The following is a 144,179-nucleotide window of genomic DNA, read 5'->3' as shown; positions in this document are numbered from 1 at the left end:
TATTTCTAGGTGCAGATTATAGAAAATACCATGAATTATTGATCCCAAAAATATATTTAAACTTAAAAAGTTAAAGGGAGTAGGTATGCCAGCAAGATATATCCAATGAAAGAAGCCATGTCAGAAAATTGATTTTTGCTTTAATTTGCAAATGTGCATAGGGCCCTTTGACCTATATACAGTGGGGCAAAAAAGTATTTAGTCAGCCACCAATTGTGCAAGTTCTCCCACTTAAAAAGATGAGAGAGGCCTGTAATTTTCGTCATAGGTATACCTCAACTATGAGAGACAAAATGAGAAAAAAAATCCAGAAAATCACATTGTCTGATTTTTAAAGAATTTATTGGCAAATCATGGTGGAAAATAAGTATTTGGTCACCTACAAACAAGCAAGATGTCTGGCTCTCACAGACCTGTAACTACTTCTTTAAGAGGCTCCTCTGTCCTCCACTCGTTACCTGTAGTAATGGCACCTGTTTGACCTTGTTATCAGTATAAAAGACACCTGTCCACAACCTCAAACAGTCATACTCCAAACTCCACTATGGCCAAGACCAAAGAGCTGTTGAAGGACACCAGAAACAAAATTGTAGACCTGCACCAGGCTGGGAAGACTGAATCTGCAATAGGCAAGCAGCTTGGTGTGAAGAAATCAACTGTGGGAGCAATAATTAGAAAATGGAAGACATACAAAACCACTGATAATCTCCCTCAATCTGGGGCTCCATGCAAGATCTCACCCTGTGGGGTCAAAATGATCACAAGAACGGTGAGCAAAAATCCCAGAACCACACGGGGGGACCTAGTGAATGACCTGCAGAGAGCTGGGACCAAAGTAACAAAGGCTACCATCAGTAACACACTACGCTGCCAGGGACTCAAATCTTGCAGTGTCAGATGTGTCCCCCTGCTTAAGCCAGTACATGTCTGGGCCCGTCTGAAGTTTGCTAGAGAGCATTTGGATGATCCGGAAGAGGATTGGGAGAATGTCATATGGTCAGATGAAACCAAAGTAGAACGTTTTAGTCTAAACTCAACTCGTTGTGTTTGGAGGAGAGAGAATGCTGAGTTGCATCCAAAGAACACCATACCTACTGTGAAGCATGGGGGTGGAAACATCATGCTTTGGGGCTGTTTTTCTGCAAAGGGACCAGGACGACTGATCCGTGTAAAGGAAAGAATGAATGGGGCCATGTATCGTGAGATTTTGAGTGAACACCTCCTTCCATCAGCAAGGGCATTGAAGATGAAACGTGGCTGGGTCTTTCAGCATGACAATGATCCCAAACACACTGCCCGGGCAACGAAGGAGTGGCTTCGTAAGAAGCATTTCAAGGTCCTGGAGTGGCCTAGCCAGTCTCCAGATCTCAACCCCATGGAAAACCTTTGGAGGGAGTTGAAAGTCCGTGTTGCCCAGCGACAGCCCCAAAACATCACTGCTCTAGAGGAGCTCTGCATGGAGGAATGGGCCACAATACCAGCAACAGTGTGTGAAAACCTTGTGAAGACTTACAGAAAACGTTTGACCTCTGTCATTGCCAACAAAGGATATATAACAAAGTATTGAGATGAACTTTTGATATTGACCAAATACTTATTTTCCACCATGATTTGCAAATAAATTCTTTAAAAATCAGACAATGTGATTTTCTGGATTTTTTTCCCCATGTTGTCTCTCATAGTTGAGGTATACCTATGATGAAAATTACAGGCCTCTCTCATCTTTTTAAGTGGGAGAACTTGCACAATTGGTGGCTGACTAAGTACTTTTTTGCCCCACTGTATCTGTCCTCTCCTGACATCCTGTTTAGATTTTGCAGATGAGTTGATATTAGATTATGAAATAGGAAGTTAGTAGCTAATCACGAGCAGAGTCAAACAGAAATATGCTTAAACAGAAGGAAGATGGAGTTTTGAAAGAAGACAAGTTCCTTCACATATGGAGAAGTGGAGAAGTAGAGGACCAGCAAGAGGGACAGGTTGAAATTTGTAACTCAAAAACAAGCTTATAAAGGAAGATACACACAGAATAAGGAGGAAGAAGTCACTTGGCCTCCTGGAATGAACTGGCTCTTTGGTTATTGCTTTCCTCAGGATCTCTCCTCTACCTGATCTTCCCTCTGAGAGATTGACAACAAATAGGAGAACTTAACACCAGAATGTAGAAAGGAAGCCACTCCACCTTAGAAAGATTGCTAGAGATATTTTCCATGCTCTGTTTCCCTCTTCCCCTCCAACCTTTCCCTTAGGTTAGGATGTTAAACTTTGTAAGCACTTATTACACTTTAATTCCTCAATTTTGTAATCACTTACTACATTTTAAGTAAAAACCCTGAGAAGTAAACTCTAGTCTGATATATAAACCTCATACAGGCAGCTTGCTCAACAAAATTGAAGGGATGTAATCTGGATGTCTTTGTTGAGGGCCATACAAATGACAAAATGGAATGGGTGCATTTCAGAGGGTGAGAAATCAGCAGTTTCCCATTCAGAGGAAGGAACATTACCAGTGCCTCAGTGATCAGAGGTTTCCTAGAGGACAGAAAACTGATAGCTTCCAATATAGCTGAAGCCTGCCAGTGCCCTAGGAAGTTGTGTGAATTAAGACAGAAGAAAGTAAATATACCCCAGGCCCAAAATGGGCACAATAATATGACTATGGAAGATGTATGGTCGGATTATAAGATCAGTAAAAGGAACACATTTAGAATGCTTAATTTATGTGAAAGTGAACCTGAGAACTCATAGGAAAAAAAAGAGACATTATGAAAACTGAATAAGAAAAAATATATTCCCAGAATTTCTAAGATGAAAAGATCTAAGTTAGATCTTTCAGAACAAGCTATCATGAGGGAAAGATGTAGAATGAAAGCATTGGCCCAAAAAAAGGTTGTATGATGGCTGAATGCAAACTTCCAGTATAAAATGTTGAAAAGACAAAAACACCTAAATCAATAGAACAGAGGAATGTAATAAAGATAGGAACATGAAAACTCTTTTTAAGATCAGAAAAAAACAGAAAATTTACAACCAAGATAGGAATGTGTAAGAGGTAAATGATGAAAAGTCTGCATTAAAACTATCTGCAAACAGGGTTACAGAATGACAAAATCATTTGTAAAGGGAGAATATATTCTGGAACCAACTTTACTAGAAAGTGAAGTATGATAGACAGTAGACCACCTGTCTCATAAACTCAATTATCAGAAACTTTAGTTTTCTTTCTGATCAAGAAATTATAATCTTCCTTCTGCAAGACCTAACTTGGACAACTACTACAAAGATTGCCAAATTTCTAGCAATAACTATGGCTTGCAGAAGCTGGGTGATATCCTCTTCTCAATATTAATTGTTTCAGAACTTTTGTCCTGTTTTTTTTTTTCATTCTGCATTTTAAGTTTTATATTTGTGTTTTATTGTTTTGGGACTAAATATATTCTGTACTATATCTGACCACCTGTCAAATAGGTGCAGATGAAATACACTTTAGACTGTTCAAAGTTGCAAGAGAATTTGGTGCTTTTCCATGTTAACAAATATGAAACAAGACTATGTGGGCTAGAGACAAAGGTTGCTGTATCAACCTTTGCTATATCAAAGAAGGGAAATTCAAGAGAATGCAGATTTCCAAACTTGCACTAATTTCTCATTTAAGATCTTACAAAGAAGAATTGAAAACTGATGGTAAATCATTTTATTGGACAGAAGCTGGGATTATGATTTTAAATCAACTACTATGTAATGACTATTTAAAGGATTTTTCTTGAATTTGGTCTTCTCAATTCACAACAGTGGAGATATATTCAGCTTAAGCATGTTCTAATGGATCAATATGGACCAGATGCTTTGGCTGCCTCAAAAGCACCTGAGTTGGTTTCTTGCCTGATGGAAATCATTACAGAAATAAAACCTATAATATATCTCTATCAAAAGCTCTATCAAAAGAATATTTTTAAAGTGGACATTTCTGGGATATTTCAAACATGGACTAAAGAACTGGAATTTCCAATAAAGCCACAGTAATGGTTTCAGATCCTTAACAATGCTAAAATGGTATCTACGGAGCTATACAATAGCATGATGCTGTTTTTGATAGTTTGATAAAAGCAGGAATCTGCAGATGCCCATGGATGGACTAGAAAAGAAGGATTATGCTTGGGAATGGTTGAACAAAGTCTAAGGTGGAAAACCTGTGCAAGGAATCTCACATTCAAAAGTTTGGAAATGTGAAGTCTTCTTTCACATGTATGTCTCAAGAAGCATAGCTGTTAAGTTTCTTCCCTTGCCTGATATTTTGTAGAGAAGCTGAGCTTCTGAAAGATACAAGTTCTTCTCTGTATAATGTGTTCATAATTGCTAGAATAAACAATTATAAAGCTGTATGTTCTCTGTTTCCTTGCCAACTCAGTCAGAACCAGAGAGGAGGATTGGGAGTAACACTGCTGATGGCTTGGTTTGCTAAATTGCTGAGTGGCTAAATCTAGAGTGTACCAGAGAAGGAGCTGGTATATCTGAGCCTACAACAAATCAGTTTGTCTATAGAAGACATGAATTCAGGAAGAGAACAATTTGGGAAAACTAGGAGACAAAGTGTTACGGGACTCACAGAAAGAAGCAGAGACATCTCAGAGCTTCCTTCTGTGAGATTTGCCCCGTTCGACAGAGAAACTCCCGTGACACGTGTGGTTCACAAAGAAGGTTTACTCATGCGTAACGTAGTAGTCACAAGCAAAGCCAGGACTGGCTTGGTACAATTGCATCACTTGTTATATTCCCCCCTTCCCGCGCTTTTTTCCCGCCCCGCGATCACGTTGCTGCTGCAGATTATTGGCCCCCCAATAATCCCCCTTGATTGTCCATGATGGCAGGTTCGGTCAGGGTCCATTGTCCTTGATGGGCAGTCCCCCCCCCGGCTTGGGTTGGTCCCTCCCCGTTACGTGCAAGCCCGAGGGTTCTGTGCTGCGCGCGATCTTGTTTCGCTGCCTGCGGCCCCGTTCATTGTTGGCTCGCGCCGTTATCAGTCTATAGTTAAAGCTTCCGCTGCGGTTTTCCTGTTTGGCTGGGCGCAGGTGGCCGTTAATTAGCGGCGCTTTCAGTTCCTCTTTTCCTCGCTAGCTGCCGCCGGTGGAGTTCGCTGGCTACGAGCTTCCCCGAAGCCCCGGGCTGACCGAACCTGACATACCGCCCCCCTGAAGACAAGTCCCCCTCTTAATTGGGCTACTAGGGTGTTGCCCCCCCATCTGCCATAACAGTGTGCCTTCCCTTGGCTAAGTCACTTATAGGATGGGTCCCCGAAGGTTCTCCTTCCCCTCCTTCCCTTCCTTCGCCGTTGCGCACGTCGAGCAGCTGGCCACATACTCCCTCGTATCCCTCCGGAGAGACGGCCACCAGAACTGTTCACGCAGGAGGTGGAAAGTCCTAACAAACCCACAGTGTCCCGTAGTGTCCTCGGTGTGCCCTCTCCGGAGCACATCCACCCGGCAAGCTTCTGGAACGTAGAGCCTCCCCTTGTGCTCCCAGCAGGTCCCTTGTTTCGTCAGGGAGTCCTTGTTGTTTACTAACCAGGGGTCTCCCTCGCTCGCCTCTGCACAGCGCCGCCTCAGCTCTGGCTCGGCTCCCTTCCCCTGCTTCTCCCTTGGGGGTTGGGCTCCGCCTTTCGCCTCCAGCTGGGTCGTCCTTGTTGGGTCCCTGGATTCGAGCGGCGGCTCCCTCAGTGTCCTACAACCTTCCAGGTTCCCCTGGCCGCGGCCAGGTCCCGGTCTATCGCCGGTTGCTTCACTCACGCTTGGCGCGGACCAGTCAGCTTCCGGCGCCGCTCCTGCCCCCGCTCTTGATGCCAGTGTGATCGCCGCCTGCTTTGCCACGGGGCCCTCGGGTCCCGCTGCCACTGTCTCTGCTGTAGCCGACCCCTGCGTTGCTGCGGGGCCCTTCGTCGTCGATGCCACCGCCACCTCGGCGGTCTCTGACCCCTCTCGTTTGTTGGTCGCCCTCGGCGCCGTCCTCGTATTCGCCTGACAGGCGGTTGGTCGCCCGGGCCCCGCTGCTGTCGCTGCTGCGGCTTGCCGGCCCTCGGCTCTCCGTCGCGCAGTCGCCACCTCGCCTAGCTCCGTGGGGTCCTCAGCTCCCGCGCCGCCTCCGCGGCTCGACCTGGCTTCCCCGGTGGTGCCGTCGAATCGCACCGTCTCTGCTGCCACGCTCTCTCGTGCGCTTGCCGCCTCGGCTCCTCTGCCAATCTCCCTCGGCGCCACCCTCGCCGCGTGTGCAGTTGGTTTCCCGGGCTCTATTGCCGCCGCTGCTGCAGCTCGCTGGCCCTCGGCTCGCCGTCGCCCAGCCGCCATCTCGCCGGGTTCTGTGGGGCCCCCTGTTCTCGTGCCACCTCCGCAGCTCGACCCCGTCTGCTCGGTGGTGCCGCCGAACTGCACCGTCTTGGCCACCCAATCGATGTGCGGGTTCTGGCGCGTAAGCCATGCCAGCCCCAGCACTAGTGCATGGCCGGCCCCCGGGGCAACTACTAAGCCTAGCTCCTCCCGGCTTGTCCCCACTGTCAAACCGACCGGCTCAGTGCGATACTGCGCCGGTTCCCCCCCTGCCGTCGATCCATCCAACTGGCTGAGTGCGAGGGGCTTCCTGAGTCTCCTCACGCTGAGCCCCAGCGCGGATGCCAGTACCGGGTGGATCAGGCAGTGGGTGCATCCCGAATCCAGCAAGGCATCGACTTTCGCCTCTGCTTCTGATCTCACCCCCTTGAGGTGGACCCTGATCCTCATGGGCGAGTAGCTTCTTCTGTCCCGCCCTTCCTCATGCTGCCACTCCGTTGGCTGCTCTGGGGTGCGCCTCAGCGTCGCCGGCCATCGCCTCCCGCTGGCTCGCTCTCCCCTCCTCGCAGAGCCAGGCTTCCTCGTGAGCCAGCCGGCTCCGCTGCACACCGCTCCACTAGCTGCTGTCTCCTCCCAGGATCGGTCGGAGTCCCTTATAGCCGGGAATCGCCGGCCCCCGTCCTTTGTGCAGCTCGCCAAGACCCCCTGCCTCGAGGGGCACTGCACCATCCGATGCCCCTTGCCTCCCTACTGGTAGCAGGTCCCTGCAGTCTGCCGGGCGTTTCCAACCTCGATCCTCTGCCGTTGGCTCCTGCGCCTCGCCTCCGGTGCCGCCTCACTTTGGTCCGCTGTGGCTGGTATCGGGGCTCGCGCCTCTCGCTTCCCCGGGTCTCCGGCATCCCCCGCCGTCTCCACCAGCCAGCTCCACTTCACTAGAGCCTCCAGGTTGTCCCTACTGGGTGCTCCCCCCTGGATCTCTGAGTGGAGCCTGTCCTGCACAGGGAGATAGGTTAGTGGCTTGGGGCGCCCCGAGACCTCGCTCCTTGAGTTCCTGAATCGGGGCGCTTCTGCTGGCCGCCGACCCCCCTTCGCGCTCCCCGTCAGGCTGACCACTTCTGCTAGCCTGGTCTCCACGCCGCCCTCTGCGGCTGCCCCAGCCGGGGCCCTGGGTCCGCCACTCCATGCCTCCCGCATGCCCGGTACAGCTGTTGTCTGCTGCTGGAGGTCGCCCTCCAGCCCGTCCAGCCTCTCCTCCGGCTCCTGGCTCCTGGACCCTGCGCCGCTGCTCCCGGGAACCGCACGTCCCGTCAAGCCCTCTGGCTCCGTCCCGCTGCTGAGCGCCCGCTTGGCGCCCCGCGAACTGGCCGTGGTTGTGGGTCCCCTCTTCCTCACGCTAGGGACTGGAGTCATCTGCGCAACCTCTGGTCTAGGCTCTGTGCAGTTTCTTGAGGTCGTATCCTCACTGCTGCCGGTATCGCCCGATTCCTTCTTCGCCTGCGACTCTGCCCCTGGGGCCTTGCCCCGCCGGAAGATGGTCTGCAACATCACTTGGACAGCATCCATCCGCTGCTCGATCTTGGCCTCCAGTCGGGTGAATCGTTCCTCACGCTCTCGGGCCTCGGGTTCCGAGTCACTACTCGTCGCGACCCCCCATGCTGGCGACCCGTTGGGGCTCCTGCCCCCGCCGAACGGCCACCCGTCCTCTGGCGCCCTCTTGGCTGTGTCCGTGCGCCATTCGCCCCGGACTGGTCCCGCCATCACGCCTTCGGATCTGGGCTCCTGGTAGCCCAGCTGGCACGCGGTTTCCCCATCGCTTGCCATCTCCTGGTGCCGTTAATCAATTCCTCTCCGGTCTTGGCTGCAGGGAAAGAAAGGTGAGCGCTCCTCGGTGTGTACCGGGTAGCACTCAATGTGAGTCCTGGCTTTATGTGAGATTTGCCCCGTTCGACAGAGAAACTCCCGTGACACGTGTGGTTCACAAAGAAGGTTTACTCATGCGTAACGTAGTAGTCACAAGCAAAGCCAGGACTGGCTTGGTACAATTGCATCACTTGTTATATTCCCCCCTTCCCGCGCTTTTTTCCGCCCCGCGATCACGTTGCTGCTGCGGATTATTGGCCCCCCAATAATCCCCCTTGATTGTCCATGATGGCAGGTTCGGTCAGGGTCCATTGTCCTTGATGGGCAGTCCCCCCCCGGCTTGGGTTGGTCCCTCCCCGTTACGTGCAAGCCCGAGGGTTCTGTGCTGCGCGCGATCTTGTTTCGCTGCCTGCGGCCCCGTTCATTGTTGGCTCGCGCCGTTATCAGTCTATAGTTAAAGCTTCCGCTGCGGTTTTCCTGTTTGGCTGGGCGCAGGTGGCCCGTTAATTAGCGGCGCTTTCAGTTCCTCTTTTCCTCGCTAGCTGCCGCCGGTGGAGTTCGCTGGCTACGAGCTTCCCCGAAGCCCCGTGCTGACCGAACCTGACACCTTCAAGCAAAGGAGAAACACTCTACAGTCTGAGGTAAATGGTGAAGTTTTTTTCTAAGTGAATCACCCATCTAGAATCTCCAAGAGAGAAAGAAACAGATCTCCTACAATGTTAGCCAGTAGGCTAAGAACTGCAAAAATGGAAGCAGTTTACCTTTTGTATTTTTGCATTCTGTCTATTTTTTGTAATCTTGCTATAAAATATAACATGGAGGGGAAAAAAGAAGAAGAAAACTACTTCTATGAGGAGGACAGGCAGAAATAAAAGTAAAGATTGTATGTTATTTGGACTCAATCCAACAAGCTAAAAGAAAGCATTGTAAACTCTTTAAATATGTAAATATGCTTATAGGAGAAATCTAGAGTGTAGGTTAAGACAGGTATAGCAGCATGATTTAAGACTTTACATTAGTAAAATCAAGTGCTACTTGTGTATATGTGAAGCAATAAACAGAACCCTTGAGGGGGAAGCCAATACCCACTTGTGCCTGAATCATTCCAAAATAAACCCATGACAAAGGCAATAGATAAGGTGGATGGATAGAGTCAAATAGATTACTGGAATGTTCATGGAATAGCATGAAGTAGTTAAATGTAGACAGGCTGTGATAATTAACATTTCTCCATGCTATTATCTGAAGCTAGGCCAACTCAATTGTGCTTAATTAGCTCATTATTCCATCCAAGAACCCCAAAGGAAAATACTTGGATTAATAAAGATTCCACTCTTCCAGGTAAATTACAGATATCTTCCTCCTTTCCCCTACATGTACAAATATCTTTCTTGTCTCTTAAACTGGAAGGGGCAGAGTGTGTCACCATTCTCAACTCTAATGGTTCACCCATCTGTAACACTGAATATACGCTGAAGTTAGAGAGGCAACAATCAATTATTCTCAGGCCAGAGAAAACTATACTGGTAGCCCTCAGTTAACAACAGTAATTGGGACTGGAATTTCTATTGCTAAGTGATGTGATCATAAAGCGCGATGTTACATGACAGCATTGCTTAGTGACAGAAATCCCAGCAGCCCCCATTGCCATCATTAACCAAATCCCACTGATCTGTAGGCCAGGACCCACTCCTTCTGAAGCATTGTGAGAATGGCATGTGTGACCTCAGGAAGGACTAGTGCAGCCAGCAGCTGCCTTGCATACAGCTAGGCCAGGTGCACCTTGTCAGCAGTGTGGGGAAGAAGATGGTGAAGGTCAGCTGGGTGTGGCAGGGCCAGCAGAGTGCAAGGCAGCGGGGGCAGCTGGGGCTTTGCACTGTGGTGGCAGGCCACAGCATGGGGCTTGAGGTGGCACTCAGCAGTGACAGCAGTGCTGGGGCCAAAGTAGAGGCCCGAGGGCAGCTGTCTGAGACTGCTGAAGGCCCTGCGCCTCTACTTCAACCCCAGGGCCACTGGCGCTGCCACCGCCAAGGAGTTCAGCTGTGGAGGGTAGCCAAAAGGGGAGATAGATGGGTGGGGGGAGTTGAAGCATCCCTGTGGTCATAAGTGTGCGCAAACTGCCAAATACCCGAATTTTGATTGCGGGGGCACTGCAACAGCCATAGCTGGGTGTAAGTACTATTTGTTCAGTGCAGCTGTAACTTTGAATGGTTGCTGAATGAATAGTCATTAAGTAAAGACTACCTGTAATGTAAACATGGAACAGATTACTTTCATTCTCAAGGCCAGGAAAAGAATGGCTTTCATTCTCTTTTTCAAGTCAAGTCAATTGACTTGAAAGAGAGAGAGGAAAAGTTTCAGTATTTAAACCTGGGGTTAACAGATATGTTTATATGTGTACTCTTTCTCACTCACACACATACACACTTGATTCCAATGTAATGCAATAGGTAGATCTTTTATATGACTTCTTGCCTGCATTAAAGCAATGTATCTAGCCATGTCAAGTCTGTGAAGCTTCTTCTGTTACTAAAGCCTAGGATGAATTCCTGGAGATTTCTAATTACTATTAACAGTTTCTTCTGAGAAAATATACCAAATATCCATGCATCATTATCCAGTAACCTGCCTTATAAAATAATTCAGATTGGTTAGCTACAAGTCTAATATAGCCATATGAAGGAACTGTATATGAAATGGCCATCAGTTAGCCACTAACTGTAAATGAACATTACATTAACTTTTGGGATAACTGTTATCACTGTCCATTGTATTTATTAAACAGGTAGGTAGAATTAATCCTCGTAAAGCAGTACTGTAGTCAGTAAGGTTAGGCTACAAGCTATTTGCCTTTCAGTTAAAAAATCAAGTTTGCACAGATTAAGAAACTTGGAGACTCCAGAAAAATAAAAGTGGTTTTTTTTAAAAGGAAAAATTATATATTAATAATGATTTTGATAAGGGGAAGCCTTCACCATATTTTATCATCTTCTTAAATTAACATTCCATTTAAAAGAAAATTTTTATAAAATGATGTATCGCTGGTATTTAACTCCTGATAAGTTATCAAAAATGTATATTGGTATAACAAATGTTTGCTGGAAATGTTTACAGGGTGAAGGAACTTTTTATCATCTTTGGTGGACCTGTGAAAAGGCTAACAAATTTTGGGACCAGATATGTATTATTATTCAAAAGATTCTTAAAGTAAGCATTCAAAAAAAACCCAGAACTGTTCCTACTGGGTTTAATGGAGAAAGGACTGGAGAAACAACAAGGAACTTTGCTTCTGTACATGACCACAGCTGCAAGACTGTTGTACACGCAAAGAAGGAAGGACTCACAAATACCTACCGTGGAAAAATGTATTATCAAATTAATGGACTTGGCTCAAATGGTGAAGTTAACAGCTTTAATAAGAGATAATACTGTTTCTAAATTTGTCTCTTCATGGCAACCCTTCCTGGATTACGTGCTTGGGTTGGGAAAAATGAAGCTTTGATTGTGGGATTTAATGATTAGATGGTTTGTCTTGATAGAAATAATGTGAACTTGGATTAATTAGTGGTAAGAGATTGATCTTTTTTAAATTGTACTTATATCTATATTGGAGATAGTCGGAAGTCACTTTCCGTTTCATCTTTCTATCTGTTCTCACTATTTTAGTTTTTGTCTTTTTCTTTTAGTTCTATTTTCTTTATTTTCTATACTTTCTGATTGGTATTTTTAACTGTATTTTTAAAATATATTTTAATAAAAGCTTTAATAAAAATTAACATTCCAGAACTCTTACCTAAAATAAGTATGTAAGTCTGATTTAAGCATCAACCTCACAAATACTCAGTCTTGAGGTTAAGTTTGTCTCTAAGTTTTAGTTGCTTGGGTTTAAAAATAGATATATCTTTCTATTTATAATCTTTGGGTGGATAAGCAGGTAAAGATTCCTTGGTAATAGCTCACTGCTCCTATATATGAACAAGGTTGTTTTAGGTACTGCCAATGAACTCCTCCACCTTACAACTTGTTTAACCTGCCAGTCATTCCAAGTATCATGTGCTCCTCTGCTTCAAATCAGGAGATGGAATAATTAAAAATCCTCTGTGGAAGATCTCTTTCTCCAAGAGTTCCCCAATAAAGGATAATTATGATAAGCTGCTACCAGTCACAGCTAACCTCCTGATAATCCCTCATCTAGCACTGACAAACTTTCAGGCTGAATGGCCACAGTCTAGTTTTCTGGTATCCTGATATTTCCCTGACATCTTCAGAGGCAGTGAGGTACTTTGTAGCATACATCTCAACATCTCACAGAGACTGATTGGACTCTTGTATTTGTACCTGGCAAGCTGATCTCTGATTGGTCCATGTCATGGGAATCCAAGAAAATGGATTCCTGATTGGTTCCTCATCTAGGTAGACTTCCAATTGGTCTATTTTGAAGAAGTCCCAAGGTTCCTGATTGGCCCGTTCTTGAGCCAGGCTGCTGATTGATTTTTTGTGTAGGTAGATTTCTGATTGTCTATTTTGGAGAAATCCAAGAGAACTGGTTCCTGATTAGCCTGTGTTATGGTCTGCTCTGAGTCTGACTCAGAGTCAGAGTATGAGGACATACCGGACGAACAGCAGGCTGAGTGGTCATTAGAGGTGGGGTTGGACAGTGAGCACCAGCCAGGGTTAGTCCCAGATAATGAGGCGGAAAGTGTGAAACCACCTGATGCTAGAATGAGGCACGCTGAAAAAAGAATGTTGCATAGGCATTCGGCAAGGTTACTCACGAGACGGGAACCTCGCCCTCAGAAATGATGAACACCGGCTGTCATTATAAAATAAGGCTCAGTGGAAAGGGAGTCTTCAGTAATGACAACCGTCTAGTTACCCGCTCGTGTCTCACTTGTGCCTGCTCGTGTCTCGCGGGAGTTTCGCTTGTGTCTCACTTGTGTCTCCTATGGAAACTGCTGCTGTGTACCCTGTCTCGGACTGGTTACGCTCCTGCTTCCTGCACTGCCTGGACTGGACTCGACAACGCTGCTGTCAGGCAAGCTGGTGATTGTATCGGACCATAGACTGTGTGTGTATGCATGTGCAGTAGGATCACAACAGTTTGTCGTTACCCACTTACCCATTTGGACGATACAGAAAGCTGTAAGGATGGAGCAGCTTGCGGCAGAGTATGCCCAGCTGATGCAACAAGTTGCTCTCCTTACTGCCCAGCTGAATCAAGTACAGGTGGGACAATGAGCTGCCATGCCTACCTGTTGGAAATGCCCAGTCCAGGTACCTGATAGGTTCGATGGAACTCTGTCCCAGTTTCCGGCATTTTTTGCTCAGTGCCAATTATATATGAGTTTTCGTCCGGAAGATTTCCTTACGGATCGATTCAAGGTTGGATTTTTTATTAGTTTGCTCAACGGTTTGGCAGCCAGGTGGGCTGCTCCATTGCTTATTCAACAGAGCCCTTTATTGGACAATTTCAATTCAGTCAACAATTGCAACTGATGTACTCTGACCCAGTGAAAGCGCAAACCGCTAATAGACTTATTCGGGAGTTGAAACAAAAGGGGCGTGCCATAGCTTTCCATTACATTTGCTGGCTCAGGATTTAAATTGGAATGATGCCGTGCTAATGGACCAATTTCAGGAGGGATTGTCTTCCGAAATATTAGATGAATCGCTCATGCAATTATGTTTGCGGATTGATGGTCGTCTTCAGCAAAGGAAAGCTCGGAAACGCTTTTCTATAACCCCAGTTTCGACGTTTGTGCCACAACCTCGGGAGGTACTTGGGGAGGAACCTATGCAGGTGGGAGGTGGGAGGTGCTCAGACTCAACTATCTCAGGCTGAAAAAGTCAGGAGAAGGAAGGAAGGAAGGACTTTGTACTGTGGGGGACAGGGTCACATGGCTACTACTTGTCCCTCCAAAAAGACTCAGTCTCAGCAGGCGGGAAACGAACGGGGCTCAATCTAGAAGAGGGGTTAGATTGGGCTAAGCTGGCAGCTAATGATATTCTACACCCTCATTCTACCCCCCTTAAACACTTTGTTGTGACTGTAACGATACAGTGGGCAGACAGACCTGCTATCCTGGTCTGTGCTATGATCAACTCAGGAGCCATGGCGAACTTTATGGACAAAACTTCTGCAGTGCAGCAGGAGGTTCCACAACATGTGCTTAAGCCTCCTGTGATTGTAGAGACAATCGATGGGTGAATGTTACGTTCAGGTCCAGTGACTTTGGCAACTGATCTGGTGCAAATGCAAATGCACAATCATGTCAAAGGGGTGGAATTTTATGTGGCCACCACTCCTCATTTCCCTATCGTTTTGGGCTTAGCCTGGTTACAGGCTAATGACCCCCAGATTCTGTGGTCAGAAGGGGTCATTACTTTTAGAGACCCTAAGTGCTTGTCTCATAAGGTGAATACTGTAGCAGCTGTTATGTCAAGTCCCGTCCTCCAGGGGATTCCTTGTCAATTTCAAGATTATGAGGATGTATTCAATGAGAAGGAGGCAGATCAACTCCCTCCACATGGGTCTTATGACTGCTCCATTGACTTATTACCAGATGCTAAACTTCCAGTAGGTCATTTATATGGAAGTTTGTCCGAACCTGAACGAGTGGCTTTGCAAGACTTTATTGCGAAAAATTTAAAACGGGGCTTTATACGTCCTTCCACATCTCCGGTGGCTGCACCAGTAATGTTTGTTAAAAAAAATGTTGGGTGAATTAAGACTGTGTTGTGATTATCAGAAACTAAATGATATTACTTTAAAGAATCGCTACCCACTTCCATTAATTTCAGAGCTTCTTGAACAATTATGGCATGCAAAATTTTTTATCAAACTGGATTTGCGGGGCGCATATAATTTAGTCAGGATCCGCGAAGGCGATGAGTGGAAAACAGCCTTTCACACACAGTACAGGCATTCTGAATATATAGTCATGCCATTCGGATTATGCAATGCCCTGGAGATCTTCATGCACTTTATGCATGATGTGTTCAGAGACTTCAAGAACAGCGTCTTTATGCCAAGCTGGAGAAGTGTGAATTTGTGCATTCCCAAATTAATTTCTTGGGACACTGTATTTCTTCTGGGGGAATTTCGATGGGATTAGAAAAGGTTGAGGCAATCCAGACTTGGCAACCCCCACGTGGAGTCAAAGATGTTTGACAAACAAAGAGTTTGACAAATTCTTGGAATTTGCCAATTATTATCACATGTTTATTCCACAGTTTGTTAAGTTAACCGCTCCGATAACAGATCTGTTAAAGAAAAAGAATCAGTTTGTATGGGGGGAAGCACCGCAACAAGCATTTGCAGCTTTGAAGACAGCTTTTGTCTCAGCTCCTATTCTTCGGCATCCTGATCCTTCTAAGCCGTTTGTTGTTGAGACTGATGCGTCTGATGTTGCTCTTGGGGCAGTACTGTTACAAACTGATACTAACTTTGATACTTTGTTTCCGTGTGCGTATTACTTAAGGAAACTGGCGCCCTTGGAAAGAAACTATACTCTTTGGGATAAAGAACTTCTGGCCATTAAAGTCACTTTTGAAGTATGGCATCATCATCTAGAAGGGGCTCGTTATTCAGTTGAAGTACGTACTAACCATCGAAACCTTGAATACTTAAAAACTGCCCGGAGCCTCAACCAGTGGCAGCTTAGATGGTCATTGTTTTTCTCTTGCTTCAATTTTAAAATAACGTACATTCCTAGCGGGCAGAATCAACACACTGATGCTTTGTCTCGTAAACCTGAATATAATTGTGTCAGAACCTGCGCACCTCTTCAATCTGTAATACCTTTAGAAAGATTCACAGCTTCTTGCACGAGATTAGATCTCTTGCAACAAATTTGGGAGCAGTTAAAACAGGACTCCTATGCTCAAGGACAGAAACAGAAATTGTCACAAGTCCCTGCAGACCAATCAGGTCCCTGTTACTGGAATGAAGATTTATTATACTTTCTTAATTGTTACTATGTGCCCCCGGGGTCAGTACACAGTACTATTTTGTACTTGTGTCACGACAGCCCAGCAGTGGGTCATTTTGGGTTCTTTAAAACCTTGCACTTGATTTCTAGAGACTTTTGGTGGCCACGTTTACACAATGATGTATGTCGATATGTAGCCTCTTGCCCTCAATGTCGACGTGCCAAGAACGTTTCAGGAAAACCCGCAGGTCCCTTATTACCCCTTCCTACTCCACAACGTTCGTGGTCTGCTGTATCTATGGATTTTATAATGGATTTACCTGTTTCAAATGGATTTATGACCATTTTAGTTGTTGTGGACATGTTGACTAAAATGGCTCATTTTGTTCCTTGTTGCCCACGGCCAAAGAGACTGCTCAGTTGTTTATACAAAATATCTTCAAAAATCACAGTTTACCGGAAGAGGTTTTGACAGATCGCAGGACCCAGTTCACTGCCCGGTTCTGGCAGGCTCTTCTTAAGAACCTGGGAACTGAAATACATCTCTATGAATCATCCGGAAATACCCTATGAATCATCCGGAATCAGATGGAGGGACTGAATAGGTTACCGCCATTCTAGAGCAATATTTTCATTCTTATGTCAATTTCCAGCAGAACAGTTGGTCCGACTTCTTGGCTCTGGCAGAATTTGCATACAGCAATGCATAGCACACATCCACCCAAATGTCCCCTTTCTTGGCTAATTACGGTTATCATCCTCACTTATTTTCTCTCACCGTGCCACAGTCAGCTGTTCCCGCTGCAGATCACTTCGCACAGGAATTACAGGTGATCCATCAAGTCCTTCGCACTCAGATCAAGAAAGCTAAACAAGATTATAAAAAGTTTGCAGATCGGCATCATCAAGCCGGTTCTTCTTTAACAGTGGGAGATTTGGTGTGGTTGTCAGCCAAACACCTTTCCTCTCAGCGGCCCTCACGAAAATTGGATTGCCATTTTGGGGTCCTTTCCTGATCAAAGCAGTCATTAATCTGGTGGCATTTCATCTCAAACTGCCTCCCCATATTCAGGTGCATCCTGTCTTCCATTGATCCTTGTTAGTTCCAGCTGCTCCTGCCAGTCTGCATCAACCCCTACATTCTCCTCCTCCACCTATAGATGTTCAAGGTGAACCAGAATATGAGGTGTCTTGCATTCTGGACTCTCGAGTTCGCCAAGGATGACTTCAGTATCTAATTGAATGGAAGGGATATGGTCTTGAAGAGTCCTCATGGGAAAATGCAGGTGATGTGCATACCTCCTGTCTTGTCTCATTGTTTCATTGGCAATATCTGGGAAAACCTGGACCCTCCACTTCAGGGGAGGGGGACCTTGGGGGGAGAGATAATCTCATGGTCTGCTCTGAGTCTGACTCAGAGTCAGAGTATGAGGACGTACCGGACGAACAGCAGGCTGAGCGGTCATTAGAGGTGGGGTTGGACAGTGAGCAACAGCCGGGGTTAGTCTCAGATAATGAGGCGGAAAGTGTGAAACCACCTGATGCTAGAATGAGGCGTGCTGAAAAAAGAATGTTGCAAAGGCGTTCGGCGAGGTTACTCACAAGACGGGAACCTCACTCTCAGAAACGATGAACACCGGCTGTCATTATAAAGTAAGGCTCAGTGGAAGGGGAGTCTTCGTGTCTCGCTTGTGCCTGCTTGTGTCTCGCGGGAGTCTCGCTTGTGTCTCACTCGTGTTTCCTGTGGAAACTGCTGCTGTGTACCCTGTCTCGGACTGGTTACGCTCCTGCTTCCTGCACTGACTGGACTAAACTCGACAACACTGCTGTCAGGCAAGCTGGTGATTGTATCGGACCATAGACTCCTTTGTGTGTGTGTGTGTGTGCAGCGGGATCATGACAGCCTGTCTCTGAGCTGGGCTATTGCTAGGTATTGGTTCTGGTGAGGTTGCTGCAGATTCTTTTTGTTGTTGATTAGTTAAGGGCTGTATAGTATGGTGTAAAGTTGGGATTCATGCTTCATTGATTTTTAAACTCCCTTCCTGTTGAAGTTACTGGAATGCTTATGGATCTTGATAGCCTCTCTACATAGTTGCCCATAATAGTGTGGCATGGTTGGCAGTACTTGTGGATCTTCAAATTGGACCCTGAGTCCAATATGAAGTAGTGTATGTGCTGCTACTGCTGATTTTTCAGATGACAATGCCTTTTGTGTTCTTTTAATCAAGTTTCAGTACTGTGTTTTGGGGTTCCATTATACACCTGTCCATAACTGCAAGGGATGTGGTAGACCTCTGATGATGATAGTGGATTTTTGCCATCCTTGGGTGATCAGATGACATCTTGAATCTTCTTTGTTGGCTTGTAGACTGCTTTTAGGTAGTGTTTCTCTAAAGGTTTTGCAGTGTGGTCTGTAATTTTCAATATAGGGGAGAAACACCTTTTCTATTGGAAGTGGTTTGTCTTTGGATGTATATTTATTGTTGTCACATTGATCTAACCAGCAGAGTAGCAATTAGCTTGTAGAGCATTATCAAGATGTCTCAACTAATCTGATAACCTTTCAGTCTCACAGATGCATCTGGCCCGGCCACTAAGAGTTTTGATGATGCTTCTCTTCTGGTGGGGTTGATGGTTGGAACTTTTGTTTTAGATAGCAATCTGTGTGTGTTGGCTTTCGATATACTCTATGCCCTAGTGTTGATTTAGTTTCTGAATGATCAGAATGTCCAAGAATACAATTTGTCCATCCATCTCCTCTTCTATCATAAATTGAATATTAGGATAGATGCTATTCAGATGTTCTAGGAATTTCTTCAGCTAGTCTTTACCATGATTCCAGATCGCAAAAGTGTCAACCACATACCAGAATCAGGTGGATGGCTTTAAAGATGCAGTATCCAGTGCCTTTCGTTCAGATTTCTCCATGGAAAAATTGGCTATGACTGGACTTAGTGGACTCCCCGTGGCAATTTCTTCAGTCTGCTCATTGGAAGTAGTTGATTGTGAGGCAGCAATGGAACCCCTTGTCTGCCCAGCTGGGGAATTATTAGCCATTCTATCCAGGAGTTCTCCCTTTACCCCAGTTCTAGGAAAATAAAAAGGAAGGTGCTTTGGATCTTCTCACCCCAAACACAGAAATCAGAACTTAACAAATTAACACAAGAGATAGCTAAGTAACAGTGTAGTCTTGCATGTGGAGAAAGCTTAACAAGACATTTCCTTATAAAACCAATGTAGCCAGATTTATATATAATAAAAAAGGAGTTTATTGAAAGAAGAGAAACAAAGGAAGGCAACAATCACAACAGGATTTCAAATAAAATCAATACTTAGTTTTCCTAAATTATTTACAGTATGTATTACCTCTTTGAATAAGCTCAGCACCTGTTAAAGGAAGATGAATTGGGCTAGTGTTTTAGATGTATGTAAGCAGATTCTTCTTTACCACCTCTTCTTTGAGTATTTATTTCCAGTCTTATTGAATATGAAGGATATGAAAGATAGCCTCCCTGGAGAGAGCCACTGTTGCTTTTCTTAGTCTGGAGCAATAATCCAGCTATGATATCTTGGGTTTTGCCAGAAAGCCAGAAATTATCTAGAAGTGATACCTTCTTTCTTAAAGACCCTTAGTATAATTATAAAGGTATACCCTAGTCTTTTGGACAATGAAAGCTAAATTCCATGTATTCAGGCGTCTCAGCATAGAGTTAATTTATCAGGTACTATAGGGCACACTATGATGTCATATCAAAACAAGGAGTGCGTTATCTTTTTTTCCGCATTTTCCCACTTTTAATTCTGCTGCCAGCAAAAGTTTCCTGTAGTTTATATAATTCAGGCTGGTTTACTAATGGAGCCTTATGATCAGGGCTATATTTAGGGGCAGAGCTGCAGCAATTTCTGTGTCTGATAGACCTTACTAAGCCTCAAACCCCATGGGCAACTTGGACAGTATAGTATTGGCTGATTTATAGCATCATTAAAAGATTGATGAGAAGGGTTCTGAATGCTCTAAAACAGTCTTCCCTAGTCTGAAAAGGTGATCTAATATATTGAGATTTCCAGTCCCAGAAATCATGACTAGGCACACAGCTGATAAAGTCAGCTCTAAAGTAATTGTTTTTAGCTGGGGAAAATGACATCTGTGTGACAAAATGTAACATGATATCAAGACACAAATTCTGCCCCTCATGTATTTATGTCCAGTGTCAAAATACAAATATGGGTAGGGCTTTCATTATGATGTCACAATGCATGTTTCATCATTTTGGCATCATCATGGTTAGAAACAAATACCTAAGAGTTAGCCAGGTCCTGCATCTGCTGAGATGGGCACATTGTAGTCTAATACATCTGGAGCAAATCAAGCTGGGAAAGACTGCTCTAATGTGTGAAATACAAAAGTGTTATTCAGTCGCTACTAGCTTTAAAATACTGTGGTATTTGGATTGCTGAATAAGGCAAAAAGCTGCTGCCTATAAACTCATACTTATTTCTCTTCATACCTCCTTAGCTACTTTTTCAGAACTGGCAACTTCTCATGATTTGTAATTGATCTGTAATGCTTCTCAGTGACTCTGGACACAGCATTAGAACATGATTCTCTTTTCATTATTTTTTTCACATCTCCAATTACCTTGGTTTGTAAACTGTTGCTTAGAATTTCCAGCAGATAACTAAATTTTGAACAAACAGAAAAAAAAGCAAAACACACTAAGTATTATATAAATGCTACATACGAAAATGTTGCATAAATTACTAATATGCTTATTTTTTCAAATAAATGTGATGAATTTAATTCATAATTTTTGATGAACTGGTCAAATTTAGAACCAAAACATGAAGCAATGATTACTGTAGATGATTTTCTCGAACAATTTTGTGCCAATGCTACCATCTGCTGGACATTTGTTGGTACTAGAATTTCACAAATATTTCTAAAGGAAAAAAGATTTTAAAAAATTGAAAGACTAAGAACTCATCCATTTGCAATCTCCCATCATTCTAGAACCAGCCAGATTCCAATGAGATCCCAAATGTTCATCAACTAAGCTCATTTATTTCTGGTTCAGTTGGAGTGCATTATGGAATACAACTGAAGAGATTACCCTTTTCAGATGTTTTCCTATTAGTAAAAAGTGTTATGTGACGCTGTTCCTGGCATCTGGAATCAACCCTGCCTCTTCCCCTCCCTTTCTCCCAGTGTAAGGATTTTTGCGGAATGGGATTTATTTGTGAGTAAACAGGCTAAAAGTAACTTTACCATGGGAAAATTATGCTAGAGATAGTAGGGCTGTGCATGTTTGGATAATGATTAAGAAGTTCTTTAGAACATGCATGAGCATGAGCATAGCACCTCTGCTATTTGTTAAAGCAGCCTGTCTTTTTTCAGATTTCCATGTAAGAAAGGTGTGGCTGCTTTAAAAAGTCAACTCATGAAAGGCTGATGTCAGTAGTGGCATCTTTATTTCTCAGGTTCACACAGATGCTGGAAGACAGATGGAATGCTTTAATGATAGCAGAAGTGTGCTGTGGCAACACAAGTGCTAAAGCATTTCTTTCTATTAGTTAATAGTATAATATATATAGAGTTGAGCAGAACCATCATTATTATACTTCCAGATAAATGCAGAAAAGCAGTGCCTCAGTAGCACTGAAAATTCTAATGCATAAGAATAATGGCTTTTCTGTGTTTTGTTTTTAGTTTAATAAATATGCAGTTGTCTACTTGTTGCACAGTCTGAGTATCTTAGTTTAAAGAAAATAACAATGTTGCCCATGTTGGAAGTGCTACTGTAAACTCAACTTAATTCTGGGGTTAGACTGAAATGAAATTTGCAAGAGTTTAATTTTATACATATATTTTCTTTAGTTAAAACCTGTGGTACCATTAACCCAAGTCAACTGTCAAACCAAAAGTCATTCTCTGTTCAAATACCTTTTTTCAACTTTATTACCAATTATACTTCTTTGCTTCTTCAAGATACTGATAATGTAGTTCTGGAAAAACAAGAAAATACGTGGCAATTTAGGCTTTCGAGTTTGAAGTCAAAGGCTTGCAGTAACAATGCACATAAGAACTATATCAAGAATATACAGAGTCAGACTGTTGGATCATCTAGCTCAATACGTCTATACTGTGGATAAATTTTTCTCCTGGGGCCTGTTTTGTACTGAAGGAATGCATCCTCCCCAAAATAAGAACTTGTTGGTACTTAATTGATGTGTGAAATTTATGCATGTGACTGAAGCGGTAGCAGTGAAAATGCTGGGTATTGGATAACAACCAAAAAACTGAAGCTATGTCCAGAAAAACTGATGGTATTGTTGATAGTTGGTTCATACTGATGCTTAGTTTGTTTTGAAAGGATTGTATTTCTTTTGAAAGATCAAGTTTATCTTTGGGGATGCTTGTAGATCCATCTCTGTCATTATAGGCCCAAATGTTATTAATGGTATGAAATTGTTTTTCCAGTGTGACAGCTTCATCCTTACCTCATTGCTAACAGTCTGACCTCAATGATCCAGCCTCTAGTGACTTCTCATTTTGTTTACTGAATTACATTGTATGTGAAGCTATCTTTGAATATACCGTGAAAATGGCAGTATAAAATAAAGCATGAAAAGTACAAATTAGAATCAGTTTTACCCCACTATTATTATGATATTATACCATCTTCACTGACAACTAGTTCATGTCTGGGTTCAGTTCAAAGTGTTGATTTTAAAGCCTTTCCTAGATTAGAACAGGAATTGGCATTGTTCAAAGAATAGGGTCCTGTAGAGGAGTACAGAGATAGCCTTGAAGGAAGTGGACACAGCTGTTATGAAAACATCAGCTGAGCCTGGAAAGATCAGAGGGGTAAGGAAGAAACTCAAGATTGCCCTGCCTTGATTCTTTTTGGTGTAAGAGGGGGAATGTGTGTGTGTATGTTTCTGTTAGGTTTTCAAGATTGTTATTATTACAGATGGTTAAAATTATTGATTTTAACCGTCAGATGCCTAGCATATTCTATACAGCAACCCTGCAGATGAATCCCCAAACCACTCCCTTCCAGGAGGGCTTGGGCCACCCTAAATAAGGCCACTGGCTAGGTCAGACATATGACCACTGTTATATGATGGGCCCTGGATGACCTGGGACAGATGTATGGCCATAGTGATCAACTTCTGATCCTACACCCAGAGAAGTCAGGTTGAAGTTTTCCCATAGGTCTGGGAAAATCCACTGCCAGCCTGGTCATGGAATCAAGTTGCTTAGGCAAGGAGGTTGCTATGCAGCAGAGAGGCTGGTACAATAGCAACAGCCTCAACTGAACCCTAGAGCCCAACATAACAGAGTTTTGCACTTAGCAATCTGTGGGGCAGTGTCCTTGGAACCCTGCTAAGTATCTCATATGACAATCACCACCTCATCACCCCTACCTCAGGATCTTGGTTGATGCCATACCTGAAATCCAGCTGGGCACATGTCCGAGAGGGGAACACCACCCTCTGGTTCCAACCACATTTCTTTAATGCATGCCAGGTCAGCCCTATCATCCATGATCATATTACAGATGATGATGACCTTATTACAGATCAACCTGTCATTCAGCAGCAGCATCTGAAGGCCCAGGGCCTTGAAGGTCTTCTGACCGGGGCCTGGGGGGGAGACTGAGGGCTGGAATGTGCCATTGGAACAACATACCTGTGTTGCAGTCCCTGAGAGCGGCCTGCTTCAATTTCCCATCATATCTCCCCCACCTGTCAGTATCAAGATGTTATAGCCCACTCCCAACCTTCCAGAGACCTCCCCCCTCCTCTGCCTACCTTGGTCCCCTCCTAAGCCCATGGGTCCCTCCACTATACTAACAAACTAACCACCTTATCCAAGGGGCTCACTAAACCTGAGAAGCTTCTGCAGCAGCACTCAGCATCTCCAGTTAAGCAAAGCCCCACTCCCCCATATACACATTCCCTCCTAGTGCCCCCAACCAGCCCCCTCTCACTTAGCTGGTTGGGCACTTACTCATACAGCCACCAATGTATGATTCAGCCCCTGCCTGGCTCTCACCTACAGGGGACGCAGATCACTCCTACATCCAGAGGGAATATCCCCACAATCTACCACCCTCAACCCAAGCATTAGTCCCAAAACATGCAAGAGAGTTCATCTGGGCATGTTGATCCTTCCTCCAAAGCAGAACACCAGAAGGTAATTGCCATGAAGTCCCTCCTCACTCCAAGCCAGGCCAGAGACAAAATGACCACTACACCAAAAAGGGGGAAGAAAGCTGCAGCTGCAGGGCCCAGGCTGACATCCACACCTTGGACTCATCCCTGCATCTGCCACAGCCAGTCCACCAACCCTCCAATGCCTCTGTGCAAATGCAAGGGCAGTAACCTCTAAATGAAACAAAGCCGCCTCTGTCACTGCCACAGTTCTGGGGCTCACCTCTACATGCAGGCCAAAAAAGGGCCTTCTTTGCTGCTGCCACTGGCCTCCTCTCCACCATCATACCACCAAATACACCACCAAATACCAAACAACAAGCCAGGCACAAGGCAGCAGATCCATACATTTGGTGGTCCAATCTCCCAACCACCAACACCGCTCCTTTTACTTTTGATATGTTAATTTTTGCCAATCAAAACTGTGTTTGTGCTTATCCAGAAAGAAAAGTAAATGTTTGTATTATAAACTGGAAATAGTTCCACTATCCTGAATTGATAAATACAGAAGAACATGGTAGCTATATAGAAATTTGGGGGTTCTTCTGGACTCACGGCTCCTGCTCAAAGAGCAGGTGGCAGCCGCAGCCAGGAGGGCTTTTGCACAGCTTCGGGTTGTGCACCAGTTACGCCCCTTCCTGGATCGGGATGCCTTTCGAATGGTCACTCATGCCCTTGTTATCTCCCAGATAGACTACTGCAATGCACTCTACATGAGGCTACCCTTGAAGAGTATCCGGAAGCTTCAGCTGGTCCAGAATGCAGCCGTGCAAGCTATTTTTGGGGTCCGAAGAAGGACCCATATGACACCTTTGCTCTGTGAGCTGCATTGGGTACCAATTTGCTTCCGGGTCCAATTCAAGGTGTTGGTTATCACCTTTAAAGCCCTACATGGCATGGGGCCAGGCTACCTGAGGGACCGCCTCGCCCCCACGATTTCAACCCATCCACCCGATTTCACAGAGAGGGCATGCTCCGGACCCTCTCGGCAAAAGAACTCCAACTAGAGGGGTCCAGAAGGCGGGCCTTCTCTGCTGTAGCCCCTGCCTTTGGAACATCTTGCCCCCGGAGGTGAGACAGGCCCCCTCATTCCCGGCCTTTCAGAGGGATTTGAAGACCCGGCTCTGCCATCTGGCCTGGGTTGGGGAGGGAGGTTGTCAGAAATGGGGTTGGCTAGCCCCCTAGAGGCCTAGTGTGGCTTCCATCAGCCTCTTGGATTTCTTTATTTTTTTCTCTTCTTTCCATCTGTGTAGATGTGTTCATCTTTTTATAAATTTTAATTATGTATTTATTGTTTTAACTTGATGTAAACCGCACAGAGTCCCCCATTGCGGGGAGATGGGTGGGGATAAATCTATGTATAAATAAATAAAAATAAAATTAGAAATTGGCACCACATTGTCAGTCTTAAAGCCGTAGAGTCTATGCAGTCTCCTTACCCCAGTGCAAAGACAATTTATTTACTGTTTGCTGAAGACTCATCCTCATAACATCACCTCTGTCTTACTATCATCCTATTGCTAAGGCAGCCCAAATACAGCTTTAAGTGTTCTGGTGTTAAAGTATTCTCCATGTTATGCTGGCACAAGATGTGGACAATCTAGGGCACATGATGGAGGCAGCCTAAGATGATGTAGTCAGGGCTAGTGATCTCCTTTGCTTCAATAGGTCTGGCAGACCTGTTGTGGGATTCCTCCCTTGCATCATGTTGTGTGGTTCTGTAGAGAGCTAGGGAGACAGCCTTGAAGCAAATATTCAGAAATCGTTATGTAAACAAAGAGGACAAAAACATCCCTTAAGTCCTGGGAAGGGATATAATATTATGAAGAGAGGATGACTCCTCCCTGACTCACTGGGGTATAAGAAGGAGGGGAGGAGAAGCAAAATATTTTCAGAGCTCTGTATGGCTGTGTAATTTCTTCCCACATGAATCAGTATGAAGAAGTATTTGTCAGTATGCTTAAAGAGTCTTAAGAGTTTTTCTTTCACATCCTAAATCTGTCTCCCAGGAAGGCAGCACATATCTCTTGAGTGGTTTCCAGCTGATAGATTGCTGCTTCATTCCCTCTCAGTAGAGAATCTCCAATCACCATGACAAATCCATTCTACCTCTGCCTTACTAGAGGCAAGAATCCTTCTCTTTGCAGAGCCTTTAGTCTCCAAGGCATGTGGTATGACAGCTGCTTTTCATCCAGAGGTCCTGAAACTACATCAGCAATGAAGCCCTGGAACCTATTCTGAAGCTCCAGAGAATAAGAACTTTTGTTGGCCCTTTGTGTCACATTCTTCCATCTCTCTGTTCTCTCTGCCTGATTTTTTTCTGTCTTCTGAGAGGCTTCTTGATGCTATTGTCTCTCCACAAGCACTTCTTGAGCCAACTGAAGAATCTGCCGTTTTCCTTGATATACTGGTAGTGGATTATTTTGTCTCTATCCTCTGCTTTTTTTTCCAGAAGGGCAATCTTGCATTTAAGGCATGCATAGTTCTTCAGGGTGGACAACAATATGGAACATCCCCTGTAGGCCACAAGAGCAGTTCCTTTTCTTTTCATGCTTCTCTCATAAACAACAAAAAAGTGCTTCCTCCTTGACCTCTACTGCCAAACTACCCTGCCAAACTGCGCTCCCTATTCACTTGCTCGGTAATCACATAGATGGTTAGAAGACCAGAAGCAGGCACATAGTGAAAGCCAAACAGTCTTGACTGAGCTGTTTGAAGGTATTGAAAGAAGATAGAAGGCATACAGTCAGGACTAATCAAGCTTAAAAAGATTGCAGTAATCATAGATCAAGACCAGCATTCAACCTAGAATAAATTACTGAGACTTCAGTTTTCCAGATAACTAGTTCATACCGTTATTCAACCCTTGTTAATAGAATGTGAATATAATCTGATTAATATACTACCACTACTTCTACTCATAATAATATATTAATATAATATAGCTTTATATACCACTTTGTTCCATCCAAATTTGTTGATCAAGTTGACCAATCAGTAAACTTTTTCTTGCCACTCTCCAAGATTACAATCAATTATTGTACTTGCTGACCATCCATGCTCCCTCCCATTATCCATTTATTTGTTTACTGTAAACACAACACACGCCCTGAGGAAGTAGCCAGTTGGGCAAATGAGCATATGAACTATAAATACAAAAGCTGTTTGAAAGCCGAACAGGATGAGGACAGGGAGATAGAATTAAGTGAGCAACTGAGAGCATGGAGAGAATTTGAAGAGATATAAAACTTTACTATACTGCAACCTGTTGGAGATGCAAACTACTGCCAACAGAAAGCAAATATATCTTGCTGTTTGCCTGCATCATTCCCACTGCCTCAGCATCTCTGGTATCAATGGAAAAGTCCAGACATGCACACAGGTACTGCTTTCCTCCCGACATGGAGATGACTGGGAGGAAATGAACTGCAGTTTTGGGGACCATCACCAACAGAATCCAGACTGCTCCATAGAAGTAATGGGCATGCCTCCAGGGGCAGGTGTGCAGATTTTGCTGTGTGTGATAGTTTTCATAGATAAACCTGGAGGGGGAAGCATAACAAGACAGTAATGTCCTAGAAAAAGAGCACAGAAAAGTTATAATTCCATAAATGGGATGGTTTTCTGAGGGCTATCTGTTGCAGGAAGTGTGCCTAACTACTAAGCAGTATAATTCACTTGTTTTGCTTGATGTGTATATTCAGCCTTTGTATTAGTTGTCTAATTCTGGGTACTATCTTCCTATGATATTGTAGGAGGAGAGCGATATAATCTATGGTAGCCAAAATCAGGATTCTGGTAGCACTTATTCAGACTAACACATTTTATTAAAAGGCATAAGCTTTTGTGAACTATAACTATGAACTATATCAGTGAACATTGGGCATTGCTAAGTTCTACACTTACATTACAAACCTGATTTGTTTTAAGCATCCATATATGGAAATACTCTTAATCTGGGAGTCATAGCAGCATTTTAAATGAATAAAAATGTGATTTGACATACACAGTTATGACCTGTCCAAGCTTACACTTAACCATGGCACCACAAATCCACTACCCCTGTAATCTCCATAACAGTTTCTTATCTCATCCCTTGGCCAGAAGTGAGAGTGTTTTAAATTGTCATTAACTGTATTACCCCATTTCCTTTTGCACAGTCCAGCAAATGCCTTATATGTATAAAGTCTGTTATCTTTGCCACCAATTACTTTGGAAGTTGAATCAACTGTTGTTGGTGTGAATGGAGGTCTGCTGGGAGGATGTTGAGTAGTGTGAAGCATGCCCCCCTCCTTAGTCACTAGTCAAGGTCCAGTGCAGCCATTTCTTTCCTAGTGTTTGCCCTCTCCATTACCACTTTGTTTCCTGAGTTCCTTTCATATCTGTCATTTCTTCCACTCTGCTTTTAACACCATCTTCTTTCTAAACTTCCAGTAATTTAGAGGAAAGGGGGACAAAACTCCACTGTCTTATTTGGGGAACATGAGGGGATGTTTTTCACTAGTTTGCTTTAATAGTATTCTGAAATATCTTCACCTTAAATTGCAGAACAGCTGATATTCCTCATTGCAGTGCCCAGATTGTAATGAGGGATGTTGAGGGCTTTGATTGCTTATTGCATCATCAACAACCTTTATTACAGTCATTAATTAGCACAAAGTAAATCATGCAGCATATAAAACCGATATACAGGCTTTACCCAAAGTTAGGCCCCATAGACAAAGTCAGGCCCGCAGACAATTTATTTTATAAATTTCATTAAATGTTTGAATTAGTTGCCATTTTCTTCTACACACTTTCTCACTTGTTTGATGGGTGACTTTTGAACATTTCTGAATACAATAACATAGAGAAAAAAAAAAGAGAAAAAAAACCATATTATGATTGGCCTGTGGGGCCTGACTTTTGGTACAAACTGTATATATAAAGCATTAAAATTAACAAATCAGAATAATATAAAGGTAAGCTTAAAAATGAAACCAAACAACTAAAGTAAGTACTATTAGTTAAACAGTATAATCAACAAAAGGTTTTAAGGATTATAAACTTACAAACTGCCCTCTGAAAAAGCTAATAATATATAATACAATAACTGCAACTTCTAGTACAAAACAAAAACTCCACCTAAAGGGTAATAAGAAAATAATATTAGACTTAATACTGGAAATAAGCCATATCTGGCTGAGCATGCTTGATTGGATTCAGTTACTCTTAGTTACCATATGCCTTATTTTATATACAGCTGCATAGAACCTGACTACATCGCACATTATCTCAGATCTGCAGAATGTCAGAAAGCAGAAAATGCATATATTGTTGGTTAATGAATCCTAATGTGTTATTCAAAAGTGGTGTAATTAGAGTGCTCCAAATTTCCATATAGAAATGACAACTGAGGAGAACATGTTCAATAGTTTCAACCTGTCCTGAATCACAGGGACATACTCATTGTGGGTATGGTATCTTCTTACATCTTCTTGACAGCAATGCTGAGGGAAGGGCATTACATTGTGCTAGAGAAAAAACCCTTCTCTGATTTGGAACATTTAGCTGCATGAGATATGTAGCTGGTTTCGTAGTGTATCTCAGGCTCTCAGCCATGAAAAGCTGAGAGATATTGCCTGCATTGATTTGAATGTCTGTGTCAAACAGGTGCAGCTGAAATGTTGTCATTGCTTGTTCATAGCCCAAAGAGAGTAAGTAAAGGGGGTTTTGTATCTTCTTTATAGTGTGATTTCTATTTAAATAATCTGTCACAGGTTGTGTAATTAAAAATTTTGAAAGGGAGTAAGAGGATGAAAGCCTGAGGAGCAGAAGCTTGTTGTGAACTATTCATTTCCACCTGGTTCGAAATCTGCCCTCTAATGTCAGGGGAGCTAAGCCTATGGGAAGAAGTGTCAACCTCAGCCAATAATTTAACATGGCCTGCCATATTCTGGTCTCCATTCTTGCCATTCCAGCCTCCATTCATAAGATTGTCTTAGAGTCACAGTGGGGGACTTGGAAAATTGCTCTTAGAAATTTGGATTGGACAAGTTCCAATGATGCAAAGTTGGAGGGTGGTACAAGCTGTACACCATATAGTAATTGTGCTAGAGGCTTAGCTTCAAGAAGCTTAGTGGCTGCAGGTATATATTGGCCTCCCCTGGAATGGTGAAATCTTAAAATAGCTGCTGCACTTTTATGTGCATTCTGTGTAATATAATTAGCACAAGCCTGTTTATTTCTATTAGCTTAGAGGACCACTCCCAAATATTTAAAGCATAGTACCTGTTCAATGATATTACCACTAATAGACCAAGAGAGCCTTTTGGGCTGATAGCAAATGCCATTACTGTGGTTTTGGAGTAATTAATTTTCAGTTGGTCCTTCTTACAGTGTTGTACAAAGGTATTCAAAGTTCTCTTAAGTCCAATAGGGGTCCTTGAGAGGATTACTACATCATCTGTGTATAGGAGTATAGCCATATGTATCTCTGCCAATTTAGGTAGATGGAAATTCATGTTATTAAGCTGGTCTACCATGCCACTATATAGAAACTGAATAAAACAGGTGTTAATACACAGCCTTGTTTTATACCCTTGCCAATTGGAATGGGTACTGTCAGGTATCCTTGAAAACTACATCTTACTCTGTTATGCTTTCTCATGCAGTACACGAATAAGAAATAATAGTCAGCAATCTATGGTGGTAATGTGCAGATTATCCCATAACTTAGTCCAAGAGACAGAATCAAATGCTGCCTTAAGATCAATAAAGGATGTATAGAAAGAGATGTTACTTCAGGAGGTATATTTTTTAATAAGATGTTAAGTATGAGACACTGATCAATTGTAGAGTGACTTTCCCTCTAGAATAAATGTTATGCTGGCATTGTTTTGTGCCAATTCAAGGATGCATGGATAGCACTTTCGTGGGACAAGGCTAGTAACTTACTGTACATCCTATAAGTTGGCATCACTGAATTTCTATTTACGTTTACTTTAGCTATTCTTGAGGTCAGTGCAAATAGCTAAAATATTAGCTATTAGCTATCTATAATAATTGATACAATATATCTTATACTAGTTTAGTAGCAATAACTATAATGCTGGAAAATATATTTGGTATCATGTAATGATGAAAAATGCTATATTGGAGTAGGGAGCTGTCATTAGTAGGTTGGGAGAAGAATGAGAAGAAGACAGAGAAAGCAAAGCAAAGATTTTTTTTTGCTTGTTACCCCAGCCTCCTGACACACTGAGACAAAGCAGCATTGATGACTTTGCTTCCTCTGTAATTTTAAGAACAACAGGGAGTTGGCGGTGGTGTTTCCCCTTTTGTATTCTTATGAAAGTGTTGTGTTTAAAACGTGGATTATCCTCCCACCAAGAGCTTATCCTTGCTTCAACTTCAAGACAGATGAAACCATGTTGTTGAATCTGGTATTTCTGTTACCTCAATGCCAGGGAGCGTTGCTCTAAATGGAGTGGTTGTGTAATGCTGTGATATGGTTGAGTAGGAAATGCTTTGAGAGAAAGGAAGCCTGCTAGGCTACTTTAATAGAGGGAAAAATTCAGTTTGTGTATGTTTGTTTTCAGCACAACAATATCTACTTTGAACAGTTGAGGAATCAGTCTGTTGATTTGAGATATGACACTTTACACCTGTTGAGGATTGAGCCCAGCATGCCCTTGTCACTAGATAACATGCCATGCCTTATGTGATTGTGAAATTGCCTGCTGACTCAACTGTACTCCTTTTGTGATTGAGTAAAGTTTATTTTGTGGGAGGACTTTACACAGCTTTTCTCATGCAGGATTCAGATTGCAAAATGGGCAAGAAAATGCTGTTTTAATCCACCATTATTACCTGCGAATCCGCATGAATTAATTCTAGGCTTGGGGATGGAAGAACTTGCATTGAAGTCTTTCATTAGCTAGCATATAATTTAGGCTGTAATACTGTGATAGTATTAAGTTACCCATTCTGCTAAACCATTAAATGTTTAAATTTCTTTATTGAGGAACAAGTAATTATGAATTGGTAATGATGCTGTCAGATGTACAGTCAGGTATCCTATCAAAACTCTTCTCAGTGACAGAATTGCAAAGAATTCCTGGAATGTAATGTGAAGACAAGCATATTTAAGTTCAATAAATAAACTTGTAAATAAAACTCAATTATCCAGTCAAACTGAGTAGTTTATTTTATTTGGCAATAGTCATTCATAAGGAAAGTATATTTGGCAAAAGGGATCATAAACTGCTAGTTAATGTTTGCTTTATGTCTTCAAAAGCAGCTTTCTACAGAGAACAGTTATCTTCTACCCATGCACAGAATTGTCACCATGGTAACCTATTAGAATTTGTGGGTGTTCTGTGGCTGCTTCCTATAGAATTATCCCTCAAATGTTTATTTTTAAAAATTCTGACAAAAACCAGATAAAGGGCAGTGGGTTTTATGTGGAGATTTAAGTAGAAGCTCAGATGCTAACTTCTCTTTTATTACAAGATAACTTTTGATCCATTGTACAGGCTTATAGATTTCTTCTCCAAACTGAGTAAGGTTGCAAATTTTCTTGAAATCTATTGATAATGATTTCTTTAAATATTGGAGATCTTTCGTTGGTGTCTGCTGAATATTCTAGAGATATGGAGAAGTACAACTTAAGGTGTCAAAGTAATTAATTTTTTTGATATGAAAAAAGTGCTGCATTGAGTAAAAAAATTTTTGAGTGAAAAAAGTGCTATGTTGAGTAAAAAAAGTTGAGTAAAAAATAGATTTTCTCTCTACAATACTATATAGTTTGCTTAATGTCTTTAATGCTTAGCAATAATTAATTACTGAAAACATCCTACCAGTTCAGGCTGAAAAAAGCTGGCAGCTTTTAAATGTATTCAATAGAAGAAAAGAAAATAGTTACCTGGCAAAAAGGATCTAAAGATCTATTGCTATTGGCTTTATGGGAACCGGCACTTTTTGCCTATGGTACTTGCCTTCCACCTATGTTCTTAATATAAATTTCCAAAGAGGTAGATACTATAAAAATGTGTCCAGTTAACATAAAAAAAATCACTCTGTAAAATTCAAATCTAACTACTTTTAACTGTTACAGATGTACAGATGTGGCCCCATTGGATATAACATCACGGGTAAAGAGTTCAGCCTTTTTATGAGTAAAAGTGATAAATAAATGAGAACTGCAGAACACTCCCACTGCCCCCTGCAAACTGCAGTGAAGCTCTTCTGGACAATTTTTTTCTCTGAGCCAGAATTCCTTCCCATAATGGAGCATGAACAGTAAGAATTTTAAATGATAGTACAAGCTAGAAACTAGCATCAGGCAGAATAAATATAACATCTTGCTTGTGTATCCCTTGATCTCTTAAAATTAGTTCTTCTGAATTTATGTGATTGGGGCAGATCCAGGTTTAAATATACAGATCTATTATCCTGCATGGTTTCTACTTAAGACTGCCCGTACTGTGGGACAGAAGCACAAAATGCAAGTCTTGAATGCATTCAAATGCCTCACTGATCTACATAATCAAATGTGCAGGAAGAGGTAAGAGCTATTACGTACATTGTTATTCAGGATCTTATTGGATATATTAACAGAAGGCAAATTCTATAACATGTACTGATTTCCTTTGTTTATATGAGCTGATATCATGCATACTATTTTGAAGGACAAATTAGTTTTTCTATGAAACGCATAATTTGTATTATGTAGTAAAATAGCAGTTGCTGGAGGGGGCTCAGATAGGCTCTGGATAGCACTGAGATTTTCTAACTCTTTAACCCTGTGGTGTATAAGGTTCAGGTCCCAGGTCCTGAAGTCATGCAGTTGTGAAAAGTCTTGTGCACAATACAATTGTTACCAAATGGTAATTGAATGAGTTGGAAAGAAAAAGGCAGGAACAAAGCATCCAAAGATAAGAACATAGGAAGGGTAGCAAACAGAGATAAATAGGAGCATGGAAGAAATTCCCAGTTCTCTATCTTTCTCCTCAGAGTTCCTTGTGGTAAGTAGGTAGCAAGATACTGAAAAATCAGTGAAATGGAAGTCACACTACCAGCACCCTTCTCACTGATTCATGCACCAATCTACAACTCTTATAATCTTTTGAAGGGTTCTGTGTTTGTCTCTAGGAAAAGGTTTAGTAGGTCCATCTGCCAGCATCTCTTCTGATCAGCATATCTCATCTTCCCATTTTGAGCATCTCACACATTAGTGTTTAAGTGCTTTGTCCTAGAAGAAGTCTTCTCGTATTTAGCTCTGGAAAAGCTAAATATATCCCATGTTGTAATTGTTGCCGGTCAGAAATGGTGGACGCTTAAGCGGTTCGAGTCCAGCCTTCGCGTTAGCAGGGTGAGCTCCTGTTTCCTCCCCAGTTCCTGTAAACCCAACAGTTCGAAAACTCACGTGAGTAGATAAATGGGTACTCTCACTCTGGTGGGAGGAAAGATGCTGGCAGCACCTTGCAAAAGGAGTCAGGAGCAGTTGCCGGTAAGCGCGAAAAACCGTGCGCGCCCAAAAAGGGCGCGAAGCAACGGAAACCCCGCCTCCTGCGTTCGCCAGCTGGGCTCTGCTCTAGGAAGGAGGTTCTGGCAAACCACTTCCGAAAAACAATTGCCTTGAAAACTGCAAGGACTCATCCAAGCAGTCACTGCAGAGTTGGTAACGACTGAGCGCAGATAAAAAAAATAAATAAATAAATCTTAGAACCAAATTCTAATAGGCCTTAGGTTGGGCTTTCTTCCATGCCATACCTCATATGGTATGGCATTTGTGGATGCTTGGTTGGGATCCTATTTTGTAAGTAGGATGTTTCTCTTCAGTATTTACTTGCTAGTACTATGTTTTGGAAGATGCATAACATCTTTCTTAGGGAGCAATATTTCTCTTCTGTTATGCTGTTCAGTTCTGGGTCATATAGCACTGTGGTCTGATTTCAGGTACTCTGTCAAAGTACCTGAAATTTGTTCACTGAAACCACATATTCTTAAACTAATTTCTCTAGTACTTGAATCTCTTCACTGAACATGTAGCAAATGGTGATTTTACAGTAATCCTTAGCTGCACTTAGCTAGATTTGGAGTCTTTTTGCTAAACTAATTTGTGAACAGCATATGGATCCCTATGTCCCATTCTTCAGTGCCAAAGACTTCAAACACTCCATTTTGAAGTAGCAGGTGGAGTCTGAGGTAGCCTGGAAGTTCATGGTCATGAACCTGACCCAGGTAATTGAGGGTCCAATACATAAGGATGGTCACTCACTGGATGTGGTTTTCATGTTGGGGCAGTAGCAGCATGATCTGTTAGATCATCATTCCCTTGTCACAGGCAGATCATTTTCTGATTGCCCTGATGATGCTCCCTGTCTCAGGGTGGCTGGACCTACTGGTCAGTCCATTTCAAGCAATGAATGGACCCCACTGATCTGGTCTAACTGCTGGGGCTGACATTCACAGCACTCTGTTTGAATAGTAGGTAGCAGCTCTTGGCCAGAAGGGTTTTGCACAACTTTGTTTTGTGCACCAGTTGCATCCCTCCCTGGACTGGGAGGCACTGCTCATGGTCACTCATATCTTAGTTACCTCCCAACAGGATTACTGCAGTGCAGTCTACGTGGGGCTCCTCCTGAAGACCATCTGGAAGCTGCACCTGGTCCGGAATGCAGTGACACAGGCATTTATTGGTACACCTCTGTATGTCCATGTTACATCTCAGTTCTGAGAGCTGTACTAGCTTCCAGTGTGTTTCCAGGAGGAATTCAAGGTGCTGGTTGTCACCTATGAAGCTCTTCATGACATGGGGCTGGGTTATTTGTGGGACTGTCCCTCCCCAGTTGATTCTACCCAAGCCACCAGGTATGATTCAAAAGTTTCTCTCTGGGTCCCCTATATTAAAGAATGCTGTCTATTGGGCCTAGGAAGTGGGTATTTTCTATCACAGCTCCTGCCACCTGGAACACCATACCCCCTGACATTAGATTGGGCTGACTCTGATGTCCTTTCACAAAGCACTAAAAGTCTGGATGTGCTGCAGGGCATGGAGGCTGGGAGATTAGATGGCTTGTGATATATTATTGTATTGCTAAGTGCTTATTGGATTTGTTCTTGGGGATCATTGTAGCTTTTTAAAAATTCTTTGTTGATATTGTTTTTTGCATTGTTTTTAATGTGTTGTTAGCTGCCTAGAGTTGTATCTGTGAAATCAATGAAATAAATAAATAATTTCTTGAAAGGTGGCTTTCTTAAATAATATTTCATTTTGAGCCATCTAACAATGGTTGCCTTTAACCTTTCTGTGTTATACAACTTACTGAAAGCAGATTTGGCTCTAAATCTGGGACATATAATGGATTTTCAATTGTTCAATTGATTTCCTCTCCTTTACTGAGGGGACAAGATAATTTCACTGATTCTTTGCCTACTGAAAGTTTCTTTTGGTCTGGTAAGTTAATTGCTAATTGGTGCCTAATTTGAGAATCCTAAATTTTTCTTTAATAAAAGTATTTGTAGTTTGAGTATCTGTACAAATGCCATCTTTCAACTGAGAAAATGAGCCTTGGAGGGTTTTCTCTTAACTCTTTCCCTCTGCATTTTCTTTGTTTGCATTCTGCTTTCTACCTTTCTTTCACTGTGCTGGAATGACTCATACTGTTTGGGATGTAGGAGAGCTGGGTTTTCTTGCCCTGGTCTTCCTATGACAATGGACTTGGAAATGACACCAGCTGTTACACAGAGGTGTCACCAATCCCTGTGCTGGGCTTTGTAAGCTAGGTCTGGAAGAAGGTTTGACTTTTCTGTCTCAGAATTATGCAAATCAAAGTCTTCTAAGTGGTTTATTATAAAGTTAAGATCTGTTCCATCTCCTTGTGCATGAACAACAGAAAATCATAAATTTCTGCTAGTGAGTGTAGGAGCAAGGCAATAATTTCTGGTTGCATTCTTATGTTTTTCTCTTCAATTTGCCTTCTCATCTCTCACATTTTACTCATATGCTGATTTAGATCTTTCTCTGTAGCTGTAGTTCATTACATAGTCTCTAAAAAGATGCACTTTTGAAACTATTATTTTATTATAGTGTTCTGAAATTTTTTTCCAAATATTCTTAGTGAGATCCAACTCTTACATAAATAAGGATGGAATCGCTCACCACTAGGCAGATAATTCCTGCTGCTCTATTATTTGCAATGTCCCAGGCTCTTCAATCCTGCCCTGCATCCAAGGGTAATTTTTGTTGAGTATTTGGGACTGCAGAAGCATTTTCATTTTGAAAGACCAAGGGGAAAATGTTGATCCTTTCACAAGGTGAAATTTTACTACTTTACTGTCTCCATTTTGAAAAAAAAACAACAAACTCTGTATTTCACGGAATTTTTCACTTATTGCTTTGGGCCCATAACCCTGCCAAAGGAAGCAATTTCAGTGTGTCCTTGGAGAATGGGAATTTAAACTGAGTAAGGACTAGTGAAGCAGCTCTTTGCAATTTTCACAGAAAAGAAGGTTTCTCACAGGAATTAGTGGGGGGGGGGGGGAGAGGTGGGGGGGGGAGACAGAGAATAGGAAAAATTTACCTCCTAGCTAGCTATATTCAAGCAGAGAGTATGGGTGCAAGTGAATTGGGAAGAAGGAAGCACCATAAGATTTAGCAATCTCACAGGCGAAATGCAGGAAGAACAAGAGATAAAGAGGGAACACAGAGGAAACCCCCGATTATCTATACCTCATTGCCCCTTGTGGTCAGTAGGTTGTCAGTTACTGAATAGTTAGTGGACTGAAATCATACTTCCAATGTTTGATGTGGTCAGATAATAAATACTCCAGGATCAAGTAAAAGGTCACCATTCATAGGCCTCTGGTGTTCAAGCAATTTACAGTAAAACCAGGAGTAGAATTATGGAGGAAAGCCATGTTTCCACTTTACATGGAGCTGCATCTGGAATAATGCTAGGAAGCTATTACTAGAGTATATTGTGCTCTCTGTTGAAACTCAAGACAGTGAAAGGGGATTTGTTACCCAGATTTATCCTTATCCCAATCAACTGGCAAAGATTTAGCTGTTAATAATCATAAGGCACATAGAACAAATATCTGTGACACCATGAATTTTACAGGATAGCTACAAATAATTCTCAATAATGATTTACCACCTTAAGGTACCAAATTGCTTTCAAAGACATTATTATATAATTGAGGCCACTTATTTACCGAGGACACCATAGGGACCCTATCTTTAGAAGCTTCAGGTAAGCAGTAGAATTTCTTGGGATTGAACCTACACTTCAGCTTTTTTCTGAAACTCAATAAAAATTTTTTGAAAAAAAATAGGTGGGAACCATCTAAAGATAAGGAGCAGCAGTTACAGGTAGTCCTCACTTACTGACTGATTCAGTGACCGTTTGAAGTTACAACAGCAATGAAAGATGAGACTTATGACTGGTCCTTGAAGTTGCAGCCATCACAGCATCCCTGAGGTCACATGATTGCAATTTGGGCGCTTGACAACCAGCTCACATTTATAATGGTTGCAGCATCCTATGGTCATGTGATCACCATTTGCAAACTTCACAGCCGGTTTCTGACAAGCAAAGTCAATGGGGAAGCCATCAGGAAGTCACAAATCATAGTCATGTGACATCGTGCTAAATGACCCATGGTGATTCACTTAACAACCGGAGCTGGACCTGACATCCTAAGTTGGCATGGTCACATGGCGTCGCACTTAATGACCACACCACTTAGCGATGGAGTTGCTGGTCTCTCTTGCAGTCAGCAAGTGAGAATTACTGTATTGTTAACCCTTGGCAAAACAGTATCATTTTTATAACTTCTTTTTCAGTTATTCAAAGCCTGTCATGAGAAGGTCACTTGAAGCACACCTGCATAGTAGCCATCTCGGCTTCTCACTGCTTGCATCCCACTAAGAGATGGAATATGTTACTAGATCCCAAATGATACGCATTGGATCCTGACATATTCATGTGGTCAGAGGTACACATGAGATTTCTGATACTGAAATCCCAAGCTGTGGATTTAAACATTTTATTTGAAACTACTTTTTAGTGATAAGTGTTTTAAATTTTGCTGCTGCTACTCTGTCAGTAATTTAGCTCTTATCCTATGATTTTTAATCATTATTTTAATAAGTAGAAATGTAGCAGTGTAGAATGTTTTTGCTCAGAATTTCAGCCAGTTAGCCATGACTTCTTTCAGCATACAGTATTTCATTATGTTCCATGTCCCACCCAGTTTCTACCCTCCCCATAAACAGTTAAATCAATATTCAGTGCCATCAAATATTTATTAACCTTTTTTATTTTTTATGTTCTTAAATTTTTCTCCCCCAAATATTCTTTCTGCTTTTCTTTGTAAAAATTGGGCTTGCTGAAGCCTTCTTCTCGTACATGGATAGAATTATTCTCGGGATGTGGCTGAAGAATAAAATTGTGTTTTTATGTTTTAGGTTGAATTCAGATATTTATGTTAGTTGCTTTCTAAATAGTGCTGTAAGAAACACCAGAGATGAAAAAATCCCTAAAACAAAAAGATCTGATTTTCAGATATAAGAAAGGTATTAAATAATTCAAATAGCATTTTGTTGCCAAGGTGTGGGCAACCATCTAATCTGCTACATTAAGTGTTTGATCATTCTTCACATTTTGTTACTTTTTTCTACTTTTCTATCTTTAGACTGAGGGTATATCTGCACTGCCAGGTTACTCTATTGTAAGTACAGGCCACAACCAATTTATGAATGACAGGAATGGACAATGGTGTCTTTTACTCACCTCCAGCCCACCTAAATGTGACCTCTAGTCATGTATTTATTTTGTTTGTTTATTTTTGCAAATGACCACAGGCCATAGGAAAGAGAACAAAACCCAATAAAATTTACAATAATTAAAAGAGATTACCAACATGTACAGTACATGCAACAACATATAAAGCACAACAAAAATCAACATAATGAGTAAGTCAAACTTGGCAAGGAATAATGTGATATGGAAGATACTGAGGTTCTATACACAGATTGGTGGGAGGACCTGGAACAAGGCAGTCAACAGTTATGGAAGACAGAGATGAAACAAAGAGAACCTGGGCGTAACTTGTTACGTTACCTGTATGTCCTACAAGTTTCTAACAGCCATACCTACAGCTAGGAATTTTGCAACCTTCCTGAATGTTTCAGTGTAATGATCTTGCAGCAGCTGATCTATAATTATAGATTATGGTAGCTGGGCAAGCCTACTAATAAGGATGACTCGCAAATTGGTGAAGTATGCCATCTTTTTCTCCAACCATATTTTCCTACTCTGACAAAAAATATATTTTCCAGCTTGTGCTGTCTCAAGCATTACTGGCTAGTTTCCCTGCTACATTTTACTTTCTTCTAGGCAAATACCTGCATTTCGACTATCATGCAGAGGCAGAAAGGACTCCTAATCTCATTTTCCCAGCTTTTCCTCATAGTGGCATAGTGGTATAACACTTGCTTGTCATGCAGAATATCCCTACTTTGAAACCTGACAGAAACATTTTTTTTTAAATTACTAATTTCTTTCCTTCAGTTAACTGCTTTTCCACTTAGCTTTTTAAAAATGTCCACTAGTGCACTATTTCACCATTTTCAAGTCACTTAATGAAACTGGATTTCATTCTGGAGACTTCTTGAAACATCTAATCTTACACTGGATTATACTGCTTCACTGTTGTATTATATTGTATACCATAATTTCCAGAGTTCATATGGAAATGAGCAACTTTTTAAAAAAAATGTTCCTCTGAACATATTATACCAAACTGTTGAGGTAAAGTCCATACACATTTTCATTACATTCAAGTCTGTTCTCCATCTCTTTTCTGCAGTAACATTGACTGTTTTCAGTAGATTGCATACTTCTATTTCTCCCCCAGTCCTGCTGGCTCATTAGTGATATTTCTGGAGGTCTAGTTTCCACAGTAACAACCAATTACCATTATTCCATAGACTGCCAAAGTTACCACAAGCAACACAGAGGGAGATGCATTACTTTTCTATATTGGGATAAAATGCTTGCACACTTCATGTAGTCAATGCGTGCCAGTTCTGACGCATATTCTTTGCTATTGGTACATAATTCTTCTCCTTGTGCATCATAATATTAAGATGGAGTTAATGCTCTCAGTCTAAAAGCCAGTTACACGGAACAGCTGCAAAAGTCAATGTTCTCTAAACAAAATATATGAGAAATATGGAGAATTGGTTGAGATCTGGTTCTTCCATATTGTGCAATAGTTATTACTTTCAGAGCACTTGTGTACATTCTAGATTAGAAAGCTAACAGAATGCAAATTGTTTATATTTGCCATGATATCTAATCTTGATTATTAGTGTTAGAAATCATACATAGTCATCTGCAGTATATTGTGTAAATCTTTGTCTACTATTAAAACATTTAGCAAAATATCTCTAGTAGGGGTGATTAAAAAAAAAAATCAAGGATCATTCTTTTCTTGCAGGAAGAACATTTTGGCAAAGACCATCTTGGACCATTATATTCCACCAGAGGAGGAAGAGCAATAGGGAGCTTGCTCCCTGTTCTTCCTGCCAAAAAAGAACACTCAGTTCTAATTGCCATAGGGAGAGAAAAGGCACTTTTGTCTTCTGTTACTGGCCAAAAGCCATTGGCAATTTTTGTATGTAATTATTTGAGTGAAAAGTGGAATATAAATAATTAAAATACTTAAAAATATAACATACATGGATGCTTCATTTTCTTTAAAAATTTCCTCTATGCACTTTTTATCAATAATACCGATTATTTCAAATTCTGATAATACTGTCACTTCTCACCTAATTTTAATGGAAGGACACTAGAAAATAAACTCCTCCATTTCAATACCTTTTAATTGTCTTCTGAGAAAATGCTTGGTAACCTGAACAGAGGAAGAACACTGAGAAAGTATGTATATTTGCTTTATAGTGTACATATTTGGAATGTACATTAAATTCAGCCAATTGAGTTATACTAATTCAAAGCTTATCAGATCCAAATCTTCTATAGTTTTGATAATGATTTGGAATTCAGAATGTCTGGAAAAAAAACCCCAACTATTAGCTTAATTTGAAAAAGACTGTACTGTATTTCATGTTAAGTAAATTCTGGAATGCAGGAATATGAGAGCTTGTTTTGTGGTTGATAGTTTTAGTTTTTAATCATGATTTCATCAGAACTGTCTAATCACAGTGCTTTCAGGATTGAAGACATATATTACAGGAATATGTTTGTGCCTAGTATTCTTTGAGGACTGTGATTCATGAAAGTTTATGCAGTAATACATTTGCCTTAAGTTGCCATAAGACTAAGATGGCTACTGTTCTAGAAACTAGGGCTTTTTGTAGTTTTTTTCAGGAGAGGGAAAGGAAAGACATTTTGGTAGAATCTAAGGGATCTGGGAGGATGTCACACTTGTTACTTGGTTGAAAAAAAGAGGACGTTCATCTTTCTTCCTTTGCTAATATTAGCTCCTCATCTATTGTCCATCCCAATTCTATTATAGTTCCTTCAACTTTGATGCCAACTGAGCAGAACACAAAAACCCTCAATGTCTTTTTCATTGATTATAACTGCAGCCTCCTCAAGTTTGTCCTTCTGAAGTTTGCAGATTGCTTGCTTAGGGTTATCTCTTTGGCATTTTTATGTGAATTGCCAGAAGGAAAAACAAAACTATGGAAAAAGAGAAGAAAAAGTGAGATTATTAAATGCTCAAAAGTGGAAAGGGTTGGCACTACCTACAATGGAAAAATGGTTGTGAAGATGATGAAACTTGCAGAGATGGCTAAACTGACTTACCTGATAAGAGAAAAAACAATATCTATGTTTATTGCTGAAACCCCTTATAGACTTTTTGCTTGAAACAGAAAAAAATGAACTTATTATTTGTGGTTTTGATTATTAGAAAAAACTAGATAATAGAAAATGAGCTTTTCTTTTTGTAACCAGAGTAAGATATAATTTTGTAATCATACTTGTATTTGCTGCAAAGAAAATTGGAAGCTGCTTCTATTTCTTTTTATTTTTTCACTTTTGTCTTTCTTTTCTCTCTCTTTTCCTCTTTTCTTTTCCTTCTTCTTTTCTTCTCTTCTTTTCTCCCTTACTTTATATTAGCTTTTGTTAGTTTTTATTTTCTTTTCAAAACTTTTAATAACATTTATACGGAAAAGAAAAAGGGAAGAAAAAGCAGATCTGTATTTGTAGACTATCATTTGAGAGGAAGAGAGAAAGAGAAAGGGGAAAAAACAGATCAAAGTAAAACCTGCACCAGTCTTTCTGAAATTATATGCATTACTTAGCTGTATTCTATCCCATTTTTCATAATAATTCTCAGTTTAAAAAATAGGGGAATATGTGTCTCTTTTTAAAAACAGTCTTGAAAATGTCATCCCATTCTGCCACATAGAACAAAGGTAAAAGTCATAGGTTAGTACTTTAAAAATAGGATTCCTGAAATATGATGCTTAATACATCTTTCTAGTTTCAGAAGTTACAGGGATGCTACACTATCTCCTCTACAAAGCAAAGCACTAAATTTATAAAAAATAGTCCAGGTTTTAAATCACAAATTTCAGAAGAATCACATAACATGATAACATTTAAATCTTAAAATCTTATTAAACATTTGGTGTATGTTCATTCAAAAAGCAGGTGGAATTTCTTTCTTCTATCTAGCTATAAAGCATACTGAACACTGACCAGGGTAGTTATTATTAATCTATTATTAACTAGAGTAAGGTTGCCAATTGCCTTTGATTTTAGGAGTTACATATCTTCCTAAAAATTATTACTTCTAAGAATGCTGTTTACAATTATTGTATTCCATGTGTCATGTTCCATAAAAAATGATAGAAGTTCATTCAGAAAATTATCAGCACTGAAGGAATTCAAACTGGCTTTTTTAGTAGTAGAACTGAATCTACTGAGAGCTGAATTAGATGTGATCTTTGCTGTGATATGCTTGTGTTAATAAAATAAATAGCTGTGGGTGGGTGGGAATTGGCTCAGACAATTATGGCATAGAAGAGGGGAACTTGAAGCTTTTGCCTCTTACAATCCAAAACAGAATTTTCCCTGCACACATACATATCTATGACCTGTGTTCACAATGGTAGGAAATCTCAGAAGGAGATTTCTTTTTTCCCATTACAGACTGAAGGCACATAGAGTGAAATTATTCCAAACAGAAATCCTATTCCTTCTTTGGGCTGGTATGGATCTAATTCTACCATCCCACAATACATTTCTGTTATGCTCTTGACCCTGAATCATCCAGGTCTTGGAGATCTTCACTGTCAGGCCAGTTTGTCTTGATCCCACCTGTGATATATGTGATTAGACATTGGTGACTCTGCTTGATAAATATATATCCTTGGTTAAACCCAAGTATTTGTGTGAGCAACAGTTTACTTGGCCTTATTCAGAAGCCTTACATTTCATTTCCTCACGCATTGTGCTATTTCTTGCTCCTTTTGGACAAGTTCTTTTGGTATAATCTTCACATTTTATTCTGACTCTGTCTATAATCATATTTAGTAGTTTGTGGAAAGGTTCAGGTTTGGTTGAATCACAATATATGCATATCTGCCTCTGTCACATGTGCACTTGCGATACTCCTACCCACGGCTTAAAAGCTCTGTTTCACAAGCTATGCTCCTGTTTTGGCATGTAGAAGTGATGCAAAACATGCAGATTGAACAATTACATGACACTTGTATTATTCTGGTAAGGAATGAATAGACACCTACAAAATGTCACCACACAGCTTTTAAAGAAAACCATGTACGCAAACAAATATATATATATATATAGGAAGAGGGAAGGTAGTTAAGGCCGATGGGGTGGAACTACCAGTGGACCACATAGCAGACATAGAGACCAGCTACAAGTACCTTGGTATCCCACAGTCACATGGGAACCACGATGAGGAGGCAAGGAAGACAGCAACATCCAGGTACCACCAAAGGATAAGACAGGTCCTGAAGAGCCAGCTCAATGAGAAGAACAAGATCCACGCCATCAACACGTATGCCCTGCCAGTCATGAGATACCCTGCCAGTATAGTGAGCTGGCCAAAGGAGGACACGGAGGCTGCCGATGTGAAGATCCGGAAGCTCCTCACAATGTATGGAGGTTTCCACCCCAAGTCCAACACCCAGAGATTGTACACCAGCTGTAAAGAGGGTGGGTAGGGTCTGATAAGCGTCAAAGCCACTGTCCTGGATGAAACCTGGAGCATCCAGGAGTACATCACTAAGATGGCACCCAAAGATGAGCTGCTGAGAGAATGGCTGAGGCAGCAGCAGATATGGGAGGAAGTTCAAGTGGAGGAAGTACCATGGCAAAACAAGCCCCTGCATGGGATGTGCCATTGACAGATAGCTGAGGTGGCTGACAGTGAGAAATCCTATCAGTGGCTAGAAAGAGCTGGACTAAAAGACAGCACTGAAGCACTGATCATAGCAGCACAAGAACAGGCACTAAGCACCAGATCCATAGAAGCAGGTGTCTACCACACTAGACAGGACCCAAGGTGCAGATTGTGCAAAGAGGCCTCAGAGACAGTCCAGCACATACTGGCAGGGTGTAAGATGCAGGCAGGAATAGCATATACTGAGCGTCACAACCCAAGTAGCTGGCATTGTATACAGAAACATCTGCACAGTGTATGTGCTAGACCTTCCCAGTCCAGATGGGAGATTCCACAGAAGGTTGTGGAGCATAACACGGCTAAGATCCTGTGGGACTTCCAGATCCAGATGGACAGGCAGGTACTGGCCAATCAGCCAGACATTGTGGTAATAGACAAAGATCTAGCAGACAGCAGTAGTGATAGATGTAGCAGTGCCAAGTGACAGCAACATCAGGAAGAAGGAGTGTGAGAAACTGGAGAAGTACCAGGGCCTGGAAGAAGAACTTGAGACAATGTGGAAAGTAAAGGCCAAAGTGGTCCCAGTTGTGGCAGGAGCACTCGGGGCTGTGACTCCTAAGCTGGGAGAGTGGCTCCAACAGATCCCAGGAGCAACATCAGAGCTCTCTGTCCAGAAGAGTGCAGTGCTAGGAACAGCTAAGATACTGCGCAGAACCCTCAAACTCCCAGGCCTCTGGTAGAGGACCCGAGATTGAGGAAGACACATACCACCCATAGGGGTGAGAGGGGAATTTTTTTTTATACACATGCAAACACACACACACACACACACACCCCTCAGGAATAATTTCCTTTTTTCCATCCTGGATCTACTTTTCCATTTCTCATGCTTCCTCCCTCTGAACCAAGCCAGACCCAGTTCATCTTCCATCCTTTTCTTCTTTTGAAAACCAGAAGGCCTAACTGTCATTCTCTGGTTTCTATGGTTTTGACAGCCATTCTGTAATACCATCACTTTGAGTAGTGAACTTCTGAAGCACTTCTGAAGCTCAGTGCTGATATCACAGTGCAGGTGATATCCTCTGGGCATTTTCCTTCCTAATTGTGAGTTCCTGATTATCTATTAAGGGTTTGCTTTTATTTTATTTGAATTATTGGTTGGTTTGTGCTTATTTTATTTTTTGTTATTGTAAGCCATCCAGAGAAGTGGTGTTTGAGTTTGTTGGCCACATAAATATCTGAAATAAATATTACTATATGTTTAATTTATTGATTTATCATATTCATATCCCTCCACAGTAATAAATAGACTCTTAGTGGCTCACAAAAAAAGACTAACCTAATCATGAATAAAAAAAAATACTGTACTGTATATGGAGACCCCAAAACCACCCCTGACACCAACCTCCAAACACCTTCTGGGAAAGCTCCCTCTTCAGATGTTTCTGGAAGGTGGATAATGTTGGAGTCAATAGAAGGGACTGGCCCCATTATGGAAAAAGAAGGCTTCTGGGCTTTGGCCTCTCTGAACTCCCCAAAATGGGGGATAGCCAGTTGCTTTACTTGGCACAATCAAAGTGGTTGGGTGGACTCAAGAGGAGAGCTTCTGTCCTGCAGGTAACCCAACACCAAGCCATAAAGGTTAAAGCCAGCACTTTAAATTGCACTTGGATGCTAATAGGAAGCCTATACAGAGCCCACAAAATAGGTGTACTATTTTTGGTTAGGATTCTAAGGGTAGATTTAAATCAGTTGTTTTAACAGAGATCTAGTACTGAACCCTAACCCTAAAAAAAAACCTTCAAAAATTCAGTATAAGGAAGAAAAACAAAACAATAAAGGTTTACATTTAAAATAGGCATTCAATGGTGCCAAATATTTTACTTTCCAAAGATGCGCTGCTTCTGTACTACTGAGATTTGGTGTTGTGAAAGCTAGCAATCACTAGGTGGAGCAATTGGGCTGCAAGTTTGCATTCTATATTGGAAAAAAATGTATTTTCCAACTGAAAAACAGAACATGTGCTTATTTTTTAGTGTGTTTCTGTGAATTTTGTTGGACACCCACTACAATAGAAAAAGTGATACACAGAAAGAAAATCTATACTCATTTTTCATTCATGGCAAATATGTTTTCTTTGGATTGACTGTTGTTTAAATAATTTAAGTAGATTGGTGAAGAGGAACAGTTTGGGGTTCATTTGTTATCTGCTAAAACTCCATTTCACAGGAGATAAATATGAAAATGCTAATGTTTAAGGTCTAGGGCTTTTGATATTTTTCTTTCAAAAAAGGCTGGAAAGCTATATAGAGACTTTGAAAAGGATAGTTTATTCAAGTTAAATGACCATATACGTAAAATAAAAATACCGATTATGTGCTCGGGAAGTTTTATGTTCAAAGCAAAAGTAGACTAGGTCTGAGATGGGTAATCAAATGGCTTCCATAAGTCTGTGGTAAAATTCTACTCATCTGATTATTTTTAATGTCATTCAAAATCTGGTGCCTCAAATGACCTGCTTCCACCTGCTTATTAGTACGGATTGCAGCCCTGAATCAGTGCTGTTCACAAGGAAGATTGAGTGAGTGAGATAAAGAGAAGAGCAGATCTCTTAATACAAAGTGTCAAGATTTGCGTGAATGAATCAATATGGGCAGTAATGAAGTGATGTAGCAGATAGTCAAAACTTCAAAAAACATTATTTATTTGTTGAGAGTATTTAGAAATCTAATCCCTGCCATCAAACAGGTCATACAACATGTGAAATATTAAAATAATAAAACTCATATAAAAAATTACCATAAAACAGATGACATATCAAAATAAAATGGCTTATGTCCTGAAAAGACTGTAATGGCAATATTGATAACAAATTCAGATGTCTGAAAGGAAAAACAAGAATAAATGGTCAACACTAAATATAATTATTTTTGTTACATTAAATTTATAGCATGGAAAAGTTCAAAGGCCCAGACAACATAGGGAAGACTGTATAATGCTGTATAGAGAATATTAAAAGAGCCAGGTCTTTAAGGCCTTCTGGACCATTAAGGAGCCACCAGGATTTCAGGGGAACCCTCATTACAGGCACCACAACAGAGAATGCAGCCTTCCCAGGTTCCAGTAGATGGCACTGCTTAATTGAAGGAATCTGGAGCATGCCAACCCTATTGGATCGAACCAGCCAGATAGATGCCACAGGACACAGGCAGTCCTTCAAGTAGCCAGCCCCTATGCCATGTGGGACTTTATGGGTTATAATGAGCACTTTGAATTGCACCCAGAAGTAAACTGGCAACCAGTGCAGCTTGCAAAGCAGGGGTGTCATATAGCCATACTGAGGCATGCCCATCACTGTCTGCACCACTGCATTTTGGAGCAGTTGAAGTTTCTAAGTAGTCTTCAAGGGCAGCCCCACGTAAAGCACATTGTCAATGCAATGTCTCTGCAATTTAAAATTCTGTCTACATCTGCCATAATCTTTCTCTTAAATAGTAGACATCTCTTTATATCATGCCTACAGTGATCATCCCTGTGAAATTTTGAATCTAGAAATATAAAGTCTTCAACTTTTTCTCCACCTATATGCACTGTGTTAAGCATTGTTGTGATAACCTTACTTTCTTTTCACTTTCAGAAAGAAATTCATTAGGTCTGCCTTAGTGTAAAGCTGTTGAAGTGGTGTGATCAAAATAACTGAGGTTTCTTATTTTTTTTTCAGTAATTTAAATCCAGTGGAGCTTCCGGTGAGGATTTATGGCGAACTAGATGTCCCCGAAAGAATGGGGACAGCATTACGGTGGAGATCAGCAGCCAGATGGTGAATTTTGGCCGGTGAAGTCTCTCCGGAAAAAGGAGAGATCATGAGATCGCCCACTTGTACTCCGGATAGCTGGTCCTCGTGAGTAGACTGCAGGAACTAAAGTTTTTGCAGTTGGCTCATGAGTTGAGCGACTAGGAGTCGAGTGATTTCAACCAAGCTCACAGCCGTAATGTAGCCTATATGGACATAAGGTTAGCTGAGCCTCATTTCTTAATCACTTTTGGATGTAATTAATTTACAGCTAAAGAGAGATTTTCTGAACAGCAGGAAAAGATTCCACTTGGTGCAGTATTATTTTTTCTGGATTACAAAGGAATAAAGGAAAAAAAAGGTTTTAAAGACTTAAAAACTTTTGGCAAAAAGCTTAACAAGGAGTTGATGTAAGAAAGTTTAAAATGGATAAAGGGGACAGTTATTTTGAAAGATTATTTTTGGGTGAAATTGCTTTTGAACAAATTGGAATTAAATTAGACAAATGAACTGGACTTTGGTGGGAATGTTTTTGTTTGTTTGTTTATTACTAAAGAGTGCAGACAAATGGTGGATTTTACAAAACAAAAGATAAAGGTAACATAAGCCAGACTGTGATACTGACGGTAAATACAGAGTGCCATTTGAGATGAAAGTATTAAAGGCACAGGAAGACAAGAGAGAGAGGGAAAAAAAGGGGGGGAGTTAACCTTTTCTTTTTCCCTTGTTTGAGGCACTTTCATTTTTGAATTATAGTATTATAATGGCAACCACCAGAAAAGCAGCAAGAATGGAGGGGAGGGGAGGATGGCTAGAGCAACCTGCAGGGAGAAGAATTACAGCAGATTTCCTTCAGAAATTATTTGAGCAAATGGGCTATAAGTTAGAATCACCTGATAGTAAATTGACGGCTTTTGGGAAAAAAAATGGATGAAAGATTTGTAAAGATGAATGAGGAGATGAAAGAAGAAGTTAAGAAGATGGAAGGGATCAAGGAATCATGTTTTGCTGCAGCATTTTAATACATGACTGAAGATTGATAATATAGATATAATTGTCCTTAAAGAAATTCCTGCCAGAATTTTACATAAGAGAAAAGAATTTTTTTTTTGACTGAGAGATTAAAGCAGATAAAGATCCCAATTCAATGGGACAAACTGAAAAGTGTGATTTTTACTTTTAAACAGCAGAGGTTTTGATTGAATTCTGTCCAGAAGGTGAAGGAATTTCTAGAAAAATTCAAAGAAGAATTGGAGGAGATTCAAATGGAGGTGTCAGAGGAGACTATAGAAAACTCCAATAGGTACAACAGGAAACTGAAAGGGATGATACTGAACTACGTGCTACAGGTATCAATTTTTCTAAATGTTTGGCTTGATTATGGATTACTAATGTTTAACATGGAATATAAAAGGAGCAAATACTCCTGAAAAGAGAAAAAATTCATTATTTGAAAAAAATGAAACAAGATATAATTTGCCTATAACAGACACATATTAGAAAAGAATATATAATTTTTTTGATTTATAAAAATTTGGATGAAAAATTTATTTCAGCAGGAACCAAAAAAAGAAATGGAGTTGTTTTGTATACAAATACCCAACTAAAACCAGAACTTATATTGACTGATGAGTATGGTAGATTTGTTGGGGTGGAAGTTAATTTGCATGGGACTAAGACTTTGATACTGGGAATTTATGCCCCAAATGAAGAATTGCTTTATAAATGATTTATGGAGAAATTAATAGTTTTTTCTTATGAAAATTAGTGTTTGATGAGGGATTGGAATGGAGTGATTTCCCCACAAATGGACAGAACTGAGAAAAATATTAAAATCACTCCAAATTATCAAAAGTTTTGTTTTGATGGACAATTTAGGGCTGGTTGATATATGGAGACAGAAAAATGGCAGTTCAAGAGAGTATACCTATTTTTCAGAAAGACAGATTCTTTTCAAGAATAGACATGATTTGGATTTCAAAGAACTTGGCTACTAAGGTTTCTAAAGTAGCAATATTACCAAAGACTTTTTTGGATCATAATTCTGTGAGTTTGGTTTATAAATGGAAATATAATTCTTTTAGATGGAGACTTGAAGGAAATGTTGCTACAGAAGGAAGCAATAGTGAAGGACTGTAAAAATAAATTAAAATAATTTTTTTTAAATAATGTAGGTAAAGGTACTGATTTAAGAATGGTTTGGGATGCAAGTAAAGCTTTTATTAGAGGTTATTTTGTACAATACAATAATGAACTTAAAAAGAAGAGTCAAGAGAAAACACAAGCTATTTGGATGAAATAAAGAGAAAAGAAGAATTAATGAAATTTCCAGAGGAGTATTTCTTAACAAATTAAGCTTTTACAATGACAATTATCTATGTTAACAGTAAGAGAAATGGAAATAAAAATGAATTATGTAAAGCAAAAAAAAATTGAGTTTGCAAATAAACCAGGGAAGTAGCTAGCATATAAAATACAAAAAGAAAAGAAAATGATATTGAAATTACAAGAGGGTGATACTGTATTAATGGAAAATGCAGCCGTACAAAAAGCATTCCATCAATATTATTCCAATTTATATAAAGGAAGTGACATCTCACTAGAGAAAATACATGAATATCTAAAGAAACAACACTTACCAAGGATTACAGAGGGACAGAGACAGATTATGAATGGACCTATAACAATAAGGGAAGTTTGTGAAGCTATAAAAAAGATTAAATTAGGAAAGGTGCCTGGACCAGATGGATTATCAAGTTCTTATTACAAATATTTTGAGGATGAACCTTTACAACTTTTACAAAAAATGATGAATTTTAATCTACATGGAGGAAAAATGTGAGAGATTTGGAAAGAGGCCAATATAGCATTAATACCTAAAGAGGGACAAGATTTGACTTTAATAAGAAATTATAGGCTGATATCATTATTGAACAATGGCTACAAGTTTTCACAAACATTTTAGCTGATAGACTGAAAATAATTTTGCAAGAATTTATTCATGAGGATCAATGTGGGTTTTTACTAAAAGACAGTTAAAGGACAATGTTAGAAATGTGTTGAACATTTTGGAATATCTGGAGCAACATAATGAAAAACAAGCTGCATTGATTTTCTTAGATGGAGAGAAGGCCTTTGACAATTTGAACTGGGCTTTCTTGTTCAAGGTTTTGGAAGATATGAATTTTGGAGAGAACTTTATAAAATGGGTAAGATCAATTTACACTTCATAGAAAGCACAAATAATTGTTAATGGAGATCTAACAAAACTGTGTGAGGTACGAAAAGGAACAAGACAGGGATGCCCACTGTCCCCTCTTTTGTTTATTTTAGTTCTTGAAATATTGAATAGAGATAGAATACAAAGTGAGAGGATTGTGGGAGTAAAGATTTAAAAAGAGACTTATAAGTGAAGTACTTCTGCAGATGACTTGGTGTTGTTTCTGGAAGGTCCTTAAAGGCAATTGAGATATTAATGCGCAAATTAAAAGAACTTGGTGCATTAGCAGGTTTTAAGATTAATAAACAGAAGACAAAAGATGTTAACAAAAAATATGAAGATAGAAGATCAAACAGAATTGATGAATAAAACAGGTTTTAAGATTGAGAAGAAGGTAAAATATCTGTGTATTGCTATGACAAATATGAATTGTATGTTATTTCAAAAAAATTATGTTAAGACATAGAATGAAGTTAAAAAAGATATGTTAAGATGGGAGAAATTACAGCTGTCATTGCTGGAGAGAAATTCTGTGATAAAAATGAATGTCTTGCCTAGAATGATGCTTTTGTTTCAGACAAAACCTGTTTTGACAACTGCTTTGCACCATTTAAACAGTCGCAGGAGGTTATATCTAAATTTGTGTGGTGGGGGAAAAAACACAAATTAAATATAAGGTGTTACAAGATGCAAAGGAAAGAAGAGGATTGGGTTTACCTGATTTGAAATTATATTTTGCAGCTTCTGTTTGGTATGGATGAAAGAGTGGGTGTTGCTGAGAGTTAGTAGGACATGATCTGAGATTTGGGTGGCATGCATATTTGTGGTACAATAAAGTCAAGGTTAATGTGGATTTTAAAAATCATTATGTTGGACATGCCATACTGAGAATATGGAATAGATACAAACCCAGGTTGTGCCTGAAAACACCTTTGTGGCTCTCAGCACAAGAAGCATTTTATAGATGAGAAATAATAGGCAAATATAAATGGCTAATTTATCATGACATACTAGAATTTTGTCAAGGGGAATATAAAATAAAATCTAGAGAAGAACTGATGGCAGAGGGATATAGTTGTTAATGGTTCTCTTATTTACAATTATTAGAAAGATTTAAAATAGACAAAAGAATTTATGATTTTGAACATTGTAAGACTGAGTTTGAAATAGAATTGTGTACAAATGATGAACACATAATTGCTAAAATGTATAAACTTTTACTGAAATTTGAAACAAGAAGAACAAGTGAAAGAATGTATGATAAAGTGAGCTACAAATTTTGGTTATAATATAGAGATGGAACAATGGGAAAATATGTGGCTGAAAGGACTGAAATTTACATTATGTTATAATCTTAAAGAGAATTTTTATAAAATGATTTACTGTTGGTATATGTCATTAGATAAATTATCTAGAATGTATAAAGGCACTTCAGATTTATGTTGGAAATGTGAACAAGAAGGGACATTTTATCATGTTAGATAAATGTGTAAAAAAGCTAGAAAATTCTGGATTCAAATACATACACTGATTCAGAGGATTTTAAACATTAATATACAATTGAAACCAGAGGTTTTTCTTTTGGGACTGATGGACAAAAATCATGGAACTTCATTTATATACATGATAACTGTAGTTGGATTATTGAATGCACAAAGATGGAAAGACTTGGTGCTACCCACAATGGAGGAATGGTTGGTGAAGATGATGGAACTTGCTGAGATGGCTAAATTGACTTATTTGATCAGAGAAAAGACAATAGCTACATTTATTGCTGACTGTAAATCCCTTATATACTTTTTGTGTAAAACAGAAAAAATGAATTTATGATTTATGGTTTTGATGATTAGACAGAATAGATTATAGAAAGAAGAGAGCTATGTTGTAACCATAGAGTAAGAGGCAAATTTATTATTGTACTTATAACTCCTGTAAAGAAGATCAGAGGCTATTTTTTGTATCTATTTTCTTTTTTTTCTATTTTTCTTTTCCTTTCCCCCCCTTTCTTGCACTTTTAGCTTTCTCTTTGATTCATTCTTCTTTTCTTTTTCTTACTTTATATTAGTTTGTATTTGTTTTCTCTTTTTTAAAAAAATCTTTAATAAAATTATATAGTAATTTTAATCCAATGTCTATTTCTTCCAATCTAGCATTTCTCATGTTTTCTGCATGGAAGTTAAATAAACTGGTATATAACTTTTCCCAATTTTGAACAAATTAGTTGCTCCATATTCTGTTCAGTTGTTTTCTCAGTCATTGTACACATTTTTCAATAGGTAGATTAGGTGGCCTGGTATGCCCGTATTTTCAAGATCAGTCCACAGTTTGTTGTGGTCCACACAGTCAAAAGTCTTTGTACAATCAATACAGCAAAAACAGACATATTTTTGAAACTCTTGCTTGTTCCATTAATCATTGGGTGTTAGCAATGTGATCTCAAATGTCCCTGCCTCTTCTGTATCTAGCTTGTATCTCAGAGTTCTACTTCCATGTTTTCTGAAGTTGGGATTGCAAAATCTTGAGCATTATCTTTCTAGCATGTGACTTAAGTACAAATGTTTGGTATTTTAAGCATTCCTTCTCATTGCTGGTTTTTGCTGTAGGGATATTAATTGATCTTTTTCAGTTCCTTGGCCATTGTTGTGCTTTCTGTACCTGCTTACAACTATATAGAGCATTTATAATTGCAGCACCTTGTAAGAGTTTAAAGGGTTCTGCTGGTATTACATCAACTCCTGAAGCATCAGCAATAATATAATGTCACTTTCCAGAAAAACCAGCTCTGGTTTAGTGACAAGCTTTCATAGGCATCATCAATTTTGGGATCTTTTTTGTACAGTTCTTTCATGTATTCACACCATCTCTTCTTTCTTTTTTCTCCAGTAGATTGTTGTCTTCTTTGTCTTTTATCATGCCCATCTTTTCTTAAAAGGTTTTCTTGATTTTTGTAATGTTTTGTAAATATCATGTCTATCCCATTAAATTATTATGCTCAATTCTTTGCGCTTCTTATTTAGATACAACTCCTTGTCCCATCTTACTCTTCTCTATAAGTCATTGTTTAGTTGGGCAAGTTTTCCTCTGTCTCAGTACATCATATAATTTATATTTATTCATGTAGAAAAACATTATTTTCATTTATATTTATAAAGTGTCTAAGTGTGTTCTGTGTTGCTTTTTTCCTTCCTATTCTGTTTTTTCATAGTCTTTTGTCTCATTTTTAAAAAGTTTAATTTAAAAGTTGATTTGCCATTATTGTTGTGCTATAGCATAACAGTTAAATATGCTTTCAGAAGTGGACAATACTATACTTATTTTAATGGAACATCCAGGAATAAATACACACATTTACTATCTTGAGTTCAAGTAATAAAGGAACACTGGTAATGGTTTGCTTGCCATCTTTGACAACCCATAGTTAAGTAACTTGTTGGGTGCTCTTCTTGTATTGTCCTAACTCCCTGTTGTCCCTGCACTGGAAGAAGATGAATCTTGGGAATAAAGATATGCAGTCAAATCCATATTAAGCTAAGAACAACCATCAACATGCTGTGAGTAAATGACTTTTTCTAATTTCTTCTTCATTTTTGGTCATCTGGCCAAAAAAAGAGAAGGGAAAAAAAACGACTGCTGCAAAATCTGCAGAGAAAGCAAGAGGCTCACCTGAAGCAACTATTTGTGCAGGAACTCAAGCAATCTATATAGGATTTCAAAGGAAGTTAGGTTAAGGGGTACATCTATGTGAAGACAAGCAGATGAATAGCAGTGCAGTCTGCTGACCTTTCTCATTGATGTTACTTTGACTGATTATTGCAGTAATGATCAGTGAATCAATTTGCATGAGAGAAGAAACATAATTTGGCAAAGAAACTGACTTAAATGAAAATTTGTTGTGGAAGAAATATAACAGGAAGTAGAAAATAATTGATTTCCTAGAGATAGCAGATTACTGGATCAAGAGAGATCTGATTAAAGACTATGGCTAGGCATCTCAAACTGCTCACTTCACATGCCGCTAATTATTATGCTTTTAGTTTTTAGAAGACATTCAGGCTATCTGGTGGGTAAAGTTGCTGAGATCTGCTCCGCCTTGGACTCTGACTGGGCAGAGCAGGTCAAGGTGCTTGGGGCACAGTCTGGTGGTGTAATCTGGGATGAGTTTGAGCTTGTGACTCCTGAGGAAGTGGACAGGGCTCTCTATGCTTTTAGCTTGGCCCTCTGTTTACTGAATCCAGGCCCCTCTTGGGTCATGAAAGTGGGCAAGGAGGTGACCCTTGGTTGGGTCCATGCTGTAGTGTCAGCCACCTTGACAGAGGGGGTGGTGTCTCCTGCCTTGAAAGAGGTGATGGTGGGAGGGCAGAGCTGACGTCGCGGCGATACGGCGGGCGATCCTGGGCTCCCAGGATCGCAGTCGATATCTCCTCCCCTGGACGGTCCCAATGGACCTAAGCCGTCCCGTAGAGATGGCGATCGCAAAGGGCGCGTCCCGCGGATCTCAGGGACGCCGCAAGTCCCAGATTGATCCCGGGAGAAGCTCTTGAAGCCGGCGGAGGAGAGGCAGCCAAAATGGCTGCGAAAGCCGGGACAGCTCCAAAGGAAGAAGGAAGAGAGGGGTGTCAACTGGGTGAGATGGACTTTTACTATCCAACTATTCTTAGAGAACACCTTAAGTAACTTAAAGAGATTTTTAAAAGTGAAGAAAAGTGGATTAAGCGGCGAGATTGAGCCTTATAAAAAAAGAGGGGAATTTTTTTTTTCTTTTCAACTTTCCCTTTTTAGTGGAATTGGCAAGATGTTTTTCTCTTAAAAAAATATATTTTTAACTGGATTGGCTTTTTCTTTTTAATACTCAATAACTCTTTATCTTAAGCCTTTTTTCTAAGATTTCTTTATTGTTATAAGAAATTTATACTTTTTGACTTTGAAATGGGGAAAGTGGAGTTAAGAGAAAGTAAATGAAAGAAAGTTGCACTGCCATCTAGAGGCTTGACATAGTGCTTTTTTTCTTCTATTGTGACACATGCTCAAGGACCCTGTGCTTTCTAAAAAGATAGTGGGATGCGCATGTTTATACAGGTGCCATCCGTAACTATAAACAAGAAAGTGGAGTTGAAAGCGATTTTGAAAATATCAAGATGGAAAGTTTGAGCTAGTCACAAGAGCCCTGATTAGTGGCAGTAGCTCTTCTTTCTGCTAGAAGCTCTGCTTTGCTTTCCATTCCCCCCTCAGTTGTATTTTTTTTTAAAGAGACTTAGTTTTTTTCCTCCTCTTCTTTTTTTTTTTTTCTCTCCTCTTGCTTTTCTTTTTTTTTCTTCTTCTTATTTTTGGCAAGAACAAAGATAAAGAATCCTTTGACTCAATGAAGGTTTATCAAGATAATAAACTATATGAGAAACACAATGCAGAAAAAGATCTTTAAACTATTGAGGATGACTATAAAAAACTGGAAGAAGAGCTGCAGAAATTCCCGCAAAAAAAAAGAAAAAAAGATATTAAAGCTAAAATGGACTTAATTAAACATAAAACGGGATCAATGGAAAAGGAAGAAATAGTACAAGAAATCAGAAACATTAAACAGAATTATTGTGAGGCCTATAAACTGAGAATTAAAAGGGTTAATCAACTGATAAATGAAGAGGGACAGACTTGTTCTTGGCACTGAGGGTGAGAAAAAGATTATACAAGATTATAATGGAAAATCGTATTAAGAGAATGCACAAAAAGAAGAAGTAAAACAATATTGAAAGAAACTACTTCAGATGTTTAAAGAAAAAACGAGGGGAATACAACAATGATGGAACTGACAGAAGCTTCAAAAAGCAGAATGTTTGAAAGGACATTTATTATTGCTTTCTCTTATCCAATAATATAGAAAAAGGAATAAACAGCTAGATATTTTGGGATATTGAATGAAAAGGGTGAACTCAAAATTATGCAAGCGCTGGAATAAAGTATAAATCTGAGATATATAGTTAAAAATTGTATTTGATTGTAAATGTTTCAAGAGATTAGACTAAAATTTATACATGGTTGAATATAGTAACATAGATTTTAAACTAGAGACATTTTTGTTGAAACACGTAGTGAAGAATCTGGTTAGAACTGTAACCCGGTTAGAACCGTAACTGATATTGTAACTGATACTGGTTAGAACTGTAACTTTTAAGAATTGGAAAAATTAAAAAGTACTTATGCAGGAGGAAGTTATTGAAAATTATGGAATGTGCAGAGATGAGTTAAATTGAGATTTGAAATTAGAATAAGAAGATAAGTAATTTTATATGACACTGAGAAAATATAGTAATGTAATGGATTAGGAAATTTTATAATAGAAATTTGATATTAATTATTATATATATACACATATAATCGATAGATGAAAATGTATTACTAATCCTATTGAAAGTTAAAATTTCTTGTAATAAATGATTCTATAGATTAGCTATGAATGATTAATAATTGTTAATTGACAAGTATATAAGTATATTTTGAATAGATGATATGAGAATTTAAGATTATGAAAGGGGCACCAACGAGTTGGCAACTGGTTGACACACGTTATAAAATGGAAGATGCTTTTTTTATGCCTTTCTATGTTTTTGTTTGTTCATGTATGTTTTGTGTTTGTTGTAAAAATAAAAAAAATATTTAAAAAAAAAAAGAAAGAGGTGATGGTGCACCCCCTCCTCAAGAGATCACCCTTAGACCCACTGGTTTTCAATAACTATTGACTTCTGGGGGAAGGTTGTTGAGAAGATGGTTGGTTTGCAGCTGATGAGAACCCTGGAGGAAATTGATAATTTAGACCCATTTCAGTCAGGTTTCAGGCCCAGATTTTGTACTGAGACAGCTTTGGTTGTGCTTGTAGATGACCTGTGGTGGAGCCAGGATGGTGGTGGTGCACGCATCCTTTTGCTCCTTGTTTTCTCTGTGACTTTTGATACTGTGTACTATGATACCTTTCTGAGCTGGCTCCATGAGTTGGGGATTGGGGGCACCATTTTATGGTGATTCTCTTCCTTTTTCTGGGGCTGTTTCCAGTCTGTGATAGTTTGGTGGAAGAGGTCCTTTCCTAGGCCCCTCCTTTGTGAGGTGCCACAGGGTTCTATTCTCTCTCCCCTCCTTTTCAACATCTATATGAAACCACTGGGCGAGGTCATCTACTGGTTTGGGGTTTGGTATTGTTAGTATACTGATGATACCCAACTGTATCTTTCAGCACTCTCCCCTCCCCCCACCGCTGGCCAAGTGAGGCTGTTGAGGTTCTGTCCCAGTGCCTAGAGACTGTGTGGGGTGGATGGGGAGGAACCAACTCCAACTCAATCATACCAAAACTGTGGCTGTGTGTGTTTGGGCTGACTGGATCTGGGAATATTTTATCTCTGAACTTGGACGGGGTGGCATTTCCCCATTTAAGGATGGTGCACAACTTGGGGGTCTTCCTGGACTCACAGCTCCTGCTCAATGAGCAGGTGGCCGCTATAGCCAGAAAGGCCTTTCTACCTGGTGTGCCAGTTGCACTCTTAGATCAGGGGCCCCTCAGATAGTCACTCATGCCTTGGTCACCTATGGCTTAACTACTGCAATATACTTTAGATGGGGCTGCCCTTGAAGATGACCCAGAAGCTTCAACTAGTCCAGAATGCAGTGGTGCAAGCCTTGGTATGCCCATGTAACACCTCTGCTTTGTGAGCTGCAGTGGTTGCCAGTTTGCTTCCGGGTATGATTCAAGGTGCTGGTTGTTACCTGTAGTGCCTTACATGGTATAAGATTTGCTCTGTGTTGGACTCCAGCCTTGAAGCACAGGCAGTGATGGCTACAGGGGCTAAGTCTTGGATGGTTATCTGGGAAGCATTCAACCCTGTTGAGCCTGAGGAAGTGGGCAGGGTTCTTGCAGTTGTTAGTTCAGACACCTCGGTATTAGATACATGCCCCTCCTGTCTGGTCAAGGCTGCCTGGGAGGGGACATGTGATTGGGTTCAGGCGGTGGTTAATTCTTCCTTGAGGGAGGGGGTGGTTCCACCAGCACTTAAGGAGGCAGTGGTGTGCTCCCTGCTCAAGGGGCTATTGCTCAACTCAATCAATCTAGACAGCTTTCATCCAGCTTCCAATCTTCCCTTTTTAGCTACACTGTAGCTTCAACAGACTCTGGATGAAACGGATTATCTAAACCCCTTTCAGTTGGTATTCAGGCCAGGGTATGAAATGGAGACGGCATTGGTTGCACTCTTGGATGACCTCTGGTGGGAGCAGGATGGGGGTAGTGCATCCATCCTTGCTCTTCTTGACCTCTCAGCAGCTTTTGATACCATTGATCATGGTATCCTTCTGGACCAGCTCTGGGAGTTGGGGGTGGGTGGCATGGTGTTGTGTTGGTTCTCTTCCTTCCTCCAGGGCCAGTTCCAGTTGATATTGATGGGGGGAGAGGTCTAGTCTGCAATTCCTACTTTGTGAAGTGCTGCGGGCTCAGTCCTTTCTTTCCTCCTGTTTAACATCTGCATGAGACTGCTGGGTGAGGTCATCCAATGGTTTGGGGTGAGGTATCACCAATATGCTGATGATACCCAGCTTTATATCTCCACCCCAGACCACCTGAGTTGTGCTGTGGATGTCCTGTCCCAGTGTTTGCAGGCTGTGGGGCCTGGATGGAGTACAAGAGGCTTTGGCTCAACCCAAGCAAGACTGAGTGGCTTTGGGTGTTTGGACCTTCTGGTGCCAGAATCCTTCCATTGTTGGTCTTGTACTGGCACTGCCTCAGAGAGACCTGGTATGTAATGGGGGTCCTCCTAGACTCACGGCTCCTGCTCAAAGAGCAGGTGGGAAGCCATGGCTAGGAGGGCCTTTGCACACTTTTGGGTTGTGCACCAGCTGCACCTGTTCTTAGACTGGGAGGCCCTGCTCACTGTCACTCATGCCCTTGTGACCTGTCATCTGGATTACTGCAATGTGCTCTACATGGGGCTGCCCTTGAAGAGCATTCAGAAACTTCAACTGGTGCAGAATGCGGCAGTACAGGTAGTAAATGGTGCTGGTTATTCGGTGCATGTAACATAACTACTCCGTGAGCTGCATTGGTTGCTAATGTACTTCTGGGTGCAATTCAAGGTGCTGGTTGTCAGCTTAGGACCAGGTTACTTGAGTACCGTCTCTCCCCAGTTGTCTCCACCCATGTGATCTGGTCAGGCAGGATGGGCATGCTTCAGGTCCTGTTGGCCAAAGAATGTCAGTTGGTGAGGCCTAGAAAATCTGCCTTTTCTGCTGCAGCACCTGTCTTGTGGAACGTTCTCCTCCATCCTGGCCTTTCATAAGACCCTAAAGACCTGGCCTGGGGCCCTGAGTGTGTGCAGGGACCTGCTCCCTGGTTGTATTAGTGATTTGGGTTTGATGTTTCTCAGCTGCTTTGTATTTTAATTTTTGTAATTTTTGTAATGTTTGTAATTGTTTCTATTTTAATTCTGTTCGCTGCCCAGAGTCACTTGTTGAGATGGGTGGCCATATAAATTGGAATAGATAGATAGATAGATAGAACCTCATTACTTGAAGGACCGCCTATCTCCCACAGTATCTGCCTGGCCAATTTGATCTCGCAGGGTTGGTGCACTCCAGATTTCTTCAATTAAGCAATGCCATCTATGAGGACCCTGGAAGTGTACACTCTTTGTAGCAGCACCTGCCCTCTGGAATGAGGTTCCTCCAAGATCTGAACAGCCCCCACTCTGCTGGTGTTTCAGAGGGCCTTTGAAGGATTACTGAAACCTCTTCTAAGTTGTTTTCCTTTGTTCCCATCTGGTTTTGTCATCCTGTCACCTTTACCCTTCTTTTTGTTTCTTGTTATTTTTCTTGTTTTTAATGTTTCAAACAATTTGTAAACTGCTCAGAGTCACTGGGAGTTGGGTGGCATATACGTTTAATAAATTATTATTACTATTATTACGTTCTCATGAGGTTGTTTTCAACTCATCCCAATCCCAGTGCAAAAGCAGCTTAAAAACATATTTAGCTATTCCAGTTTTAAAATAAAGTGTTCTCTCTTTTTCTGAAACAAGTCATGCCATATGAACAATCTGCAATGCCTCGTTGAAGGTGTTCTGATGATTGGGAACAGATCTGCCCAGCTTCTATTGGCTGCTTGTTGTGAGGGTAGCTCCCTCCCATGTACTCATGCCAGACAGGCACAGACCTATGAAGTGCACACCTTTCATTTGGGCAGGTGCTTTTGCACTTAAGCAAAAAACAAAAACAAAAAACAGATTTGCTGCACCCTTCTGTCACCAGGAGGAGGAGGAGGCTTTGTTCTTTTGGGAGACTAGAGACAGGACTCTAGGGGAATGGAGACAAGCAAGAAGCTGTGTGCTAGCGTGGAGAGGAGAAAATGGAGATAGTTCTCCATCCCCAGACTAAAGATTGGAATTTCCAGAAAAACAAAATAGAAGTCCGGTAAAATTGAACCAGAAGAAAAACCTTATTCAAGGATCTGTTTCTTGGGTAGAAACAGATAAAATTCCATCTTGCTTTATGTGTGCTACAATCTGTATATCACTGCACAGTTTAAAGGTATTGTCAGTTTCAACAAATTCTTCGGGGGAAATGGTTTACTGTACTGCTCTCTTAAAAAACATTTTTTTCCTCAGTGATAGCAAATCTCCACCATCTTGTGGTCTGCCAGAATTCTTATATTTAATTTTATTCTGTTGGATCCTTTTTCTTGTTCCATTCATTTGTCGTTCCTGGATCAGAATCTTGAGAGACTTTCAAGATTGGTGTCAGGCCACTGAGGAAGGGAAGGTCAAGAAAAAGGCACAGCAGGGATTCCAGGAATGTTCTTTAGTGGTTGCAGGATAGAATAACAGAATCTTAAAAGCTTGTCAAAGGTTCTCTCTGCCCCATCTCATACCTAACAAAATCAAGTCTGAGTTATTTTGAGTTTATTTCTCACACTTTTCTCTTTCTCAGGACTGAGTAATCTTTTCTGAAAATCCGCCCCCCCGCTCATTCCCTCCCCATTCCAAGACTATTCCTTCACACAGTTAGTACCCCAAATTCTTGCAGATGCATCTAGCCATGAATTGCTTGACCAAGAATTTCCTGTGGCAGACTTCTTATATATACAGTCTTAATGCTTTTCTGTAAAAACATTACACTTGTTTTTAAACATGTGTAGTAATCTTTGGAAAGAGCATTAGTCCTTTTTTTTTTTTTTTTTTTTAAGGTTTGGTGTTCTAGTTGATTTAAACTGGGATGGAGAACTGGATTCTGCAAGCAATTTGTGTCTGTTCTGTCCCAGCTGAATGCATTTCAGGTTTTCTACTACTTCTGCTTACTAGGGAGTTCTGTATGGCTGTATTTTCTACTTAGTTTATAAACTGGGAAGGGAAATGCTATTTTGCATACTTTATGGGCTATTTCTGGATGCTGTTGGCTGTGGCCATCTATTGCTAGCACTTAACAGTTTGGGATTTATGGGGCTGTGGTGAAATTGTCAATCATTTTGTATGTTTCCCCTTTGAGCTTGAATGACAGGTCTCAAGCACAGCTGAAATTAGATGCTGCCACCCATCGCCATTTGCTACCAAGGTTAATATTCCCTTGCAGCACTTTTAGATCCTTCCCTTCTACTTCATACCACACCCAGCCAACAGGTTACCTGCATGGCTGTGGTGCATGAGATGTAGTGGGCAAGAGCACCCAAGAGAACTTCTCACATTTCAAACTCACCCCTCCACCTGTCACTCAGGCAACTTGAAAGGTGGCTAAATGCTCTATCCCAGGCATTTGCCTATAGTTAGTTACCCAAGCCTCCCCAGGGACAGCGATTGGTGAATTATTTTCTCACCCACAGATGATGTTGGGTGGGAGGGGAAGTGCAGCTAGAGGAATCTCACTGCTATTAAATTGTCCCATTGTAAGGTAGCAGTCACCAGCCTTTTCACCGAGGCAAAATAGATTTCAGTTGTTGGACTGTGCAAATTATGCTGGTATAGTTTTCTGCTAATCCAAGGATGGGAAGAATGCACATCCATATACCTATAGGAAGAGCCCAACGTGCCCACAGTTTCCTTTTTTGATCACTTGTTTATATATTGTTCCCCAGATTGCTGACTTTTTGAGGTAGCTGTTGGATAGTTAAGTAGCAGCTTACCTTACTTTTCCATAGCTTATCACAATGGTGCTGCTCACTAGGCACAGTTGCACAGTTGCTGCAGTCTTCTGGATCTTTGATAGGTCAGTTGCCCATATAGACATTCCTTCTGTAGATAGCCATTAACTTTACCTAATGTATTTAGCTGAGACATGTCTTTAACTCTTGGATATTGTGATAGCAACTGAGCTAGAAGGCCAGAAATACCCTGTCTATGTTTTGATAAAGATTCATGACCATGACAGAGTCAGAGGTTAATGCAGAAGGTATTGTTGGAGAGGTCAGTTTCGTTAGTGTGTCAGCAAACCAACAAAAATTGGTAGCAGTAGAAATAATCACATTCATTTAGAACACTGTCTTTTTAAAAATAATGTGCTTAATGACAGATTCTTTTTAAAAAGTGGAATGAGTCACTTGAATCTGTACAATAAAATGTACTAAGGAAACCATTATATGCTTTTACATACAAGTAACAATCATGGAAAAAATAACTCAAGAGGTGCTTTCCCTTTAGCATTATAAAATAATATGTAAAGCTCCATGTTAATTGTGTTATATCAGATTAATATGACTGCTCTTCTAAAAACTGTTATTTGAAACTGTTCTTTTTTTTCTTAGATGAGTCTCTGAATTTCCCAGTTGGAATGTTAACCCTTGTATTATTCATTGAAAAGATAGACCATTCTAGATCATTCTGAAGTCACACTACTGTATGTTGTTCAGGATTGAACTGTGGAGTCCTTAGTGTTCTCTGAGCTTGGTTGTTTTCTTGCAGATGTTTTGTTATCCAACTAGGTAACATCTTCAGTGCTAGAAGGGAGTGGGGTTTGCTCTCTGTTTATATATTGTGGCTTGCCCTGTCAGTGTTGGTGGGGTGTTGTTTTCTCCTGGTAGTTCCTTGATTAGACTGTTGTTTACTGCTTGATTGTTTGTCTGAGTTGGTAGTTCCTTGATTAGGGTCACACTTTTAGAATATCCCTGTGGCATATCACAGCAGGTAGCCATTTGAAGGTGGGACTCCAAGTTCAACTGGCCTGCTACTATAGACACCACAAGGAAGTCATTATTATATTTCTAACTACTTCAGAAATTACCCAAAACCTTTGTACAGTTCATGCATTTAATGCATAATGCAAGCTATTGTGGAATAATTTTATTTATTTATTCATTAATTAATTCCATTTGTATGGCCACCCATCTTACCACAGGGACTCTGGGCCACTAATAGCAATAAAAAAATAAAATAATAAACATAAACAACAATCTGTGCAGCCCCAAATATAACACATATACTAAATGGTTGTTGCCAGTAATACCCACAACTACAATACAAACCACAACATCTCATGGGCTCCAACTAACCTTCTTACCTCCATGCCTAGGAATACAATCAAGTCTTTAAGGCTTTCAAGAATGCTGGCAGGGTTGGGACATGTTGAATCTTGGGGGGTATGGTGTTCCAAAGTGTTGGTGTTGCAACTGAAAAGGCCAGCTTTCTGGGATCCACTAAGTAACAATCTTTGATTGATGGGATCCCTAGGTTGGACCTTGTGGGATTGGTAGAAATGGGTAAAATCCATGCTAAACATTTAGATCTCTAGCACAATTTCATAAATTTTGTTATCTGTATTATGAAAGAACCATGTAAGCAATTATAGTTTTCATGCCCCTCTAGAACATTAGGCAACAGCAAATCTGGCCTAAGTCATTTTTTTGTCTTAAGTTGGACAGTGTCTTCTGATAGTTTAGAAACCAGTTAATCTTACTTCAACATTATTAATGGAATAAGTCCCATTATCAGAATTGATTATGCAACTGAGTTCAGCAAATTATTTAGGGTTTTAGGACAGTTCTGCCTGATTCTCACCCCTCCGGACCTGTTGTCCTAAGTTGGCTAATAATGGCCTTGGGCAGGAGAAATAAACAATTGATATGTACAGAAGTGTGTGTGTGTCTGTCTATCTATCTATCTATCTATCTATCTATCTATCTATCTATCTATCTATCAATCAATCACATTTCTAGGCTGCTCAACTCTAAGATGATTTGTTATTATTTACTGGCTGAGATTAAATTGTGAGATGTTTTGTTTGATTTTGGCTTAATGTCTTATGTCAAACTAAGCATTGCAGTTTGAAAATAGTGGCTTATAGTTTAGCATGTGGATAAATTCAGACAACTCAGGTTTCACAATATTAAACAAATTGTTTAATAAACAATTATTAAACAAATTGCTCAACACAATGTGTGAACCTAACCATAGTATTATTACATTGATTCTGTTTTAGCTAACCTTGTAATAAGTAATTTTTTCATCTATACAATAATGTTTCTATCCTTTGGAATGCTTTATAATCCTTCTGTTGCTTTTTAAAATTTAGGTATTCTATATTAGTTGCTATCAGGTAGCTAACTGTACATAGAGTTTGTATTAGATGAGACTTATGATATAGAATGACTTATTAACAGAATTTGTGAAAAATGATTGAATGATCTGCATAATCGGTAAATAACTAGCTGTGTGCAAATTGTTAAATTAATAGCAAGTGTATAATATAGTGATAGTTGTAATAGCCTACTTGTGCTGTTATTTAGACTATATCCTTATATCTATTTTAATAGAAACAACTACCACTGAATTCAGTGGGACTTACTGTTGATATAAATTATTCAAAATACATTGTAGTCTATTTAAGTAATTTGTAACTAGAGGATCTGTCAAAGGGGTAAGTGAAGGGACTTTGGTTGTGAAGGGAAACTAGGTTCTCATTGTGTTGTATTGTAGACTTTTACAACCTGGATATTGTGCTTGACTGCAGTTCTCTTTCTCCAACCAGCATTTTAGCCCTTTAGGCCAGGTCAAGAAACAGACACTGCAGTAGTTCCAGGAATGCTACTTTATTGTTTTAGGGTATATTAACAGAATTTTGAAAAGGTATCCAAAACCTTCACTGCCCCTTTTTAAGGACAAAAATGTGAGGCTATTCTAGGTCCTTTTCTCATGCTTTCTACTTTCCCAGAATTAAGTAACCATTTTTCCTCCCCTACCCCCTTCAGAAAGCCAAAGCTAAATTTCTATATACAACATGATTATTGACACCTGTTTTAGAAGGCTTCTATAGAAGAATCAGAATTTTAAATGAAATTAGTTTAGAATAAAAAATGTGATTGCATTCAGAGTTCCTTTTCTAAACCAGAAAACTGGTCTGGTTTAGGGACATATTTGGTAGTCTCTCAATCAAATTCTTAATTTTATTTTCAATGTTAGATAACGCTACAGATTTCACAAACTGGTATTCTCAAGATCTGTTGGACTAAAGGACCCATAACTCTCAGCCAGTTTGGAACTAAAGTCATGACTAATGTGCCAGAATGATTAAATTGAAATTAAATGCTTCAGCTTGAATCCAAAATTAGGATATATCCCAGCTTTCGCAACAACTCCAAGAGATTAGGAACCATATTCTCAACACATTTTGGGAGTACTTGCTTGGGGATGGCAAACTTAAATTGTTCCATTCTTTTTGTTAGAATCTAATATTTTATTTGCAGAATGTCAACTTCAATATTCCCTGATGCTGTAAAGAATATTATGTACAGTTGGAGCCAGACCAGGAATAACAAAGTTACAGCTAGATAGCCAATTCAATAAATTGCAACCAATATTATGGAGAACCAGTTCATTGCTAGTGCAAACTGCTCTAATAATTGATGTTATTTTTTAAAAAATCCTAATAGTGCTAGAGGGGATATCTGAGGAAGATATCAAAATAAGCCTCAGACAGAAGTTCCATTGAGTTTCAGGAGAATTAGTTCAAGGAAAATGCAGCCCCATTTTTTTTTTTTTACACAGTAGACCACAGAGCAACCCTAATCATAGCTTCTCTAAGACAAAATAAGTTCTATAGTTTTTGCTGATTTTGCCCCTTTTCTGTCAGACCTCAAGGGAGAGCATTGTTTAATTTGAAGATATCTCTGGAACATACTACACTACAAGTAGGATAGAGAATCAAGCATATAAAGATGTATTACTGAAGCTGAAGACCATAAAAGCATTTCATTTTATTTGTTTTTAAGTCAGGGGAAAGTTTCCTTTAGTACAATGAATGTGCTGGCATTGTACGTATGCACACAAATATTTGAGAATAAAATGGAACATAAAACATTTATTTATTTATTTATTTATTTATTTATTTATTTATTTATTTGATTTCTATGATGTTCCTGGTATAAAATATAATATTGATCCTCAGCAATCGTTTGTATAGTTTGTACTTGCTTCTCTGAAAATTTATTATCTCTTTCCATCCAAAGTAAACATCTTTGTGCCAGACATGAGGACCTGCTTTTATTTTACTTCGTTTTTATTTGTTAGTTTGAAAGGAGTTATCAATCTTGGTGGCTGTTTAATAATTCAAGCTTCCCGTTCTCAAATTGTGAGATTCTTTAGTTAGGTGTATCAAGGAGTATGTCAATTAAATGTATTCATAGTTGGCTATATGGAAGACAACATGAGAAACAACATGAAATATATCTGCAGTGTCTGTTTTTTTAAAAAATAATTTATTAAATGTTACAATTAAAAAGATAAAAGCTACTACAAACTAAAAAAAATAAGTAAATATAAAAATTAGAAAGTGCAGAAAAGAAAAAAGAAAGAATAGAAAGAAAAATAGAAAAGAAAGAAAAAATAAGAATGCAGTAAAGAAAGAAAAGAAATATATAAAGAAGTAACTTCCCCCTTTGTTACAAGTATAAACAATTTTAGTAACTTCTTATCTGTAAACAAAACTTTAAACCCTTGTCATTTAGTCCTAGTCAGCAAAAGTCCATTAAGGGTTACTTGAGATAGCAACCTATCTATTTTAACTTTGATCAAATAAACCAACTTTATATTCCTTCCCTTTACTTTTAACAATTCTGGTCTTTAATCCCTTCAAATAATGTCCTAGAACTTGATTTCTTTTTTTTCCTTTGTCTCGTCTCACAAAATCCTTCAAAACTTTAACAGGTCTTCTTTGTAAATCCAATACAGGAAAGTTATCCAAGTCACTTCTGATTTGTTCTTTGTATATCCCTTTTAATTATTAAGACATCAGCTGGTTTCATTTATATATCCAGTATATTATCTTTTTCCAGATCATTCTTGTAGCTTGTCATTTTTAAATCCACGTTCAAATCATTTTCAGTCTTGTCTGGCAGAACTTGTTCCTCTTCCATAACATTATTTACACATGGTCTATCTATAACGGCAGACATTCTTAAAATTAACTTCTGAGTCCATTGTTCACAAATATCCTTCAATATGTCCAATGTTAAAATATTTTGCTCCATTCTGTGTTAGCAAGTCAAATTTAAGTGTACTTCTCCTTTAATTGTGTAATTTAGTTTAGTTCCTTCTGGTTCCCTCTAGTGTCCAACCTTCAAAGTCCTATCTTACTATTTTTTTTCTTTCTGGAGTTCAAAGCAATAGCCATTTCCCACAGGAAGGATTCTTATAATTAATTTCCAAATCTTATTTCAAATCCATCTTTATTTACCCTTAGTCCATTTATAACTTTCTAAAAACAACACTTTAATCACCCTTTTGCCATTTACTTAAAAAAAAAATTTTTTTTTCTCTAAGTCCTTAAACTCATGCTTAACATTTCTTTTGCTGAGGATTGAAGGAAACTCACCCAGTGAATGCCATAAAACTTGCTGTTCTGAGGTTCTTTATATTTGAAAAGCAGTAAAAAAGTAATTCCAAAAGTGATTAAAAGGCTTGGCCAAGCTTTATGTCCACATAGGCTAGTTAACCTTTATTGATTATTAGAGAAACCAACAATACAAGCAAAGAACATGGAAATAAAATAAAACCAATCATTTACTTGCAAGTCGATTTTCTAAGATGAAAATGTTGCTGTCTGATAGTCATGCAGAAGAAGTCACCACTGAGGCAGGTGTTTATTCATAGATGACCACTGTGCAGGCCATTAATGGCCAGTCATCATGCGTCAGGTGTACAGGTTGTAGCATTTAAGCAAGCCATCAATGGTAAATAAGCAGGGACTTCCGACTGAGAGCCATGGCGAGCTAAACATCCCTTTGTAGAGGAATGGCGTTACGATGGAGATTGGCACAGGATAATCCTTAATCCTGGCCACTGAAATGCTCTCTGGATTAAGGAGAGATCTTTGAGATAGCCCATGTGACTCTGCAGAGCTTCTCCTCTTGAGTAAACCACAGGAATCATTGTTTCACAGTTTGCCTATGACTCAAGTGGCTGGGAGTTGAGGGAGGAACCATCTTTGCTCACAGTCATTAACGCAGCCTTTTAAAGGGCAATAAGCTTGATCAGGCCTTGCTTCTTAATCAGTTTCAAATTGTTTTTTTTTTTTCCTGCTGCCTTAAAAGGTTTAAGACCCTTTGGAACTGCAAGTTATGCTGTATTCACTAGGTGAGTCACCTTCTCCTTAGAGAAAGAACTTTTAAATGCAATCTTTAAAAGCTTTTAAAAAATATTATTTCTTGGGTTAAACAGTAAAAGGGTGCTCAGAATATGGACTTTAGAAAGTTTAACAATGGATTAAGGGCTCAGATGGACTTGGAATTATAATTTTAAATGCTCACAAAGAGCTTTGAATTAATTAGAAGATATTTTCCCTTGGGAAATTGGTGAGTGTTTTGAGTTCTTTTTTGATAAGGGGACTTTGAAGGATGGACTTTAGAGGGAACTAGGGGATAAAGAAAATGGAGCAGAAATCTATAATATAAACTTGGGAATATCTGTCTGTCAAGTTTTTTGACAAAATTGATAAACTTCTTGACAAAATTGACAGAACATATTGTAATGAAATTATAGACAAAGAACAAGTTGCAATGATTTTGAAATTACTTTGAAAGGGGACTTAAATGTAACAAGCAATGAGAAAGATATGGGCACACAAATGGAACCGATGGATGACTTACTCCCAAATGGCGATGTGCAAATATTCAACCAAGAAACTTTTTTTTTTAAAACTGGATATACAAAAGAGCTCTGTTAAGGTTTTGAAGGACTTCGTTAGAAATGACAAACAAAATGATAAACTTTACTTATTGGATGTACAAAAGAAATCTGCTAAAGTTCTGAAACTTTAAATGAACAGAAAACTAGCTCTGGGACTCTATCTGAAGGCGTTAAAAGATATTTTTAAAAACAGGGTGAAGGAATACAAGGTTATCTTAGTCAGCCAGGGTAAAGGAGAAAAATAGTTACATCTGGTGGCCCTTACTGGACTTTTGCTGACAAAGAACAACTGGTGAAGCATTTGGATTTGTTTTTTTAATTCAATAGATGAGATATGGGGTAAAGAGAGATTATGTTATATTTGGAGATAGCGATAAGCCATTAAGATTGTCTTTTCTTTTCTTTTCTTTTCTTTTCTTTTCTTTTCTTTTCTTTTCTTTTCTTTTCTTTTCTTTTCTTTTCTTTTCTTTTCTTTTTTCTTCGTATTTTTTTGTTTGTATTTTTTGTAGCCAGTATTGGCTTTTATTCTTTTCATTTATAATTCTTAATAAAATTATTTGAAAAAAAAAGATGGTAAGTAAGCAAAGATCCATAATGTCCTGACGACTCAAGCCCGATACACGGAGCCCATATTCAGTTGAATAAAAAAGAAGGCCCCAATTAGAGACAATGATGGTCAGGTGTTTAATAGAGACAGAGGCTGCAGCTCATTGAAGAATATTGAAGAATATTAGAAACTTACTCTGGAAGTCCATACTTGGTAATTTTAAAGTCCTAAGCCTCTCTCAACGTATACCCAGACACTACAGAAATGTCTAGGATCCATAACTGACTTATCTCTCCACAATAAGGTTGGATTTAATAAGCAACATACCTGATGGTATAATGGGTTCAAACTAGGTACGCACACTGTCCTTGCATAAAAGGTGTACCAATCACTGGACAACCCAATTGTGGCACATACACCTGGCATCATGGGTAATTTCACAGACTTGCAGGGTGTGATTCAGAGTCTCAGGAGCCTTACAAGCACCTCTGCATTGTTCATCAGTTATTTGACAGCAAAGACCCTACAAACTCCTAGATTTTGTTGACAGCAATCCACCGCTCAATTGGATCCCTCACAAATATAAATGAGGAAACACCAGAGAAGGATGCAACAGCCATTCATGGCTAGCTGGATCAATGGTGGAATACTTGACTCCCGCCCATTGACAGATTGTATCAGCAGATTCTTCCACTCTGTCAACACCTCTGATTTGTTGGCAACAACAAGCAAATTGATTTTACATGGCCTGCTGTCTGTTTCCCCAACGAACCAAAAGCAGCTTGTCACTTGATGGTACCAAAAATTATGTTGGATTTAGAAACCATTTTAGCAAGCCGGGCTTTTGCAGAAGCAGGATGGACATTGAAAAGCAGGAGATACCAATGCCCCTGTCTTTGATATTAGCATAAAAGTAGCCCATTTGGCAGTCGCAGCTAGGACCTAAATGTGGAACTAATCAGGCACTCTAGTTTCTTAAGGTATTACGATGGGAGTTTTCTAACACAAGTTCATGTGTGAATTTGGGCACTAAATAGGTCTTTAATAATGTCAGTTGTTGATGGGGCTTAAGAGGTGCCTTGGAAATCTGAAGCATGTTATCTAGCCTATTGGTATGTTTCAGGATAAGCCGGCTTTTCCAAGTAAGTTGGAGTCTGAGATATCTGACAGACTCCTCGGGTCCTAAGGGTTGTATGGATGTGTTTGTATATAAATAAGCAGTTGGGAAAAGGGCCATACGTTTCCTTTTCCATCTGGTGATGGTGAGGCCTAAAGACTTCTTAGGGTTCAATGGCATGCTGACTGAATGAAGAGTACCAATCAGATGGTCCAACTTCTCTGGCAACCCGGTAGATTTTTTTGCTAATAGAACTAAATAATTGGCATAGGCCAGGCAGCTGATCCATAGACCATCAAAAACAAGCCCAACATTGGGCAGTGATTTCTGAACAATATCATCCACAACCATAATAAGCAAGAGAGGAGACAACAGGTCTCCCTGCCTAACTCCTCATCCACACTTCGTAGAAGTCTCAGCTAACTTCACAGTAGATGACCTGTAGAGATGTTGGGAGAGGGCAGAATAAGCTGGCAGCAGAGGCTATGCAGAATAAATGTAATGAGATACAGTGTTGAAGGCCTTGGAGATATCTAAAAACAGCATCACACATGGAACCCAACTAGTGTGGATTCTTCTAAAAATGGAATGTAGCAAAATTGTCACCTCAAGGCATCTGTCTTTCTTAAGGAAAGCGTGCTGTAGAGGGGAAAGGGTCAGGGTATCACAGAGATGCCAAGCACAATTTTAGGGAAAGTATGAAGAATCATAGATGCAATTGATATGGGCTGATAATCTGGAGTAGATGGACGCTCCTTCTTTGGTATAAACACCATTCAAGAGCAGGTAAGATGATCAGGCAGATTCTCAACTGCCGTCAATAAGTTGAAATAAGTTGCTAATGAGGGTTAGTGCCAGGTAGCAAGTTTAAAAGCAGATATTCAATCTAGGCTGGGAGTACTAGAGCTCATATCCATGGTCACTTCTGATGGAATAATAACATCCAGAATAGACCACAGAACAACAGAAAGTTGCACAGATGATTCCATATTGATAGCTCTTGGGGTCTCAAAAATTAACGACCAACATCTATTCATGTCAGGTGGAACAGGTGTAGGACCACAGTACGTACGTATCCTTCCACCACCCAGACACCTCCCATATGGTGGAGGCACTGTCTTTCTGCCAGAGTTTATACAGGCACTGGATGAAAGCATAATTCGCTCTCCAAATAGATTTATTAGAATGATGCTGGACAATAGTCTGGGGTCGTACAGCAGATGGCTTCCACTTATGGGGAAACAATTGCTGGGCATGATCCTGTAACAGTTCTGCGCTGCCCTGTAAAGTAAGACTGCCAGACTTGATGGGTGATGGATGTCAAGGTATCCGCTCCCATTTTTGGCTCCTGGAGATGTTCAATAGCAAAATCCAATAAGATGTTCATCCACGGAATAGTAGTAGAGTCAGGAGCAGAGTCAAGAACAGGGACTACAGGATCCAATGGATAGGATGCATCTGAAAATGGCAAAGGCTGAGGAGGTGGCGCTGGAGGGGCCCATTTGATGTACTGAAGACGTTTCTTTATCACCTCTGCAGAACGCCCCGGAAAGAAAGCAATCAACAGCTGGAAAAGCTCTTCTTTAGTGTCCCAGCACTCCAGAGCCAGTCTGCATGCTGCTGTACAGCCTCATCATCCTCCAGGGACCAAGTCAGCTGCTTAGATGGAAAAGCTGCAAATTGCTTGGAATTCAATTCTGCAGGATGGTGATGGAATTTGTGCATGCTGAGGCTCCATTGACATGGATGCTGGACACTGAAGAAACACAGAAATTGACTGGAGTTGGAACTGATAGTAATGGTACCACCAAAAGGATCGTCCATGCCTCCTGCGTTTCTGTCATTATTGCTGTTGTCTTGAATTCTGGGGAATCAAGACATTTCCTACTTTGTTTCTTAGAAACCAGCAGAGAAAACCCCCTGCAGGGTAGTTAGCCTGGCAGGGGGGTGGCCTGGATCTTGGTTCAGGTGCGATGGGAGATATGAACAAAAATCTACACATCACACCCTATCCAACAGTCACCACAAGGAGATGCCCAGGCCGTGTAACTATGACCAAGAGAAATCCCATAGTCACAGTTACTCCTACCAAAAGTAAAATTTCTTTTGCTAAGCATTGAAGGAAACTCACCCAGTGGATGCCATAAAACTTGCCATTCTGAAGATTCTTAATATTTGAAAAGCAGTAAAAAGGTAATTCCAAAAGTGTTTAAAAATGAGGCTCAGCCAAGCTTTATGTCCATATAGCTTACACTATGATTGTGAGCTTAGTTGGAATCCCAGCTGCTTGGGTTACCAGCTGACCACAAAAACCTCAGTTCCTGAGTCTACTTGCAAGGAGCAGCTGTCCGGAGTACATATGGGTGATCTTATGATCTCTCCTTTCTCTGGAGAGATTTCACTGGCCAGGATCCACCCTCCAGCCACTGATCTCTGCTGTAATGCCATCTCTGCCCTTCAGGGATATCTAGCTCACCAAGTCCTCACTGGAAGTCTCATAAAATATATCTGCAGTGTTTGGAGCTATATCAGTATATGTGTACTTCACTTACAAGAGCTAACTAATCTAGATCTTGCACACTAAAACTAACTTTATACTACTTTAGAAAGGTTACATTTAGTTAAAAGGATTTCTATATTTTGCGGCTTGCCCAAAACTATGTTAAAGTTCTTTATGCACGATTCCTATTCATTGTGGTTATTTACAGAAGATTAGAATTTGCTATTGAGGAACCTTTTTAAAATTAAAATAGGAAATTTAGTAGTCTCACTTTTCTCAGTCTGATAAAAAAGCAAATCCAAAGTAGTTTAATATTGCTTCCTCTGAGGGCTTCCCACACAGTCAGCTTGGCATGATGTAGCCTTCCAGGTTGGTGGACTTCATGTTCCATTACCCTCCAATTAATATGAAAAACACATTTATAGGGGTCACGTTGGGGTAGGCTAGCATGTAGACAGTGTTTATTCTTGAAATTTAAGTATCCAAGTGTAAAAATTCAAACAAGAAAAAAAAGTTTCCTCAGTTCTTTGTCTTATAAATTTTCCAAAAAAATGTTTCTTTTTATAGCTTGAAACGACAACTCTTAAGTCCCTGGTCTCACCACTTGGAGGACTACTGGCTCACTCATTCCACTTCACTTAAAGCATCACTGGTAAAATTAGAGAATGTATTTTGTTCTGGATCTGAAGCATATCAGTAATGGCCCTAACATTGTCTCTTAAATTTGTAAGGTTGCATGCATCTTTTAAAAAGTCCAATTCTTTCATTTCAAGCTAAAAATAGGGTGACAGAGGGACTGTGGGATAAGCAGTTGGAGTGGAGCGAGTCGGTTGCCATAGTAACCAGTGAGCCACTTAGCAATACTTGCCTTGGTTATATAGTTGCTAAGGTTCTTTCTTTCCCCTCCATTAATGTGGAGAGAAGGGAGAAGAAGGGGATGCAAAACGCCATGCATGTCCAGTTTTCTCCTTTGAAGTTCCATTGCTAAGAGTTCTCCCTCTTGATTGCCTCAGTGGTTTGGGGCAAAGTGGGATACATATATGACCATATGTGTATGTTCTTATATTTGTACCTAGCCTACATTTCATATCTATCATAGAAAAAGTTTACTGTTCACTCGGAGGAGAAAAGAAAGTTCATTTATGAGACAATGAGGACAACTGTCTCTCAGAAAGATATGTGTTATACAGAGTTTCTCAGCTACTTGAGCATTCATAATTCAGTCTTCCTCATTTTTACACTTCACTATGTTCTGTTCACGTCAGCTAATATCAGGGATAACATCACTGGTCACTTGCCAAGGCCAAGATCCCAACAATAGACTCATGCCAGCTCCTGGAACTCTCTGGCCTGGCTGTAATTCTGTCTCACTGTCATTGCTTTTTCTGAGCAAGAACATGGTAGGAAGAACAAAAAGATAACCTTTGCTTGTCTTGCTTTTTCATTCTTGGCAGTTTATATTTTGTGCCAGAAGTAGTTGTGGTGATGTTACCAGTGTATTAGTTGGGGTTGAGAATGTATATGTACTGCTGCAGGCAGACAACGCTGTCTTGTTGGCTGAGAATCTAAAGGATTTGCAGCAAATGTTAGATACGCTGTATGATGTAACGAGAAGTATGGATATGAAAATCTGAAAAAAGTATCAAAGATCATGATTGTTATGTTTGACAGGGAAAACAGAAGAATTGCAAATTATACATAAACGGCAAAAATTAGAGGAAGTAGCTGAATGTGTGTGTAACATTTACTGTAAATGGGAAAGTAGATGAAAAAGTTTTTAAGAAATGCAAATGCTATTACAAAGGTAATGGATAGTATGTTGTGAGAAATGATACTCAAAAATGTTGAAAATAGCTGTTTGTAAGAGAGTGCTTCTGCCCACTTTGTCATAGGAATGCAAGAAGTAGGTATGTTGGGAAAAATATGACAGTAAGTTGAATGCAAGGAAATGTGATACTTAGAAAGTGTATGCTGTAAAAGAAGAAGAGATGGGGTCAAGAATGTGTGGATGCTGAATGAATGTGAACTAAATACAAAAATGATGATCAATATGGAAGAAGTTCATTGAAACAGTATGGTCATACAGAGACAATGAACAAGAATTGAATTGTAGAATAAATATATGAACAAAGATTGGATGAGTTAAGAGGAAGTGGTAGACTTCAATGAAGTGAACGTGTATTTTGTAGCAAGTCCATATAGTAGCAGGAACAGATATAAACCTAAGGGCCAGGGCTCTCAAGAATGAAGGAATTAGGAATCATATGATTCATAATGCCTTCCAGCATGTCTCATGAAAGGAAATAAGCTTTAGGATGGGAAAAATGAACCTTGCATCACCAGATTGAAAGAAATGCTGAACACACTGAATGTCAACAACAGATGGATGCTCTGTAATGATGTTACATGAAAATTGACAGCTTTTCTGCATAAACTATCCATTCAACATGAAGGTTAATGTTTTTATATTTTATCCCTTTTCCTTTTCCACCAGTGGTAATCCTGTTTCTCTCAACTTTTTCTGAACATTTTTTGCTTTCACATCATTCTACATGTCTGATGCAATGATTTTGCTACCAGTGCAGTAGAGTAAGAGGTTGGCAAACTATCATTATATTCTGCACTTTCATGATACTTATTATCTGGATGCCATTGTCAAGAATAGTTCTTAAGTATATCAAAAGTGCATCCTAAAAGACAAATACTTTGGCAAGAAATCATGACTGCTAAATCAATCACGTAGATCCTAAACAAATCATTGCAAATTAAATGTTTAGACCAACTATCCAGCTAGTCCAGGGTGATTTAAGTGCTATTTTTATGTTTTTGTTCCACTGTCAAAAGTGTAACAGTTGATCCTTTACTTCTTATTTTACCTCTGTTTTGTTTTTCATATCTCTTCCCTTTCTAAAATTCACATCCCTCCTCCCCAAATAAATAAGAGAGTTCTAGACAGAGGGATAACCCAGCATCCTCTACACTGTGATTACATTCAGCAGATATTGTGACTTTGCCTCCCTATCTGGCTGTTGCTGTGTGGTATATGTTTTATTGGCATTTCTTATTATTGATTTAAGCAGTCTCCAGGCACTCTGAAGATACCTGATCCTTCTCAATTTCTCATTCAGTTCCTTTTTAATTAACTTTCTAATTCCCATCTTAAAATCAGTTATGACAATTTTATTTACATACATGCTGAAATCTATCAAAAGCACATCTCACACTATGTGATGAGTACTACATAAGATTATTTCTAAACTTGCCTTCCCTTTTGATAGTACCAACTTTAAGTTTTTTTCAAAACTGAGAAGTTTTATCTTGGTCATAATTTGAGCAAAAATATATACAATCACAGTGATATAGCTGAAATTATTTGAATTTGTCAGAATTTTAGGTGTGAAGCAAAAGTATATTTCCTGTACTAAATTATTTTGAATCCCAGTATTTCCATACTAAATCTTTTTGTGAAGAATTTCTTCTGGTAAGATTTTAGAACTCTAGGGCATTTCTGAAATACTTTCTTCTCTATAAATATTATCAACACAGGTATGCATATCTTATAGGTTCTTTTAATTTTATCACGTTTCTGATATATCTGCTCTATATTGTGTTCCTTTTTAGTACCAGGTAGTCCAATTCTGTCCTTTTAACTTTAAAGCTTTTGGTTTTAACATAAGTGTTCCTAAATCTTGTGTCCCTTTTCAGATGCCTTTATTGTATATATTTTTCATTTAAGTCTTTGTTTCTATAAATAGCTACCATTTAGTTCTGTAGTCTGATGCCAGCTTTCTTAATATTTAAAGCCAACAGTTTCAAGTGGTTTCAAATGCCCACCTCTTTGTATATTCCCTGATTGTACACAAATAATTTTCAATGTCTAGGAAATCTAAACCTTTCTTTGTGCTAATTTCAGTATCTACACATTGACATCCTGCACAAGTACAAATTGTATTCCTGATTTTTTTTTCCAATAAAAGAGTTCAACATTCTATCCATACTAGATAGATTTCTCCAAGACTTCTGATTTCTATTTTTATCTATCTCATGCCACCAAGGTAGAAAATGGATAACAACATGATTTGAGCCAGATCACAATCTGAAATGTAGGCTCTTCCAGAGGGCATATTTGTAGCAGTTTAGAAAAAGCCCCAACCTGAGCAGTTTCATATTTGAGAGTTACGTCTTTTCTTCCCCCATTTTATTTATTTATTTAAAATATCTGTATAGCCACTCTTCTTAAAACAACTCTGGGCAGCTTACAACCAATAAAACAATATAAAACAGTATAAAACCAACACGCATAAAACTAAAGACAGAAAATCCAAAAAACCTGGTGCCATAGCCACATCTCTCTGTACCTACATACTCATCTCACCCTGATTTCGTCCTATCCCAATGGCTGGGGGAAGAACCAGGTTTTAAATGCTGTCTGGAAGGATGGAAGGGTAGGGGCCTGTCTTAGGGGGGAGAATGTTCCATAAGGCAGGGGCTGCAATGGAAAAGGCGCACATTTGAGGACCCACAAGATGGCAATGTTTAAGGGAAGGGACCTGGAGTGTGCCTACCATATCTGTTCTAGTGGGACAGATAGTTGTCCTCAGGGAGAGGTGGTCCCACAGACAACCTGGTCCCATGCCATGCAGGGTTTTAAAGGTAATAACCAGCGCCTTGAATTTCACCCGGAAGAAAACTGGGAGCCAGTTCAGTTTGTGCAACAGGGGTGTAATATGGGTGAACTTAGGGACTCCTGACGCTGTGCATGCCACTGCATTCTGGACCAGTTATAACTTATGAGTAGTCTTCAAGGGCAGCCCCATGTACAGCACATTGCAGTAATCCAAATGGGAAGTGACCAAGGTGTGAGTGACCATGAGCAAGGCCTCCTAGTCCGAGAAAGGGCACAATTGGTGCACAAGACAAATCTGTGCAAAGGCCCCCTAGACATGACTACTACTTGCTCATCGAGCAGCAGCTGCAAATCCGGGAGGACCCCCAAAATGCACACCAGCTCTGTCTGGGGAAGTGCCACCCTGTCCAGAGTCAGAGATAACATATCCCCAAACCCTGAGGGCCCAAAATCCAAAGCCACTCTGTCTTGCCAGGTTTGAATAAAAGATTTGTGTTAGTTTATCTGAAACTAAAAGAAAACTGGTCTTTGCAGTGCTGCCATTCTGTAGGCTTTGTGGGTAATTCATTGTCCTATTCATGGGAATAGTTATTTCATCCCATTTCTGGCTACTGGGCTTCAGTAGCACACTATTATTTTACAGATTGTGGCCCTCACACTTCAGAATGCTGGCAGTATATAAAGAGCAGGAGATGGCAAGATAAACAAATGGTGCCTTGTAGAGGAAAGCACCTGATGAGAGCTGAAACTCTGTAGAGGCTTGGCTTTAGCTGCACCTAGGCGGGGAGTAAAGTAACCTTGGATATTTTGAACCCCCCTAGAGGAAATCTGAAAAATTACAGCAACATAGGTTGAAACTGTGTGTTATGTTTGCTATGTGAATTCCTGATCCCCAGACTGGACATGACAGTTGAAGCTGACTTCCCATTGGAATTTGGGCCATTGTTCTTTGCTTTTTGGAATTTTGCCTGTCAGATTGACTGTGACAAATTGACCTCTTGCAACCCAGACAAAGCGATGAAGACTGATTTATAGCTTTATGAACAAATATAACTTAAGAGGATATCCTGATTTGTGACTGGCCCATTTAGGAGCTGAGTTAAGTGGTGAAAAACATGAATTAAGAATCAGGGTGTGGGTGGATAACAGTTTCCACATTTGTGTGGAACAATGACAGTGGGATTTTGTTCTCCAGGACTGGTATGGTTCAAGGCGCACCTTGTCTGAGAGATACTCCTTTGTACGTTCCTTTGTCATTTTGAGGTTGAAAATATGAAAAATCTTCAGGGTTACCTAAAAGATCCTTTTGAGGGACTACAGTAAAAATGGTGGTGGTATGGAAGGGCCCATACGCAGATGTAAAAAATCAAATAGAATAAAATGCTGAATGCTTAACTGTGCTACCAAATGCCAGATGCAGGAAACTGATGAACTATGGTGATTTCTCAAATATAGTGTATTTCCTACATCTATACAGTTCCATGACTAAAAACATTGTGTATCATCATCTATTAAATCAACATGTGTTATCTGTAGACGGGAACGATTCATAACATTAGAGATCCTCAAACTCTTTCCTACTTCATGAAAGGAATGTCACAATTCTGAAGCAACTATGAAACGTTTCTCCTTGTGTTCTTTTATTATGCACAATTGGTGTTTTTCAACATGCTGTATGACTGTGGTGGTTCAGTTACTGTCACCACAGCAACTATTTTCAACACAGAAGAATTGTTCAGACTGGAACATAGACTGGTTAAATACAATTTGCTAAAATAAATCATTTCTGGACAGTAACTCAGCTGGCTGACCTTGAGAAGCCGAGTAATGCCTGTGACAAACTAAGAGTCTTGTCAGGTTATCAGTATTTAGCATGAAGATACTCAACTATTTCCCATTTGTTGTACACAATCTCTATCTTCATTAGAATTCCATTTCTTTCACAGGGATATCATATTTCCTCTCATGCTGGATATTCAGCATTACGCCCCGTGAAAACACTATTCACTGGGAAAAAATTTCCTTAAAATTATTGTGTTCATAGTTATTGTGATTTCAGAATGGAATTGTGGGTGAGTGAGTGTTGCCAGCACCTTTTTGCTATTGTGATTTCAGTAGTAACAGTGCCACAATTATATCCATGGACATGCTTTTTTATGAATTTTAATTCTGTAATTAACTCTTTATGTTAGTTCCTTCTTTCTTTATATGCTTACTTAATAGCTGTAAGCTCCCCTGATATGCAAAAGCAGTGTTAGAGAGGTTAGTCTTTAAGTTCATAAAGTAGTAAAAGATGTAATTTCAAGATTTCTGTCTCCAGTCTGAGCAGCTCCATTTAAAACAATGCATGAATCTCTCTCCTTCTCTGTTTTGCAGTCTGGCAAAGCCTCATCCTTTATATGAGATTTAAATTGCTCACTAATGCTGTTGGGTTGCTGAATTGGACTTATGGTGAACACCTGATAACTGTAGAAGATATTACAGTGAGGGCTACTCTTATTTAGCCTTGCCACTTTCAAGCTAACTCACTGAATACTATCCTTTCCATTCTCTTCCTACCGAGTATTCCCAATCTGTATAGGAATTTCTATTGTTTTGTTTTCTTTCATTTTACCCTAGATATATTTCTAAATGTTTTTTTTTAATTTCTGTAAGCCTCTGGGTTTTCCTAAGCTTGCAGTTACTTTGCTTAGGTGCAGGGCTGGTACTATTTGGCTGCATAAAGACCAACAGAGAATTAAACATAAAGTCAAATATTAAATAACATCTCAAAAGCCTCTGAAAAGCTGCCATTTTCTGCATTTTTCTTCCATTCCATTAGAAACAGTAACAGACATATTGACATATTCTATAAACTCATGATAGATATAACCAGCAATAAAATTATGTAAAACATGACCAAGTCTGACAGTAGTTCAAGACAATTGACAAGACTGAGGGAGTAACCACATTACTATGGAGGAGCAACATCTTGCAACGGTGACAGCACCTAGCTGATTTTGACTATCTCAACAAAGATATCTCAGCAGGGTTGAATGGTAGACCACCAGAAAATCCTAGGGCTGTAGGCTAGACTGGAAAGTGGGAAAAAATCCAGAAGTCTGTGAAGAGTCACTTCCATATTGTTGTCAAGAACACTATATAGACATGCCCATATAAGTAATCAAGCTTAACTTGAAAGTCTTCATTGTTTTTAGGTCTCCTCCTCCTCCTCCTCCATTGGAAAGATCTCCTTAACAAGGCCCCATAAAGCAAGAGATGGGCAGGAGCATACTAAGTAGCTTTTGTTGATTGCAATTAAGTTTGTCAAGACAATTTCTCACTAGGTTATGCTAGAATCAGATCTGGTGCTCAAAGGCTGCCTCCCATTCCACTGCCCTTGCTGATGCTCAATCCTCCTATCTGAGATAGTTGCTGCATTTTCCAGTAAGGCTGCCTATAAGCTTGGTGGAACATTCCATGATGTTAGCTTTTAAATGAGAGTGCTGGTAAAGTCTTTAGTCTCCTGCTGAAAAATGTGGAAATACTGTATAAACAGTCATTGGTACAATAATTAGCTGCACAGCATTTTTCACTAGGCAAAAGCCATTGTTCCCAGTTTACCTCCAGACTGTGCAGCAGGGTTTTGTGTGTATGTATATGAAACCAATCCATCCATCACAGTTTGCTTATCAGGGTAAAAAGGGGAGGGAGCGAAAGAGCTTACTTCATTGTCATCTCTGCCAGTGGAAGAGAAGTCTGAGATGAGTTTACTATTATGGTATGGCTACGAATGTAAGACACACCCACGGAAGCTGTAATTATACTAGAGTAATGCAGTTTATCTCTACCCCTCTTAAGGAATTGTAGAGCTTGCAGTGGTCTTAGAGGTCATCTAGTCTACAACTTGCTCAGAACAAAATGCTTAGGGCATCTTTGACAGATTACCTTCTAGGGAGGAAGAATTCACCACTTCTTTTAGTAACCTTTTCTACTGGCTGACTGCTAGCATGTCTCCCCTCAGTCATCTTTTCTACAGGCAAAATATATCCAGATTTGTTAACCATTTCTCATAGGCTTTGGTTTTCAGACCCTTCACAGCATTATTATACCCCTTCTCTGGATTCATTCCAATTTGTCATTGTTCATTTTGAACTGTGGTGACCAGAATTGGACAATGTACTCTAAATGGAATTTGACCATGGTGGAGTGATGTGATGATACGTGGGAATGACCTTGGGAGACAGGGCAAAGAGATGCAGCCAAGGGAATGGTCAGATAAAGGCAACTTAGCCTGTAGCAGGAATGTGGGTGGGGGCAAGAGGCTCAGAAGAAACCCTCCCTAGTTTCTTGAGCTGTAAAGGAGACACAGGGAGAGAGATACTTTCAGACTTGCAAGATTTTGTTAATATAACCTTACAATAAAGTAGAATTAGCTCATCTGGCCATGTTTCCTATCTGGTCTACCTCACAAGGCTGACAAGTAGAGGGGAACAATTGCTACCTCTGATCTGGATTCAATGCTCCTGTTAATGCATCCCAAGATAACGTTACCCGTTGTAAGTACCCCTCATTCAGTGCCATCGTAACTTCAGTGGCTGAACAAGTGGAAGTTAAGCTTGTAAGGGACAAAAGATGATCCAGGAAACAGAATTACCAGGTGATTCTGAGGTGATTTCAGTATTTTCATTGTAATAAATAATCTTTTCAATGTTTTGGCCTTGGGATGGTCCTGGAAAACCCCAAAGTGAGAGTCAATGAAGAAAGTTTCATAAGGTGAGATCAAGTGTAATGTTTAGCATCCTGAAAAAGTCTGCAGTCATGGATGAGCCCTGCACTTGTTAACCCCTGCAATTAATCCACAATTGCAGAGATAATACTTCTGTGAGAAACAAGAGGGAAATTGTTTAGGAAAGGAAAGGCATTCAGTGGAGAACTGAATGAAGCAACACTATCTTTCCTTTTACTAAAGGGAATCATATGCATTTTTTAAATTGTAGGAATGAGCAGTAGGAATGTTGTACTGCAGATTTCAAATGTTTGAAGAACCTGAATTAAACACATACACATTAATCAGACTTTCAGCATGTCCACATGTCCCCCTCCCCAATATAGGTTAGACAATATCTTATAAACCATTCTGAAAGAACATGTCTTAATAACAGCCTTTCTTTCACCTCATCCCATAATCAAGGCTGCCTAGCTTTGTACTCATTTGATCCAATGTTAAAGTGGTGTTTTCTATCATCTTCTGAGACAAGCTCTGCTATATGTGTGATGAGAGATGAGTGAAAGTGAGGGAGTAAGAGAGTGCATAAGAGAGATGAGCAAGTGAGATGGGACAGTGCAAGGGGGATGAGTGAATGAAACAGAGATGGGTGAGAGAAAGTTGAGAAAAGATGACTGAGCAACAGAGCACGAGTGTGAGACAAACACACCAATGAGAGATAGCAAGCATGAGCAGTACAGCAAGCAGCAAACCAAACAGTAGAATGACAGTGTGTGCAGGAGACAGATGAGTGAGAAAGGCAAGTGAGAAAGATGAACAAGAGCAATAGCATGAGAGAATATGGGAGAGACAGACCAACTGCAGCGCATCATCCACTGTGTAAGTGGGAGCTTTCCAGTAAAGAAGAGACAGAAAGCCCACCCACCCCACAAATCAGGTTCTGACAGATGATTAAACATGAGTCTAACCATCTGTCAAATCCACCCTCCTCCCCCAGCCCCAGTTACAAGTGATTGATGTTTGTTTTTCCTGCTGGGCAGGTAGGAATGGGAACACTGGTGGGAGAAACAAACCACCAATTGTTGCCTCTTAATCTGGCCCATATTAAGCAGTAGAATACAGAGTAGCTACAGGAATAGAGGAAATTTATTCTGGCATATGTTCATGAACTGGAAGAAAGCACAGTAAACTGTTGGATATGCCTTAATCATGTCAGCATAGGCCTACTGGACTCAATGGGCATTAAGTTAGCCATGACTAGCTTAAGTTTAAACTGATTTTGGACCCACATTATACAAATTATGCTGTTTAATTCGGCATGGTATCCTCTATATATCCAATTGAGGTATGATCTTCCGCAAGTGGCATTAGATTAAGCCACAAAATTACAAACATGCTTTGAACATGAGATGAATGACTCTATATGACATTTAGCTCATACCAAATAGCACTACAATTTCAGCAGAGCCTCAGCCCACAGCTAGTACAAATGGCACATTGAGTTGAAATTCAAGCTGAGCATATAATGGAGCATTTACTGACAAGTAAGCCACCAGATTTGTGTATTACTTCCTATGCATCCTCAGCCTTCTTAAAAGTCCCTGTGAGACACAGAGCATAAGAAGCAGTCTTGATGAAAATACAGAAGTCAAACCACATTCAGCAAAGGGGGCAGGCAAACCCTCAAATGCAACAAGCCTGGATTGCTTAATTTTGAAATAAAGAAAGTAATGCACATGACACTTAAAGAGATGAGGGGAGGATAATATAATATAATTGCCATCTAAAATGAGATTGAACTTGAGGCTGGAGAACATGAACTGGAAAAAAAATCCCCAGAACTTGAAACTGTAAGATTGTCTTTGGTAAGCAGCTTTGTATTTCCTCACATTTGGTCAAGTGAAGGCATTTTCATATTTAAAGCACAAATCCTTTTGTGCTTAAACTAGTTTATGGTGAAATGTAATATATACTCTGGCTACAATTTACATTCAGTTTCTCTTTTTGTGATGTCCCTGGGTTAATGGTGTTCATATTTTCCTCAAACACATGATATCAAAGATTCTCTTTTTCATTTACACGTGGTTCTTGTTCAAAGGCTGTTCCACATGATGAGTTTACAAGATGATGAATGTACATTTATTTCTCTGTGTTCCATACAATATGATTATAGTGAGAATACTGCATTTTCAAATACAGTATAACCATGCCATTTTGAATCTGAAAAACATACCATTCCTATAATAGAACGTATTCATTATGTACTTTATTCTTGTGTTATCTTCTATATTAATTAATTTACTTCGAATTCATCCACATGCCCTTATCTAGTTTTATCTAGTAGCTTTCAATTTGCAGACTTATTTTTATAGCCTGGGCTCCTTGTCAATTCCTTTCTTCTATGTATATAGATTTTTAAATTCATATATACATGTTCTTGTGCACTGCATATATGCGTGTTGTTTACTTTTTCTGCAGCTTTGCAGAAGTCACTGCTGCTTATCATAAAAGAATCATGCATTCTATGTAAAACTTTAGAGGACCCTCAGCATTACAGTAAAGTATGCAGTTGGTTTCAAGTTACATCAAAAGCAATATATCTTGCAGAATTTTTTTTTCCTTGGGGAGTGGTTGCTTTCAATTTCTGCTAATCTTTTGTCCTTTTTGACTCATTTATTGGTGCTTCTCCTTGTTCCAGGCAGTCAAAATAGTGATGGGAGTTATTAGGCCAGCAGGAACCTACATTTCGCAGAGCAGGATTTTGCATTCAGTGCACATCAAATTCATTAACCAGAATTTTTAATAGCAAGTCCATGATGGGGAGTTAACTGCTTTGCTTCTGATGGAGATGACAGCAGAAGGCTTCAAAACTGTAAATACAAAGGTCATTATAAGATGCATTTGTCCTACTATACATACTTTGCTCCTTATCTGTAATTTTTCATTCACTGGGGAGGAACAGACATGACTAATATCCTCCTATATTCTAAAAGTATATTTAATACAAAGAGGATGAGGACTATCCTAGATCCCAGTGCCTGCTCTCCAGTCACACTCAACAGTCATCTTTTTCCATGAACGTAGGCTAAAAAGCTTATCCGTTATGATTCTCTCGTAACTAAGCAACCCTGGAAATCTCTGCTAATATAAATTAATCTATATTTGTATTATAGAACGAAAACTTGACAGCCACGCATAGCACTTATTGGACACCTGATACTTGAGATCCAAAGTGTTTTATAAAACCCACTATATGGAAGGAAATATGTGGGAAGGGCAGATATCACCCACCTTACACTGTGACTGGGGGCACTGCTCTCTAATCATAGGTTCCCCTGGTTCTGAATTTTTTTCAGATATTGCAAACATTCTCTCTCTCTCTCTCTCTCTAAATATATATATATGTATATGTGTGTGTATGTATGTATGTATGTATGTATGTATGTATGTATGTATGTATATGTATATATATAAATAAAAGCAAGGATTATAAATTTCATCCCTACACCCTCAGTGAAAGCTGAGATTCTTAGGGTGCTAAAAGCAGTGTACATTGCTTTAATAAATGTTTCAAAATAATTAAGAACCTTGATTAAGTGCATGTATAGTCCTGGTATTTGTTTCCTTGATCCCCAGAGTTTGTCCAAACCTGAAAGCAATTCTCCACCCCTATTTTTGCTTCTTTCTGTTCCCATACTCCTCCTCCTCCTCCTCCTCCTCCTCCTCCTCCTCCTCCTCCTCTTTTCCCCTTGCTTTTTTTCATCTTTCCTTTCTCAACCCACCACCTTTTGCCTTCTCTTCTGTTCCTCCTCCTATAACCAGCACATACAGAACCTGGCAGAATTGCAAAAAACGGATCATTCCAAATGGAACAGCTGGTGTGTCCTCTGAGTTGGGAGTGAATACGGGAGAACATGAAAAGCACTTATTAAAAATGAGGTGAAGACGGGGGTGGCAACAAATCAGAAGAGAAGCACAAGGATAGCGTTTAGAGAAGTACAGGGAAACAAAAAACTAAAAGAAAAACAAGCTGCTGGCACATAGCGCACATAGAACCTCTTTCTCTCCAAGCCATGAGAGACCCAAATGCATTTTGTGGGGCAATGAGGTTCAGGGCAGAAGGTCCCAGAGTAAGGGAATGCAGCTGCCACCTGAAAAAAACTACCCTGCAATGTTTCCCTGGGGTCTGGTCATGTTCAGAGCCTATATTCTGCTATCAAACTCAAATGATAATCAGGCTGGGATCTCTAAATTCTGCTTCAACTCTATGAGCATTTCTGAGGATGGGATGAATGCAGAGCAATAGTCAGTGACTCTCTTTCTTGTTGCTGCCTATCCCTGAAAGCACTAGGCAGAGTGAGGAAACTGCCTCAAATGGTGAATTTATAGGGGCAGAGGGAGGTGGAAAAGAGACAGCAGATAGAGAAGTGTAATATACCATGTTCTCTGTCTAATCCCAACCCCTACTTTCTATGCTATCTTCATCTTACAAATAATTTCCAAACCAAACTGTACAGTTCTGGCAGTCTACAAGTTAGAACCTTCCAATTCAGTGCAAAAGATCTGCATGATGAACTATAATGCATGTTAGCATGTATGCTAACTTGTTTTGCTACTTACATGTATGAGGAATATACTGATTCCTTCATATGTCACAGAAGACTACAAATTAACAGCCTCCCCAATCTGGTACCCTCTAGATGTGTTCTGACTACTGTTACCAAAATTTGAAGCCAGCATAACCTTCACTGGCTGGGAATTTGGAGAGGCATAAGTTCCAGTATTTATGTCCCACATCTTTCCTAAGGATCCGTTAAACTTTTGGGAGCATATTTTGAGGGAGAGGCCAGAGTCTGCAGAAGAAAGGAAAAAGAGGAATTTTGTTTTGCTTAAAGCTAGGAAGTTAGGGCCTAAGTCATTAAGTCTATAGCACAGAATCTAATATCTTCAGTCAGCTTACATATTGAAAGTAGACCTGCTTTAACCAATGGCAGAGTACCTTAAACTCTCCTTGTAAGGGAACAATGTTTGCAGTCATCTGCCTGCTAAGAGACCCTAAATGGCGATCTTCACAGAAGCATAAACTAAACACATTATAACCTAGTATGTTTCATGACCCAGCCCACGTAGTTAATTTATGGTTTAATGTATCATTCAAATTCATGAAATTAGTATAATTGAGTTCATGGTTCAGTAAACACAGCTCACATGTCCCTTATGAAATTCCATGCATATTTTATGGACATGGAACATGTTGAAGGATATCCTCTCCTTTTGTGCAGGAAATGGCCATGACTACACTAGCCAAAGTCAGATGGATATTGCATCCAAGTAGATTGAGAGAGAGTATGGGGAGTCTGCAAAGGGAATGGAAGGGACAGTAGACATAATCAAGAGATAAGGAGCAGGTGGCAGTTGTGGCCAGGAGGGCCTTTGCCCAACTTCATGTGGTGTGCCAGTCACGCCCTTCCTGGATCAGGAGGCTCGCTGGTCAGTCACTCACACGCTGGTCATCTCTCAGACTATTGCAATGCACTCTACATGGGGCTACCCTTAAAGAGTATCTGGAAGCGACAGCTGGTTCAAAATGTGGCTGCATGGACAATCTTGGGTACCCCAAGAATGGCACATATAACACCTTTACTGCAGGAGCTGCATTGGGTCCCAGTTTGCTTCCAGGTCCAATTCATAGTGTTGGTTATTACCTTTAAGGCCCTACATGGCATGGGTCCAGGTTACCTGAGGGACCATCTCATCCCATCACATCAACCTGTCCCACCTGGTCAGGCAGAGGAGGCATGTTGCGGAGCCTGTCAACGAGAGAATGACGGCTGGCAGGGCCCAGGAGGAGAGCCTTCTCTGCTGTTGCCCCTGCCCTTTGGAATATCCTCCCCCCAGAAGTGTGGCAGACCTCTACCCTCCCAGCTTTCTGGAAAGGATTAAAGACTTGGCTCTGCCAGCTTGTGTGGGGTGACAAGAAGCTTACCCAATCTTGGGGGTGGCAGGCACCTTGATGACGCTCCCCGGGTTACTATCAATTTTAACATCTATCCTTTGATTATATTTAATTTCTGTTTATTTAGGATTATTTTATATTGTAATTTTAATTGATTTTAACTGCTTTGTAAACTGCCCAGAATCATTTTTATAATGAGATGGGTGGTGACAAATTTGATAGATAGATAGATAGATAGATAGATAGATAGATAGATAGATAGATAGATAGATAGATAGATAGATGGTAAGTCAGTGACCAGCTTATCTCATAAATGACAATTTAGCCCAAGTGGCAATAAATCTGAGAACAAGCATTCCAAATTAGAGACTCCACCTTAATTAACTCATTATAAATGAGGGTGGGAAGTACCTGTTACAGTGTCCAAAATTTTGTATTTACCCCATACTAACTTCAAATGTACCTTACTGAAATGTATGTAGTTCTTCCTTCCTTGCCTAGTTGAAAGGGGTTTGACACATATATATAACTATGATTTTCATAATGTCCTTTCTCTCTTTTCCACTTTTCATTACAGGGAGGTTTAAATTGCTTACACTTTTGTAAAGGAACAAATTTAGTTAGCCCTGTCCTTTTGGCTGCTTTCTCAGCTGTGGATTGTGGGGAAAACTCCTTGACTGAAGTTACAGCCTCCTCTTAGCCAATCTTTAGCCATTTTAGGTTTAATTGGCCTTGTTCCTGGCTGGCCTTGTAGTATTTTCAGCCAAGTACTAATTTTCCCTGTCCTGCACCACCACAGGGAGTTTAGCATCTCAGTTTTTCAGTCTTCTGCTGGGAGGGGAAAGGTTTTGTTACCAGCTGCTGGATGGCTGGATAGCTCTTGGTTTTCAGCATTTCTGGAAGAATTGGCATGGATGCCAGGTTTACCACTCTACTTTTGGCTGTGTGTGTGTCTGAATTTTGCACCCATTTTTCCCATGCCACCAGTCACCTGCTGCACCAAGCTGACTTAGTCCTAGCATTTCTTCCTCTCTCATCTGCAATCTTCTCTTTTCCTGCTCTTCCACATGACTGTAAACTCCTTTCTCAATATAAACACCCACACCTGAGTGCTAGAGGTGTCCTTCTCTTATAGTTCGAGCACAGATATTGTCCAACTACTCACACTACCTTAAAGTCTTGGGGGATGAAGGAGGAAAGGAAGGGCTGCCTTTGGCCACTGCCCTCCTTCATCCTCCCAAAACATTAATAACCCCTGCTTTCCACCTTCCATGATCCCACTACTTTGTTCAAATAACTAGGAATTTGATCTGGCAATCAGCTCTCCCTGTTGAGTTAACATATTATTATCTGCCTCTTTTTCTTATTTGAGAAGGTGATGAAAAACAAGTAACTCTTTGATGACTTGAGATTCTCAGAGTGATCCTGGGAACCAGTTCCTTGGAACACAAGATCTGGGATGAAGAGTTGGCATAGCTACAGCCATATCAAACATGTTGTGTCATAGAGGCCAGCCTCTGGCATTACTTGGAAGTCCTGGTTGGAGTCATGCCAGTGCTCTGTCACCATATGTTCTCCCCACTTGATATATCACCCTCTGGTCCTAGCTGCTGTAATAGACTGTTGCCAAGCAGTCTGCGGTCACATTTGCGGTTTCTGATGTTCACTCGATAGTCACCTTTATATGATCCTGCCAATTGTACCTTCCATAGCATTCCATACTGTCAGCCCTTCAAAATAGACCAGACTAGGAAACTAATGTCATATAGGTTAGTACTACTTTTATTGTAAAGCTTTAGTAACAGAATACATTCTTGGCCCAGGCTCAGGCCCTTATATCTGATCGTTGCCTTGGTAGTGGCTCTTCCTGTCCTTCAAGGTCATTCCCTCTTTCCTCTATACATCCAGACTATTGATGAGCCAGAGGATGAGCAGTTCCATGATAGTTTCCAGATGTCTTGTGCAACATGTAGTCAGTTTGTTTCTGGAGTAGAGCCCCTGGTGTAAAAATAAGATATCTGCATGTGTTGGGCTTTGTGTTTGAAAAGACAGCTGGACCTGACCTTGCAGAAGCTGACAGTAAACATTGGTTACCTTACCCTGATTTGTGTTTAGTACAAATAAATCTACAGCCTATATAATCTTGCATAAATGGTGTGTGAGTTGACCTTTCCCTGGCAGATGCATTAAGGTGGGAACAAGAGGAAAGTCATCTGTTCAGAGTCTGGGCTTGCTATGAACTGGCTGGGAAGAGGATGGTTATAGGCTCCATCCACATTCATTTCCTGGCAGCAGAAGATTGTGGCCCCAAATTCTACAGTCCAAATTCTATAGTCCAAAGTATGACTAAACTTCATGGGGGACTGCCATGAAATCACCGTGCTTTGAAGTTCCCTTTTCCCACCATGGCTAGATAGTCAATTTAGAGTGCAACCCACTAGTCCATGAGACAGAAGAAAAGTATCCTGGCATAAAATTTGCTGTTCTGATAGCCAAACCCTACTCTGCCTCAGTAACAAGGCTAGCAAGTGGTGCTCGTCTTAACAGTTTAATGTGAGACAAATTAAGGAAAGCAATAAGTGCGGGGCAGGGCCAGGCAGGTATAGGGCAATGATTTGAATGTGAGTTGAGCAGGTTTCCCAAAAACAGGATGTAGACACAAGGATGCTTTGTATCTGTGACCTGTCAGTTGAACTCTTCTTATGGATCTAATTCTCTTGCAATTGTAGAGTTTGTGAGGAGCATAGGGAACACTCCCTCTTGTTTCCCTTTGAACTCTTCCTCTGCACCTCCGACCTGTTAGTTGGGCTAGCAGGTACAAAGGAAGGGCACATGGTAAAATAGGGAAGATCAGTCAATAATGAACAAGTTCTATTCTTAAGAAGTGCTGCAAGGGAATGGCAGTTTAGGCATGAATAGTCATGGCCAGCAACACCTGAAAGAAGCTGATGGAGTAGAGAAAATGGTGTAGAATAGGAGAAATTGTGATACCCTCTTCCCAGAGTAATAAAATAAGCAAAAAATATGGCCACACAAAATCCCTTGTTGGCAGAAGCAGTGGAAAAACTGTAACACACTGGTGACAGAACCAGCAACACACAGCTGGTAGAACTTTCCAGCTTTAAATCAACCTTCTAAGCAGCCCCCTCTCAAAAGGGTGCTAAACCCATGTTTAAAAAACAGTGCTATTTCTAAACAGTGCTAAACCTGTGTGTGTGTGTCTGTGTGTGTGTCTGTCTGTCTGTCCGTCCATCCATCCATCCAAATATTTTGGAAAACATGGATCTAACATTACATGCAGAGTTGCTTCTGTGGAAGCCAGGACTCTAGTCTCTTTTATACCTGAAGCCAAAATGGTTATGGAGATTAGTGCCCAGTGACTGGAGGAGAATGGGCATGGCCATAGCAGTCTAAATTGGCTAGTAGAAGCTGGACTGTGCTATCAACCACATTGTCAATGAAGTGTGTTATACTGTATGTACAGCAAAAGTTATGTTGGGAAAAAAGGGAAAGCACAACTTTAAAACTGGAACAGCCAAAGGATAAGCTGAGCTGTGGAATTAGATGAATACCCATCACAAGGACATTTCATATATTTTTAGTTACCAGGGCATGGTCAGGCTGTGGTTAGGGGGACACAAGGATGAATCTTCTGTGAGCAACTGGAGGAGATTCTTTCTGCAGTGGGTTTAATATTTAATTAATGACTTCCTGTCATTTCTCCTGCAGCCCCACATCAGCAGCTGTTCAGCTGCTACCACAGTCAGTCTTGCATCAATCTGGCAGAAGAGGTATGCTGCAGGTCCTGTCTACTAAGGAGTTACATCTGGCGGGACCCAGGAGACAGGCTATTTCTGATGTGGCACCTGCTCTGTGGTACATCATCCCCCCCCCCCGCAAGGTGAGATTGGCCCCTTCCCTCCCATCCTTCTGGAAATCCCTCAAAACTTAGCTGTGTCAACAGCCTGGAGTTCTCAAGGAAACAGTGATCTGCTAAGGTGGCTCCACTGTTCATAATATCTGAAGTTCTTACTTAGCCCTTTTAAATAATAATATCAATGTTTTTAATGGTATTCTGTTCTGTGAGATGGGCCGCCATATAAATATGATTTATAAATAAATAAATAGTGGTGAAGCAAAGTTTTGGTCATCTGAAAGTAGGGAGGCATTTTTTACACACCCTCTTATAGTGTATCATGCTTTAGCTCTGTATGTAAATATTGCTTGTTGAAATCTTCATAACATCTGAAAATCCCAGGTATGTATTGTTTGATGATGTCCTTGACCTCCCCTCTGGTGCCATGGCAGATGCTGTCTCAGGGGATGGAGAATCTTATGGTATCAATTGCCTGAAGATTCCTGTGATCTGCGTGTCTGGCAGAGTCTGTTTGGGAGCACTGTTTGTGTGCCCAGTATAAATGATGAGAGAGAATTCATGTCTGCTGCCATGTTTTCGGGCCCCTTGCTATTTCTACCTATGTATTTCTGGATGCTACAGTATGTCTTAAGCTACTGACATGTTTTGTTTTACTTCCTTGGGTTGCATTAGGATTATTGTGGTTTGGGGGTGACTGTCTCTTTTGTGCCACTTTTCCCTCTCATTAAAGGCTTTCCTTTCCTTGCAAGGCATGTCTTTGTAAGTGCTTTTCCATAATCTGTTTTTGGAGTGTTGATCTGTCAGATGGGGTGTTGGGGAGGGGCTGGTGCTTGATAGGGATCAGGGACACAGATCAGGTGAAATGGATAAATGGATGGAACTGAAGAGTGGTTTAAGTTTTTATTAGGATCAATGCTTGGGCTGTTGCTGCTTTTGATTTTTTTTCCGATTTCCCTTTCTCTTCTATGCCTTCTGCTGTCTGTATGTCCAATAAGGAAGAGGCCAGGATTGTCATGAAGACTTGCAAATATTTTCCTGATGCAAGCACTGATGGGATATTAGGAACATCCTGTTTCTAGTGGGTGGAGATCCATTAATTGAGCAACTGGGACTTTTGATCCACTTAGTATAATTAAGTCACCATACAATCACTGCCAAGGAAGTTTGCTGAGTTAGTGGCTGGTTGAATTAGGCATGTTCTGGAAACAGGGCAATTTCCAGGAACTAAAATGTTAGACATTTTGTTTTGGGCACAATTTATCTAAAGTTAAAATTGGCAAGAGCTCACTCTGTTTTACCAAAAGTAATTTCTGCACTATATATTCATTTGTTTTTATTATATTGTTTCTTTTTTAGTTAAAAACACATTTGTAATAAATAATTACATGATTTCACCAATCCACCACTAGTTGTAGTCCAAAAATGCACTGCTGATTAGCTTAATAACTATGGTATAAAAAAAACAGTGAGAGAAAACTGAGAAATACCATTTTAATGTGATGACTGAATAGAAATTGATGCAGTCACACTTTTAGATATCACTATAATTTTGTTTTTCAGACAGAGCCTAGTCTAACTTTCTGTTTAGTGTAGAATTTTACAGTGCATCTTTCCTGTCCTGATATTCTCCAGTTGAACTAGTTTTTAATTCCCATTATCTCCAACCAGCACACAGATTTGTCATGCCAGGACTTGCAATCCAACACATCAGAAGAATGCTAGGTTAGTAAAGGCAGTACAAGAGATGGCTATGGGAGGGTGGGGAGGGTGGGGGTATTATGATTGGTTCCATTATCAAACAGTTCTTACAGCTGTCCAATATTTTTTCCTAGTATGGAAGGCAATTGAAAAAACACCTACAAACAGTCTTATCCCTTAGAAAATGAAGAAAGGGAAACAGCATTGTATTTGAATGTTATGAATGTGCTATCAAAGAGGCAAGAGAAAAGCAGAGCTCATACTGTATCTGAAAATTCGGACCTAATCTTTTCTGAAGATAAGTCTATGAACTGCTGAAGTTTACCAGAATTAGAGATGCCTTTGAAGCATACATATGACTTATACAGAGCATGGAGGCAGCCTCCATCCCACCTAAATGGCACCCCTGCTTAGCTGGGTCAAAGGCAGTGCTCACTGGCTAAGAATTCCACCCCCTCTTATCAGCTTGAATTCATTTAAAACAAATCCTCTAAATAGAAAAGGTAAAACACATTCTAGAAAGCAATTCTGCAATTTCGTCGCTATTTTTTAACCACTGATTTTTTTTTCCTGCAGTAAGAAATGTTACAAATGAATTGGCTACTGAAGCAACACTGTGCACATTAGGAGGGATAAAGGAAAGAGGAGGGCATAACTAAAGCAAGATTGAATTAACAAAAAGCAAAAAGAGAACATTTTGGTTTGTTGTACAGGTATACAAGAAAGATAATTCATGTCTGTTATGAGCCTTAATCACCTTATACAAGTAGTCCCCAGTTTAAGAATGAGTTCCATTCCCAAGGTCTGCCCTTAAGTTGAATTTGTATGTAAGCCGGAACAGTATTATTGTATAATACTGTATAAGTAGTATTGTATAATGAACTCAAATCATTGTGTATTTAACTTGAATCATTGTGTATTTAACTTGAATTTTGCTACAATAGGCTCTGTTTTTAACTATGGGTCTTCTGTAACCTAGGCATTCTTAACCTGGGGACTACCTGTATTTTATATATCAGAAGCTTGACTATAGTAAATTTCTTTGCCTTAAAACAAATCTGCAGAGACTTATGTAGGTGATCAAGTCAAAGCATGCTATGTTTATTCTTTATAGGAAACTTAATCATACCTTAATAGTTATCCTATCCAGATGTATTGAAATGAAAGTGGCAATCTGCTGTAGATGGAAGGCTGTTGCCTAACTCTTCCTCCTGTTTTTCTGAAGGACAAATCATTTCATTGTTTCATGCAATTCCTTCTATATCCTGGTCTTTTTCTTATAATTAAAAACATTGCTCTGAGTTGTATTTATTTAGGCAGTACAAATTGTATAGCAGTGTAGATTTAGCTTGGCCACATTTTCTCCCACTCTTACCTTTGACTTAAGGTGGGGGGTCAGATAATTATGGAAAATAAAGCTGTAGTTATCCTCCATTTCCTCTTCTCTGGGAAAGGGGAGCTGGTGTGGTAGTGGTTAAGAACTTGGAACAAGACTAGGGAGAATCAGATTCAGGTCCACCCTCAACTATAGAAACTCAATGTATGACATCGAGTCAGTCACCTTTGTCTCAGTTCAGGCTAACTCACAGGGTTGTTGTGGAGACAAAATGAAGAGAGAACTCCATATAAGCTGTGGAAATTCTGTAAAAAAAACAACAACAGGATATACAGCTAAAAAGTCATAAAAGGTTGTTCTTCATTCTTTCTGTTTTAGGGGAGAGCTAATTTTCATTGTCCATTTATATTTACGTGTCAGTGATTTTATTTTACAACTTGCAATGTTGTACAACTATGAAAATGCATTGGCTGGACTTTAGAAAAGATAATCTGTAATGACCTCTGTGTCCACTCAGCTGCAGAACTATATTTAGTACTAAATACAAATATTAATAAGCACATGACCTCTTCAGAGCCAGTTTGGTGTAGTGGTTAAGGAATCAGGCTAGAAACCTGGAGATGGTGAGTTCTAGTCCCACCTTAAGTATGAAGCCGGCTGGATGACCCTGGGCCAGTCACTCTCTATCAGCCCTAGGAAGGAGGCAATGGCAAACCACTTCTGAAATCTTACCAAGAAAACTGCAGGGACTTGTCCAGGCAGTTGCCAGGAGTCAAAAGCTGACTTGAAGATGCATACACACACAATACACACATGACCTTTTAAACTCCTACAACTTCCTCCACAGTTGTAGTTCCATATATTGATTGTATTGCTTGATTATGTATGCATGCAGGGAATGAGATATTATACTCATTATGATTTGATCAGACAGTAGCAATTGTGTGTGGATATATTTATCCAATGGTACCTCAGGAAAAATGGGGTTCCCAGTATAGACTTTGCTCTTCCAAGATGACATATTGCAGTATGTGAGAGTGGGATGGTGAAGAGGAGTTTTTAAGATAAAGATTTATTTGAACATATTCATAGCACTAGTTCTTTTTTAATAGGAAACAATTTGGCCATATTTTATTTGGCTCAAGAATGCCTAAACTCAGAATTTTACCTTTTCCAAATCTTTTCAACTGGTTTGGAAAAGATGGAAAACTATTTCTCATCTAGAGAAGCAAAATAAGGAGATTTTTGTAAGGAAATATGCTAACAAAATGTGCCTTTCCTTTCCTTTTTGCTTCACAGAAAAAAAAGTTAGGACAGCTGGCACTGCAGCTCTATCTGCCACAAAACAAGGAAGCAAGAAAGGCTGTCAGTCACAGATGGCTTAATTAGTCCTCAGTGTAATTATACTCTTTCTTCAGAGAGATTCAAGTTTTCCTCTGGAAAGATCATTCCAAAACTAATAATACATTAAAAAGAAGAGGAGGAGGAGGAGGAGGAGAGTGAGGTAAAGTAAAACCTGGTGATTGCAACACCCAAATTTCAGTGTTGAAAAAGACTATTCTAACACTGTGGTTTAAAAATCCATTTTGTTCTGCAAGATTAAGATTAGGAAAATCAGCAGAGACTGAGGGTTGAGAAGATGCTAGGTTTAAAAATTATATGATGAATTACAGATGTCACCACTTACAATAATTACCCAATTTCACTGGTATAAGCAGATTACAGTTCCTATCATTCCCATTCCATACATAGTTTTGCACTGCTCCAGAATCACCACTGCACTTGTATGATTTCATGCCCTTGTCAAGAGCTGAACCAATGCATTTGTTTGTTAGCTATGTATCTGAAATTGCAGTAAAACTGGTTTTTGAAATGCTGCAGCTTTGTGGAATTTGTGAGGATTCCCCGTTTGCATGAACTCAACTCCTACCTTCATGACTCCTGGCCTTAGCAGGTCTTTCAAGGGCTCGCCCATAGGAATTCCCATAGGAATACAAAAAATTGTATTTATTTAGTTTGTTAGATTTATACTCTGTCATCTTCTTCTATCTTAAGTGAAATAAGCATTTGGATGGGCATGTTTGTATGAGCAATTTTTAAATTTTGTCTTTTGCATGGAATGAAGATGTTTTTGTTTTATTTTGCTCCTAGATTTTTTCATAATTTTTATTAAAGGTTTTAGTTACAATAGTAAAAGCAAATAAACTCAGAAAAAGGAGAAATAGAAAGAAAAAAGTTCAAAAAAAGAAAAAAAGGAAGAAAAAAGTAAGATGAAAAAGAAAAGAAATATGGAAAGAAGTGACTTCCGATCCTCATCACAACAAGTAAAAACAAATTTGATAACTCTTCACCCCCTTTAAGGTTACAAATACCTCTTCTTCCCATAACCCATCCGTTATCTATACACAAATCAATAAATCGTCAACTTTTCAGTCCTGATGTCAGCAAAAAGTTGGTAAAGGTTTACCAGAGCTTTTTAAAAAAATCTTATTTTAATCTTAATCAAACAAACCAACTTTATAGTCCTTCCTTTTACTTCTAACAAACTTGATCTTTGTGTATAACTTTCTTAGATCAAAATCTTATTTAGCTTTTTGCTGTTTATTTCAAATTCTTAAAATTATAGTTAATTTTTCTTTTGTTCAAGAAGGAAGGTAGACTCACCAGGTGGCTTTTCAAGCTTATTGTTCTGAAGATCTCTAATAGCCTTAGAATAGTAAATAAGCAATTTCTGAAAGTGAGGTTATTGAACTCAGTGTCCTTTAAAAAGGCTCTGCTGCAGTTGTGAGCATGATGGCTTAATCCCTTCATCTCCCAGCACTCAGACCAGCAGGAGACTACTGTCCTGTGGTCTCCTCATGAGAAGCAGCTGTCCAGAGCACAAGGGGCAATCTCCCATCTTCTCCTTGTCTGGAGAGGTTCCAAAGAGCCAGTCTACCCGCCAGTTTTTCAATCTTTGCTGCAGTCATTGTCTTTGCTTTCTGTGGAGATGTGTTTAATTCACCATGCGTCCCCCAGAAATCTTGATTTTTGCTTCTAGTTTTCAGTATTTTGAGACTGGCTGATGTTAAGATTACTACAGGTAATCTTCAAACTGCTTTGGAGGGATTAGGAAGTGAAAACAGTAGCAGTATAGAAATATTCATTGGTGAAATCTGCAAATAATGTTTGGATACAGATTTTAGTTTTAGTTAACAGATATGGGAACTGATTACTGAAGAAATAACTGTAAAAATTCAGCACAAAATCTGATGGTAGGGACCTTGGGCCAATGATTACATTATAGAAGCATGGTTGCTGTTTTATTGCATCTGGATCTATGCTATAGGGACCACATTTCCAAAATCCCTCTCTCCTCCTCCCCTCTCTTTCCAGAATAGAATCTGGGAGGAGGTGCCCTGTGTTACCATGTGTTGACTGACACTCCTAATGCAGAGTTATCATATTTACCAATCACCACTCTCATTCAGAATGGTCCAATCATTTTTAAAAAATATTATTTTATCAAACTCCCACTCATCCATTTGTATCACCTAGGAGAATAATGTTTTCTTCTTGGGTCACATACATTCGGAATGTTACTAAATTTATCCTGAAATTCATCCTCCTTTATTATCATCCTTCACTGGAGTATAATATGCAACTCTCTCCAACCTATGAATTCCTACTTTCATACACAACCATAACTATTTAGATTACATCAATTCATTCCTTCTGACATACATTTTAGCCATTTCATTCATAATTCTATACATGTATTTATCAACTTCATTCTACAAGATCAGACCATCTTCATTCATATCTATTACAACGTTCTCCTTTCTCTTAGTTTCATATACACACAACATATTTATTCTTTCATTCATTTTGTTTGTTAATTCATGCTTTTTCTCATTTATGCTTCTTGCATCCCAAGTCTTACTTTTCCATTTGCCATGGTTTTCACCAGATTGGTTCATAAAAATTGATCTCAACTGTCCATCTTGGCTTGATCAGAGTTTTGACATAATGATTTTAGTAAGAGAAAGGAAATGAAAAGCAGGTTACTGGTCTTTGCTGACTCATGCCTAATGCAGTTTCCCCAGTTAATGAAATAATGATAAGGTTTGGTACATTTTGGTCAGTATGCACAAAAGCCAATTTTACCCCTACTGTGCTCACACTAATCTATGCAATCTAGGATGTCTAATATAGATACTACCTTGCAAGACAACATACTGTTGCTTATATCCCACCAACTAGGATATGCATGCGTGTACAGACATGTGTGGGACATGGAGATAGCAAAATCATATTCTCACAAAATTGAAGGAAAAATGGAAAAGTGTGCAGAGTGCTGACTGTAAAATTGGAGACTTGATATAATCATAAATTTAATTAATTCAAAATAAAAAGAGAAACCAAGAGTAAGCTGTTAAAATGGAGAATAAGATCTTGGAAAGCCACAAAGGAGCATGTGATCCTAAGATCATATTTGGTTCAACAGAAAGGAGGAGGAATAAAAGAATGGGTTTTCAGAAAGCCAAACTAATGAAGACTAAAATGGCATCCTATTATTTATTTGTCCTGTGTGATAATTGGTGGATTTCTGCTTTGCGGATTGTTTTATTGAATTGTTTCCCAAGGCAGTACTGATATAATTAAATATCTATCAACTTTTCTGTTAAATGTTCTGCAGCCCAAACAGTTGTAGTACAAGCTTTTATCAGTGTCTCGCTGTCACTGGGGTCACTACTCTAACTGGAGCATCAATTCACCCAGAAATGTTTTTTCCCCCTTCCTTAAAAAAAAAGGTCCCATTTCTTCCTCTTCCTTCTTTTATAAGCTAGTTAAAATTTAAGCATTATATAGAGGTGAAAAGATTACAGGCTCACTCTTCCATAAAGGAATAGGAAAGGAAGAGTCAAGCAAATTCAATTCCCATTCCTGAAGAAATGTAGTAGCAGCAGCAGTGTTTACTTAAGACGTTTATTGAAATTGACATTACTTATAATTAATTCAAAGTTTCTGAATTTAAAATAGATTTTTATGTATTCCTGTTTTTCTGATGATTAGTCCAGCCTAAAATTCAAATACACATCAGGATTAACATGATGGTTATAGATGTTTCTATACATGTACAGGAGTGAATAATCACTAATTTTCCATTTATTCCTTTGAAGCTCCAGCTGGAAATGTGGTTTCCCCATGTATGGAGAAAGAGCTGCCAAGGCTTTTAATAAACTTCTCCTATTGAATTTCGGTCATCCAGCTGTTAAGGCAGGCCTTTCCTCCTGTAGAAAACTGCTTCAAGGCTGATTAAGGAGGCTTCTGATTATAGTTCTTTATTCAGGAAAAAATACTTGCATTTTAAACAGTAACTAGAAATTACAATTCTTAAATTAGAATTTTAATAAAGGCTGAAATCCTGAACATGCTTATTTGGATATAAAACATGGTTTAGAATCAAAGTATTCATGTGAAATATGAAAATAGTTCTAGTTGGGATGATTTAAAGTGCAAGATACAGCTCAAAATCATAGAATTGGAATGATCCTGCAGTAGGCATGAGATTGGATAATCATCTAATCCAATCTCATGCTTACTGCAGGATCAGTAATATAGGACGCTTATTCTCTCAGAATTTATATCTAACTACTACTCCCATCCTTTGTTTCCCCACTGTCAATTTTTTCCCTCTGATATCAGTGTGAGTTGCAGCTGCAGAACATTACTAATATGCCCAGATTAACCTCTGATAAACTACTTTGTTAATTGAATTTTAATTGAATTAGTATACCAGAGCAGCTCACAAAAGATCATGTCAAAGGTCATATTGAGGAATCTTTTTTACAATCCTTAATGTACAGCTTTCACCATCCCATGCCTCTACATATGTTGGAATTTTAACTCCACAATTCTTAGTTTGGAGGGTCCTTGGTTGAGAAAGGCTGAATGGCAGGCCCTACACATAAGTCAATTTCATTACTTGCATTTGATATTTTCCCATCATGGTTACTAAATGCTAATAATGAGTAACCTGACACTTGCCCAAAGCAACCCATTGCTCAATTAAAATTCAAATCAGGATTCTTTTGATAAAAATAAATTACTTTTGAAGCATGATTAAAACATATACCTATGTATGAATGTTTAAAGTGATACTGTATATATTTTAGTAACTGGACAGCTATACTTTTTAAAAAAGTAGCATTTTAATAGCGAAAAGCAGCAGTAGTTGAGGCAATGATAAAATGACTTAATTGGAGTGGATTTGGGCCCATCTTTTTCTTTTAATGGATATTGGGAGGAGTTAAGTTTTCTAATTTGTTAATATTCCTAAATACTTCCTTCTTTGCCCAAACATCTAGTTTCTGATTTACTACTTACAAAATGCTTATCATGTAGGGGTATGTATGTTAGTGACAGTCTTCTACATGGCAATAACTTGGAAGTTTCTATGTGCAAGGGTGTACTAGTTCTTCATTCCTATGAGAATTTTGTCACTCAGTCAAGCCATCCTGTGATATGGTTTTGTCTCCATTATAGTCATTGCCCTCTCATAAATTGCTGAAATGAAGGAAGTGAATGTAGTAGTGGACTAAGCAAGACAAGGAACCATTTATTTTCATGTTATTTGCAAAGAATTGTCCTATTCCCTCCAAACAAACAAACCTTCAGGGGAAGCATAACTTCATAACAGTAAGTGGAATCTGTTGAACTGCCTCTTTCTTCTGTGTATGTCAGCCCTACTAGGTAGACACAAACAGGAAATCAACTCCACAGGAAGGCTAAAACTACTTTTTATTGAGGTTGGCTATAGTAACAAAATCTTGCAAGTCTGATTGTGCTGTACCTTCTCTTCCTTCTTATAGTTGAGTCAATTAGGGAGGTGTCTGCCTGGGTTGCTTCTGAATATTTACTTGTAGTTCTGGACTTAAATTTTTCAGCCCTATTTGCATCAAGGCCATATTCCTTACTGTCTACACTGTATGGTGCTAGGTTTTGCCAGAATGGGCAAAAACAAGGAATGCAGGGTGAATTAATAAAATAGATTCTTGCATCACACTAGCAAGCCATAATGTAGTTCATTTTGCTTTAGCTTAGTGCTTAATATGTAATTCTAGCTATTGTGATTTGTAAACCATGGTTTATGACAGATTATGTTGATCTAGTCCAGGCTGGTTTTTAAAACCATAATGTGTAAATCCAGCCAATGGGAAAACTACATTCTGAGAAGTAGAAAATGAACAATGATTAGAAAATCTGAAAAGAAAGCAGAAAATGAACAATGATAAAAGGAAATGAACAATGATTAGTCAAACAGTAAACGTAGAACTGGAAAACTACTTCTGCCCAAGTGAATGAAGCTGTTTAATAACTGTGTCTAAATACAAACTGCATTATTTATATTAAAGAATGAGGGAAACTGAATAAGTGTTTTTTCTTACTCTGAGAAAGAAAGTGAATGTATGAAAAAGTGTTGAGAAACACAGAGCAAACAAAATATATAATGGACATATACCCGGTCTTGATAATGGCCATCCCCTATGCTTAAACTCTATTAATTCCACAAAGTAGGAGTACTAAAGCAGAACAAATAATGTTTGATTTTTCTTCCTGAGAGATAAAAGGTGTTCTTTTTTGGAAAATGCAATATAAGTTACTTTTCATTGTCCTGCATTCTTCATCAGTTCCAGCCTGTAACCCAGATTATATTCACCATGCTGCTTGGGTCTCCATTTCCTTGGTGCACCTCCTAATGGATTTCAAAATTCTAGAATGAGTGATGGACCCTGGCTCGGCATTTCCAGCCCTGCTTGTGTTAGCATTCATTATCTGTGAGAAACCAATCCATCTCATTATAATGTGACCATCTTGCAAAGGGAAACTGGAAAGCTATCTGGCTCCTTTAAAGCAAAGGAAGATTCAGGAAAAAGCCTGTTTCCCATGAGATAACATTTTTTTATTAAATATGTTGGTGAAAGACTGGCAGACCCTAGATGATAAAGTCCTTTATTTAGTTCCATAGTAGATTCAGCTCAGGCAAAACTACTGCTATTCCTATCTTTTTACTTTTGCTAGAGGGCTGTTGCTGCCAATAGAAGAGAAAATATGTAGCTCAGGATTGAACTGTGGAGTACTTGGGGTTCTCTGAGCTTGGTTGTTTTCTTGCAGACGTTTCATTACCAGCACAGGAGATGATGGCAAATTAGAAACGCAAATTTATAAAAAAACAACCCACAGTAACCAAGTCAACATTACCAAAGTAACAACCCAACCTCACACAAGAGGAGCTGTGTAAGAACATTATTCAGATGAGCACAAATGTGCTGCAGCCACCCAGAACACCAGAAACAGGAAACAGATCACCTATACAACATCTTCCAACAAAATGGATACTCATGCAACCTTATCAAAAAATGCCTGACCACTCAACCCGCTACAGCACAACCAACACATAGTATGAAAAAAAAAACACTACCAAAAATCAAAAACATTTCAGAAACAACTAACAGACTATTACAACTACATGGCATCACTGTAGCACACAAAGCAACTTAAGCCCTCCAAAACATCTTAAGTAAACCAAAGACCCAGTAGCCCAAGAAGAAAAAAAACAGGAGTCATCTACAACATACAGTATAACTACTGTAACAGCCACTATGTAGGACAGACAGGCAGAAGACTAGCAGAATCCATCCATGAACACCAACTAGCAGTCAGAAGACACAATGAAAACTCCTTAATCTCACAACACATGGACAGACTCAACCACAGTTTCAACTGGGAGACTTTGAGCATCCTAGACCAAGCTAAATCCAAAAATGCTAGGGAATTTCTGGAAGCTTGGCATTCAGACAAATTAGCCATCAATAGATACATAGAAATAAACCATATTTACACACCATTCAAAAGAGAACAAAAAACCTAGAAGGAAACAACCCAGAATACATCCTCTCCAGCAGCCAACACCCAGATAAGCAGGGACCACTGTGCATCTTCCTTTGTCCGCTGGCAGGATGGTGATGGTTTCATCTTTGCTGAACTCCACAGACTACCACAATAAAATTAATTCACTCTTGGATGACCACCACACATATGAAAAACTGAAAAGAGACTCCACCAGCAATTATAAGAAAAAGGTGATAGACTGCTTGAAACAATTGGAACAAGAGGGCACCAACGATAGGGCAACCTACCGCTATCTGTATCCTGGAGAAGCCATCCTCTGCCTCTACGGACTCCCTAAGATCCACAAAGAAGGAGCACCCCTCAGACCCATTACCAGCAGCATTAATTCAGCAACATATAATATTGCTAAATGCCTTGCCACCATATTAGCGCCTCTGGTTGGACACACTGACCACCGCATTCATAACTCTGAAGAATTTGCTTCCAAAATAAGAGTCCTAAAACTGAATACAAGATGAAACCATGGTATCCTTTGATGTCACCTCACCAGCATCCCCACCACCAATGCCCTAACAGCAGTTAGGAAGAGACTAGAAGATGCCCACACCCTTGATAGGAGAAGCAATCTCAACCCAGATCAGATCTGCTGCCTCCTGGACCTGTGCCTCAACACCACTTACTTCACTTACAGAAGTGATTTCTACAGACAAACACGGCTGTGCCATGGGTTTCCCCGTATCACCCATTGTTGCCAACCTATACATGGAAGAAATGGAGAAGAAACCTCTTAGCTCTTTCCAAGGAACAACACCAACCCACTGGTTCAGGTATGTGGATGACACCTGGGTTAAAATCAGAGTCCAGGAGGTACAGGCTTTCACAGACCATACAAACACCATACACCCAAACATTAAGTTCACCAGGGAGGACACCAAGGACAACAGGCTGGCTTTTCTAGACTGTGAGGTTTCAGCTGGGACCTGGTAAGTTAGAAATAGGGATTTACAGGAAACCCCCACACACAGACCAATACCTGCAGTTTGACTCCCACCATCCACAGCAACACAAACTAGGAGTCATCAGGACATTACACCACAGGGCAGAAACCATCCCCACCACCACAGATGCAAAAAAGAAAGAAAACTAACACATGAGGACAGCCCTTAAGGCCTGTGGGTATCCAACTTGGGCCTTTATTAAATCTACTTCTGGATCCAAAAAAAAAACAGCAGACAGAGCTGAGAACCAGAGTCAAAGGAAGAATCTTTTCATTCCTTACATGGCTGGGGTATCAGAGAAGATAAAATGGTTTTTTGGAAAACTTCACATATCTGTGTTTTTCAAACCCACCAACACACTGAGACAGAAGCTTGTACACCCTAAAGATTGAACACCAAAACATAAGAAGAACAATTTAGTATATGCAATTCAGTGCAGTGAGGAATGCTCAAAGCTCTACATTGGGGAAACCAAACAGCCTTTACACAAGAGGATGGCCCAGCACAGGAGGAGCAACAACACAGGACCAGAATCAGCAGTTTACCTTCATCTAAAGGAAAAAGGACACTCATTTGAGGACAATAATATTCATATTTTGGACAGAGAAGATACGTGGTTTGAGATAGGAGTGAAGGAATCCATTTATGCCAAAGTGGAAAATCCTTCCCACAATAGAGGTAAAGGCCTCAGACACAACTTGTCCCCCATTTTCCAGGCTGTCCTTTCAACAGTCCCCAAGAAAATTAAGAACAGTTCAAAAGTTCACCAGGAAGGCAACAATTAACATCCCCCTGGGGATGAGTGAGGGATTAGGAGTGGACATCTACATCTCAAAGACTCTACTAATCGTATCTCCTATTGTCCCTCAATGAGCCTATCACGTTAGTAAGAAACACAGCCACCCTGGAAGACTTTTATGGGGTCCCCCTAACCAACTTTTTCAGACTGAAGAAGCTGCTTGGACAAGTAGCGAAATGTCTCTACCAAAAAAGAAAAGAAGTCCAGTTGCCATGACTCAACCTCCAGACAATTCCACCTGGATGACTGAGAATCTTCATAAACTTGTTGTCAAAGCTGAATGAATTAAATCAATTGAGGAGAAAAGGTGCTAATGAGTATATGCTATCAAGTCATTGTTAACTCTTAGTATTTTACCAACTCCTGTAAGTAATTATCTTTCTTACATATATCCATGCTGCTTGCTGTTCCTAATTCATTGCAACTTCATTGACCAGAGCAACTATGCTCTGCAATGCTTTGTGCCATTCTGACAACAGAATATTGTTTGCTAGTAGGGAACTCACTTCAGGGGCAAAAGAGAACATTTGGTCTTGCTGGGGATAATTTTTTTTCAGAAACATTGGGTGGCCAGTCAATGGGTGGTAGTTGTATATGGTATGTATAAACTGTACATAACTTTAAAAAAATAATTCTGGTTCTTGTCAAAGTTGCAACAATAATTATTGTAAGGAAAAAATAAAATCTCAGGATAGTCTGTTTATAAGTTAACAGTATCTATTTTCTCATTCTTAGTTTCTCCTGCCTGATATCCTTCAGGGACCTTGGATTGCAGCTCCCATAATGCTTGTGTCAGCTTTGATTGGCTGGGGGTTTATTGGAGTTGATTCAGTGCAGGTTGAGGAAGTTTGTACTGTACTTGCCCTCCTAGTGGCAAAAAATCAGAAGTCTGGAAGCACCTTTTGTGACTAACAAATTATTCTTAATGGAGTCAGCTGAACTTTATATTTGAAAGTCTTGAGGGACAAACATGTGGTTGCGAAGCAGGGATGAGGGATTAGGCTGAAGAACATAACTAGTGGTTGTTTCAGGCACCTTTAATCAAATTAGCCACTTTAGTAGCTATAAATGGGACACACTCTGAAATGCTAGTTAGTGAAACACCATTAGTAATAAAAAGAGTGGCAGAGGGCTGTGACATTTTTCTCATTTGGTATGCTTCTAAATGGCAAATAATGCAGTTCACGGCCATTATATTAAACTCTTTTGCCATCAGTAAAACTCCCTGTATGGAATAAACACATTGTAGAAAGCTGAGGAAATGCTACTACCCCAGTATATTTGGCAATCACTGTACTGTAAAGCACACACATCATTCATATAAAAGAGAAAGGAGACCGCAACAGAGTAACTGCCAGAAAAAGAAACTTAGGAAGGACCCACCCTAACTACTCAGGTGGTAAATAGGGAGGGTGGGAGATTTTCACAGACTTGCAAGATTCCACTAATGTAGCTTTACATAAAGTAGAATTAGCTCATCTAGTAGTGTTTGGGTCCAGCCAATCAACCCTAATTACCAGGTTCGGGACTTGGTGTGAGGTGAACAGAACACCAAGACGAAAATCAGACTTTTTCTATCCACTTTATTTTAGAGCTCTAAACAAACTGGAGACTCCCAGCTAATGGAGGGAGTCCTGATTATGGATTTTACATAGCTTATATACTTTTTCTTCGCAGGATCCACGTGACAGTTTAAACAAAGATACCGATTAACTTCTTACAAACATCTGCAGGTGTTTCTTATAAAATTATCTATTTCACTAGGTCACTGTGACTTCAACCAAAAATGGGTTTCTGTGTCCTTCGCAACCTCCTTCTGCTATACATTAATTATTACTCATTATCTATCCTAAACTTATCTTAACCCCAACCCCCTTCCCCTTATCCTATCAGGAGAATAACATTACAGGCTTATAGATCTTGTATGTTCTGTCAGTTGCCCAAGCCATGACCCATCTCATGAGATGGACCATAGCTAGTCTCTTCCACCTCTGCTATAGGATCAAGGAAATCACAAATCATACAATTATTTTTATCTTCAAGGATACAATGAAATCACTAAATAATATAGTTATATTTAAAGCTTAAAGATTACAAAAACAAGCAAGGGAGTTGCAAGAAAGCCATAAACCACATAATTATCTTTAAAAGTTGCATAGGCATGTCATTGGGAAGGAATACATCACTAGCATATCATTGGGAAGGAATACATCACTCTTGACAAGAACACTGAGTACAGTTTCTATCACAGATGCACACATTCTCATATGCCAGACCACCACCCATGTCTTTATATGCAGGTTCAACTTCCACATACTCAGGCTCACTATCAGATTCAGCTCCCATGCCCATTCCTACAGTAGTGTTTCCTGTCTGGTTTACTTGGGAGGGCTGACATCAACCTTTGCAAGTCCCTTACTCTCTTCTAAAGGGAGGAATTTTGAGAATGGCCTCTGATCCTCAAGGAACCCTGCTATCCACTGAGCATCTGGCAGCAATGTTGTTACAACACCAGCAGCAAGTAGATGCACAGATGACCAATTTACAAAATGCCATGCTACAACCAACACAGCAGCACAACTGGTGGTTGCCCAGCCAGTGCTCCTGTGTTTTAAATACAGTCCTGTTCCCCACCCCCCCAACTCACCTGTGCTCTGCTGTTTTCTTGTCATGGCACAGCTGTAGTACTTCCTCCCTTAGGGGAAGAGGAGCATACAAGTATCCATTGTGGAACAACTACCCTCCCTTCACTGATTGTTCCCTAGATGGCATCTCTTATCCTTATCTTCCAAGGTCACCCTCACATTCCATTATACTGCTTGAGGTCCTTGATGCCATTTCTGTGTTGGCAGTGGAGTTCCCCAGACTTATGGTCTTGGGGAACTTCAATCTGCCTTCTCTAGGGATAGGGTCCGAGGAGGCTCAGTAGTTAATGGCCATCATGATGGCCATGGGCCTATCCCAAATCATCCAGAGCTCAACATGGGACAGTGGCCACACACTGAATCTGGTGTTACTGTTGGAACACTGGCTATGTGATCTGAAATTTGGGGAGCTTTTGGCGTTCCCCTTGTCATGGTCAGATCACACACTGCCATTATCCACTGCAGGGAGGCTGGACCCATTAGATTTGTCTGCCCCTGGTGACTAATGGACTGGATAGGTTCCAGAGGGAGCTGGGTGTTGTTTCTTCTGGTCTGCTGCATGGTTCATCTGAAGCCTTGGTCGCTGCTTGGAATAAGGGGGCAGCTGAGGCTTTGGATTGGATCATGCCCATGTGACCTCTCTCCTCTTGGAGATCCCGGCACTGTCTGTGGTTTACAGAAGAGCTGAGGAAGAAGAAGTGAGAGAAGAGACATCTGCAGCATTGCTGGCACTCGATGAGGGACGAACTCAACCGAACATGGGTTAGAGCTGCTATTAAGGCCTATCTAATGGCAATAGGGGGACGTGGTGGCGCAGCAGCTTAATGACACTGAAAGTTGCCGGCCAGAAATGGTCGACGCTTCAGCGGTTCAAGTCCAGCCTTCGCGTTAACAGGGTGAGCTCCTGTTTCCTCCCCAGTTCCTGTCAACCCAACAGTTCAAAAACTCACGTGAGTAGATAAATGGGTACTCTCACTCCGGTGGGAGGAAAAATGCTGGCGGCACCTTGGAAAAGGAGTCAGGAGCAGTTGCCGGTAAGCGCGAAACTGCGCTCGCCCGAAAAGGGCGCAAAGCAACGGAAACTCCGCCTCCTGCGCTCGCCAGCTGGGCTCTGCTCTAGGAAGGAGGCTCTGGCAAACCACTTCCGAAACACCTTGCCTTGAAAACTGCAAGGACTCGTCCAAGCAGTCACTGCAGAGTCGGTAACGACTGAGCGCAGATTAAAAAAAAAAAAAATGGCAATAAGGGTGGTGAAGCATCATTACTCCTCTGCTCTTATTGCGTCCACAGATAGATGCCCCATGGCCCTGTTTCGGGTGACATGAGCCCTCCTGGGTAAGGATGGCTCAGAGAACCTTCTGCAGGGGCATGCGGAGGAATTTTCCCAGTATCTGTCCAATAAAATTGCTTGGATTTGTTCTCAGTTGGATGTTGGCTTTGTTGCAGATCTGGTAGAGATGCCTAGGGAGAGTCTTGCCCTGTTATCTGGGAACGGTTTGAACCTATTGGACCTGAGGAAGCTGACAGGGTCCTTAGGGCTGTGAGCTCAGACACCTGCTCTTTACATCTGTGCCCCTCTTGACTGGTTAAAGTGGCCTGGAGGGTGATGTGTGAGTGCGTTCTAGCGATAGTTAATGCTTCCTTGAGTGAGAAGGTTGTTCCTTTGCCTCTTAAAGAAGCTTTGGTTTGCCCCCTCCTTAAGAAGCCATTGCTGGACCCCACTATACTGGACAATTTCCATCCAGGATCTAACTTCCCCTTTTTGGGAAAGGTGATTGGGAAGAGCACATTGGATGAAGTGGATTATCTGGATTCCTTTCAGTCAGGATTCAGGCCTGGGCATGCGATGGAAACTGCATTGGTTGCACTTTTGGATGATCTCTGGCAAGGGTGGGATGGGGATTGTGCATCCATCCTTGCCCTACGTGACCTCTCTTTTGATACCATTGACTGTGACATTCTTCTGGATTGGGGGTGGGCAGCATGGTGTTGTGCTGGTTCACCTCCTTCCTCCTTGGCTGATTCCAGTTGGTGGTGACTGGGGAGAAGAGATCCTGCCCTTAGCCTGTTATGTGGGGTGCTGCAGGATTGGTACTCTCCCTCCTCCTATTTAACATCTACATGAGGCTGCTGAGTGAGCTCATTTGTCACCATAGGGTGAGGTATCATCAGTGTGCTGATGATACCCAATTATACATCTCTGCCCCTGGCTAATTAAGCGATGCTTAATTTTGGGGATGCTTAATGTCTTATCCCAGTGCCTGGAAGCTGTGAGGGTCTGGATGGGGAACAATAGGCTTCAGCTGAATTCTGGCAAGGCTGAGTGGCTTTGTGTTTTGGGGCCTTCTGGTTCTAGGACTATGACATCTTTGGTACTGGATGGTATGGCACTGCTCCAGACAGACCCTGTGCACAATCTGGGGATCTTCCTGGACTCACAACTCTTGCTCAAAGACAGGTGGCAGTCATGGCTAGGAGGACCTTTGCACAGCTTCATATTGTATGCCAGTTGTACCCATTCCTAGATCAGGGGGCTCTGCTCACAGTCACTCATGCCCTAGTCACCTCCCGTTTGGGTTTCTGTAATACGTTCTACTTGGGGCTGCCCTTGAAGAGTATCCAGAAGCTTCAGCTGCTGCAAAATGCAGTGGTGTGGGCAGTTATGTGTGCTCTTAGAGCGGTACACGTTACATGTCTGTTCTGCTCTGGTTGCCGGTTTGCTTCTGGGTCCAATTCAAGGTGCTGTTTTTGACCTTTAAAGCCCTTCATGGCATGGGGCTGGGTTATCTGAGGGACTGCCTCTCCCTGACTACATCTGCCTGCCCCATCAGGTCTGGCAGAGAAGGCATGCTGAGGGTCCCATCTGCCAGGGAATTACATTTGGTGGGTTCCAGGAGGTGGGCCTTCTCTGCTGTGGCACCCGCCTTGTGGAATCTTCTTCTCCCAGAAGTGAGATTAGCTCCATTCTTCTCAACATTTTGCAAGTCCCTCAAGACCTGGTTATGTTATCAGGCCTGGGGGTCCCAGAGGACCGGGGAGCTATTGTGATGGCTCCCTTACTGTGGTTAATATCATCTCTGTTTTGTGTGCTTTTTATAGTTATTTTTTAACTGTGACTGTTTTTATGTATTTATTATTTTTAATTAAGTGTTGAATGCTGCCAGAGTCACTTTTATGTGAGGTGGGTGACTATATAAATATGATAAATAAGTAAAAATAAATAAATAAATAACTGGAAATGGAAATACCTCAAGACATTCTGTCATCCAGAGTAGCTATATTGTACAATCTGAGAGATGCAGCCATCCTACCCAGAGAGGGGATTAGTCTTCAAAGAACACTTACTCCCCTCCTGGACCCCTGTGTCAGGCTCTGAGATTGCTAAACTGGTCAAGCAACTGAAATTGCCCAAAACTCCAGGATACAACTTCATCTCTGAGGAGGTTCTCCACAATAATCTAGATTGGTGGGTACCTGCCCTAGCTTCTCTGTTCACCTTTATAGAGAACATTACTGGGGTCTAGCCCTGGTGATTCCAATCTACAAAAAAGGATGTAGAGATTTACCTGTCAGTTACCATCCCATTAGCCTTCTTAGTGCAATCAGTAAATTATATGGTAGACACCTGTATAATAAGCTTTTGGACTGCATCATAACCAAGAACATCCTGGCTGATGAGCAGGCAGGCTTCAGAGAAGGCTGCTCACTCCTTGACCATGCTTTAACTCTTCAATATTTAGTTGAGAATATTCTTCTGGAGCCTGCTCAGCACTTTATGCAGCCTTAATTGATCTTAGATGTGCCTTTGATTTCATCTCTAGATCTAAATTATGGGAGAAATTAATCTCTTCCTCAGTGGATAGGAGGTTACTTGTCCTCATCTATTAACTTCACATGAAAATTCTTGGATGAAGGTGTGATGTAATATGCACGGACATTGCACCAAGGAAATCCCAGTCAAAAGAGATGTGAGACAAGGGTGCATTCTAGCTCCCCTCCTTTTTTTTTTCTTAATAGTAATTTTATTAAAGTTTATAATTACAACAGTAAAAACTAATGCAATCTAAAAAAAATAGAAGAATAAAAGGAATGAGTAGAAGGTGCAGAAAAGAAAAGGAAAAAAGGAAAAAAGAGAAAGTGAAATAGAAATAGAAATAGAAAAGAAAGAAAAGTAAGAATATAATAAAGAAAAGAAACATATAAATAAGCGACTTCCGACCTTCAACACAAGTATAAACAATTTTAGTAACTTATCACCTCCTCTTAAAATACAATAAATGATTTCTTCTTCGAATATCCCATCTCTTATCTACAAACAAATCCATAAAGCATCATCATTTCTGGTGTCAGCAAAAGTTCATTAAGGGTTACTAGAAATACCAACATATCTGTTTTAACCTTGATCAAATAAACCAACTTTATATTCCTTTCTTTTACTTCTAACGATCTTAATCTTTAGTCCATTCAAATAATGTTGTAGAATTTGATTTCTTTTCATTTTTATTTTGTCCCTTCTCACAAGATTCTTCAAAACTAACAAGCCTGTTTTGTAAATCTAGTATAGGAAAATTATCCAGGTCACTGTCTTGGTTTATTGTTTGTATATCCCTTGTAATTATTAAAACATCAGCCGGTTTCTTTTGTATGTCCAGTGTAACATCTTTTTCCATATCATTCTGGTAGCCCGTCATTTGTAAATCCACTTTCAACTCAGTCTCGATCTTGTTAGGTAAAATTTGTTCCTCTTCCATAACATCTTTTAAACACAGCTTTTCCATACAAGCAGATGTCTCTGTTGACACTATAAATATTAACTTCTGGGTCCATTTTTCAAAACTTTCCTTCAAATATGTCCAATGTTAGAATATTTTGCTTCATTCTGTATCAGTAGGTCGAATGTATGTGTGTTTCTCCTTTAGTTGTAATCCTTAGTTCCCCGAGTGACCAATTTTTAATTTTTTTTTTTTTTTTAATTCAAAACAAAAGCATTTTCCCCATGGGAAGGATTCTTTATAATGAATTCCAAAATCTTATTTCAAATTTACCTGGACCCTTAGTCTGTTTGTAACTTTCTCAAATCAAAGTTTTAATCACCCTTTTGCTGTTTATTCCAAAAACATTTTTTAAAAGTTCTTAAACTTGTAGTTAAAACTTTCTTTCACTAAGGATTGACGGAAACTCACCCTTGTGGGGAATCTCAAGTCCTCTCCTTGTCCAGAGAGGTTTCGAAGAACTGGTCTACTCACCAGCTTTTCATTCTGCCATGGTCATCGGCTCCACTTCTTGTGAAGTCCACCATTTCTTCCTCTGAAAGTTGCTCCCCTCCTTTTTAATCTATTCATCTACCCCCTCATAGACAAATTGAATAATCCATCCCTACAGTCACCAAAATTGGAAAACAGACATATCTTTATTCTTCTGTATGCAGATGATGCTTTGCTGCTCTCTCAGACACAGATTGGCCTGAATACACTTGCTGAGAACTGTTAACAAGTACTGCTAGAAATTAACTACCCAAAAACCGAGGTCGTGGTATTTGCCAAGCACCCTAAGACACATATCTGTCAGCTAAATAGCCATCCAATAGAACAAGTCAAATACTTAGGGATTGTTTTCCTTGTCATGGGCAAATGCAAATCCGATGCTGACTATGTCATCTTAAACATGCAGAAAACAGCTTTAGCTCTATAATCCTTCTACTTCTCTAAAGGGCCCTAGCACATACCTGCAGCACTCATACCTGCAACCAAGATCTCAGCTCAGCTCCTCTTTGGAGTCCAGTTGGGCCCTTACAGGTAATTTCTTCCCCTTGAAAGAGTCCAATCTAAGTTCCTGAGATCTATCTTCCAAGTACTCCAGTGCGTTCCAAATGTGGTGCTTCATCATGAAGCCAGCCTACTCAAAATAGAAACTTCTGCCTGAATTCACATCCTTTCATACTGGCTTAAGTGTCTTTTTTTCCAGCTGGCATGGTCCCTTTAATTATGACTGACAGTTTCCAGTGTCCCTGGTGTCAGGCACTACATGAAAAATTAAAATCTGATGGCTTCTCATGGGTAGCCATCACCCTGATGCGCTACAAACATGCATTAGCCAATCTTAAATAACGTGCCATTGACTTAGAGCTACAATCAGATTTGTCACTCTTGCCCAGAAACATCCTTCTGAGCCACTCCGCACATTTACTTCACCCAGCCAGATACCTCAGCCATATAACGACCCTAAATTTAGAAGGGTTTTGTCTTTAGCTAGATTCAATGCTCTTCCAATAGCAGTTATTGAGGGAAGATACTGGAACATCCCTTTTGAGCGGAGATTGTGCCCATGTGGTGGAGGAGCAATTGAAACGCCGAAACATGTTACATAGTACTCTATGCTGACACTTGCCAGGAATTATTTCTACTCATCACCAAACACCCTGGTTGCACTGATTCCTTTATCTCAAATAGTTACTAGCAGATCAATCTGATTCTACTTTGATGATTGCAGCCAAATACTATTTCAAAGTTTGTATAATTTTTCTTCAAACACCTCCTAGATAATCTCCATTTGGAAACATTTCAAATGCTGCTCTCAATTTAGTCATTACTTTATAACAGCATATTATGTCCTTACTGTCAATTGATTCTTCTGTCTTATTTTCATTAATAGTTGCCAGACTCATTTTAACAATATAGATAGTCACTATAATTGGACTCTAACTTTTAGCTTTGAAACCATAATAACTTATGTATTATTCTTCCTTATACACTACATCACTGCATTTTCTCTAGATATAATATTAATATTAATTACAGTTTTTCCCCATGGATTTTAACATTATAGTGGTTCTATACTTTAGATTGATAATTTTACTATTCTGTTATTCTAAATAATCATTTAATTGCCTTATTCATTTGCATAATGCCTTACTATATTAATTTTTATGCCCAAAATTCTTAAACTTATAATTTTGCTTGTATTGTTATATTATTTTATAGCTTGTTTTATTTTTGTCAGTTTCTGCACTGTAAAGGCTGAATTGATATTCAGCAAGTTAAATTCCCAAAGATATGTTTTGCTGGTCAATGACTGCAATAAAATGACTGACTGAGAGATGCACTTCTTTTACAAAACTTCTTTGTAACACTCCAGAGGCTTTAGAACTGGGCAGAGACTAACTTAAGTCTGTCTTGAAATGCTGAGGATTGTTACCATTGCTATATTTTGTCTGCTACATATTGAACAATTCTTCTGTTTGACATTTGGTTTCCTCTAGAAATTGGATTAAAAAAGAAGCTTCAAATATCTTAATTAAATTCATGAAAAAGAAACCCTTCATAGGCTTTGAAGATAGCTGCAAAAATGAGGACATTATGAAAATTAGTAACGTCTTGGAAAAGCTGAGGCATATGGTAACCTTAAAAATATACCTCAGAAATCCCAAATTCACTGTCAAAACAGGACTTGTGAGCCTTCTACACTGATTAATTGCTGCTTTCTGTTTATGACGGAAGTCATATCAGGAGTGAAAAAAACCCCCCTTAATATGAAGTTACTAAATGCATTTGCCTACTTTTAGAATAATCCAAGTCCCTCATGGATGGTTAAAATCACCTGGGAGGTGATCTGTGGTTGGGCCCATGTGGTGGTGTTGGCTTCTCTATGTTTCTATCCAGTCTCCAACCTCCCCTTTTTGGGAAAGATGGTGGAGAGGGTAGTCGGGCTTCAGCTACAGAAGACCCTGGACGACACAGGTTATCTAGACCTGTTTCAGTTGGATTTCAGGCTGGGATTCGGTTCAGAGACAGCATTGGTTGTGCTTCTCAGTGACCTGTGGCAGAGCCAGGATGGGGTGGTGCATCCATCCTGGTGCTCCTTGATCGCTTAGTGGCTCTTGATACTGTCAATCATAGTATCCTATCGGGCTGGCTTCAGGGATTGGGAATAAGAAGAACTCTTTTGCAGCAGTTCCTCCCCTTTCTCTGTGGCCAGTTCCAATCGGTGTTGGCAAGGGGTGAGAGGCCATGCCCACAACCCCTTATTTGTCAAGTGCCACTGGGCTCAACTCTCCCCTTTAGTTTAACCTCTACATGAAACTGCTGGGTGACATAGGTCCTGGTTATTTAACAGACCTCCAGTTCTGACATTTTCCACCCATCCAGGAAAGTCAGCTAGAATGGTCACGCTCCAGGTCCTGTCAATTAAGCAGTGTCATCTTGTGAGACCTAGGTAGTATGATTCCTACCTTGTGGAATGCTATCCCCCCAGAGATTTGTACTCCTCCCACCCTTCTGACTTTCTGCAAACTGCTTAAAGACCTAGTTGTTCTTGCAGGCCCTGGGCTAGAATGGGGACCGAGCCCTTTGGTTGATTTTTTTGCTTTTTGGGTTTTGGTCTCTGGGCACTTGACTTCTTCTTTCTTAATATATTTCTTTTTCTTTGAATTTTTATCTGTAAGTCATCCAGATTCACTATGGAGTTGGGTGGCCTCAAAATTGAAACAATTAGACAAACAAACAAACAAACAAACAGGATTTCAGCTACAATCTTGGTCACAACCTGAATCATATACCAGTTTTAAACTTTAGGATTATTTTTGCTAGGAAACTGAGGTATTTGGAAATAAAAGTAAGTACTTTTTTCTTTTTATAAACCCTGGTTAGGTAAATGGCCTTTGTATCAGATCCTTCTGGGTTCAGATAGCAGCCCTCAAAGCACAAGCAGCAAACTAGATAATTGCTTTGTTGGTTGCCATCCAATAATTATTTCCTGGAGCAATTTAAAGCTTAATCTTAAACTTAAATCCTCCTTTCCTTGCAGGTATTTTCATTTAGTTTATAATGCTCTGATGAAGTATTTGTTGCAAAATTCAATGTAGTTTTAAAGCCAGCTTTGTTGTAAAAAGTTATATTTCTGTAGGCATATGCAATGAGCAGGAATAGTCTCAATAGTTCAAATATACACATCTTCATTAATAATAGACATTAAGTAAATTAAATATCTACTATTCAAACTTTGCAAAGGCTTTTCAAGTCCAACTACTGTATTTATGCAGCCCTAGCCCACATGCCCTTTATTGGTCGTATTTCTGTTTTTAAAGTTGGTAATTATAAATAATTGATTCTCAATAGCTGTCTCCCTCTCCACTGCATATACCGTCAAACTAATTATATTTGGAACAAGCTTGTATTTTGGATTTATTATTATTTATTTAATGTTCACTTAAAAGACTTATATAGCTGTCTCTCTTATATGTGATAATCCTAGGCAGCTCACAATGACATTCAATAAAAACAGAATAAATATAACCAACAGAACTCCACAGCAACATCATATATCCCACCCACAGTGCCACAATATCCCACTGACTCTACATTTACATTTCCTGAGGTTACTTCTATCCTTGCCAAATGTCTGGGTGATATTTATATGGCCACCCATCTCAAATGCATGACTCTGGGCAGATAACAGCCATTAAAAACACCATATAATACCATATAACAATAAAAGCAATACATATTGGAAACTGATTTTAAAAAACCGAACAAGCAACAGATAAATCAGCATAACCATTTAATAGGCTCTGTTATACATCTGGATCCCCAAGCTTGGTGAGAAACCATGTCTTTAAGGCCTTGCAAAAGGGTCTTAAAGTACCAACAGATGAATATCCTAATGACCAGGGACTTTAATGCTAGACACTGAACAATTCTTAAATATTGTTGACTTGCTTCAATAGCATTTCTCCAGGCAAACATTTACTCTTGCTCTTCCACTAGCATTCTAAAGACCCAGCATCAATCTACTGGGTGCAGGTTGTCCCAAATGGCTACCAAATTCAAACTCTGTATTCTAATCAGTTTCATCAAAGAGGATAGGAAGAAGAGGGATTTTTCAAAGTTTTGGTTTGACTGTGAATGTGTTGAAGCTAGAGACAATTTAACTGAAGGTTTTATTGAACACAGAATTATCAATTCACACCACTCGCAAAGAAATGTCCTTGAAAGGGGCGGGAAATATTTTTTACAAAGGTTTGAAAAGAAAAAAAAAGGCTCAACCTGCCATGGTTGAGAGCACACAATGATTAATCCCTTTGAAAGGATGCTCTGGCCAATTCAAGAAGCAGACAGGAATCATTGCCTAGATAAGGGGACTCTTGATATCCTGCCGGTGATCACTGAGGACCAAAAGCAATATTGGCCATAAGTGTGGCAAGCATATCCTACAGAATGAAGGAAGCATAAAGTTGCCCATGTAGAAATTGTAGGTAGGATGATGTCACCCCCAAAATTTATTCCAGTCCTAAAGAAACTGAGAAAGAAATAGAATTGAATGTGTTAAATCCAGGTTTAAGTCCACCCTCAGCCATGAAAGTTCAGTTGGTGACTCTGGGGCAGTCACTCTTTCTCAGCCCAATCTATCCCACAGAGGAAAAATGGGAGGAAGAAGAGTTATGTACACTGCCTTGAGCTCCTGGAAAAAAGGGGAAGACAAAATCTAATAAAACAACAAGCAAAATAATACAAGATTTGGAGAAGTAATGAATAAAAATAAATTAATTAATAAATTAATAGCTCCATTCAGTAGCCCTGTCTGATCCATCTTGAAAGCTAATAGCCAGGACTGGAAATTTACTATTCACAAGGAGTATATCAATGAGGGCATTCCTTTAATGGCTCCTATATGTAGAAGTATGACTATACAGTCAGGTCCAGAAATATTGGGACATCGACACAATTCTAACATCTTTGGCTCTATACACCACCACAATGGATTTGGAATGAAACAAACACAATGTGCTTTAACTGCAGACTGTCAGCTTTAATTTGAGGGTATGTACATCCAACTCAGGTGAACGGTGTAGGAATTACAAGAGTTTGCATATGTGCCCCCCACTTGTTAAGGGACCAAAAGTAATGGGACAGAATAATAATCATAAATCAAACTTTCCCTTTTTAATACTTGGTTGCAAATCCATTGCAGTCAATCACAGCCTGAAGCCTGGAACGCATAGACATCACCAGACGCTGGGTTTCATCCCTGGTGATGCTCTGCCAGGCCTCTACTGCAACTGTCTTCAGTTCCTGCTTGTTCTTGGGCCATTTTCCCTTCAGTTTTGTCTTCAGTAAGTGAAATGCATGCTCAATGGGATTCAGGTCAGGTGATTGACTTGGCCATTGCATAACATTCCACTTCTGTCCCTTCAAAAACTCTTTGGTTGCTTTTGCAGTATGCTTTGGGTCATTGTCCATCTGTACTATGAAGCGCCGTCCAATGAGTTCTGCAGCATTTGGCTGAATGTGAGCAGATAATATTGCCCGAAACACTGCAGAATTTGTCCTGCTGCTTTTGTCAGCAGTCACATCATCAATAAATACAAGAGAACCAGTTCCATTGGCAGCCATACATGCCCACGCCACGACACTACCACCACCATGCTTCACTGATGAGGTGGTATGCTTAGGATCATGAGCAGTTCCTTTCCTTCTCCATACTCTTCTCTTCCCATCACTCTGGTACAAGTTGATCTTGGTCTCATCTGTCCATAGGATGTTGTTCCAGAACTGTGAAGGCTTTTTAGATGTTGTTTGGCAAACTCTAATCTGGCCTTCCTGTTTTTGAGGCTGACTAATGGTTTACATCTTGTGGTGAACCCTCTGTATTCACTCTGGTGAAGTCTTCTTTTGATTGTTGACTTTGACACACATACACCTACCTCCTGGAGAGTGTTCTTGATCTGGCCAACTGTTGTGAAGGGTGTTTTCTTCACCAGGGAAAGGATTCTTCGGTCATCCACCACAGTTGTTTTCCGTTGTCTCCCGGGTCTTTTGGTGTTGCTGAGCTCACCGGTGTGTTCCTTCTTTTTGAGAATGTTCCAAACAGTTGTTTTGGCCACGCCTAATGTTCTTGCTATCTCTCTGATGGGTTTGTTTTGTTTCTTCAGCCTAATGATGGCTTGCTTCACTGATAGTGACAGCTCTTTGGATCTCATCTTGAGAGTTGACAGCAACAGATTCCAAATGCAAATTGCACACTTGAAATGAACTCTGGGCCTTTTATCTGCACATTGTAATTGGGGTACTGAGGGAATATCACACACCTGGCCATGGAACAGCTGAGAAGCCAATTGTCCCATTACTTTTGGTCCCTTAACAAGTGGGGGGCATTTCAGGATGTGCCTCATAGTATTCCAATGTGTCGAGAATTACTCTCATGTTGTCTTTAATTTGTCTCTTTGGCAAAAATCCGTTTTGATCAACATGGATAAAGTTATTCAAATATCTTTTTAGTCTTTCTGCCAATATTGAAGCAAAAATTTTATAATCTGAATTCAATAAGGATATAGGTCTATAATTTTTAACCTGTTGTGGGTCAGCGTCCTCCTTTGGTATAAGTGTAATATATGCTTCAGTCCATGTTTGGGGTATCCTCTTCTTTGTCATAACCTCATTCATAACTTCCAATAGTTGAAGGCTCAATATGTCCTGGAAGATTTTGTAAAATTCCACTGGCAGTCCATCTGGACCTGGGGCTTTCCCGACATTCTGCTTTTTTAGAGCTTCTGTTAATTCCATCATAGTTATATTCCCCTCTAACATTATTTCAATGTCTTTAGGTATCTGAGGCAATTTCGCTTTCTGTAAATATTGTCTTACTTCTTCTTCTTGTACATTCTCTTGATAATACAATTTTCCATAGTAGTCTTGTATAATTTTTTTCTTGTCCTCATTACCAAAGCAGATCTGTCCTTCTTCATTTATCAATTGATTAATCCTTTTTGATTCTCTCTCTTTTCTCAGTTTATAGGCTAGCCATCTACCTGGTTTATTTGCATCTTCAAAGTAATTCTGTTTAGCACTTCTAATTTTTTGTGCCAGTTCCTCCTTTTCCATTAATCCCATTTTATGTTTAATTAGATCCATTTTTGCTTTAATATCTTTTTTGCGGGGATTTCTGTAACTCTTCTTCCAATTTTTTATGATCATTCTCCAGTAGTTTAAAAATCTTTTTCTGCGTTATGTTTCTTTTCCTTGTATAATCAATTATTAAACCTCTTGTATAAGCCTTCATTGTATCCCAAAGATTCTGTAATGATGTATCCTCTTTTTATTTTCATTAAAAAGAAGGTAAGTTCTTTCTCTATTTTTTGTTTGAAATCTTTTTCTTTTAGTATCCTATTATTTAAAGTCCATCTAAATCTCTTCCGTTGTCCGTTCCAAATAACTACCATTGGGTTGTGGTCGGCCCAAGTACTTGTTTGTATTTCAATTTCTCGAATGTTAGCAAATAAGTCTGCTGACATCCATATCATGTCAATTCTAGACCAAGATGTATGTCTGTCTGAATAAAAAGTATATTGTTTATTTGCTGGATTTCTTTCTCTCCATGCATCTTTCAAGTCTATTTCTTCTATCATTCGAAGGAAGGATTTTGGCAAGGTCTTCCTAGTTCTCTTTGTCAATTTCTGTGTTTTATAGTCCAATTGATCATTCATTATTCCATTAAAATCTCCCATCATACAGATGTTAACATAGTCCAATTCAGCTATTTTCATATGTAATTTCCTATAAAATTCTTCTTGATTGTCATTGGGAGCATAAATTGCAATGATATTCTTGATTGAATATTCTTGATTGACATTGATATTCTTGATTGACAATCTTCTTGATTGTCATTGGGAGCATAAATATGCCTTGATATTTTTAGATGCACAAAAAGCCTTTGACAACGTGAATTGGCGATTTATGCTACTGCAATTGGAACAAATGGGCTTTGGTAGAAAATTTACCCAAGCCATTGAAACAATATATCACAAGCAGACTGCAAAAATTATGATAAATGGAGATTTAACAGAACAGATAGTCATAACAAAAGGGACGAGACAAGGTTGTCCACTATCGCCCTTGTTGTTTGTCTTAACATTAGAAGTGTTGAACAGGAATATAAGAGAAGAGAAAGAAATAAAAGGAATGAAGATCAAAAAGGAAGAGTACAAATTGCAAGCCTTCGCAGATGACCTAGTATTTATACTAGAGGACCCACTGGAAACAGCACCTAAATTAATTGAAAAGATAGAAGAATATGGAAAAGTAGCAGGATTAAAAATAAACAAAGATAAAACAAAGATATTAACAAAGAATATGTTAGCAAGGCAAAAGAAAGAATTGGAAGAAGTCTTGGAAATACAGGTCACAAACAGGGTTAAATACCTAGGGATATATATTACACCAAGATGTAGTACATTGAAGGAGGATAATTATGTTAAACTTAAACGACAGATTGCAATAGATCTGACAAAATGGGAGAATTTACAATTATCAATGATTGGGAGAATATCCACTATTAAGATGAATATATTGCCTAGGATCTTATATCTATTCCAGACAATTCCAATTCGTTTAGGGAAAGAGTTTTTTGATGATTTAAATAAAATTGTATTGAAATACATCTGGCAGGGTAAAAAGGCAAGAATAAAGCTTAAATTACTACAAGATGCAAGAGTAAGAGGTGGGTTTGCCTTGCCTAACTGGGAATTATACTATCAGGCGACAAATCTGATGTGGGTAAAGGACTGGATAACTTTAAGAAATAATAGACTATTGACCTTAGAGGGACATGACCTGTTGTTGGGCTGGCATGCTTTCTTATGGTATAAGGGAACGAAAACACAGGGCTACTTTAGAAGGCATTATATTCGAGAGGCATTGTTTTTAAACTGGGAGAAGACAAGAAGACAATATTATTTAAAAGTTCCACGATGGATATCCACTATTGAAGCCTTTTCTTATTCAATAACATATAAAAAGGAACAAACAGTTAGATATACTGAGATATTGAATGAAAAGGGTGAACTTAAAACTATGCAAGCGTTGGAAGAACAAGGTATAAAAATGAACTGGTTCTCATATTTGCAAATACAATCTAGATTCGATAAAGATTTTAAAGCAGAAGGTATTTATGATGAGCTGACTGTTTTAGACAAAATTTTGATGGGTACTGATGAAAAGGTGATTAAAAAACTTTATGGACATTTACTAGAATTTAAGATGGAGGAAGAACAGGTTAAAGATACAATGATCGCATGGGGGAAAAATTTTGGATACGGAATTGATTTAGAGAAGTGGCAAAAATTATGGTCTCAAAACTATAAAATGACAATGTCAACTGCATATAAAGAAAATCTGTATAAGATGTTTTATAGGTGGCATTTACCTCCAGCAAGGATTGCGAGAATGTACAAGAACAAGTCTGATAAATGTTGGAAGTGTCATCAGAAGCCCGGTACATATTACCATATGTGGTGGACATGCCCAGAAGCTAAAAGATATTGGATTAAAATCCACACATGGTTGGAAAAAATGATAAAACAACATATAGACTTTAAACCAGAGATATTCCTATTAGGAATTATACCTGAAACATATAGTAAAGAACTGAAATATTTGATTGTAAATGTTCTGACAGCGGCTAGAATTGTATTTGCTAAAAATTGGAAAAATGAAAAAGTACCTATGCAGGAGGAAGTCATTAAGAAAATTATGGAATGTGCAGAGATGAGTAAATTAACATTTGAAATTAGAGAGCAAGAAGATAAACAATTCTATATGATATGGGATTTGTTTTATCAATGGTTGGATGAAAAGATATAGTAATGTAATAGATCAGCAAATTATATAATAGAAACTTGACAAACTGATATAAATTAATATATATATATATATATATATATAAAAATATATATATATAATCAATGTATAAAAATGATATAAATCATATTATGAAAGCTGGTGTTATAGACTAGTAACAAATGAATAATAATTAATAATTGATAAATATATAAATATGTGTTAGATAGATGACATGAGATTTTATATAAATGATGAGTGAAGATTATGAAAGGATGGCACAAATGATTGGTAACTGGCTGACACACGGTTTAAAATGGAAGATGGTTTTTTTTATTAATTTTATGTTATTGTTTTTTTGTGTTTGTTGTAAAAAATAAAAAATTTATTAAAAAAAAACAAAAAAAACAAGTGGGGGGCACATATGCAAACTGTTGTAATTCCTACACCGTTCACCTGAGTTGGATGTACATACCCTCAAATTAAAGCTGACAGTCTGCAGTTAAGGCACATTGTGTTTGTTTCATTCCAAATCCATTGTGGTGGTGTATAGAGCCAAAGATGTTAGAATTGTGTCGATGTCCCAATATTTCTGGACCTGACTGTATTCTGCTGCAACTACCTGTAAATGCAATTTACTAAACTGTTTTTGGTATGTGATATGCAACATTAAAGCATTATTCTATTTAACTGATTTTACCTTCCATCATGCAAGCACAGTGATCAATCCTGTAGCGCAGGATCATTACAAAGAGATGTTGGAGTACTCAAATATAAGACAAATGCCTGGTTTAGTACAATTCAGTTTAACTGAAGGAATTAGTAATGTTCTGTGCCGAAACATACAATCACTGATGCAGCAGAGGAGGTCCCCCCTCAGAGTATGTTAGATTTCTTCAGGGGTCAGAATTTCAGTGATACACCTGCAACCTCTAAAGTCTTTCTTGTATTGGTCAACATAACTCTCCCTGGAATATCTCCAGCTGCTGCTTATATCATAATACTTCTGTAAGTTTCAGCAAATAACCTACAATTAGCAAACATTTTTCTAGAGATCTCAGTATTCCTGTTATCTCCTTCTTTGGTAACCTAGAGACGTCCTATCAGCTTGGTTTTTCAACTTTATGATGTCACTCTTGCTCCTTTGGCTTCCTGTAAATGTTCCCATTCATCTTCCTTTCATACTCTGAAATGTTTATGAAATATGTCTTGTGCTAGGCATCAATAAATACAGGTGTTACAGAAATAGTGATTAGTGAATCTGTTTACCTGAATTAGAATAAATCAAATAGAAACACAAACATTAATAGGAGATTAACCACATCTGCTGAAGCCAGGGTTCTACTGCCTTTTTCTGTGGGCTTTGCTGCTGTGCTGAGCAACATTGGATCACAGATGTATAAGGCTTGGGTCAGTGACTAGGGCTATATCCTTTGACATTACAACTTTTTTTGCAGTACTCAGTAGGCTTTTGAAATTATCTCCTTGGAAATTCTACACTGTTCCCAAACCCAGCAAAGCTGAACCTTCTGTGGTCAATCTATCACCAGATGCTAGAAACAAAATACATTACAGTATGTGTTTACTGGAAACACATTTGAATGAATAAGTATTCAACTCAGGAGGAATTTGTATAGCACCTTAGAAAAATAAGATTGATTGAATAAATAAGTATATAATAAGCTACTCAAAAATACTTGATTACTGGAAGGTATAAGCTATCATTAAGATGCTGGAAAATATTCTTCACCCTGCAAAGGATGCTGTTAATTGTTGATTAATTGACCCTGATGATCTGAGTACACAATATAAAAAACAAACCAAATTCTGTTTATTATTTCCCATTGCTTTAGAAACAAAACTGTAAAAATATCTATGTTTCTTTAAGTAAAAACAAGAAGACTGCAACTTTGCAAGTGAGTTTTATATTATGTCATAATCCATATAGCTATTCTTGAGAGCGCAAAAACTGGTGAGTTAATTTCTCATCTAATAATTGGGTCTCTTTATCTTTCATCTTTATCTTTAATACTGCGTTTACAGTTTAAAACTATGAGCTGTATTTGGAAGTTTTATTTTAAAAAACTACAATGTCAACAATTATCTAAAGTAAAATATTAATGTTTTTGTATGACACACAACTCACACAGCCCCATTCAGCATTATTCTACAGAAAATAGGTGTACTAATTGAAAGTGCTCACAGTTTTACCTGTTGGAAAAGAAGTAGCAAGTTCTGCTTTAGGGAGAGTTCACTATTTATATCATTATTTTTCCCCCCAGAAAAATGTCTATATATTCCTGCTCCTGAGGAATCAGAATATTAGATATTTACTGAAGCCAGATTTATATTGTTTATTTTGTGGGGGACTGGTATATGGCAGGACTGACTTTGTAATTTTACAATGTTATGGTTTATCCTGAAATACAAAATGCACAGAATGCTAACTACAGCTGAAAAAATATACAGGAAGTAGTAACTTATATGGGCAAGGATTAAGTCAATCTTCAATATGTGAGTCTGAAATAATGTCTGCCCCTCTATCAAACTTTTCAAGGATTTTTATTCACCTTTCTTATGAAAAATTAATGTATCTTGTTAGCAAGGACATTTCTCAAGATGGATTACATGTTTGATTCACTATGGCAGCTCTTACTTTGCTGTTTAACTTGCTGAAGGTGGTTAAACAGCCAGATCTTTCTTTATTAACATGATACTGTTGTTACTGGATAGCCATATAAGTAGAAAACATGTTACAAGAATAAGATTTTATTGAACTGTGTCTGAGACCTGCTCTGTCAACTCTGTCAACTGCAGCATCTGTGTAATGCCTTGAGTGTCATAAAGTGCCTAAAACATCAGGCTAGGCTAGCCCTCTCCCTATGTCTGGACATATCTGGGCAAGATCTGGCCAAAGTGGATTCCTTAGTGGGGAAGGGTGAGAAGCTTCCTATTAGAATTCTGAATCTTTTCACAACAGAGGCACTGGTTTGAAGAAGTCCATTAAAGATCATTCAGGCCACACCCCAAAATACTCTATTAGTTCTATTCAGAAACAACATCTGCTTATTCCTAAAACTTTATTTCTAGCAACGTGCCCAACTAATTAATATTTAAAAAACATTTATAATTATAGTTCAAATAGATTAAAGCCTATGATCAGTAGTGCTGCAGACTTTTCCAGTCATTTCAGAAATGCTTTGAGGGCAGTCAACCCTCAATGTGTTGAGGGCAGTCAACCCTCTGCAAAATACAACTTATTGCTCTAGGAGGGATTTTCCTTTCTCCCATTGTCTCTGCTCATCCCACCAGATCTAATACAGAGGACATGCTCTAAGTCCCTTCTATCAAACAATGTCATCTTGTTGGACCCTGGAGTTGTGCCTTCTCAGTGGTATTGCCTGCCCCATGGAACAGCATCTCCTCCAGAGATTCAAATGGCTCAACCCTATTAGTCTTTTGCAAGGCACTGAAAACCTAGCTGTTTCCCCAGGTGTTTGGACCAAGAGTTTAGGCAAACTTGATTTTTTTTTTTCTTTTGTGAATCGGGTTACTGTTTATTCTTAGTGCCAGGGGTTATATGCTGCACTTTTTGTGTTTTTAATTCTTGTACCCCATCCAGAGTCACCTATCTGAGATGGGTAGCCATATCAATCATACAAATAAATGAATAAAATAAGAGTCATCACATCCTATGGTAGTAATTGTAGATAGTCTGGCTTTGTTTTCAGTGTTGCTACTACTTCTGCTATAAAAGCCTGAACCTGCAGAACTGCCACATACAGAATCTGCTGAAGAGAGTAGAAGGTGTTTTAATATTATTGTTTCATTTTAAATAAATTTTCTTGAGACCCTCATGGTTACTACAGTTTGGCAAAGTCTGGATGGTGCAAATGGTAATTCTGAATGTTTGGAAGAAGACTGCATCAGTAGCACAAAATAGTAAATGAATATGCTTTCAAAGGACAGAATGCCTCTATAGCTGTATTGAACAGAGATATTCTGTGCTTTTGTTGTAATTGGTTGCATATCTACAGGAATGTATTCAGTGTGAGTCCTATTTTAATAACCTAGATTGAGCACTAATGATTTTCATGCTATATTCATATTTAGAGTTTAGTTTGTGTAATACAGCTATTTTTCCTCCAACTCTTTAAATTAAAAAAAGCTAGTTCGTCACTTCTTTCACTTAAAAGAAACCTGTGTGCTTTGCCTGAATATGGATATGGTTTAACATCTGGATTTTATATTTTCAAAGTTAGGGGAGTTCTAGCATTGCTTTTTTGCTCATCCCTGCAGTCCTAGGGACAATCCCGACTGTATGGCTTAATAGAAGAATGGGGTTTTTTTCCAAATGTTTTCAGCAGTGACAACTGTCAAATATCTGACTACAATTCTTGGATTTCCAATTCTATCTACATGTCAATATTTTGTCTATTTTGTCAATACAGAAACTGGAAAATTTACATTTTGTTCCTTTTATATATCCTAGAGCAAACAACATTGCAACAGAGCGACCCACATGCCATTTAAACAGATATAGGAGGCACTAAATACAATGGTAGGAATGTAATGGTTGCCTGAAAAGCTTCACATATAATATACATGAATATAACAGTAGGGTTAAGTTATATAGTTTGTACTGATAATCCCTGGGTTAAGAACATCCGATTTACAGGCAACCCATAGTTAAGAAAGGAGCCTACTGTAGCAAAATTTGAGTTAAATAGACAATGATTCGAGTTCATTACACAATACTACTTATACAGTATTATACAATAATACTGTTCTGGCTTATATACAAATTCGTTTTAAGCACAGACTTTGGGAACAGAACTCATTCTTAAACTGGGGACTACCTGTATATTTAAGTGCAGACATACATTTCTCTGGTCAAGCCTTCCTCAGACTGATATGTTCCATATGTAATGAACTACACTACTTCCTACTTTCTTCTACTCTGTGTAAATGTGTTTTTTTTAAATAAATTTTAACTATGTATTTATTTATTGTTTTAATCTATTGTAAACCACCCAGAATCCCCCATTGGGGGGAGATGGGCGGGGATAAGTTTGATAAATAAATAAATAAACGAACAAACAAACAAACTACAATTACCTGTTTCTAATTGGAATGTAGCAGAAAACATTTCAAGGGCACAAGGATGGTGAAGACTGTGCTGCTCTGTTCAGAATTTTCAATTCTCTCCACAGCCTACCTCATTTTCATTAGAACAATTGTTTTCTGATACATATCTTATTTTTATACTTCCACTGAATGTTGTCCACCTAAAATCCATTAATTTTTCATTCTCCAATCTAACTCCATATTTTCATTCTTTTAATTCTTTCTCTAAGTATTTCAGCCTCTCTAATAACACATTCTTGAGGAAAAGTTCTCAAAAAGTTGGATCCTGTTTCCTGCAAATGTGATTTAAGGAAGCGTATTATAAATTTCTCCTTCCCCTCCTTTACATGATCATACTCTAGATTTCCATAAGTTGTACCCTTCACCCCTCCCCTGCTTACAAATGGGCACTTTTGAGTAAAGATAAAACAGGCAGGCAACCAGACATGATATGCTTAATGTAATGTCTGATTTGGTCCTTATGAGCATTTAGAAAGTAGTGTGGGTGATCTCCTTGTGCCACTCCTACAAAAGAGAATAAATTAAGGCTAAAGGGTGAGCTAAGGGTCTGTCTATTTCTATAAGTGTAAATGATCTCCACAAGTGGTTGCAGTCAGATAAATATGGACTAACCATAAGATTAAGAAGAGAATTTTAATCCATTATAGAAAAATGCCCACCAGTCATTAAGACACTTAAGCTTAAAGTAGCCACAGTATTTTATAACAGTCCTTATCCTACTAAGTCTGCTAACGTGAGTCTTATTCACACCCTCTGAAACCTCTTCAGAATGTTTTACTAAACTAATCATTCATTTATTTCTATTAATTTCATGCATAATTATAGGTTGTTCCACTATGAACTCTTCTCCTTTCTTTCTTAAAGCTTAATTATCTTTCCTATGTCATTTATATGGTATATATGCTTTTAATATAATTTACCTTTTCATCCTAAAATTTCCTGTGGTGTGTGTGCAGTACAGTGTGTGCCAGCTGTACTCATGCTAGAAATGCTAACCCAATAGTCTACTTTCCTAATTAGAGCAAAGGAGCATACTGTATATCTTATAGTCTTTCCAACTTGTAGCCCACACCATTTCTTTAACCATTTGCATTTGACCTTTCTGAGATAAGTGCAGAACTTGCCTATTGTTATAATTTCTGCTTTTAAGAAAGAGGACAAACTCTTTTTGTGCAATTTATTTTCAACAATTGCTCCCTACCTCTCATATAAATATATGAACTTTGAATTGGTGTTATTTTCCTGCCTTCTTAGGTAAAGAAACCATCCAGGTAATCCACTTGGACATTTAGGATCCAATGGAATTCTGTGGGCTCCAACAGAACAAAGTGTCCACTTTGTGCTTTTAAAAATACACAGCATCTGTGTCATGCAACAAAGATATAAGCAGAATTGCTGATAAAGTCCGGATTGTGTTACCCTGTTTGAGAAGCCAAAAGAATAGCTGTGGTTCAACCTGTCACATGGAAGATAGGAGCTCCAGGTGTGGAATGGTAGTGACAGTCAATAATTACGGGCTATGTTGCCTGATAAATATGCCATTGCAGTGATTGTAGGTATAAATTAAGACATGTCACTGCACAAAGTGCAAGAGAGCTTTGTTTTAAAATAATTCTCAAAGCTGTAAGTCTGCAGTGCCATGGAACTGCAGGGATATATGTCTTACTAATAGCTACTATAATTATAGTAGAGAAATGCCTGTAATTGAGGCCAGCAGTGAGGTCCTATGTATTATATTTCCCTGAAAGGAAGAATAGTTTTTCTCCCCAAATCGATTACTTTTAAAATGAAGTGGGGTTCTTACATTAACTGAGAATATGGTAATAGAGATAGATGAGGGTTTTGGGGGTGGGGAACCTTAAATTTGGGATTTTCTATCTTTTGAGGAAACATAGTATATATTCTATAGTAGAGGTCCAAATATTTTTTTAAATCTTACAAGTGTCGTTGTACAGATTCAGAGATCTACCTCCCCAAAATCTCCTGCCTACTTATGGAAGAAAGCTTGAACACAGTAAACTGCGGTTGTAGTCCATCTGCTAATGCTTCTGTAAGCATTTCTAGTCATTTTCCCCACTGGGTCCTATCTCCTGCTCTCCAAGATAAATTGTATCTGCGTAAGCAGTCAGATACACATTGAAGAAACTCTCCTTTATTCAAGGGATACATGAGAATCTGCCACTGTCTAGATGATAACATCTTAATTAAAATATGTTTGCTTATACCTTTGTAATCCACTACGGGAACTTTTTTGGTTAAAAAGTATATAAACATTTTAAATAAACCAATAAATAATAAATTAACCCTGTGGTTGCAGATAACTGTGTAAAATAAATGGTATTTTAACATATGTGGCTTCTATGTTTGAAGTGTGAATCCTACCATGGAAGAAGAATGGAGTTTTAAAACAGCATTTGGAATTTGTTCAAGTGAAATGTTTGCCTTTCCTCCAGGGGAAAAGAACTGTATTATAGGCCAAGTGATCCCTATATTTCCTTTCAAGTTACTGTATTTCCATTTAAAGTACATTTTTGCAACAGCTGAAGGAATTCTTATTTATAAAGAATATCAGATCAGACAAGTGGGATCACTTGAGTTTTCCCCAGATAAAATAATAATGCTACAAGCCTGTAATTAAACTATAATGGGACATACTATATCATAGGTGTCCAATACAAGCTATTATGATATCACGGGGATGACATAATTGTGGAAATGACATGAATTATGTAATATGCTCATGATGTGACTACATAATTTATATAAAGACATCATGTATGCAGTGATATAATGATGCATGTAGCATCATTTGCCTCCTTAATTGCCTGTGAATACTGTGGATGTTTGCTATGTTATTTATTTATTCAATTCATATTGCTACCCATCTCAAACAAGTGACTCTGGGTGGCTTGCAATAATAAAAAAACCAACAAAAACCAAAATGAATAGACAATCAGTAACTGAGATTAAAAAAACAACCACCACCATCAATACAAATATAATACAAATGTTTCAATAAATTTTATTTTATTTTATTTTTATAAAAAATAAAATAAAAAGTATGGTTCCTTGCTGCATGTCACCAACATATAAGAGGCATGGCTTTCTTTTTTCATGCTTTGTTTTAGCCTGAGTGTATGTGTGCATATGTGTGGTGGCCAAGTGGAAAGCATGGGTACTTTATAAAGAATAAATAATACATGAACACAATAAAATTTGAAAATAGCATATAAAGTTTGGTTAATGCTCTATTTAAAAGATGAAGAACTACCTCGCATAATCTTGTTCATTTTCTGAAGAACATTCTCTCTCAATACCTTAAGTCAATGCTTGTTTTTAACATCTTTTAGTTCTAATTCGTTTTTCTCACTGAAATAGACATTGCAAATTTGTAATTAGATTCTTGACTAGGGGGCTCTGTAATAAAATGTTATAGTGTGAATTTCAGGGTTCCAAAGTTGTTTTCTGTTTTGGATTTTCTCAACTTTTGGGTGGTTGGGTGGTGTTGAGTAGCCTCATTTATGGCCAACCCAAACTATGCTAACATATTTGATTTTTCCATGTTTGTCTAAGGAACATAGGCTTTGAATAATGACCCATTTCCAGTTTCATTGTTCAAAACTTGTATCTTTTAGACATCAACAGAAAAATAAAATACCAAGCTTGGTAAAATATCAAGCAGTTGGATACCAGATGTAGCTCTTTCCTGCTTTGAACATCTGGATGCTTATTTTCCTTTTTGTAAAATACATAAGTTTACATAAATATTGGTGTACCATTGTATAGCAGTGTCTGCATAAAATACTGCTGTCACATTTTGTCCTGTCAAGAGAAAAGAGGTGCATGCTTAGATTGAGCAGCACCTGCTAGTCAGTATATGTACTGGGCTACCTCTGTTATCACCAGCCACATACCCAATGGCCATGCTTTCTGAGGATGATGGGTGTTGTCTAGAAAAGAAAGCCCCAGGTTCTACAAAATAACCAAGGCTATTGTTGTTTTTTGCTCTATTCTGATAATGGATTCCATTTTTTCTTCTTCTCCATTTTTACCAGAAACCCCCCCCCCTTCCTTTTCCTCTTTCCTGTTCTTATTTATTTCCATTCAGCTATTGTCAAGCCTAGTGAATTTTTTTCTGCAGTATGTCCAAATGACATATGACAGATGTAGTGGCACTGATCAGAATTTCATATTTCAAAGACAGACAGTAGAAATGGAAGATGAACATACATTCCTGAGTTATTTATTTATAAGTTCTTGCATGTTAATTATTCTTTAATATAACTTAACTACACAGATTGTAGTTAATGGAATGTTCAATTATATAGCATGTAGAACATACTACATATGGTGGCTTGTGAGAGTGAGTCTTGGGATTCATGTATACATTCACTGTACATATCTAGCATATACTGTGTGATTCAAGATCAATAATAATATATCTGTATATGTATATGTTCTGCCAGTGTGATATGCTGTTCAGATAGATGGCAGCACTTAGTCAGCTGAGGCTGATCCTGTAATGCTAAGCGGAGATGGACCTAGTTAGTTTTTGCCAGGAAATACTATGGCTGTAACTATACTGGGAGTGGGAAAAAAAACATCCTTGAAGGTTAAATTGATAGATTATGTGCCATTAAATCAATGTCAACTGTTAGCAACCACACAGATAGATTATCTCCAGAATGATGTGTACCCAACCTGGCCCTTCAAGTGTCCCAATGATGCCCCCTCACCACTGTAATTGAGTCCACCCACCTTGCCGTTGGTCATCCTCCTTCTCTTTCCTTCTACCTTTCCCAGCGTTATAGACTTCTCAAGGGAGCTGGATGATCCCATAATGTGTTAAAAATAGGATGATTTGAGCCTGATCAGCTGGATTGATTTGTTCAATGATTTGTTTGTTTTCTTGGCTATTCATGGTATTTTCAAGAGTCTTCTCCAACACTAAAGTTTAAAGGTATGAGAACTCTTTCTATCCTGCTTCTTCTAAATCCAACTTTCACTTCCATAGTGTTACAGGGAATACCATGGCTTGTACTATTCTGATCTTTGTAGGTATAGACACATGGCAATCTGAGTATCTTTTCCAAGGCCTTCATTGCTACCTATCAAGTGCTAGTCTGAAGCATATTTCTTAACTACTGGTTCCTTTAGTGTTGATAATTGATTCTAAAAAGCTGAAGTTATTCACTACTTCAGTGCCTTTATTGTCAGTTGTAAGCAAGTTGCTCTATCTGTTGTCATTAGCTTGGCCTTCTTTATACTTAATCATAGTCCCAGTTTGTCAATGTGTTCCTTGATTTTCCTGACTAGAATTTGCAGATCATTTCCATTTTCAGGTATCAGGGTAATGCCATCAGCATAGCCTCCCTCAATATGTATTAAACATATAGACCTAATAAATTGAGAGTACTGTACATAGATGTCTCTCACTCCTTTGCTGAACTGGAGCCTGCCTGTTTCACCAAGTTCCTGTCCTTTGCATAAGGACAATGATATTTTCTTGGATTCCCATTTTCCTAAGGATATCCCACAGCCTGATGTGGTGAATACAATCACAGGCCTTTCTATAATCAATGAAGCACATACTAAATTCTTTTTTTTGATATTGTTTGGTTTTCTTAATTATCCATTGCACATCAGCAGTAATGTCTGTGGTTCCTCAGCTTTTTTAAAACAAGCTTGAATATCTGTTATTTCCTTTTTCACATAGAGCTTTAATCTAAGCATTATTTTGCTAACATGTGAAATCAAAGATATTGTACAATAATTTGCACTCTCTGTTAAGTCTCCTTTCTTTGGTATTGGTATGTAGACTGACCTCTTCTAATATGTTGGCCACTGTGGTGTTCTCCAGATTTGCTGGCATAGTTTGGTTAGAACCTTTACTCATTCTTCTGCTGCTTGTCATATTTTTGTAGGTATTTTGACAATCCCAGCTAATCCTTCCAACTAAGTAATGGGCAGAGTACTGATCTAACTTTATCTTCTAATACTACAGATCTTGAACTAGGGACTATCTTCTAAGGTATCTTAGCTGTTGATATCCCAGCTGTATAGAATTTCAGTATATTCTATCTCTGTTTGATTTTCTTTGAATCAGTTACTATGTGTGCCTTGGTATCCTTTAGCATACCAATTCAAGGTTGAAACCCCCTTCTTAGTTTGGAGATCTTTTGGAAAACTTTCCTTGTTTTTCCACGCCTGTTTCTATCTTTGCAGATGTCATGTCTTCTCTCTTCTAACAATTCTCTGAAATTTGTTATTAAGTTCCTTCCTGAGATTTTTGTCTTTCTTGGCTTTGGCTTCTCTTGTCTTCTTGGCAATTTCTACTGTCTGTTCTGACATCTAGTTTAATTCTTCTGTTTCTTGAGCTTTGGCAGTCTCTTTTCATCCTTAACATCTTTGATTTCATCCCACAGTTCTTTCACCTCCTTGTACCAATAATATAGCTAATATCCTTGAAGAAGTCAATAGCAAATAACTTCTTTATGGTTGCAAAGAAAACTACAAGATATGTCCATGAAGTCATCAGGGCCCACATTTAACTCAGAGTAGATTTAACCCATTACATTATATGCACACCATAAAATCAGTAGACTGGTTGCACTGGTACACAGTATATGCATATGGATATATATATGGATTTTCTGGTCATATATGTTATTCCATGGAAGTGGGAAGCAAATAGGAACCTCAGGTTGGAACTGGAACTAGGTTGAGTTTTATATATGCAGAGGTTAATAGACTCCATATGTAGAGTCAAGGACTTCTATGTGCCTGCCATCAGTTACTCTTAACCAGTTAGAATAGTGAAAGTTATTACGATTAATAATAACACATGAATTTTGCACATTTTGAATTGATATTATGTATGAAAGTGGAATTCCAACCCAGTTAGTGATTCTAAGTATGCAAGCATAGGCTTCTAAGAGGTAGAAATTGTTTCTGATATATGAATTATCACCTGATCTTAGTCATGAAGAGAGATTGGAAAAAAGTGCTACACCCTTTCCCAACCTACATCAGCACTATGATGTCAAATCATATAATGTTGACTTTATCTTGATGCTTAGCCAAGATTTAAACATTTTTAAACAGACTGGAAAATAAGAGTTTGATTTTACTTCAGCTACCACAGAGCCATAGTGTGTAAATCTCTCTTTTCATTGACAGAACCTGAAGTGAGATACTTTCATTTCAGAAAACAGGGAGGATAATACATGCTATTTGGCTATTAATTAGGCAATCAGTATCTTCACCATTTTATATTTGGACCCCTTCCAGTCAGGTTTCAGGCCGGGGTTTGGGACTGAAAAAGCATTGGTCACACTTGTGGATGGCCTCTGGAGGGAGCAGGATGGGAGTAGTCCATCCATTCTTGCTCTCCTTGATCTCTCAGTGACTTTTGATACCATCAACCATGGTATCCTTCTGGACTGGTTCCGGGCTTAGGAGTTGAGGACACTCCTAAATGTTATGCTGGTTCTCCTTCTTCCTTTGGTTCTCTTTCTTCCTCTGGGATCAGTTCCAGTCAGTGTTGATGAGGGGAGAGAGATCTGCCCAACAACCCCTCTTATGTGGGGTGCCTTAACGTGAAGCTGCTGGGTGAAGTCATTCGACAGCATGGGATGAGGTATCATCAATATGCTGAAGATACTCAACTGTATATATCTGCCCCTGGCCAGCCAAGTGATGCTGTGCAAGCTTTGATTCAGTGTTTGGAGTGTGTGGGAGTCTGGATGGGGATGAACAGGCTTCAGCTCAACCCTAGCAAGATAGAGTAACTGAGTCTTAGGGCCTCCTGGATCTGGTGATTTTCATCCTTATTCCTGGATGGGGTTTCACTACCCCAGACAGAACCAGTATATAATTTGAGGGTCCTCCTGGACTAATGGTTCCTGTTTGAAGAGCAAATGGCAGCTGTGGCCAGAAGACCTTTGCACAGCTTTGTGTTGTGCCCCAAACCTTTTCTGGATCAGGAGGCACTATGCTTGGTCTCTCAGATTTTGGTCACCTCCCAAGTGGATTATTGTAATGTGCTCTACATGGGGCTACCCTTGAAGAACATCTGGAGCTTCAGTTAGTCCAGAATGTAGTGGTGTGGGCAATTATGGTTAAGTCTTGCTTTACCCATGTTACACCTTTGCTCTGTGGGCTGCACTGGCTTCCAATATACTTCCTGGTGCGATTCAAGGTGTTTGCTACTACCTATAAAGCCCTATGTGGCATCAGGCCAGGGTATTTGAGGGACCACTTTACTTCCATCATTTCTGTCTGTCCCATTAAGCCAGGCAGATCCTATCTATTAGGGACTGTCATCTAGTGGGACCCAGGAAGTGTGTCTTTTCTGTAGCTGCACCTGCCCATACAGCCTGTGGTTTGGCTGGCCCTGACTCTGCTCACCTTTCAGAAAGCCTTGAAGACCTGGTTGTTTTCACAGGCATGGAGGCCAGGTGTGTAACTGAGACCATGCTATTGGTGAATGGTGTGTTCTGGAGCTACTTTGTGTTAATCAGTTGGGAACTGTGTTTTTTGTATTTTTATTTTTCATATACATTGTATTTATATTGTATATTAATTCCTGTTATCCCTCCAGATTTGCATTGGTGAGATGGGAGGCCATATTAATCAATACAAATAAATAAATAAAGTAAGTAAGTAAGTAAGTAATGTGGAGTCCTTGGGGTTCTCTGAGCTTGGTTATTTTCTTGCAAATGTTTTGTTACTCGGCTAGGTAACATCTTCAGTGCTAGAAGGGAGTGGCGTTTGCTCTGTTTGTATACAGTAGCTTGCCTTGTCAAATAAAGTTATAATTAGTCAATCAGTGCCTTCAACATTTTCTATTCGTTGTTATTCCATGTTAACATACATTTTGTTAGCTATCCAGAACAGGGTAGAATCAGAATCAGGACAGCAGATCATTGTTCCAAACACCCCATTCTTTAGAAACAATTAAATGTGTAACCACAGGATATACATACCCATGCCACTTCTTTTTTTCAGCCATTTCCTCATGACATTGCCTTAGCTTATCCAGCATGTGCTTGGCACAAAGCAAAGTGGTCCTTAGCTGTATTTTTCCTATTTTCCTAACAAAAAATGTGTTGATTATATTATCTGGCATGCTTCACAGATCACTGCTTGCTGACACGGTCAGGGATTCAGAACTGCTCAGCTCCTGTTGATACATTTAGTCTGCTGTGGGCACAACCTTCCCCTCTAATCACTGGGCATAGCTCTCCATGGCAATTTGGCTTGTGCCAGAGGAGAAACAAGACACATGGCTTTCACAAAGGTATCTGCCTGTGTACTGCCAGACTTATCAGGTCTTATGCAAGCTCTTTATAGGGTTTAGCACTCTTTTGAAAGCTCACTAGAGCTGTGATACACAGAAGGTCAATTTAAATTAGAAGAGACAGCCAGACACTTCCAGGTTCTCCACAACTAGTTTTGTTGCCATTGGGTGCATTACAAGTTTTCCTCTGCTTCTGCTGATAAAGGATTTTTGGGGCTGTATTTTTTACATTTATATTATTTTTTATTCCATGTGGAGATTCACACAAGATCAGTCTCAGGCAGCTGCAGTTTCTGTGACTCTATGCAATAACCATAGTTAGTTATGTTGCTCTTAGTGCAGCCACTTTGCCTACTCCTCTGGCTTTGGCAGCACTAGATGCCATGATGATGACTGTTGTTATTTCACTTGGCCAATTACAACTGCAAGATTCCAGAAGTATGTACATTTTTGTGTGGCTTGTTCTCCATAGCTTTCTACCAGTCACTTCTGACTATGAGGTTGGAATAGGACTTCTTGGTCACTCACTGGCAGCAGTGCTATTCCCCTGCAGAATTAGTTGGGAATGGAGCTTGATTGTTATTGACCTCTCCTTCCTGTTTCACCCTTTGCCCTTTCTGCCTCTTACATGTCAGCCAGGCTATTTTTGAACCCATGTTTAGAGCTGTATTTCAGAAGAATGCTATACCTATGTTCAAAAACAGTCTCACTGACAGGCAACACATGCAGAGGAGAGCTGCGAGGAGCACTGGGAAAGCTCCCTCCCACATTACCCCATATCCCCTCTTAGCACCTGCCACTTGTTAGGCAACTTGATAGGTAGTTAAATCCACCATCCTAGGCATCCACCTAACCTGGCCCGATCCTGCCCAACTCCACATTAAGGAAAGTAGTTGGCAGTGACTGGATGCACTTGGTGGGAGAAGAAACAAATTTAAGGAATCCACCAATCCCCTTACTTAACTTGGTCCACAGTTAGTAGAGACAACACAATGTTCTGCAGAGAGATAGCACTTTTAACTCAATCCTGAGAAAGAGCCCTGAGGATCCCTAGTGCAAAAACGCTCTTACCACAGTCCACATCCACTGGTGTTTGCACAAAAGTTCTGGGTTTCTTGTCTGAGTGGTTGTGGGTCAGGCCAATGTTCTCATCACTCCCAAGGTCTGATTTCCCATTGCCGCGCGGCTTGCAAGACGGCAATGAGGGCGTCCCGGCTAATTATGGAGTAGCCACGCGAATCTTCTCCCCTCCCCAGACTGAATCTTACCTGCCGCTGTCTCCCCTCTGCCCAGTCCATCGCTTGAGTTCCGTGCCAGGCAGCGAGCTCCAACAATAGCTGCTTTACCTGGGAAGAACACGGAAGGAAGATCTTGCTTTGTCCATGCGGGCAGGGCGGGGCATCTGTTCGGCTTCTTGAAGGCAGGAAGAAGGAGCGGAACCCCGGCTTAGACTGTGCCCCGCGGGATCCCCTTTCCCTCTTTCGCTTGCCTCGTCGTGTGCTTTTCCTTCACGGTCGCCAGTAGGAGGCGCTAAGAGGCCGGGCCAAACCTGTGTTTCTGCCCTTCGGCTACATGACGTTGGTTGTTGCTTCAGCCAGTAGCTCAGTAATAACGCGGGGGAGGGGGGAGAAGAATCCAGGCAGAGGAGAAATTCCTCCTCCGCTCACTTGTGACCCCCCCGCCCCCCATAGACACTCCGGTTGATTGGGTAGATATGTGTGAATGCCTCTGGCTTCGTAGGCGGGCGATTGGGAGAGCTGGCTAACTCCAGCCCACACTACTTCCACCCACTCGCACCCTTGGGTGACAGGTCGTTTTTGTGAGTCTCCCGCCCTTCCGGGCCTGTCTTCTACTATTGACTCGCAGGGAGACCTGCTTACTCCCTCGCTACCAGTTTTTGGTACAGCGCCATTATTCTCGTCCTCTCTCCTTTCCCGCCTTGGTTTTCACCTTCCTTTGCTTTCCGGGGAAAACGGCGGCATTCGTTTTTGAGGTGTGGGCGTGTATTTTAAAGATATTGCAGCGGAGGCTATACTGCCGTTGCCCAGAGGCAGCCTTTTTCGCCCAAGATGGGGCTGAGCCTCAACCCGACGAACTCAGAGCACCTGAGGTGAATTGTAAATACGTCCGGGGGGCTACCTCCCGCCCCAAACCTGAGGCAGCCACCCCCCGCATCGCCCGTCGTTAGAAAAGGGTCTTGCCGCTGCAAGATGGGGTCTCCTCTTCGCTAGGAGGGTCGTTCGTCCCCCCTCCCTCCAAATCCGCCCCGTGCCTGTTCCGCGTCCCCCACAAGGAACAGCCTCCAGCTAACAGGTAACCGAGGAGGAAGGATGCAGCCACCCGGCTCTGCTCGTTCTCTCGGAGGCCCGTTGCAGGTGGTGGCAACAGTTCCTCGCCAACTGAAGTCGGTTGGCGGCCGCCGCGTGTGACGAGCCGGGGCGCGCGTGTGCGTCTCTCCCTCCCTCTCCCGGTCCACACACCTCTCCAGAAAAGCAAATGCGGTCTCGAGGAGGCTCAGTGGAGAGTCGACCCCTCCGCCCGCTTCATTCATT

The 144,179-nt window shown here is 39.6% G+C and overlaps 1 pseudogene; it reads left to right on the top strand.

The window, feature by feature from the left end:
- Positions 1–107,235: 107,235 nt before the first annotated feature.
- Positions 107,236–109,218, top strand: LOC103060337 (uncharacterized; annotated as a pseudogene).
- The last annotated feature ends 34,961 nt before the right edge of the window (positions 109,219–144,179 follow it).

The sequence above is a fragment of the Python bivittatus genome, unplaced genomic scaffold, assembly GCF_059951505.1.
Source record: "Python bivittatus isolate LINGU-HERP-01145 unplaced genomic scaffold, Pbiv_v1 ctg000330_np1212, whole genome shotgun sequence".
NCBI classification, from domain to species: domain Eukaryota; kingdom Metazoa; phylum Chordata; class Lepidosauria; order Squamata; family Pythonidae; genus Python; species Python bivittatus.
This window is presented reverse-complemented; position numbering and strand designations above follow the sequence as displayed.